General features: G+C 38.9%; 1 protein-coding gene, 1 long non-coding RNA gene and 1 pseudogene across 2 annotated transcripts; 2 read left to right on the top strand and 1 right to left on the bottom strand.

Moving 5' to 3' along the window:
- Positions 1-31909: 31909 nt before the first annotated feature.
- On the bottom strand, positions 31910-58692 carry LOC128648083 (uncharacterized). The gene is made up of 9 exons (XR_008400503.1): positions 58626-58692; positions 54677-54804; positions 52088-52204; positions 51287-51447; positions 49934-50104; positions 46041-46109; positions 35431-35570; positions 33578-33684; positions 31910-32095 (listed from the first exon to the last, which is right to left on the bottom strand). It is a non-coding gene; the product is annotated as an uncharacterized LOC128648083 (long non-coding RNA).
- Positions 58693-73501: 14809 nt separating this feature from the next.
- LOC128650936 (uncharacterized) lies at positions 73502-73620 on the top strand (annotated as a pseudogene).
- Positions 73621-85638: 12018 nt separating this feature from the next.
- Positions 85639-110845, top strand: LOC128647357 (glycerol-3-phosphate acyltransferase 3-like; the record flags this gene model as incomplete). Its single annotated transcript, XM_053700142.1, has 6 exons — positions 85639-85673; positions 87484-87539; positions 92326-92411; positions 107128-107256; positions 107447-107526; positions 110240-110845. Coding segments are annotated over 6 exons (501 nt in total), but the record flags the coding sequence as incomplete, so codon positions are not given.
- Positions 110846-144179: the final 33334 nt, after the last annotated feature.

Genomic DNA, 144179 nt, shown 5'->3' with positions numbered 1-144179 from the left:
AAAAACCTGCTTTTAAAATAAAAAAATAAAAAAATTGTAACCATTCCCCAGTCACATACATGGACATTGTGTAACACGCCATAGTGCCATCTATTGGTTGAAAGTTCCTTGAAATGTGTAATACAGCTCCATCTATTGGTAAAAGGTTCATCACCAAATGTGTACTGGGGAAATAGACTAATTTGCATATACAGTATTTTGCGTAGAGTGACTATTTAATGTAGGGTTGTAAGTTTTATCGTTTATACCTCCCCTGAATCCCTCTTCCTTTCATTAGTTACATTTTTATTATTATGTTGTTTTCTATATTTTTAAGTGGCATGTCACCCTAATTTAAATGGGGTGTTGTTAGAGTCTAGTACAGAGTGAAATAAAACATGTTGAGTAGCTCCTTTTAAAGCTGGTTGTTTATCCTGGTTCTCTCAGGAATTTCTGTAGCAGTCTTAGGACCTGTTTGGTTACACTAACCAAATTTATAAAACTGCAGTGTGGCTATTGTAATACTGTCTGAAAAAGTACACATTAAACAAATGCATATTTGAATGTTAGATAATAAATTTGATGGAGCAGAATTTTAAAATGATGTGTGGAGTACAAATTTGCCATCATGAGGTATAAAGGGGTTGTCACTGGGCCAGTACCCTTAAAAGGCCAAATTTGCAACATTTTTTAAGGGTACATTATGGTATCATAGCATTAAGGTCCAATCTAGTCACCAAAGGTACATATTTGCCTTTGAAAGGTACAATCTGCAAGGGGAACCAATTTGTACCCATGTTAAAGGGTACAGCAGGGGTACTGTAACTTTGAGGGTACTGCCCCAGTGACAAGCTGTTGTACCCCTAAAGATACAATTTTTGCACATTTTTTCTGACAGTGTGAGAGCTGCTGCCTTAATGTGTACCTCCTGTTCTCAACTTTGACCTTGCTGACTATAGTCAAGTGTTAAAGGGTGTAAAACAAAACATCTGCCATAAGTAACTACCCACAGCAGTGCAAGGAGAGACACTGACTTCCTCTTGCCCCAGGACGTTTGCTAGTAAGGATTACAGAGCATCCTAGCTTTGCTACTCAAAGACATTCTTCTAGCTTAAATAACAACTAATAAACAAATAAATTCCATTTTCACACCCCAGTGCCAGAGGTTATTTTTTTCTTGTTTGTTTTTTACCCTTATTGCTTTGACACACAAATGTCTTTTTTTTTTCTTTCTGTGAGGTGCCCAAACAAATTATGCCTGGTCTTTAGAAAATAGCTCTAGTTGGCAGAAATATCATAATATAGTATAACGCCACCCATGTGAAACACAGAGAAAAAATATTACATTTTGTATTGTTTTCTACAATGTATGTAGTAAACAACAGCACTAGAACACCGGTAGGCTGGTTTCAGGACCTCTACCCATTATTTTAATCATTTTAGACCATTAATGCAAGAAAACAGAATTTATGCTTACCTGATAAATTACTTTCTCTTGCGGTGTATCCAGTCCACGGATTCATCCTTACTTGTGGGATATTCTCATTCCCTACAGGAAGTGGCAAAGAGAGCACACAGCAGAGCTGTCCATATTGCTCCCCTTCTGGCTCCGCCCCCCAGTCATTCGACCGACGGTTAGGAGAAAAAGGAGAAACCATAGGGTGCAGTGGTGACTGTAGTTTAAACAAGAAATTTTAACCTGACTTACGTGCCAGGGCGGGCCGTGGACTGGATACACTGCAAGAGAAAGTAATTTATCAGGTAAGCATAAATTCTGTTTTCTCTTGCAAGGTGTATCCAGTCCACGGATTCATCCTTACTTGTGGGATACCAATACCAAAGCTTTAGGACACGGATGAAAAGAGGGACAAGACAGGTAACCTAAACGGAAGGCACCACTGCTTGCAAAACCTCTCTCCCAAAAATAGCCTCCGAAGAAGCAAAGTATTGAATTTGTAAAATTTGGCAAAAGTATGCAGTGAAGACCAAGCCGCTGCCTTACAAATCTGTTCAACAGAAGCCTCATTCTTGAAGGCCCAAGTGGAAGCCACAGCTCTGGTGGAATGAGCTGTAATTCATAAGCCAATCGGATGATGCTTTTCAACCAGAAGGAAAGAGAGGTAGCAGTCGCTTTCTGACTTCTCCTCTTACCAGAATAGACAACAAACAAAGATGATGTTTGTCTGAAATCCTTAGTTGCTTGTAAATAGAATTTCAAAGCACGAACCACATCAAGATTGTGTAAAAGCCGTTCCTTCTTAGAAGCTGGATTAGGACACAGGGAAGGAACAATGATTTCCTGGTTAATGTTCTTATTAGAAACAACTTTAGGAAGAAAACCAGGTTTGGTACGCAAAACTACCTTATCTGCATGGAACACCAGATAGGGTGAATTACACTGCAAAGCAGACAATTCTGAAACTCTTCGAGCAGAAGATATAGCTACCAAAAACAAAACTTTCCAAGATAATAACTTAATATCTATGGAATGTAAAGGTTCAAACGGAACCCCTTGAAGAACTGAAAGAACTAAATTTAGACTCCATAGAGGAGCCACAGGTTTATAGACAGGCTTGATTCTGACTAACGCCTGTGCAAACGCTTGAACATCTGGGTCTTCTGCCAGACGCTTGTGTAAAAGGATAGACAGAGCGGATATCTGTCCCTTTAAGGAACTAGCTGATAAACCTTTCTCCAATCCTTCTTGGAGAAAAGACAATATCCTTGGAATCCTAATCTTACTCCACGAGTAACCCTTGGATTCACACCAACAAAGATATTTCCGCCATAGCTTATGGTAAATTTTCCTGGTGACAGGTTTTCTAGCTTGGATCAGAGTATCTATGACTGATTCAGAGAACCCACGCTTGGAAAGAATTAAGCATTCAATCTCCAAGCAGTCAGCTGCAGAGAAACTAGATTTGGATGCTTGAATGGACCCTGAATTAGAAGATCCTGCCTCATTGGCAGTGTCCATGGTGGGACAGATGACATGTCCACTAGGTCTGCATACCAAGTCATGCGTGGCCACGCAGGCGCTATCAGAATTACTGAGGCCTTCTCCTGTTTGATTCTGGCTACCAGCCGAGGGAGAAGGGGAAACGGTGGAAAGACATAAGCCAGATTGAAGGACCAAGGCGCTACCAGAGCATCTATCAATGCCGCCTTGGGGTCCCTGGACCTGGATCCGTAAAGAGGAAGTTTGGTGTTCTGACGGGACGCCATCAGATCCAACTCTGGAATGCCCCATAGCTGAGTCAGCTGAGCAAATACCTCCGGGTGGAGTTCCCACTCCCCCGGGTGAAAAGTATGACGACTTAGGAAATCCGCTTCCCAGTTGTCTACTCCTGGGATGTGAATTGCAGATAGATGGCAAGAGTGATCCTCTGCCCACCTGATTATCTTGGTTACTTCCTTCATCGCTAAGGAACTCTTTGTTCCTCCCTGATGATTGATGTATGCTACAGTCGTGATGTTGTCCGCCTGAAATCTGATGAACTTGGCCGCCGCTAGCTGAGGCCATGCCTGGAGCATGTTGAATATCGCTCTCAGTTCCAAAATGTTTATCGGGAGAAGAGACTCTTCCCGACACCATAGGCCCTGAGCTTTCAGGGAGCCCCAGACCGCGCCCCAGCCTAACAGACTGGCATCGGTCGTTACAATGATCCACTCCGGTCTGCGGAAGCACATTCCCTGAGACAGGTGATCCTGAGACAACCACCAGAGAAGAGAATCTCTGGTTTTCTGGTCCAGTTGGATTTGAGGAGACAAATCTGCATAATCTCCATTCCACTGTTTGAGCATACACAATTGCAGTGGCCTGAGATGAATTAGAGCAAAAGGGACTACGTCCATTGCTGCTACTATTAATCCGATTACCTCCATGCACTGAGCTACAGATGGCCGAGGAATGGAATGAAGAGCTCGGCAAGTACTTAGAAGTTTTAACCTTCTGACCTCCGTCAGAAATATTTTCATTTCTACCGAGTCTATTAATGTTCCCAGGAAGGGAACCCTTGTGAGCGGGGACAGAGAACTTTTTTCGGTGTTCATCTTCTAACCGTGAGACCTTAGAAAGGCCAGAACAATATCTGTATGAGCCTTGGCTCTGGGAAAAGACGACGCCTGTATTAAGATGTCGTCCAGATAGGGTGCTACTGCAATGCCCCGCTGTCTTAGTACCGCTAGAAGGGACACTATTACCTTTGTGAAAATTCTGGGAGCGGTGGCCAACCCGAAGGGAAGGGCCACGAACTGGTAATGCTTGTCCAGAAAAGCAAACCTTAGGAACTGATGGTGATCTTTGTGGATAGGAATATGAAGGTACGCATCCTTTAGATCCACGGTAGTCATATATTGACCTTCCTGGATCATCGGTAAGATTGTCCGAATGGTCTCCATCTTGAAAGATGGAACTCTGAGGAATTTGTTTAGAATTTTTAGATCCAGGATTGGTCTGAAAGTTCCTTCCTTTTTGGGAACCACAAACAGGTTTGAGTAAAAACCCAGTCCTTGTTCTGTAATTGGAACTGGATATATCACTCCCATCTTGAGTAGATCTTATACGCAGCGTAAGAACGCCTCTTTCTCTGTCTGGTCTGTAGACAGACGAGAAATGTGGAACCTTCCCCTTGGAGGAGAGTCCTTGAATTCTAGAAGATATCCCTGAGCAACAATCTCTAATGCCCAGGGATTGGGAACATCTCTTGCCTGAGCAAAGAGAGAGAGTCTGCCCCCTACCAGATCCGGTCCCCGATTGGGGGCTACCCCTTCATGCTGTCTTAGTAGCAGCTGCAAGCTTCTTGGCCTGTTTACCCTTGTTCCAGCCCTGCAAAGGCTTCCAGGTTGCCTTGGGCTGTGAAGTGTTACCCTCTTGCTTTGCGGTTGCAGAGGTTGAAGCAGGACCGCTCCTGAAGTTGCGAAAGGAACGAAAATTAGCCTTGTTTTTAGCCTTAAAAGGCCTATCTTGCGGGAGGGCATGGCCCTTTCCCCCAGTGATATCCGAAATAATCTCTTTCAACTCGGGCCCGAAAAGGGTCTTTCCCTTGAAAGGAATATTCAGTAATTTTGTTTTAGACGACACGTCGGCCGACCATGATTTAAGCCAAAGCGCTCTGTGCGCCATGATGGCAAAACCAGAATTTTTCGCCGCTAACTTAGCTAATTGCAAAGCGGCATCTGTGATAAAAGAATTAGCCAGTTTTAGAGCATTAATTCTATCCATGACCTCGTCATACGAAGTCTCCCTCTGGAGTGACTCCTCCAGCGCCTCAAACCAAAAAGCCGCTGCAGTAGTTACAGGAATAATGCAGGCAATAGGTTGGAGAAGGAAACCTTGTTGAACAAATATTTTCTTTAGTAAACCTTCTAATTTTTTATCCATAGGATCTTTGAAAGCACAACTGTCTTCAATTGGTATGGTTGTGCGCTTGGCTAGTGTTGAAACTGCCCCCTCTACCTTAGGGACCGTCTGCCACGCATCCCGCCTGGGATCAGTTATGGGGAACATTTTCTTAAAGATAGGTGGGGGAACAAAAGGTACACCTGGTCTTTCCCACTCCCTAGCAACAATATCCGCCACCCTCTTAGGGATCGGAAATGCATCAGTGTATACAGGGACTTCTAGATATTTGTCCATTTTACACAATTTCTCTGGGACCACCATAGGGTCACAATCATCCAGAGTTGATAAGACCTCCCTAAGCAGTACACGGAGGTGTTCCAATTTAAATTTAAATGCTAGTGAATCTGATTCTGCCCGCTGACAAATTTTTCCTGAGTCAGAAATTTCTCCCTCAGACATTACATCCCTCGCCCCTACTTCAGAGTGTTGTGAGGGTACATCAGATAAACCTCCCAAAGCTTCCGACTGCTCCTCATCTGTTCTCAAAACAGAGCTATCGCGCTTTTTAGGGAAAACTGGCAGTTTGAATAGAAAGGCCGCAAGGGAATTATCCATGACTGCCGCCAGTTGTTGCAATGTAATAGGTACTAATGCACTAGAGGTACTAGGTATCGCTTGAGCGGGCATAACTGGTGATGACACATGGGGAGAGGAAGGCGGACTATCCTCATTATCTTCAGTCAAAGAATCATCTAGGATAGAAGAGGTTCGCAGCACCTGTGATTGTATTGTTGCGTTGCTTACTCAATTATGAATGAATACACCCCTTGTGTGTATAACACCTGCTTCAAATCTCAGCACATCACAGTGGCCCCCAAAAAGTTCCGTTTAACATACATACGACCTGCTACTTAAATTCTGATGTGGCGCTGATTCTGGGGACCCACCTTAAACCTTCTTGGCTCCAAATCCCCTCTCTCCGTGTTCTGTGTATCCACAGTGATAGCCTGGAGGTCGAGCCGCGGCGTGGGTCCCTACAGCGTCTTAGCGTGTGTGTGGTCGATCCGGAACTGTGTGACGTCACAAATGGGAGCGGAAGGATCCGCAGGTGCGAAAAGTCCTCGACCAGGGAGGACCGTTGTTACAGCGTAATACTGTGTCTTTGCAGGGGTGATTCACTGCTGCTCAGAAAGTGTAAGTACCCGTGCCTTTGAGCATATCCATTCAGGTTATAACATCAAAGAAAGAGTGAAGGCACCGGGTAGTTTCACAAACAAAATCGTCCTTTATTAAGGTAATAAAACAGGAGACACTTCGGAAAAAGCCTTAAACCTTTGGGGCAATGGTGTAGTGGAGGTACCCCACGTACCCTAGTGCTGACATGTTTCGGCAAATGCCGTAATCGTAGCTAAAGGGTGCAAGCTTGTTTGTTTATTTAAATACACAGTTCACATGTGATAGGTTAAAATCTAATGTGCTACGTAGGTAACACCCACCTCCACCTGTAGTTAATATATCTGCCCTAATCTAGGATGTATTACCATGCTATCCACTTTGTGCACAATTTTATCTGTCATAATTATAAGCCAGATTAATATGATAAGTAGTATCTTTCACAAAACATTCCTTATCATGTGTATATAAATAAGATAATACCAGAACTGAAAAAACCCATTTGATAATAAATTATAAATAGTAAACTAAAAATACAAATGAAAATAAATGCAATGAAAATAAATGAATAAATAAAGATAAGGATCTGTTAAACAGACACAATGCTGGAGGTACCAGAGAGTTATTCTTGGCAACTAACACTAGTAGGCATTTTTGCATAAAACCGTGTTTTACTATAGTGTGCATACACTGGACTATATTTAGTCAGTTTCTGTGTCTTGTGTGTAGTTGCCTAAGGGGAAATTTATCCAAACTTATTTATATATATAAACCTATAAGCATACATCAGCATTTTAATGCTTTGTCTCGAATACACAGGCTAACACCAGAAATTGATTAAATCATATTCAGAATTGAGCCCATTCGGCACCCTGGTGTTCAACCTGTGTATCCAAAACACTTCCCTTTTGAGGAGCAGATTCTCCCTATCACCTCCCCTATTTTGTGTATTTACTACTTCAATAATTGTCCATGACAATGTCCCTGGATCCTTGTTATGTTTAAACTTGAAGTGGTTCACAAGGGGGGTGGTGAGTTTGCCTTGCTTAATGTCATTTATATGTTCCCTTATCCTGGTTCTGACTTGTCGAGACGTTTGACCTGTATATTGGATGTCACATGTGTCGCAACTGAGTGAAGTGGTTCACAAGGGGGGTGGTGAGTTTGCCTTGCTTAATGTCATTTATATGTTCCCTTATCCTGGTTCTGACTTGTCGAGACGTTTGACCTGTATATTGGATGTCACATGTGTCGCGTGTTAAGGTTGAGCTTTATAGGAAACCAATAACCAGAAATACTCTCTTACATGCCCATAGTAGCCACCCGAAACAGGTATTTAAGTCAGTCTTGAAGGGTCAGTTCACCAGGGTCAAAAGGAATTGTACCCGAGACAGTGAACATTTCAAGCATGAAACTGAACTAGTCACCAAGTTTAAAGAGAGAGGGTACCCTAAGCAGGATATATATAGGGCACGTGAGGAAGTAAGGGCCATAAAAAGGACCACCCTACTTAGTGAGAAACAATCCAAATGTGACACTAAACCAGAACAGTTAACTTTTGTCACTCAGTTCAGTAGGCAATATTATCAGGTGTGCAATATTATACGCAAGCACATGACAGTGCTGAAGGCTGATGACGAGCTTGCACACATTGCCACACAAAGGGTGAGGTTTGCCTTTAGAAGAGGCAAAACCATAGGCAATTATGTAGCCCCCACGCAACTGAAACAAGATGAAATAAATACATCCTCTTGGTTAGGGTATAAAGGGGTTTACAAGTGTAATTTTAGTAGCTGTATAGCATGTGGACATGTAAAACTAGGAAATATATTTAGGAGTGCCTATTCAGGTGAAACATTTGCACACAGGGCGCTCTTCAACTGTAGGTCCACATATGCAGTCTATCTTCTCAGTTGCGACACATGTGACATCCAATATACAGGTCAAACGTCTCGACAAGTCAGAACCAGGATAAGGGAACATATAAATGACATTAAGCAAGGCAAACTCACCACCCCCCTTGTGAACCACTTCAAGTTTAAACATAACAAGGATCCAGGGACATTGTCATGGACAATTATTGAAGTAGTAAATACACAAAATAGGGGAGGTGATAGGGAGAATCTGCTCCTCAAAAGGGAAGTGTTTTGGATACACAGGTTGAACACCAGGGTGCCGAATGGGCTCAATTCTGAATATGATTTAATCAATTTCTGGTGTTAGCCTGTGTATTCGAGACAAAGCATTAAAATGCTGATGTATGCTTATAGGTTTATATATATAAATAAGTTTGGATAAATTTCCCCTTAGGCAACTACACACAAGACACAGAAACTGACTAAATATAGTCCAGTGTATGCACACTATAGTAAAACACGGTTTTATGCAAAAATGCCTACTAGTGTTAGTTGCCAAGAATAACTCTCTGGTACCTCCAGCATTGTGTCTGTTTAACAGATCCTTATCTTTATTTATTCATTTATTTTCATTGCATTTATTTTCATTTGTATTTTTAGTTTACTATTTATAATTTATTATCAAATGGGTTTTTTCAGTTCTGGTATTATCTTATTTATATACACATGATAAGGAATGTTTTGTGAAAGATACTACTTATCATATTAATCTGGCTTATAATTATGACAGATAAAATTGTGCACAAAGTGGATAGCATGGTAATACATCCTAGATTAGGGCAGATATATTAACTACAGGTGGAGGTGGGTGTTACCTACGTAGCACATTAGATTTTAACCTATCACATGTGAACTGTGTATTTAAATAAACAAACAAGCTTGCACCCTTTAGCTACGATTACGGCATTTGCCGAAACATGTCAGCACTAGGGTACGTGGGGTACCTCCACTACACCATTGCCCCAAAGGTTTAAGGCTTTTTCCGAAGTGTCTCCTGTTTTATTACCTTAATAAAGGACGATTTTGTTTGTGAAACTACCCGGTGCCTTCACTCTTTCTTTGATGTTATAAAGAATCATCTAGGGCTATATTTTTAAGTGACACAATATGATCTTTAAAGTGTATAGACACATTAGTGCACTTGGGACACATTTTGAGTGGGGGTTCCACCATGGCTTCTGAACACATAGAGCAAGGCTTTTCCTTAGTGTCAGACATGTTTAACAGATTAGTATTATACACAAGCAAGCTTGGAAAAACACTTTATGCAATAAAAAATACAATTTGCAATAAATGGTACTGTGCCTTTAAGATAATAAAAGCGCACACAATTTTACAAAATGGTGAAAAATGAACCAAATCTCTTGAAATTATGTACAGTATGTGCCTAATGCTTCGATATGATTGCACAGCAAGTTTCAGCCGGATTAACCCTTTAATGCCCAAACCGTAGCCGCCTAAAGCAAACAACTGGTTAATAAACTACAGCACCTTGCCACAGCAGCCTGCTGTGGCCCTACCTTCCCTTAATGTAATGTTGTCTGCCTAGAATCTGAGGAAGTTAAACGACCCCAGTAGAGGCCACGCCTTCAGAGCATTGTAGATCGCTCGGATTTCCAGAATATTGATCGGGAGAAGAGACTCTCAAGACCATTTTCCCTGTGCCATCCTGGCACCCCAAACAGCCCCCCATCCTGCCAGACTCGCGTCCGTGGTCACAATCTCCCAGGACGGTCTCAGGAAGGATGTCCCTTGGGACAGTTGTTCAGGACGGATCCACCAAGAGAGGGATTCCCTTGTCCGATCGTCCAAAGAAATCTGTTGGGATAGGTCTGTATGATCGCCGTTCCACTGTCTCAACATGCACAACTGAAGAGGTTTGAGGTAGAACTTAGCAAATGGAATGACATTGATGCTGGACACCATGAGCCTGATCACCTCCATACTCTGAGCCACCGAGAGACTGGAGGAGGACTGAAGGGCAAGACAGGTGGACGCAATCTTCCTGCTTCGCTGATCTGTGAGAAATATACTAATGGATATAGAATCTATTATCGTACCCAGGAACTCTACCCTGTTGCTGGGAATCAGGGAGCTCTTTCCTGAGTTTATCTTTTAACCATGTGATTGGAGCAAAAGAAGAAGAGTGATCCTCTGCGAGACTGAATGACGGCGCCTGGACTAGGATGTCGTCCAGATAGGGCGCCACAGCAATGCCTCTGGATCTGCAATTAGCGCCCCCAGAACCTTTGTGAAGACTCTTGGGGCTATCGGCAGACCAAAGGGAAGGGCCACAAACTGGAAATGTTGGTCCAGGAATGCAAATCTCAGGAACCTGAAGTGGTCCCTGTGGATTGGCACATGAAGGTAGGCATCCTTCAAGTCTATTGTCATGAACTAGGGGCATAATAGATCTGATAGTTTCCATTTTGAACGATGGAACAGCCAGAAATTTGTTTAAACATTTTAGGTCCAGAATCGGGCGGAACTTGCCCCATTCCTTTGGGACCATGAAAAGATTTGAATAGTACCCTAGACCCCTTTTCTGCTGGGGGTACTGGTACAATTACTCAGAGGGAAGAGAGATACCTCACATTCTAGAAAGGCATCTCTTTTCTGGTCTGGAAGACCGTTTTGAAAGGAGGAATCTGCCCCTGGGCGGATGAGATCTGAACCCTATCCTGTATCCTTGGGCGATAACCTCCAGAACCCAAGGGACCTGAACATCCTGCAACCAGTCTTCTGAGAAGAGGGATAATCTGCCCCCTACTTGGCCCGGAGACCGGTCGGGGGCTGCCCCTTTATGCCGACTTTGTTTCGACGGGCTTCTTGTTCTGCTTTCACTTATTCCAAGACTGCGCTGGTTTCCAAGTGCTCTTGGACTGATTCACTTTCGCTTTAGGATGACAGACTCCAACCCAGAAGGAACGTCCTCCGAAGAGTCGGAGTCATCCTCTGATAATCTTTCCGAAATATCCATTGGTGTAGATGACCCCTAGGTCAGATTGCCATATTTTACCTTATGCTTGGCAGAACGTGGTAAGGCACTAGTCCGTCGTTTGCAGTTGATCCTCAATATCTGACGGCCAATGGATCTCTCCTTTAGAAAAATAGTCATGCCCTGGGGCGCTGCATATGTACTCTGAGATGAATGTAGGGAACGCACCTCACGGGACGGGGAACCCTCAGAGGTGGACGGCTCAGTAGTACTAGACATCCTTTTCTTTCTAGATGTCGTGACTTTTTCAAGGCATGTGGAACACAGTTGAGCAGGCGGATCTACCGGAACCTCCTCAGAATAAACACAAATTACTAGACTTAAAGAGGGAGTACCCTCTAACGCATCAGAGTCCTCCATAGCTTACGCCTTTATTACGGACTAGTTATAAATATAACAAATGGTACCTTTATAACCTCCTATGACCCCGACCACAGAAACCGTTACGTCTCCTGCACCACCGGTCAAGCAAAGGAAGTCAAGTAGGCCACACCCAATCAGAAGGAATGCCTTGCAGGACCACCCCTGCACTAGGGAGAAAACGTGCCAAATCTGCCGTGCAAATACTCCCTGAAATGAAACTAAAGTCCACGCTTTGCCTAATCTCACACATTGCAGCAATGACACAAACAATATTATGTATAAACCCCCCTGTTCAATTATCCCGCTACCAGGGATATTAACCCTTGATTCTATAAAGATAAAAGGTATCACACTGTGACCCTGTCTTCTGCATTGTGTATAAAAAATGAAACGATCTTACCAGAATCTATGCCGTGGAACAGGAAAACGGCCTCTCAAGTGTGACAATGTAGTAGCATTGCTCCTGACAAGGACTTGAGTGCAGGAAGCAAAACTTGTCAACGCTGATTGCTTATGGAGCTGTTAAAATGAGCCGGGATGGTTTCGCAGAAAGATTCTGCCTGCATCACCGGGCTCTAACTATCACCCAAGCTCTTACTGAGAGGCTGACAGGACTACTTAAAACTCCAGTCCCATTCCGAAGAGTACTACCCTCCCTAAGAATCTTCTGACACTTCTCTGCCAACCTCCTGTGACAAAAGGCAAAGAATGACTGGGGGATGAGGGAAGTGGGGGAGGTATTTAAGCCTTTGTCTGGGGTGTCTTTGCCTCCTCCTAGTGGCCAGGTTCTGTATTCCCACAAGTAATGAATGAAGCCGTGGACTCTCCTCCCCTTTAGATGGAAAGTTATATAGGATTTACCATCACTAAAAATAAAGGTGACCTTCATTCATCAGTTAAAAAAACAAACAAAAAAGAAAATTTATGCTTACCTGATAAATTTATTTTTTAACACGATGAGTCCACGGATCATCATAATTACTAATGGAATTCAATACCCAAGCTAGAGGACACAGACGATACGGGAGGGACAAGACAGGGAACCTAAACGGAAGGCACCACTGCTTGAAGAACCCTTCTCCCAAAAGCAGCTCAGCCGAGGCAAAAATGTCAAATTTGTAAAACTTTGAAAAAGTGTGAAGAGAGGACCAAGTTGCAGCCTTGCAAATCTGTTCCACAGAAGCTTCCTCTGAACGCCCATGAGGAAGCAACAACCCTGGTGGAATGAGCCATAACCCTCTCTAGAGGCTGCAGTATAGCAGTCTCAAATGGTAAACGTATGATACTCCTCAGCCAGAAAGAAAATGAAGTAGTCGTAGCTTTCTGTCCCTTATGTTTTCCTGAGAAAACCACAAACAAGGAAGAAGACTGATGAAAGTCCATAGTCGCTTGCAGGTAAAACTTTAACGTACAGACCACGTCCAAATTGTGCAGAAGTCTTCCCTTTTGAGAAGAAGGATTAGGACACAAGGAAGGAACAACAATCGCCTGATTAAAGGGACACTGTACCCAATTTTTTTCTTTTGTAATTCATAAAGAGCATGCAATTTTAAGCAAATTTCTAATTTACTCCTATTATCAATTTTTCTTCGTTCTCTTGCTATCATTATTTGAAAAAGAAGGCATCTAAGCTTTTTTTTGGTTTCAGTACTCTGGACAGCACTTTTTATTGGTGGATGGATTTATCCACCAATCAGCAAGGAAAACCCAGGTTGTTCACCAAAAATGGGCCGGCATCTAAACTCACATTCTTGCATTTCAAATAAAGATACCAAGAGAATGAAGAAAATTTGATAAAAGGAGTAAATTAGAAAGTTGCTTAAAATTTCATGCTCAATCTGAATCACGAAAGAAAAATTTTGGGTACAGTGTCCCTTGAATGTTTCGATCAGAAACAACTTTAGGAAGAAATCCTAATTTAGTACGAAAAATTACCTTATCTGAATGGAAAATAAGATAAGGAGACTCGTACTGTAATGCCAAAAGCTCTGACACTTTCCGAGCAGAAGAAATAGCAACAAGAAATAAAACTTCCCAAGATAACTTAATATCTAAGGAATATATAAACTCAAACGGAGCCCCCTGAAAAACTATGAGAACGAAATGCAGTCTCCAGGGAGGAGTAATTGTTTTGAACAAAGGCTGATCCTGACCAAGGCCTGACAAAATGAATGCACATCTGTAACATCCGCCAGATGTTTGTGCAACCAAATAGATAAGGCTCAGATTTGACCCCTTATGTAATTAGGCTATAAGCCTTTCTCCAAACCTTCATGGAGAAAAGACAAAATTCTAGGGATCCTAACTCTACTCCATGAGTAGTTCTTGGATTCACACCAATAGAGATATTTACGCCATATCTTATGGCAATCTTACTAGTTACAGGCTTACAAGCCTGAATCATGGTCACTATGACCGAGTCAGAAAGCCCCACTTGGAGAAAATTAAACGTTCAATCTCCAAGCAGTCAGCTTCAGAGAAATTAGATATGGAGAAGAAATGGCCCTTGAATTAAAAGGTCCTTCCTCAACGGAAGTCTCCAAGGAGGCAGAAATGACATGTTCACAAGATCTGCATACCAAATTCTGTGAAGCCAAGCAGGAGCAATGAGAATCACCGATGCCCTCTCCTGCTTGATTCGAGCAATGACCTGAGGAAGAAGCACAAATGTAGGAAACATATAGGCTAGAGTACAGGTCCAAGGAACCACCAAAGCATCTAACAGTTCCCTGGACCTCAACCCGAATCTCGGCATTCTGTTGGCATGCCAAGAGATCTAATTCCGGCTAAACCCACCTGAGAATCAGGCTAAAGAACACTTCTGGATGGAGTTCCCAATCCCCCGGATGAAAGGTTTGCCTGCTCAGGAAGTTCGCCTCCCAATAGTCCACCCCTGGGATGTGGGTCGTCGAAAGGCAACAGGAATGGGCCTCCGCCCACTGAATAATTTCTGGTTACCTCAGTCACTGCTAAGGAACTCCTCGTTCCTCCCTGATGATTTATGTAAGCCACAGAAGGTATATTGTCCGACTGGAACCTGATAAACTGGACCAAGGTTAACTGGGGCCAAGCCAAAAGAGACTCAAAGATCGCTCTTGGCTCCAGAAAGTTTATAGGTAGAACAGACTGACTGAATCCAAACTCCCTGAGCCTTATCAGCTGGCATCTGTAAAGCTGGCATCTGTTGTCACAATCACCCAAGATGGTCTGCGAAAGCAGGTTCCCTGGGAAGGATGATCCAGAGACAACCACTATTGAAGTAAATCCCTTGTCTCCTGGTCCTATTCGAGGAGACAAGTCTGCATAATCTCCGTTCCGTTGCTTGAGCATGCTTAAGCAAAGCACTGCAGTGATCCCAAAAACCTTGTGAAAATTCTGGGAGTTGAAGTCACTAAGTGGAAGCGTTTGTCCAGAAAGCAAACCTTAGGAACTTGCGATGATCCCTGTAAATGGAACATGCAGGTACGCGTCCTTTAAATCCAATGTCATAAATTGACCCTCTTGGATCAATGGGAGAATGGAATGAATAGCTTCCATCTTGAAGGACGACACTCAGAAAAAATAGTTTAGACTCTTGAGATCCAAAATTGGCTTGAAGGTTCCCTCTTTTTTTGGGAACCATGAACAGATTGGAATAAAATCCCAAACCCTGTGCTTGTAGCAGAACAGGAATGATCACTCCCAGGGCGGAGAGTTCTCCAATGCAGTGTAAGGACGCCTCTTTTTTGTCTTGTCTGCAGACAAGCCTGAAAACAGAAACCTGCCTCTGGTAGGAAAACTTTTGAACTCTAACCTGTATCCCTGGGACACCATCTATATTGCCCAGGGATCCTGAACCTCTCAAACCCAAGCCTGAGCGAAGAGGGAAAGTCTGCCCCTACAAGATCCGGCCCCCGAATCGGGGGCATGCCCTTCATGCTGTCCTTGATTCAGCATCAGGCTTTTTGTATTGTTTTCCCTTATTCCAAGATTGATTGGGTCTCCATGCAGGTTTAATCTGTTTCCCTTGAAATTTCGAAAGGAACGAAAATTGCTCTGTCATCCTCTTCTCTATCGTGATGGAGGAGGAGACCCTTACCTCCCGTGATGTCAGAGATAATCTCCGACAGGCCAGACCCAGACAAGGTCTTCCCCTTGTAAGGAATAGCTTAAAATTATGTATGGGGTTACTTGGAAAGTACGGCTAATCACCCGTAAGGGTCTCAAGGCGCTGCTCATCTTATTGACCTAAGAAGGATGAAATGTTGAGTGGACCTCGCCAGGGACTGAACCTGCAACCCTTGGGTCACTACAGAACTTAGCCACAGTGCCTGCTGAGCTATCTGATAAGGTACAGAAACTTAGACTTAGAGGACATTCGCAGACCAAAGCCTTAACCATTAGGCTCTGCAAACTAGAGAAACCCAAAATCTTTGCTCCCAGCTTTGATAACTTGAAGGGAAGCATCAGTAATAAAGGAATTAGTCAGCTTAAGGGCTTTTATCCTATCTTGAATTTCTGTCCTGATAGCATCAGGCTTCAACCAATATGCTGCTGCCTAGTGACGGTAGAAATGCACACAGATGGCTGTCATTTTAAGCCCTGGTGCAACAAAAACTTTTTTTTTTTTTAAATTACGACTGAGGAGACACTGTCGTCCACTGTAGCTAAAAGCTCCTTGAGTAACAGACAGAGGTGATGTGGCTTGAAAGATACAACTTCAGCATCAACAAGAGGAATTACACTGTGTTATAGACCTCTCTTGCTGAATGTCTGTACTACATCTAACGCTTTCCCTGCAATATTGGGAAAGCAGACAACGCATCAGAATACATGAGAAGCATGAACTCTAGTAAAGTAACTCAAATGGGTTATAGAGGAAGCGCATGGCATTGCATGTGAGGGCAATTAAATTTGGGACTCCAAAGGAGAAAATTATATATATTAAACCTTGTAATTAAATTTCTTTGGAAAATGTTGTCTCAGAAAAAAAAGGACTATCCCCAAGGATTAATGAGGATACATGAGGAACAGCAAAAGAGTTGGTGGTTAAACATTGTGTAACACAAAAGAAAGAGACCGCTGCATAGCCTCTTGGTCCATTCTTGTTCACAAAAACCCAAGAGCTTCCAAAGAATCCTTTAATCTTTAAATAAATGTAAACTAAACAAAAATGATACTGTCACTTTAAATTTTTTTAAAAAGTAACTTTTTTTCCTCTTTTCATTAATTGCTGTAAATAGGGCAGAACAGCTAAGTAAGTTTTGCAATTAATCAAAACCCCTCAGAAGGAAACTGCGGAGGCGATTGTCTGAAAAGAAAAAAAAAGAAAAAAAACTCTCCCCCTCTGAGCAGTACGTTCATGATCCGGAACCCCACTGCAACAGGGAAAGACAGTCTCCAGTCCCAATTACGCATATAATAGGAGGATGCGTATAGGACTAGTAACTGCTCCAGAAGAGAAGGGGAAAAAGGCGCAATATGCAAATACCGCCCCCCCAAGGACCGCCCGTCGTGGGCATTAACAAAAACAGTCATCTCCCAGTCAGCATGTTGTATTATGTAACCGCCGGGAGATGAGATAAAGTGCCCCCTAGACTAATTATTACAATAGTCAGCTAAACGTAAAAGCACCCAATTACACCCGCCTAGGGCGTTATCAGCACCGGTTGGCATGATTCTTTAAGTAACCGCCGGGAGATGGGACTACCACCATCGTCAGTTGCCCTGTAAGGCAAAATACAGTGCCTGCGATAGCTGTCGCATATAATCTCCTATGTATCACGGAGAATTCATGCCAGATAAAAATAAAGTGCCAAATTCATTAAGGGCTTCTTTATACATTCCATCCAAAGTGCGTGCCCAACTTTTTCTGAGTTCCTTCTTTTATCCCCAAAAATAAAAGTCAGCACTTACCTCATTCTGCCCGACAGCAAAGGCAGTTCCCAGGTTTGAGAGGTCCTATTCCTCACATGGACCTGTGAAAGAAGAGAAAATACTGAGTAATATCCCTCCGATTTTTCAGGGTTAGGGCAGCATCAATGTATGGGAGGCGCAGTATGGATTATGTTCCACAAGTTCCCATTGCTCTAAAGCCACCAAAGCTCTACTGTAGAGACTGATATGGACTACAGCTACACTCTAGGACAAAGCAGCACAATCTTGCACTACTTTAAAAATAATAAACTCTTGATTGAAGAATCTATACTAACACCTCACTTTACCTCTTCTTATCACTAACGTAGACAAAGAGAATAACTGGAGTGGGAGGGAAGGGAAGAGTTATTTAACAGCTCTGCTGTGGTGCTCTTTGCCTCCTCCTGCTGACCAGGAGGTGAATATCCCATTAGTAATTATGATGATCCGTGGACTCACCGTGTCTTAAAAAAGAAAAGGAAATGTATGCATACCTTAGAAATGTATTTTTTGACACAATAAGTCCACTGGTAATCTAATTACTATTGGGAATATCACTCCTGCCCAGCAGGAGGCGGCAAAGAGCACCACAGCAAATCTGTTAAATATCACCTTCCTTCCCTCCCAACCCAGTCATTCGACCAAAGTAAAGGAGAGAAAGGCGGCAACAAGGTGTAGAGGTGTCTGGAGTTTATAATAACCAACAACCTGTCTACTCAAAAACAAGGTGGGCCGTGGACTCATTGTGTCAAAAAAGAAATACATTTATCAGGTAAGCATACAGACTAGGGGGTGTTTCCTGTGGGAGGAGCGTGTTGGAGGTGATGCATGCTCAAGCTCACCTGTGTGTGGAGTTTTAACAGCTCATACCTCCCAAGCCACATAGCCTTTTTGCTGGGGAGTTAAGCTACCTGCCCTGCCCGGCCAGAGGAAGAAAAAAAGTGGCGAAAGGACACTCTCAGATCCCAAATTAATAAGGGGCAAGCATTAGTGAGACTGCAGCCTAAACCTGCTAAGCCGACAAGCTAAACCCTTGGACCGCTACGGATGTGAGCAGAGATCCCCAAAGTTACCTGAACGTGAAAGATCTGGCTCAGGAGAAGAGGTGCCCGAGATAGCCCAAGTCCATAGGAGGAGTGTGGACATAGCGGGTGTCGTGCAACTACGGATGTCCCTTTGGTGAAGAGGGTAGGAGACAAAGAACGCCATACAGTCCGGTCAGAAGGGAAGTAGCTGGAGGGATCTAGCACGCATGGTCGGAGTCAGCGTCCCCCCCTTCGACAAGCCGGCGATTTGCTCTGACGTCACGCTCCAGCGTCAGGGGCATGCTGAGTCCGTAGGCACCGCATCAAGACTGAGTGCTGTGGGAGCGTTGAAGGCCTCGGTGGAGGAGGAGGCCATCAGAGCTCTGTATCGAACTTGCCGTGAAGAAGAAGTGGGGTGAGTACAGCGGTTCCTTGGCTAATAAGGCTTTGTCAACAGATAGCAGGCAGAAGAAAGAGGTTTACAATCCCTCAGTTTGTATGACAATAGAAGTACTGGTGGAGCCATATTAAGGCTAAATAAAGAGGGGACATATCTTTGTGCTGCTCATAACCTTCTCTGTTTACCCCAGAACATTGGGACTCTTTGAATCAGACTTGTCCTGGCGCTAGATTGAAAAGCTTGTACGTTGCAAGGCTAGTTAATCCCTGGGGCAAGGCAATTACGTATAACCCACGGGAAGGTAAAGTTTTGATGGTGGGGGCAAATATATAGCGGGACTTCTCTCTCTTGTTCTTGCCTCACCTTTTTCCGTGAAAGTTCACACTACGAACATTCAAAGAAACAAAGGAATAAAAAAGGGGAAAGAAATCAGGAAAAGCACAGCTTAAATCTGCAGAGCAAGGCAGTTGGAGTTCCAAGGCCACATTAGTACTTTGCCAAGTCAAGTCCATATTATACCTGGCACCCCCCTATGTGTGCAAGACTTTACTTGTTTTGAAGACTGAATTTAGATATCTAATTGTACTCTTTTCTGGGGAAATTAAGGGGTAATTGGTAGTGGCTTATGTAACCCTGTGATAATAGATATTAGATACCGAGCTGTAAAGTACAATCTACCTGACATGTGTAATCTCCCTGTGTTAACACAATTTGTGAAAATTAAACAACTTCAAATAGCTTCTGGAGAGTTAAGTTAAAAGAGAAGGGAGAGGAGAAAAAAGGAAAAAAGGGGTGAATAAAGTAAGGGAAGAAACAAGGAAAATATTTAGGATAAAGGGAAGGAAAAAGGGTAAAAAGAAAAAAGAGAGAGTATACGTTCTGATAAACCTTCATATTTTGTGCAAAATCTATGAAATGAACGTAGTGTATTTTAAAATCTAAGTCTTCCCATATTGTGTTAAACTGAAAAAAAAGGTTGTATGACGTACTAAGCCCTCATACAGTGCTCTAAGCTATAAGAAGATCTTTTGAACATCTTGATCAGATAAGACAAACAAATAAATTTTCTAGTTTTCTGCATAGTATTAAGGGAGACATGGTTTAAGTGATTTATTTGAAAGATTAAGTTGATATAGCCAGGTCTTGTTAAATGATGTCAATTCTGTAGAGGCCCTCTGATTTGTTTCGCCTTTACATATTTGTGCTAACTCGGCAGATGGTATATGAATTGTCAAGTTTATACAGATTGTTGGGTTTATTTGTAAAATTTAGCTTTGGACTTCTAAGTGAATAAGATATTTGGTATTCCTTGGAAGTATATTCACGTGTGAAGGCCCGCAGTGCTCTAAGATGTAGTATACACTTGCTGTCCTGTGTCTGAAATTTTATTATAAAGGCCTCCCTTGTACTAATACATATTAATCACAAAGACCTAAAGTAGTTAATAGTAAATCACAGGTGAGCTGAATCTAAAAACTACTAGTTAAACCTTATCATATTAGTGTATCCTGTTAGGAGGTGTCTGAACAGGCCTATTTTATCATATTGAGGTAATTAAGTAAATTATATCTGTACTTTTCTATGCTTAAAGATTGTGTAGAAGTGAGAGGCCGCCCTCAAATTGGCCTATCAATTCTGTTTATCTTAAGTAAAAAAGGGAGATAGAACTTGGTCTTGAACACCAGAATAAATGGAGAAATATATTACAAATCCTAAAAATAAATCTCCAGCTATGCCTTTAAGCAGGGATAGAAAACAAAAATCCTCACAAGAAAACATACAAGAGGTATCTATTAGAAGCCCCGAATTAAATTTGGAAAAACAATTAACCACAAATCAGTTGGCAGATTTGATATTGCCACAGTTTGAAATGATAAAAACAGAAATTTCAGTTCTGTCAAATGAGATAAAGCAATTATATAGACTCATGGAAGTAGAATCTAGAATTTCGAGTGTGGAACACAGACATTTTAAACAGGAGGGTGTTCTAGATACACATACAGATGAGATTAAAATATTAAAAGCTAAAATTGAGGACCTGGAGGACAGATCTAGGCGTAGCAATGTCCAGGTAATTGGCCTTCCAGAGTCAAAAGAATTTGAGGATCTTTTACAATTTAGTGCATGCATACTACCAAAATTATTGGGACTACAGGTAGTCGAGGGAAGCTTTCAGGTAGAGAGGGCACACAGAGTTGGTATAGTGAGACAGTTAAAAGATGGTAGTATACGACCAAGAATGGTTTTGATAAAATATCTAAACTTTCAAGATAAAGTGAAAATTATGCAAAATTATAGAAAAACTCAGACACTCACTATAAACACTAAACAGATCCTCTTATTTCAAGACTTTTCAATAGAAACGTCAACAAAGAGGCGGGCGATGGCAACATTTTGTACAGGTCTAATTAGGGCGGGCCTGAAAGCCACCATGAAATATCCGGCAAAAATTACAGTGTTGGGCATGGATGGAACTATTGCACTAAATACAATTGAAGAAGCAAGAGAGTTCTGCAGAGAAAATAACATTGAAGTATAAAGTAACTGTTTTAGACTAATTAACTGTGTATGGAAAAAGTGAATGCAATGGAGGTTTTGTTAGATGATATTGAGGTGGGGGGCAGGGGGAGTGGGTTTTTTTTTTCCCTTGCTCTTTTAGAAAGCATAATAAATTAATAAATAAGAAATTAAATGAATAACTCATTAAAATTAATTTCCTGGAATGTGGGCGGGATAACGTCTCCTATCAAGCGTAAAAATGTGCTTAAAGAAGTTAGGAAACATAAGCCAGACATTATATTCCTGCAAGAATTAGACCTTAAAAAAGTAGAGATAGGAAAGCTGAAAACAAACTGGATTGCCGAAATAATCCCGACACCATGTGAAAAACGAAAGAGAGGAGTAGCGTTAATGCCTGGGAGGGAATTATCATATACGATAATTAAACAGGAACTAGACCCAGGAGGGAGATACATATTGTTCCAGTTAAAAATAGATGACAAAATTTGGACGCTATGCAATATATATGCGCCAAATATCTGGGATCCCAAATTCTGGGATAAATTGAAAAAGGTCCTATCTCCATATATAGGGCAGAACCTGATCGTTGCAGGGGACTTTAATAATACTTTGTGCCCGGATTTAGACCGATATAAAATTTGTCGGAGAGCGGCTAATTACAGGGAAGCTAAGCATTTGCAGAGCTTCACCGGTATACTAAAACTTCGGGATGTTTGGCGAATCCATCACCCTGATACTCGGGATTTTACATGCAAATCGGGTGCCCATAAAAACTTTTCCCGAATAGATATGTTTCTAGTAGATGAGCAGATCATGAAACATAAAATGGAATCACAGATTTCGGAAATAGTTATTTCTGATCATGCGATTATTGATATAAAGATCATGTTGAGTGCCCCCTCCAAAAAAATCAGTCAGCACTTTCCGTTTTCCTCATAATATGATCAACAATGTACAATTTGAAAATTGGCTAAAGCAAAGATGGAGGGAGTACTACACGCAAAATCGGGAGTATGAAAATAAAATAGAGGTGCTGTGGGAGGCGGGTAAAGCAGTTATTCGTGGAGAGGTAAAAGGATATATGATCAAAAGAAATAGGAAAAATAAAGATAGAGAAAACCAATTGTCTAATCAACTTAGAAATAGTTACGTTAAATATCTTAGAGTACCAAATAAAGATACTTGGGACAAATATAAAGAAGCAAGACTGGAAAGGGAATGCTTTCTAAAAAAGATTGGAGCACAGTATGAGCTTAAAAATAGAGTCAAATTCCAGGGTTTTCAGGGTATATCCGCCAAACATCTGGCCAGGCTGGTCAAATTCAGGAAGAAATCAAACCAAATCCCTGCTATTAGATTAGAGGAGAAAATATCTACCAATCCAGATGAAATTAGAAAAATATTTTATGATTATTATAGCAGACTTTACGCTAAGGAGGAGGTGAATGAGACGCAGAAAGAGCAATTCTGGATGGGGTTGGACATCCCGCAGATCTCAAAAGAAGCATTACAGTTTATTAATGCCCCTATAACTGAAATGGAAATATTAGCTGTCATAAAAAGGGCCAAATCTGGCAAGGCTCCTGGGCCAGATGGCCTATCTGCGGAATTTTACAAAATAATGGCAGCAGAGATATCCCCTACCCTATCCAGATTATTTAATCAATATTATCTTCAGAAAGACATGAACTCAAGTTATTTTTCTGACTCAGTAGTTACCCTAATCCATAAAAAAGCAAAGGATCCAACCAATGTCGCATCATATCATCCAATCTCCCTCCTGAACCATGATTATAAAATATTAATGTCCCTCATTGCAGATAGATTGAAAAAAATAATTATTGACATCATACACCCTGATCAGGCAGGTTTCATTCCAGGAAGGAACTCAGTGCGAAACATGCGCAGAGTACTCACTACTGTGGACTACCTTTATCAGATCGGCCAGGACCCCGGGAAAAAATACCAGGGGAAAGATATAGCATTAGTCACTGTTGACGCTGAAAAGGCTTTTGACTCAATTATTTGGGACCATCTAATAAATGCGATGAGGAAGTTTGGTTTTTCAGGTGCCCTGGTTGACCTGATAGGGTTAGTATATAACAAACCTAGATCTCAATTGCTTATCAACGGTGAACTATCACAATACATCATTCTGGGAAGAGGGACTCGTCAGGGCTGCCCTCTATCATCGCTACTTTTCGATATCGCACTAGAACCACTAGCTATATATCTTAGAAAGTATCTCGCACCGGTTGTAATAGGGAAGCAGAAAGTATATATATTATTATATGCTGATGATTTACTAATATTCTTACAAGATTCGAGACGGAGCATACCCCGTTTTATGGAAATAATAAGATTATTCAGCTCATTCTCCGGATATAAAATCAATATTAATAAATCAGAAATTTTATGGATTATAAGAGATAAAAACAGCTATTCAGATAACTTTAAAGAAGTGCACAGCATTAATTATCTAGGTATTAAGATCAGTAAGAACCCTGCACATTGGCATCAGCTTAATTTTAAAGAGCTATTTCAAAATTTACACCACGACCTAGCAAAATGGAATCTATATTATTTATCTATTTCAGCCCGGGTAAATGTAATAAAATCTATTATATTCCCAAAATTTTTGTTTTTGTTACAGAATTTACCTTTACTATTGCAAAAAAACGATATTGATAAGTATAATAAGGCCTGTGCTCTCTTTATCTGGGGGAAAAGGACGTCACGCATTGCTTTTAGCAAGATGGCGCAGATAAAGCTGTTTGGGGGTTTTGCTTGTCCTAATATAAAATATTACAACATAGTTTCATTGGTTAAATTTGGTATAGATTGGCTCAGTAGAACAGACTACGTCACATATGACCAGGAGACGGAATTAATCAAACCATTTAATCTGCAGGCTATTATGCACTATCCATACAAACAACTACCAAGCAATGTTAGCAGACTAATCACTATCGCAAATATTGTGCTTGCGTGGCAGAAATATTGTAAAATAATGGGTATAGAATTCCAGATCTCCAACCATCTTCCGTTACACGGCAATCCAGCTTTCTTACCAGGATATAGCAATGAGTTATTCAATGTCTGGAAAAATAAAGGGCTGATATACGCATCACAATTGAAAGAATCACTATCATTTGCAGATCTGGCAAGTGAGTTTGATCTGCCATTCAAACATTTTTATGCATACCTGCAGACTCGCCATTTTATAAATGAATATGAAAAAAGGTTTGGTGAGAATTGGACTCACATAAACAGAGTCAGGCATCAGATTATATAAAGCGGGCAATCGATCAATATCAACCTGGTACCAGTATATCATGGTTCGGGAGGGAGAAAGGCACATTAAACTGATCAAACAAAAATTTGTAAAGTACTTTCCACAACTTCAAGACAAAGACGTAACAGATAGTTTAAAGAGAACACTAGAAGCAACAGATAGAATCAACTTAAGGGAGTCTCAATATAAGGTAATTAATAATTTCTATCTAACCCCAGCCAGAATTGCTAAGTGGTCTCAACTCCAGCAGATTTGCCCTAAATGTCATAGACCAAACTGCACTATTTTTGGAGTTGTCCAAAGGTCAGGCAATTTTGGAGTAAAATCCAATATTGGATAAATAGAAACATAAGCGACATGACAGAAATAGTTGCAAAACATGTTTTCTTTTTGTATCCAACACATAACATCGGAGACAGATTATTTATAAACACGGCGATCTTGATTGCAAGAAACGTAATATGTAAAATGTGGAAGCACAAAAATGCTCCGTCCTTAACTGAATTTCTGAATCATATGAGAGGTCAGATTATGATAGAGACCATAGGACTGGATAAGGGGGCAGAGAACCAGGTTGTAACATTTTTTAAGAAGTGGAAAAAGTATATCTACATATCACCTATCACAGTGCAATATCACATATTATCTACATTTCAAGACTCTATACCCTTCCTAGAATTAACTATAAATGGTTCATTACCTTCAAACTGGGCACGTTTATAACAAAGTATGAATAAAAAGCCTTGCAATATTAGTTTTTTTTTTTTTCCTCTTCACTCCTCCCCCTTCCCCCCCCCCCACCTTTGGGCATTGTTTTTAATATACTGGTGATTCTTCTTGGGGTTTTTCTGTGCTCGCTCTAGTATACAACGGAGGGGCTACTTTTAGCTCCTTGGCGGGAAAAGAAGATAAATAAGAGTAACATTGAGCAGGAGAACTCAAGAAAGTGTTTTAAGAACAGCATACCCCATTTGAGGTGTATCCCTGTGTACATAGATCTTCCTTACAAAGAATGTAAGAAAAGAGAAAATATTATAAGGGTGGGAGAAGCTAAAACATTCCAGTAAATCTAATCGGCAAAACATCGGGAAAGATGTGTAAAATGCAAGTAAACTGGGAAAGTCTTTTGTGTATTTTATTTATTTAAGATGTAATCCCATATTGACTATATAAGATGAAGATGTATTTGGATTTTCTTTTTGAATTGTAATGTATTTTTGTTCAGCTTTTCCCCCAATAAAAAAAAAAAAAAAAATATCAGGTAAGCATAAATTTCCTTTTCTTTTTAATGACACAATGAGTCCACGGATCATTTAATTACTATTGGGAATCAATACCTAAGCTAGAGGACACAGATGATACGGGAGGGACAAGACAGGGAACCTAAACGGAAGGCACCACTGCTTGAAGAACCCTTCTCCCAAAAGCGGCCTCAGCCGAGACAAGTATCAAATTTGTAGAACTTTGAAAAAAAGTGTGAAGAGAGGACCAAGTTGCAGATTTGCAAATCTGTTCCATAGAAGCCTCATTCTTGAATGCCCATGAGGAAGCAACAGCCCTCGTGGAATGAGCCGTAACTCTCTCTGGAAGGTTGTTGTCCAGCAGTTTCATATGCAAAACGTATGATACTCTTCAGCCAAAAAGAAAGAAGTAGCCGTAGCGTTCTGTCCCTTATGTTTTCCTGAGAAAACCACAAACAAGGCAGAAGGCTGACGAAATTCCTTAGTCGCCTGCAGGTAAAACTTTATGGAACGAACTACGTCCAAATTGTGCAGAAGCCGTTCCTTCTGAGAGGTAGGATTAGGACACAAGGAAGCAACAACAATCTCCCGATTAATGTTCTGGTCAGAAACTACTTTAGGAAGAAATCTTAATTTAGTACATAAAACTACCTTATCCGAATGAAAAATAAGGTAAGGAGACTCATACTGCAATGCTGAGAGCTCTGACACTCTACGAGCAGAAGAAATAGCAACAAGAAACAAAACTTTCCAAGATAACTTAATATCTAAGGAATGCATAGGCTCAAACGGAGCCCCTTGAAGAACTTTAAGAACTAAGTTAAGACTCCATGGAGGAGTAACTGGTTTGAACACAGGCCTGATCCTGACCAAGGCCTGACAAAATGATTGTACATCTGGAACATCTGCCAGACATTTGTGTAACAAAATAGACAAGGCAGAAATTTGACCCTTAGGGAACTTGTCGATAATCCTGTCTCCAAACCCTCTTGGAGAAATCAAAACATTCTAGGAATCCTAACTCTACTCCAAGAGTAGCCCTTGGATTCACACCAATAGAGATATTTACGCCATATCTTGTAGTAAATCCTTCTAGTTACAGGTTTACAAGCCTGAATCATGGTCTCTGACCGATTCTGAAAAGCCCGGCTTGGATAAAATTAAGCGTTCAATCTCCAAGCAGTCAGCTTCAGAGAAACTAGATTTGGGTGAAGGAAGGGCCCTTGAATTAGAAGGTCCTTCCTCAACGGAAGTCTCCAAGGTGGAAGAGACATGTCCACCAGATCGGTATACCAAATCCTGCGGGGCCAAATCGGTGCAATGAGGATTACCGATGCCCTCTCCTGCTTGATTCGAGCAATGACCCGAGGAAGAGCAAACTGAGAAAATAGGTATGCTAGAGTGAAGGTCCAAGGTACCGCCAGGGCGTCTATCAGTACCACCTGAGGGTCCCTGGACCTTGACCTGTACCTCGGGAGCTTGGCATTCTGCCGAGATGCCATGAGATCCAATTCCGGCTGACCCCATTTGAGAATCAGGCTGGAAAACACTTCCGGATGGAGTTCCCACTCCCCCAAGTGAAAGGTCTGCCTGCTCAGGAAGTCCGCCTCCCAGTTGTCCACCCCTGGGATGTGGATCGCCGACAGACAGCAAGAGTGGGTTTCCGTCCACCGAATTATTTTGGATCTCCGTCATCGCTAAGGAACTCCTCGTTCCTCCCTGATGATTGATGTAAGCAACTGAAGTTATGTTGTCCGACTGGAACCTGATAAACTGGACCGAGGCTAACTGGGGCCAGGCCAGAAGAGCATTGAGGATTGCTCTCAGCTCCAGAATGTTTATAGGAAGAACAGACTCTGAGTCCAAACTCCGAGTCTTTAGGGAGCCCCAGACTGCTCCCCATTCTAGAAGGCTGGCGTCTTGGTCACAATCACCCAGGATGGTCTGCGAAAGCAGGTTCCCTGGGAGAGAATATCCCGAGACAACTGCAGAGGTCTGAGGTGGAACCGAGCAAGCGGGATGATGTCCATTGCCACCACCATCAGCCCGATTACCTCCATGCACTGAGCCACTGATGCCTGAGGAGTGGACAGAAGAGCTAGACAAGTATCGAATATCTTTGATTTCCTGACTTCTGTCAGAAAAATCTTCATTGATAGGGAATCTATTATGGTTCCCAAGAAACTTACCCTTGGAATTGGAACTAAGGAGCTCTATTGCAAATTTACCTTCCATCCGTGAGATCGCAGGAAAGATAACATTTCCGTGTGGGATCTTGCTTGTTGTAAGGATGGCCCCTGGACTAGGATGTCGTCCAGATAGGGCGCCACTGCAATGTCCCATAACTGAAGCACCGTCAACAGTGATCCCAGAACTTTTGAGAAAATTATGGGAGCTGTGGCAAGACCGAAGGGATGAGCCATGAATTGGAAGAGTTTGTCTAGAAAGGCAAACCTTAGAAACTTGTGATGATCCCTGTGAATGGGAACATGTAGGTACGCGTCCTTTAAATCCACTGTGGTCATAAATTGACCCTCTTGGAGCAAAGGGAGAATGGAATGAATAGTTTCCATCTTGAAGGATTGTACTCTGAGGAAGATATTTAGACTCTTGAGATCTAAAATAGGCCTGAAGGTTCGCTCTTTTTTAGGAACCACGAACAGATTGGAATAAAATCCCAGACCCTGTATCGGAACAGGAACTATCACTCCCAGGTCGGAGAGGTCTCTTACACAGTGTAAGAACGCCTCTCTTTTTGTCTGGTCTACAGATAATCTTGAAAGCAGAAACCTGCCTCTGGGAGGAAAAATCCTGAACTCTAGTTTGCATCCCTGGGACACTGTCTACTGCCCAGGGATCCTGAACATCTCGAACCCAAGCCTGAGCGAAGAAAGGAAGTCTGCCCCCTACAAGATCCGGTCTCTGATCGGGGGCAGTCCCTTCATGCTGTCTTTGATTCAATAGCAGGCTTCTTGGATTGTTTTCCCATATTCCAAGACTGGGTCTCCATGAAGGTTTAGACTGTTCCTGCTTGGAAGCAGAAGAATTCTTAGAAATTTCGAAAGTAACGAAAATTACTCCGTCCCTTTTGCTTGTTTCTCTTATCCTGAGGGAGATGACCCTTACCTCCCGTAATATCAGATTATTTCCGTCAAGCCTGGTCCAAACAAGGTCTTCTCGTTGTAAGGAATCGCTAAAAGCTTAGACTTAGAGGATACATCTGCAGACCAAGGCTTTAACCATAAGGCTCTGCAAGCTAGAACAGAGAAACCTGAAATTTTTGCTCCCAGTTTTATAACTTGAAGGGAAGCATCCGTAATAAACAAATTAGTCAACTTAAGAGCTTTTATCCTATCCTGGATCTCATCCAGGGTAGTGTCTGTCCTAATAGCATCAGAAAACACATCAAACCAATATGCCGCTGCACTAGTGACGGTAGCAATGCACACAGCTGGTTGCTATTGTAAACCCTGGTGTACATACATCTTTTTGAGTAACCCCTCTAACTTTTTGTCCATAGGATCTTTGAAAGCACAACTATCCTCTATGAGTATAGCAGTTCTCTTAGCTAGGGTGGAAACAGCTCCTTCCACCTTGGGGACTGTTTGCCAAGCCTCCTTAACCGAGTCGGCTATGAGGTCTCTACCACTCCTTAGCAATGACCTCAGAAGCTCTGTCTGGTACCAGAAAAACCTCTATCGAGGAAGTTACCTCAAAATATTTCTTCAGTTTCCTGGATTTCTTAGGATTAACAACGACCGTGGAGTCTCTGTCGTCCAATGTAGCTAAAACCTCCTTAAGCAACAGACGGAGGTGTTCTAGCTTAAACCTGAAGGATACAACTTCAGCAAGAGGAATTACACTGTCAGAATATGAAATTTCACCTTCAGATGCTACTACGGTATCCTCCTCAGGCTTCAGGGAGGGGGCATCTGAAACAACAACAACTGCGTCAGAAACCTTGCTTACTGAATGTCTGATCTTCCTCTTACGCTTTCCCTGCAACATTGGAAAAGCAGACAACACATCTGAAACTGCAGAAGACATGAGAGAAGCTATGTCCTTTAAAGTAACTCCAGTGGGAGCTAGAGACGAAGCGCAGGGCACTGCATGTAAGGGCGATAAAATTTGGGACGCTTGAGGAGAAAGCTGCAGAATATATTGAGCATTGTCAGACTCCTGAACAGCATCCTCTTTGGAAAATGATGGCTCAGCAAAAAGTCTATCCCTATAATTTAAAGTCCTCTCATTACATGAGGAACAGAAAGGAATTGGTGGTTCCACGTTGGCATCAAAACAAAGTACAAGTGACAGCTTGCAAGGACTCTTGGTCGATCTTAACTCACAATGGTTCAAAAATATAGAATTTTTAATTAAAAATTGAACAAAAACGTTACTGTCTTTAAATTTTAAAACGGTAACTTTTTAATGTATGTGAATACAGCAATACAAATCAACCCTGCATGTCACCTCTACACCTCAGCAGAACTTTGCCGAGGTGCCTACCTGTCTGAAGAAACCCACCCTCTCTGCTAAACAGGAGCCGTTCCCACTAACAGATCCGGATGCTGGCAATACAAGGTTACCGATCCTAAACACCCATCCAATTCACTAGAGATGCGAAATAGGAAATATGCTGACTAGCTTCATCCGACTACCAGGAAGAGGAATGAAGAAAGGGTGCGCAATGCAATATCCGCCTCCTCTAGTACAGCCCATCGTCAAATCTTGTCATCTCCCGGTCGTGCATATTGTTTAATAAACGCCGGGAGATGTGAACCACCATTAAGCCTTGCTTTCTATATCCAGCCCGAGTGCCTGCGCTAATACTGTCCACATATGCCTCCTGATAACGTAGAAGCTTTGTGCAATAAAATAAAGTGCCCCATATCCCATGAGACTTTGTCCCTTCTATGAATAAAGTGCCTAACATTTTCTGAGTCCTGATGTAAACCCCCAGATAAGTTGGTACTTACCTCATAGTCTGACCGACAGTAAGGCAGTTCCCAGGTTTGAGAGGTCCTCTACCTCACATGGACCTGTGAAATAAAAATTAAAAGACTGAGTAAAATCCCTCAGACTTTACAGAAGTTGGGCAGCATCAGAATATGGGAAGCGCAGTGAGAATTATGTCCCACAATTTCCCATTGCTCTAAAGCCACCACTGCTCTACTGAAAAGACTGATATGGACTACAGCTACACCCTAGGACAAAGCAGCACAATCTTGTACTACTTTAAAAATAATAAACTCATGATTGAAGAATCTTTTCCAACACCTAACTTTACCTCTTCCTTGCTCTTAACGTAGGCAAAGAGAATGACTAGGTTGGGAGGAAGGTGATATTTAACAGCTTTGCTGTTGTGCTCTTTGCCGCCTCCTGCTGGGCAGGAGTGACATTCCCGATCCGTGGACTCATCGTGTCATTAAAAAGAAAACAAACACTGATGAATAGGCACCTTTATTTAATTTCACCACAGCTTCAATGCTAACCTAAGCACTCACGGCACAATTCCCCCCCCCCCCCCCATGAGATAACATTTCCACCTTAGTCAATAGCTGTGATATTGAAAAACTGAGCTGTGTTGTGGATGGCCGGAGGCATTTAGGTTAGCACTGAAGCTGTGGCGAAATTATTTAAACTGATTGATGGTCACCTTTATTTTATGTGATGGTAAACTCTAGTGTTTCATTAACAGTAGGATTTATCATCTCTTTAATCCATACTCATATCAATAAAAGAACAACTATAAACACAATGTAAGATCAGATCAGTCACAACTTTATTAATACAACAGATATCAGAAACACTTTATTAGCATTTTATTAAATAGTCAGGTTTGTAGTTCAAACAGGAACGCCAAGGACAATCCCTTTCCACGGGTACACCGAGTTATGAGAGCAGCAGTTACACAAAACACGCACACGTACTCCAGCTGGAAAACACCTGCAATATAAAAAAAATAAAAAAAGTGAGAATACAGAACACAATTTCAAGTTCCTCCTACAAACCCTAGAGCATAGCAAACAGTAGAAATGGTGTACACTTTTCTCAACAGGATCCATTTAAATGGGTTATAAATCAGGAAACACCTACAACGGGTAGCAACTTATTCAGCAATATGCATTTTTTTCCTTTTTCCTTGTGTTGTAAACTTGAACATGGTCTTAAAATGTAGCTCTAGGATGCTTGACTTATAAATTAAACATTCATGATTCAGCTACAGGTCAGTATATAATTTAACAACTTTCCAATGTATTTCTATTATCACATTTGCTTTGTTCTTTTGGTATCCTTTGTCGAAGAATGAAGCCAAGTCAGCTGAAAGGATCCCAAGAGTGTGCACGTAAAATACAAAGTCTGTGAAAAGAACTGAAATAAGGGGGGCAGGCTGCAGAGGCTTAGATATAAGGTAATCACAGAGGTAAAAAGAATATTACTAGTGCCGTCCTGCAGCTAGCCACAAGATACCACGAGAACCAAGCAAAATTGATAGAATTAAAATGGGAAAGTTTAAAAAATCATGCTCTATCCAATCCATTTAAGTTAAAAAAATTTACCACTGGCTGTTATGATCCCATGTGCAAGCAAGTACATTGACCATTTACATTAATAAAAAGCTGCCTAGGCTCTGAGATCAGGTCAATCTTGCTTAAGAAGCTAAAACATTTTTGTTTTATCTTAGTAAAAAAAGAAAAGAAAAAAAAATGTAGCTATATTACCCCAGAAAATACTATTTTATGCCCCTCTAAGAGGCAAGATAGATATACACTAGGACTAACAACTGCTTTCCCCATTCCATTAAGGATACAAGTCTATTAAAATTACAGTCATACCGCAGAAAGACACTGCAAGGACAAGTGGACATTACAGGCATAAAATTACATTAATCTGTTAGAATATATAATGTTAAGACTAGTGACCTTGCACCACTGTGCGAGTTAAACACACAGTAGAAGTACTGCTTGGGACCCCCAGAACAGTGCTGGTCCAATTCAGCTGAGATTTCTGCTTGGTACTAGCAGTTTTCTGTGGGTCTTGAGCGGGACAGCATTGTTAGTGTTAAAAATGACATGCTCCAGTGCTGTGTGTTTAGCACCTGCAAAGAGTTAAAGTCGCACAGAGTACTGCTAGTCCCAAGCAGTAGCACAACTCAGATGTTTAACTAGCGCTACCAATTGTGACCAGCACTGCTTTGCTGGTTCGAAGAAGTACTTCTACTCTGTGTTTACAACTTGGGGGTTAAAAACACACAGTAATGCAGGGCCGCTAGTCCTAAAACGTCATGTTCTAACAAATTAGAGCATGCAATTGTTTGACTGTTATCACCAATAATACTAGGATAATATTGCAACAAAAATGATCTACTGTTAAACAGGAAACAGCTTGAATACTATGAATGTATTTTTACAACAATTTAACTCTTACCTGTTTTAACAAAGGAGGCACAGAAACATTTCTTTTGACAATGAACTAGACACTAAGTGTTGGCTGTATGTCAACTTGTGCTGTAGATCTGTTGACTTTAGCATCACCTGCAGATTAGAAAATACATACTATTTAACGTAAGAAACAGGACATTGTGATACGTTTACCTTGCCTATAGTTAATACTGAAATAAATATGAGCATAAAGTCTTAAGGTCTATATTTTAGGCTGTACAATATATATATATATAGGGTTTAAGTGGTTTGTTACATGACCAAATGCTTCAAAACTACGGCCTAACAGTCGCTCCATATCATAATTTCATAAATGCAACAAAAATAAAGAGCATAAGCGAAAGAAGAGAAAGGTAAATCCAGAGGTCTATGTGGAATGGTATAAAAGGATCAGGAATTGGGTTAGCAAAGATTTGGTAATTAAAGGCAGTGACAGAGCAATAATAAATGCAACAGAATAGATTTTACCATGAATGTTAGCTGTGCATTTTCTGGGGAACATGACCTAAGGCTGAGGGGACAAACGTGTAATGTACCACAGTATATAACTAGCCTTGGGTAGCTTTAGCAGGGGCCCTCTGCTTCCACTTCCCAAAGACACAGCTGCTATGAAGACCGTTTACTGTACTTACTGCTAACATATATGGAGAATAGAGATCTTTGATATAGCTTTTATGAAGCAGTCATGTAGGAAAACAAGGGTCCTTAGAGTACTTTAAAAAGGAGCGATATGCTATTTTTTAAGTGGTTATGTATAAAGGTTAATGGAAATAATGTATCATTTTCATTAAAATATTGCTATATTTAGGGATTATTGTATTTTTAACGGCATGCCCAAAGGCTTCAGAGACCATTTACAATCCACCATAGCTTTACAGCTGTACTCATGGGCACTGGGAGCAGGTGCGGACTGCTCCAAGTGTCCACAAAGCACAGCTGCCACCATGACAGAGAGCTCACAGCAACGTCTGCCAATGACCATGATGGGCTTAAAAAGTACTTTAATAGGAGAAAATGCATTAGGCTATTTTTATTTAAGTCAGAAACTTTACTTTGAAAAATAAGGGAAAAGGGAAAATGCTATTATTAGAGGCAATACAATTATTTTATTTTAAAATATCATGCTCATAGGCGTCAAGAGACAATTTACAATCCACCATAGCTTTACAGCTGTATCCATGGGCACAGGGAGCAGGCGCGCACTGCTCCACATGTCCAAAAATACAGCTGCCACCATGTGCAGAGAGCTCACGGTAACGTCTGCCAATGACCATGTTGGGTCTAACAGGAGAGAAGAAAGTAAATTATGCTGTTAAGCAGCCATTGAAAATAGGGAGAAACAAAATGCCATGCTAGAGGCAGTAATTAAATTATTTTAGACTAGTTACATGTCCAGAGGCTTCAGAAACAATTTACTCCCCACCATAGCTTTACAGCTGTAGTCACGGGCACCAGGAGCAGGTGCGGACTGCTCTTAGTGTCCGCAACTACAGCTGCCACCATGTGCAGAGAGCTCATTGCAACGTCTGCCAATGACCATGTTGGGGCTATCGGGAGGGAAGAAAGTAAATTATGCTGTTAAGCAGCCATTGAAAATAGGGAGAAACGAAATGCCATGCTAGAGGCAGTAAATTATTTTAGACTAGTTACATGTCCAGAGGCTTCAGAAACAATTTACTCCCCACCATAGCTTTACAGCTGTAGTCACGGGCACTAGGGGCAGGTGCGGACTGCTCTTAGTGTCCGCAACTACAGCTGCCACCATGTGCAGAGAGCTCACTGCAACGTCTGCCAATGACCATGTAACACCTAACAAACATAGGAATAATCTGTACTTACCTGCAAACTGGCCTCACAACCTTGTGGAAGAAAATTAAGCTGTCATATGCTTGCAGTCCAATAAAACCATTCTGCCATGCCAACACCGGTTCTAACCACTGGAGCCGTTTTTGAGCTGGACAGATATTCCAACAAGCCAGCTAGAAGAGACAAAATAAAATATATAAAAATGCAACCACACTCAACATACTTAAAGGGGCAGTTTACCCGAACATTATCTCCCCTTTAATTTGGAGAATGATCTCTTTTACCTGCTGGAGAGTATTGAATTGTTTTCAAATAACTCATTTACCCTTATTTCGAAATAGCTGATTAAGCCTGTGGTATCCCCACCTATACTGAGTTTTTGGACTTAAAGGGAAAGTAATTTTGGGAACAAAAACCATATAAAAAAAAAATGAACTTGACATTTAAATTTTTTATAAATTAACATCCATTATTTTTTTATTGCATTTTCAAAGTTATTTACCTTTTAAATTTATAAGCTTTCCAGTGCCCTCTGAAATAAACTTTCAAAAGACCAATAAGCAGGGCAGTCGTATGACCTATATGTACACCTGCTAATGCGCAGATTGCCTGGCTTATTGGTCTGCGCTAAGACACTGAGCAGTGCTTGAGAATGCTGGTACACCGGCAATCAATCTGCCTTCTCTGCAAGCTGACATCTCCTAGAAAACCAGTAAGCGTCCTCCATGTCTGCATCTCAGTGAGAGCTGATCTGCCTGCAGTGGGTATTCAATTTCTTTTATGAGACCATATATATATATATATATATATATATATATATATATATATATATATATATATATATATATATATATATATATATATATATATATATATATATATATATATATATATATATATATATATATATATATATATATATATATATATATATATATATATATATATATATATATATATATATATATATATATATACACACATACATACACACACACACACACACATATAATATATATAATATAATATATATACATACACAGATGTTTTAAATGAATAAAAGTATGTGCTGCTGCAGCTGCTCTCACAATAGCAACTCTAAATATTCTCTACCCCTCACAGATTACTTAACCCTTGCTATGCCAGAGCTCTTCAGTTTTGTAGGGTAACCTTACCCTCTCAGTAATGAGTAACACAAAACTGTCAGGTTGGTTAGGATAAGCAAAGGGTTAATAAAACAGAGTGGATTGCACTGCTACTGTATTGGATAGCCAGCTGTGGTCTTTTTGTTTCATGCATGGAAGCTGCCCTCTATATGAGCAGATCTGCCTGTACTAAACTTTGCTTTTCTTAGAACCGAAATCTATCTTAAAAAGAAACTCATACAGTGGTTATAACCCTGACAACAGAAAGGCAAAGCTTGTTGTAGGCAGGTCTGCTCAAATATTACCTTGGAAGGAACACGTTTCTTATTCATGAAGCACATGACTCCACACAGCAGTTTGAATAAAAAAATAAAATAAAATTAAAAAAAATAAGCTATTTTTGTTTAAAGTTAGTCAATCCTAGCGTTGTACAAACGCTACGATTGACTATTAAAACAAATAAAGGGGACTTGTAGAAAGCTCCTTTATTTGTTTCAAATAAAGGCTACAGCAGCCCACGTTTTCACCTCTTAGCCTATAGCAGTGTTGTAAATCCGGCTCCCATGGGCGCCAAGCCGGATTTACCGCATGGCTATTGGCTAAGAGGTAAAAATGTCACCTCTTAGCAAAAAAATTTTTTTAGCCGTGGGCTGCTGTAGCAGCTAAGAACGGCGATCGATTGAAACAAAGAAGCTTTCTACATGAAGTATCTTATACTTCATTAATTAAAGTCCCCTTTATTTGTTTCAATAGTCAATCCTAGCGTTTGTACAACGCTAGGATTGACTTTCACTTTAACAAGCCCCTTACAGTGAGTGTCCCAGACTAACCTCATCAACAAAGCTAAACTGGGAGCTTCCAAGTAAGTTTGTAAAATGTTTTATACTGGATTTTTAGATGAGTATTTGTGCATATTCTTCTTTATAGTAATGTATTAACATGCAGTTATATGAAAATTGGTGTGTACTGCCCCTTTAATAATTTCATATACTTGTAGTTGCTTAATCACAAAATAAAACCTACAAAACAGAATCTTTTATTATGGCTCATTAAAGGGACAGTCTACTCCAGAATTATTATCGTTTAAAAAGGGTAGATAATCCTATTATCAATTACCCAGTTTTGCATAACCAACACTGTTATATTAATAAGCTTTTTACCTCTGTGATTAACTTGTATCTAAGATTCTGAAGACTGCCTCCTTTTATCTCAGATCTTTTGACAGATCAGGCAATAAATGTGCTTATTTTTAAATAACTCCACGGCTGTGTGCACAATGTTATTTATATGAAACACATGAACTAACACCCTCTTGCAGTGGAAAACTGTCAAATACAGACACAAGATAAGAAAGCAGATGTGTGTACACAAAGTGATAACATAAGATACATTTTAACTGCAAGGTCAACCCATTTCAAAACCAGAAATGTAATATACATAAATAAATAATATTTACACAAATAAATAATATATACACAAATAAATAATATATACACAAATAAATAATATATACACAAATAAATAGAAATGTAATATACAGAAATAAATAAATAAGAAGTCATTGGAAATGCATTAAGCGAAAAACAATTTTACTGTATACTGTCCCTTTAAATAGAAAGGTTAAAACAGAAATGTGCATACATGCATTTTAATAGAAGCATTTTCACAATACTAAAACAGCACAAAGCCCTCTGGATGCATTTAACCCTTTCATGACCGGGTCATAATGTCTTCAATCGGAACGTTCTGATGTAGACAAATTGAAATCCTGCGATCGTGCATGTAATCGCAAAATTTCAATTACGGGATCTCCTTAGGGATGCCCCCCAGAGCGCAATCACATCCAGGAAGCGCTGTTGGCTTCAGGATAGCCAAATGGCTATGATGTTCTATTCCATCCAAACGGCGCTAAAGCCCTGCACAGATTGGACGGAATAGAACGCCATAAACGGTGCTAAAAGGTTAGAGTAATTTACTAGGAGGCAACTTTTTTTTTTTAAAATAATAAAAACCTTCCTCGTGCAAGTGTGTAATATACCCATTCATTTAAACTTTGTCTATTTCTATTGGATACTTTCTAGAGACATTTACAGAATGATTTCTTACACTTATCACTTAAAAAAAAATAATCTGCCTTTTGCAAAAGTTTGTTACTAGCCTAATTATGTGATAACACACGAACAAGCTATACAGCCCATTAATTCAGTACAAAGCAGTTTTTTGTTTTTTTTTGTTTTTTAACTACAGACCTGTATCTCATTTACTTAGGAACTTTAATCCACTGAAATCAAGAGTACTTTATCTTATTTGTAATCTGAGCTATAGATCAATCAATATTACACAACTAAAACTTAATAAACATCAAGAAATGCGTGTTTAAATATGTTTCTTTAAATTGTGTGCATATATTTTTTTTAAAAAATGAATGTTAAATGAAACAATACATTTTTATAAATAGAATGCGCCAAATCAATTTGTACTATGTACATGTGTTTATCTATTATGGAGTCTAAAAATCAGAACAAGGTTATTTAAAAATAAGAAGACACTATACATTTTTACAAAAACGCTCCCAGATGGGCTAAATAAATGGATCATCTACAAAATATTTATGCAAAGAAAAATCTAGTGTACAATGTCCCTTTAAAGAGGTAGCTTATGGCATTCATATACAGCTATGAGCTGGTCCCGTAAAGGGACATGAAACCTAATGATTTCATGATTTAGGTAGAACAATTTAAAAAAAAAAAAAACACTATATTTCTATTATCAACTTTTCCTCATTCTCTTGGTTTCATTTGTTGAAGGAGCAGCAATGCACTACTTGTTTGTAACTGAACACATGGGTGAGCCAATGACAATCGACACATCGACCGATCAGCAACTAGAACCTAGGTTCTTTGCTGCTTCTGAGCTTTCCCAGATAAACCTTTCAGCAAAGGATAACAAGAGAATGAAGCAAATAAGTAAATTGGAAAGTTGTTTAAAATTGTATGCTCTGTCTAAATGATGATTGTCTAATTATGACTTTACTGTCCCTTTAAGTGTGTGTGCAAGCACCATGAGTTGGGCCTTTAAAGGTTGTATCTACAAGTGTGCATCTACGTGTGTGCTCTAAGATGTCCCTTTAAGATTGTGGGCCCAATGATCAAATGCCCTCTTGCATGGGGGTCTCTCCTTTGCATATTGGACACTACCCAGAAAGATGAACAGCTCTCAAGCTAAAATTTTCCTTTATAAAATTGAGGGACTCTGCAGTACTGAGAAGATTTCTTAGATAGCCTTGCTAGAGCAGCAAGCTTTAAAAAATTAGGCTCTGATTGTGTGTGCTGCTCAATTAGCGTGAGCTGACCAATCCCTTTAAAGTTTGTGTGCCTGTACTTTAAGGACTCTGTGCACGTGATGGGAGCTCTTCCTTTAAGGCTGTGTGTGATGTGCATGTTTTTGTTCATACTGTGATCTTAAAGGGACATGAAGCCCAAACATTTCCATTCATGATTCACATAACATACAATTTTTAAAAAAAAACGCTTTGTTCTCTGTCTTGGTCCTCTTTGTAGAAAAGCATACCTAGGTAGACTCAGGAGCTGGAAGCTAGCTGCAGATTGGTGGCTACACATATATGCCTCTTGTCGTTGGCTTATCGTTGTGTTCAGCTAGCTCCCAGTAGGGAATTGCTGCTCATTCAACAAAGTGTACCAAGAGAATGAAATACAGCTAATAATGGAAGTCAACTTGAAAGTTGTTTATAATTCTATGCTCTGAATCATTAAATAACATTTTTGGGTTAAGTGTGTGTGAGTGAGTGTGTAGTGATCGGTCTATTTAAAGGCTGTGTGCGTCATGTATGCCTGCACCATACCTTTAAGACAATGTGCACATTGGGTGAGCTGTTCTTTTTTTAAAAAAAAAAAAAAGGTACAGTCTAGTCAAAATTAAACTCATGATTCAGATAGGGTATGCAATTTAAATTTAAAAAACAAACCACTTTCAAATTTACATTTATCATCAAATTTGCTTTGTTCTCTTGGTATAACTTTTTGAAAGCTAAACCTAGGTAAGGCTCAAACTAATTTCGAAACTGTTAAAAACTGACTTATCTCAGTGCATTTTGATAGTTTTCCCACAGTTAAACACTGCTAGTTCATGTGTGTCATATAAATAACATTGCGCTCACTCCCGTGGAGTTGTTTAAGCCCTTGACAACCAGCGTAGTAGTCTGTACGACGATGGTCGTTACGCCCTTAAGGAACAGCGACGTACCCTGTACGTCGCAGTCCTGGGCTTCTCTCTGCCACGATCTCGCTCAAAATAGCGAGATCGCTCTATGTCTGCACGCCCCACAAGTGGGACACTGTAGAAATAGATTTGCATTGTTGCCGAACGTTGGTGAGCAGTGCTGCCAATCGTTGGTGGGTGGGAGGCGGCCCATCGCTGGAGCTGTTCCAGTCCAGCGTGATCTCTTCCGTTAATGAGCGGAAGTGTGCGAGGGGGCGGTGCGTGCCCGCTTCAGATAACAGTAAAGTGATTGTGTGAGAGAAGGTGGGTAAGGGAAGGTGGGAATAAATGTGGGGAATTAAAGGTTGGGAAAGGGATCTGGATGGGCCAAAAATGGAGGGGGGAAAAAAAAGCCATATTTGATTGCAAAGTGGGTACAGGCAGACAACTGCCAGTACCCAAAATGGCAGCAATTAGGTAGAGGGGAGATCAGGGAGGTTGGGGGCTAAGGGGGGACCCAACACAGCAGAATCATTTATAAAAAAATAAGATATAAATAAAAAGTCTTTTATTTTAGTACTGGCAGACATTCTGCCTGTACTTAAGATGGCGGTGACAATTGTGAGGTGGGGGAGAGCAGAGACCTGTTTGAGGGGGATCGGGGAGGGATCAGGGGTGTGATGCATCAGGTGGGAGGCTGATCTCTACACTAAAGCTAAAAGTAACCCTACAGGCTACCTAATTAACCCCTTCACTGCTGGGCATAATACAAGTGTTGTGCGCAGCAGCAAATAGCGGCCTTCTAATTACCAAAAAACAATACCAAAGCCATATATGTCTGCTATTTCTGAACACAGGGAATCCCAGAGAAGCATTTACAACTATTTGTGCCATTTTTTTGCATTTACAACCATTGTGCCATAAGCTGTTTAATAATTTCAGTGAGAAACCTAAAGTTTGTGAAAAAGTGATTTTTTTTTTTTTTTATCGCATTTGGCGGCATTAAATATACCAAAATAGGCCTAGATCAATATTTTGGGTAGTCTACTACACTAAAGCTAAAATTAACCCTACAAGCTACCTAATTAAACCCTTCACTGCTGGGCATAATACAAGTGTGGTAAGCAGCAGCATTTAGCGGCCTTCTAATTACCAAAAAGTAATGCCAAAGCCATAAATGTCTGCTATTTCTGAATGAAGGGGATCCCAGAGAAGCATTTACAACCATTTGTGCCATAATAGCACAAGCCGTTTGTAAATAATTTCAGTGAGAAACCTAAAGTTTGTGAAAAAGGGAACGATTTTTTTTTATTCGATTGCATTTGGCAGTGAAATGGTGGCATGAAATACCAAAATTGGTCTAGATCAATACTTTGATATGCAATGTCAAGGGATATTCAGGGATTCCTGACAGATATCAGTGTTACAATGTAACTATCGCTAATTTTGAGGGGAAAAAAGAGTTTGGAAATAGGAAAGAGCTACTTGTACTTAATTGCCCTATGCAAAAAAAGAACTTGGGTATTTCTAAACTCAGGACAATATTTAGAAACTATTTAGCATGGGTGTTTTTTGGTGGTTGTAAATGTGTAACAGGAGCCGGCAAACCGCAGAAATTGGCAAGGCAAATTGCAGGAATTGGTGATGTTCTCTGAATAGGAACATGAAGATACGCGTCCTTCAGGTCTATCAGTCATAAACTGACCCTCCTGAACCAAGGGTAGAATGGAATGTATAGTCTCCATTTTGAAGGACGGAACCTTGAGAAATTTGTTGACACTTGAGGCCCAATATGGGTCGTATAGTTCCCTCTTTCTTGGGAACCACAAAAAAAAGGTTGGAATCAAATGCTTGAACCTGTTCCGCCACAGGCACTGGGACAATCACTCCCAGAGGAGATAGGTCCTTTTTCACAGTTTAAAGGGACATAATACTCATATGCTATATTACTTGAAAGTGATGCAGCATAACTGTAAAAAGCTGACAGGAAAAATATCACCTGATCATATCTCTGTAAAAAAGGAAGATATTTTACCTGATAGGAAAAATATCACCTGATCATATCTCTGTAAAAAAGGAAGATATTTTACCTCACAATTTCCTCAGCTCACCATACTAAGTTCTATGTAAAATGTTATTTCAGTTACTTCCCAGCTGCAGCTAAAAAAAAAAAATGAATAGGGAATAAAGTCCTTTACAATGGGGTGTGAATACTTTGATGTAACAGATGCTGGCGTCACAGATAAAGGTATTAGCCAGCTTTAGAGCTTTGATCATATCCTGGATCTCCTCTATGGTAGTCTCTTCCGAAATTAGGTCAGACAAGGAGTCACACCAATAAGAAGCTGCACCAGCAACTGTCGCAATACTGGCAATGGGTTGCCATTGCAAACCCTGATGAAGAAACATCTTTAAGTAAGCTTCCAGTTTCTTATCCATAGGGTCCTTAAGAGAGGAGCTATCCTTAAGAGGAATAGTAGTTCTCTTGGCTAGAGAGAATATAGCACCCTCTACCTTAGGCACTGTGCACTACAGGTAATGCACAGAGTCCGCAACAGGAAACTATCTTTTTAAAAAAAAGGAGACAGGGAAAGAGGAATTCCTGGCTTTTCCCATTCCTGAGCTATAAATGTCAACTGAAACTCCAGCAAACCCTGGGAGGGTATATAGTTTCAGCAACAACAGACGCCTACAAAGAGAATTGTTCAAACGGTTCTAAACAACAATACAGAGAACACCCCATGCAACTAGACAAATAGAAACTCCAGCAAACCAAGTTTAGGTAAACAGTTTCTATAACCAAGTTATACCAACAACTGAAACTCCTGCAAACCAAGTTTAGGTAAACAGTTTCAGCAAATGGAACCAAGTTATACCAACAACTGAAACTCCTGCAAACCCAGTATAGGTAAACAGTTTCAGCATCTTTACCATCAAGTATTTGTTATCCTCATCTACAATCTTGATCTACAAGTTTTAAAGCATTTTAGTCAAAATCACAGCGGAATATATTATCTTATTCACATAAAGGCTTGTCTGTTCCAACCAATCAGACACCTTGGAAATGTTTCATGCAAACTGAGTAATTACTTTTCCACTTAAAGTCACATCAAAAGATACATGCAAATCATCAGATTAACATTTATTTCCACGATAATTATTTTTGTTCTTATCAAATGCTTTGAATACTATAGTATGAATGTAATGTCATTTTAACTTTAAGAAATTTTAACTTTACTATTTTCCTCAAGGTAATAGAGCTCTTTACCACTAACTTAATCAAGTCAGAACTTATAATCCAGTCAAATATTGTGTTTTTTATTGCAACAATTAAATATTGTTTTTTTAACCTCTTGTAGTCATACCTTCATTATTTTTCACCTATTTGTTCACCCATTTCATAGTGCAATATATATTGCAGAAAAATAAAAAATTAATACGAGAAACTCATCTATAGGTCACGATTACACACATATATATGTATTGAAATACACACAGCTCCCCTCACCTGTTTTTTACCCCATTCCTGAGCTATAATGTCAGTCATGTGGTCTGGAATAGGAAAACCCTCCACAGATGAAGGTTTGATGTCAAAAACTGTAAAGTTTATTAGACCTCTTAGCAGTCTCAGCGACAGTAAAGTTGGAGTCATCCAAAGTAGCTAGGACCTCCTTCAAAAGTAAACAGAGGTGCTCAAGCTTAAATCTAAAATGAACCTCCTCTGAATCTGCTGCACTAGCAACTGCAGTTTCAGAATCGGAGATCTCGCCCTCAGAAGCCACTGAGGAATGATGATCCTCAAATAACTGAGACAGACTGACTAACGCAGCCTTGGCAGAATCAGAACTCTTAGAATTGGATAAGTTCTTAGATTTCCTCTTTTTCTTACCAGCAATAGGTAAGGCAGATATGACTACAGAAACCGCAGAAGTTAGTTGTGCAGCAAAATCTCCTGGTAAATATACACCCCCAGGAACAGGTTAAGAGGAAACGCAAAGCCCTGCATGTAAAACCGCTAAAGCTTGAGACGTTTGAGGAGAAAGCTGAGGCATGACATGGTCAACATTATCCTGAGAGACTGATGGCTGAGAGGGAATCTTTATTTTAGACAGTGTTATATTTAAACACGTGGAGCAAAACTGCACAGGAGGAATAATCTGAGCCTCCAAGCAATATAAACATTTGCCAAAAAAGACAACTCAAGGGTTTTATCTGAGTCCAACTTACTAGACAAAGTTCCCAACAGTAATGAAGACCAATAAAAATATAATAAGAACTACCATATATGTTTATAAAATCTCCTAGATATCTATAATAAACCTCCAGGAAATAGTAGAATCTTAATTTGGACTTCTAGTCCTAAGAAAAAAAATAAGGTACCGCTATACCTCAGATCCACTTGGGAAACTTACCACCCCCCTGGTGACCAGGAACCCACTTGTAAAACTAAAGAAGCGATCTCTTCAACCTCGCACAGACATTTGAGCAAATGCTCTCCCAGCCGGCAGTGAAGAGAAGCCGAAACAGAAGAGCGGAGAGGGATCATGTGATCACAATAGGGAAAAAACTGCTGCGCAACATTCAGAGTACAAACTGACAAACTAGAAAGCGCACAATTTCCCTAATGAAAAGGTGCAACTAATCTTCACACAGTGAAAACGCTACACAAAAATTTTTTTGGTCCCTCTAATAATCAAACTCACAGAACACTATTAGGGCAATAAATCCATAAGCCCAATTAAAACCTCTCAAGGCAGCCTCATACACAGGGGATAAAACCATTAACCCCTTGAGCTCCTAAGCATTTGTGCCCTGCAGAGCTCCCCAAATGATACCCCAATAATTGAAGGAGAAATTTGTCTCATTAAAATTGTCCACAAAGGATTAACCCTCTTAAGTGCTGGCGCCTTCCAACTCTAGAAGACAATATCACTTACCTGTGGATCCAGCTGCAGGGCAGGAACAGCTTCTCAGGTGTGAGATTCAGCCTACTTCTGACAGGGACCTGTAGAAAAAGAAAAACCAAACCTGGTTTTCTATAGAGGGGTAGCATTTTATTTAGTCCTTTAAATACGACAAAATCCCTAAAAAAGTAGAATGGTAGAACCATCAGTATCTACACCACTACATTATGTTCCAATGCTAACACAATACACTGAACATACAAAATAAGTCACTGATGTGGTCACTGTGTTGACCATTTTAAAGAAAATGTGCAAACATTGACATTCATTTTAATTACTACAACTTGCATATGGTACCCTGTAAGCTCATTCTTACCTGGCCTGATGTCACAAGTTCCCATCAAGGAATAGTTGCATGAAGGCGTTGGATCAAGTTATCGGCAATCTAGAAAATAAAGAGGTAAAAACCCTTAGCGTAAGAAGCCAGACAACTTGATGCTTTAGGCGCATCAAATGTACAGTGTACAAAGTTAAAGTTGCCTTTCCTATATCTGCATTAAAAAAACACCAACATGAAAAATAAACAAAATGTCTTTATATTTGAACAATAGATTTAGCAGTTGAACAAAAAGCAATTGGAAAATATACATAAATACTATACAAATGCACATACATATGCACATAGATACACATCTACATACACATGCCCACACAGCTGCACATGCCCACACATATGCCCATGGCCGCGCCCACACATATGCCCATGGCCACACCCACACATATGCCCATGGCCACACCCACACATATGCCCATGGCCACACCCATACATATGCCCATGACAACGTGCACAGAAGCCCATGAACACATATATGACCATGCCCATGCACACACATATGACCATGCCCACGCGCACACATATGACCATGCCCACGCGCACACACACATGACCATGCCCTCGCACACACATGACCATACCCATACATATGCCCATGACCGCGCCCACACATATGCCCATGACATCGTGCACAGATGCCCATGACCACATATATGACCATGCCCACGCGCCTACATATGACCATGCCCACGTGCCCACACATGACCACACATTCCCGCACCCACACATATGCACACGCTCACGCCCACACATATGCACATGCGCACAGATATGCCCATGCCCACACATATGACCGCGACCGTGCCCACACATATGACTACAACCGTGCACACAAATGACCATGCACACACCTCACATATTTAAAGCAATAATTAACTGTACAAGTCCTTTCCACAGTTGAAAAGCTTGACTTGCAAAACTAAAACCAAGTAAAATTCATGTAGCAGATGAAATATATTTCAGAGATGGCACAGAAAATAAAATGGAGGCACCATTGACTACCTACCCTTGCTAAGAATTCATGACACATCCTATCAGCTCATCATATAAGGGAAAAGTGTGCCAAAAGGCAACTTCCCTAACTATACATGGCCATAGGAAAACTTTCCACGGCTGTATAAGAAGTTTTGCAAAACAAGAATGAAGTGAAAAATGAAGGGACCATTTAACTTTTGGTGACTACCTACCCAATTGCTAAGAATTCACAACACATGCTATCAGCTCATCACAGAAGGGAAAAGTGTGCCAAAGGCAATTTCCCTAACTATGCATGGCCAAAAGAACCGATTGCACTCTGCTTCCACTTCCCATGATCACAGAATGTGGAAACAGCCGCACTCTGCTCCCACAGCCTGTAAACACAGTTGGCAGTCACAGAATGAAATGTTTACCTTCTGACCATGTTGAGAAGACATTTCCCTAACTATTTCCCTTAGGCTCAGAGAGATAGCACATGAAGTAAACATTAACACTGGGTCAGCGATCAAGCCATAAAAGGCATGAGCACCGGGCAAAGAAAATGCCTGATAGATCTAATTGAAAGTCTGTTTGCTGATGCAAAAACAAACTGAAGTATTTTCAGATGAGCTGATGTAGCTGATCCATCAAGGTCGCGCTTCCGTTACAAACTGTAAAAAAATTATTTATTCGAAGCAATGAAGAACTGTAGGAATCCTTTCCACAGTTGTATATGCAGACAAGCAAAACAAGAATTAAGTGAAAAGTGATTGAATATACAGACAAATGGAGGGGGAAATAGAGGAGCCATACAACTTTTGGTGACTACCTACCCAATTGCCAAGAATTCACAACACATGCTATGACATCATCACATAAGGGAATTGTGCCAAAGGCAATTTCCCTAACTATGCATGGCCAAAAGAACCGATTGCACTCTGCTTCCACTTCCCATGACCACAGAATGTAGGAACAGCCGCACTCTGCTCCCACAGCCTGTAAACACAGTTGGCAGTCACAGAATGAAATGTTTACCTTCTGACCATGTTGAGAAGACATTTCCCTAACTATTTCCCTTAGGCTCAGAGAGATAGCACATGAAGTAAACATTAACACTGGGTCAGCGCTCAAGCCATAAAAGGCATGAGCACCGGGCAAAGAAAATGCCTGATAGATCTAATTGAAAGTCCGTTTGCTGATGCAAACACAAACTGAAGTCTTTTCAGATGAGCTGATTTAGCTGATCCATCAAGGTCGGGCTTCCGTTACATGCGGAAGACCCAAAAACCGAAAATAATTCTTTATTTCAAGCAATGAAGAACTGTAGGAATCATTTCCACAGTTGTATATGCAGACGTGCAAAACAAGAATAAAGTGAAAACTGATGGAATATACAGACAAATGGAGGGGGAAAAAGAGGGGCCATACAACTTTTGGTGACTACCTACCCAATTGCTAAGAACTCACAACACATGCTATCAGCTCATCACAGAAGGAAAAAGTGTGCCAAAGGCAACTTCCTAACTATGCATGGCCAAAGGAACCGATTGCACTCTGCTTCCGCTTCCCATGAGCACAGAATGTAGGAACAGCTGCAGTCTGCTCCCACAGCCTGTAAACACAGTTGGCAGTCACAGAATGAAATGTTTACCTTCTGACCATGTTGAGAAGACATTTCCCTAACTATTTCCCTTAGGCTCAGAGAGATAGCACATGAAGTAAACATTAACACTGGGTCAGCGCTCAAGCCATAAAAAGGCATGAGCACCGGGCAAAGAAAATGCCTGATAGATCTAATTGAAAGTCTGTTTGCTGATGCAAACACAAACTGAAGTCTTTTCAGATAAGATGATGTAGCTGATCCATCAAGGTCGGGCTTCCGTTACATGCGGAAGACCCAAAAACGGAAAATAATTCTTTCTTTCAAGCAATGATGAACTGTAGGAATCATTTCCACAGTTGTATATGCAGACGTGCAAAACAAGAATAAAGTGAAAACTGATGGAATATACAGACAAATGGAGGGGACATAAAACTTTTGGCAACTACCTACCCAATGGCTAAGAATTCACAACACATGCTATGACATCATCACATAAGGGAATTGTGCCAAAGGCAATTTCCCTAACTATGCATGGCCAAAAGAACCGATTGCACTCTGCTTCCACTTCCCATGACCACAGAATGTGGGAACAGCCGCACTCTGCTCCCACAGCCTGTAAACACAGTTGGCAGTCACAGAATGAAATGTTTACCTTCTGACCATGTTGAGAAGACATTTCCCTAACTATTTCCCTTAGGCTCAGAGAGATAGCACATGAAGTAAACATTAACACTGGGTCAGCGCTCAAGCCATAAAAGGCATGAGCACCGGGCAAAGAAAATGCCTGATAGATCTAATTGAAAGTCTGTTTGCTATGCAAACACAAACCGAAGGATTTCAAGATGTTTCATCAAGGTCTCATGTCGTCTGTAGCAGGATTGTCAGATTCAAGCAGCAAATCAGAACAAGAGGTAGAAGAATTGATCAATCAGGACATGTTCACAACATTGAAGCAGAACATATAGGAAACAGAATCATAAGAATACTGTAAGTAGCGCTCACCTGAGAGACCCGATGCACAGACAAGTAACTGGCGCTATGGAGAGTGGGCGGGGACACACCCCCTTACTTCGGCCAATGATCTGGCTGCTACAGTAGGCAGAACTGCCAAACACGCCCCAAACACCAAGTGTTTGAAAACATCCAAAGATATGTAGCGCTCAGTGAAAGGCACGAAAAAGTCCAAAACTTATGTGAGATGCAGAAAATCCAAAGGCAAGGACTTGTAAAATATAAAATCCAAACTTTATTTCAAGCGTTTAAACGACATATAAAACATATAGGAAAGGCAACAGTAACTCCAGTCTGTCCTTACCTGTAAGTCGTCCCGATAAGCTTGTAGTCTTCCGCTTCTACACAAACTTTGTACAACATATCATACACCACACAGTGTTATTGTATTGAGAAGGCATCATCTAGTGACAGCACCAGCTGAGGTGAAGTGAGCTCTTTTCACAATATGGCCTCTCTCCTCTCATCGTAAAATCTGTTGAGAAAAAAAACAAAAACAAAGCCTTTAGGTTTGTAGAGCAGTTACCAATATCATGAAATCTAAACCTACAAATTCTTTACACTAGTTCCCTTTCTACAGTCAGCAATCATCTTCTTATAAAAGGGCATTTATCTTAATATAGACAATTAAAAGGGACATAAGTCAGAATTAAACTTTCCTGGTTCAGATAGAGCATGCAATTTTAGGACACTTTACAGTTTACTTCTATAACCAAATTTACTTTCATTTTTATGCTATCCTTTATTGAAACGCATAACTAGGTAGGCTCAGGAGCAGCAGTGCACTACTGTTGGCTAGGAGGTAATTGGTGGATTCACACGTTTGCATCTTGTCATTGGTTCACCAGATGTGCTCAGTTATCGCCCAGTAGTGCATTGCTCCTCTGGAGCAGTGTTAATGTTTAACCCATTTGCAAAGGTAAGCACATCGCTACAAACAATAGTATAATAAAATGCCCTAGACACAATAGAGCATTTTCTTAATGCACTTTTAGGATTCTTTAAGCATTTAATTGCAAAAGTTGTGCAAATCAAACATGAAAAATTCAGCACCTAAAATATTGATCTGTGGTCTTATGCATTAGGAAGTTGCCCATTGCTGGCTTAGGGTAGAGGAGGGAGAGAGGTTAGAAACCTTTAAGTATATTAAGGGACTTAATAAAGTTGAGGCTAAAAGGTATTTTTCATCAAAACAAGGTGTCATGAGTTCAAGGATAGCAGGTTCCGAAGTAATTTACAGAAAGGGGAGAGGATTTATGGAAAAACCTTACATCAGTGGTGCCCTATAACAAAAAATCCAAAGAACATGCAAACATTGAGTATTTCTAAACTCAGGACAAAATTTAGAAACTATTTAGTATGGGTGTTTTTTTGGTGGTTGTAGATGTGCAACAGATTTTGGGGGTCAAAGTGAGAATAAGTGGGGGGGTTTTCATCATATTTTATATTTTTTTATAGTAAATTATAAGATATGATAAAAATAATTACATCTTTATGGTATATAAATATGTGTGGGTACAGTAAATGAGTAAGAAGACAATTACAGCTAAACACAAACACCGCAGAAAAGTAAAAACAGCCCTCAAAACAGTAATTTATTACAAAACTGAATCTTATATATGGGAAAGGCAACTGTAGCCCCAGTCTGTGTCCTTACCTGTGAACGCTCCTCAAACTTGTAGCCTGGATGTGAGGTTTTTGTAAATATGCTACACATCATCTCATCTGCCAGTAGCAGTCTAGTTATTGCATAAAGTATCTTCCACAGGCAGAGTTGAGACCTTTTATGCATCATGGCCTCTCTTCACATTGCTAGATCTGTTGAGAGAAAACAAAGCTTCAGTTCTTGCAACACATAAGTAGCATTAAAAGTAATAAAAAACATCTGTTTGCAGTGGACAGATTATTATAAAGTAAGCACTAAAAGGCAATGACCAACAAAGAAAAGGGACAGATATGTGTGCTTTAAGCATGCAAGCTTCACTGCTTTCTAAACTTCAGAACATTATAATCATCCATGTACAGATTATTAGACTTGGATTAACAACTGCTTGTCCTGTTCCTTTAAGGATTACAATTATAATTAAAAGTACAGTTATAACATAAAAAGGGTACTGCAAGGACAAGTGGAAAACATAAAAGGGCCATTAGTGTTAAATTTACATGCTAATTTGTTATAAACATGTCACTTTAAGACTAGCGACCCTGCACTACTGCAAGTCCCAAGCAGAAACTGTCGCTGATCACAACACAGCCGCATAACTAGCGCTGCTGATCAGGAGCAGCACTGATCGCAGATCTCGAGCAGTACTCTGTTTAACCCCTTTGTGGCTTAAACACTCAGTAATGCAGGGTCACTACTCTTAAATTCCATGTTCTAACAAATCACAGCATGCCACTTTTTGACTATGATGGCAAATTATACTATGATGTCTGCAACAAAGTTATCTACTTGTACCTGTTCTAACCTCACAAGACAGGAGGCGCAGAAACATTTCTTTGGACTACGTACTAGGCAGTACGTTTTGTGGCTCTATGTAAACCGTTGCTGTAGATCTGTTAACTTTAGCATCACCTGCAGATTAAAAAAACAAAAATTTAACAACAATGTCCCGATTCTTACATTTAGTAATTTACCTTGACTATAATTAACATTCAAGTAAAAAAATGCAGACATAAAACACTTATAAAAATGAAGCAGACTGGACAGTATAGCTATATTTAGTTATAGGGTTTAATTGGCTAGTTGCATGAACAAAAAATGCGTCAAAGTTACAGCCTAACACAATCGCTCAATATCTTAATTTCATAAGTAGAACAAAAATAACCTAATGAGAAGGGTTGGGTTAGTACATATAGTAGTAGTGCTACAGAATAGTGTTTACCATGAATGTTAGCTGTGCATGGTCTGGGTTGGCTTGCATGGGGCATATGATGGGGAGCATGACCTAAAGCGGGGGTAGGCTTGGGTAGCTTCAGCAGGAGCCCACTGCTTCCACTTCCAAGCAGTAAGCAATTTGTTGTGCACTTATTATTGGTTTTAATACTGTCCCTAGTCCCTGACACCTGAAGCCGAGGGAGCTGCTATCGGCCAGGAAACAGGGAGGTTAGGTGTACAGTTTTAGTGTGGGTACTTTATCAAGGATTTTCCTTGTTTTTACTTTGATTTCTATTAAAAATTCAATTTTTTAACTTTTACATATTTATTGATGAGTGCTACATAAACCCTATACCTTTTGGTTCCCTTACCAAACCCCCAGTGTACAGAATAGTGTTTACCATGAATGTTAGCTGTGCATGGTCTGGGTTGAGCTTGCATGGGGCATATGATGGGGAGCAGGACCTAAAGCGGGGGTAGCCTTGGGTAGCTTCCATTTCCCAAAAACCCAGCTGCTATGAAGACCGTTTACTGTACCTACGGCTTATGACCATTTATGGAGAATAGAGATCTTTACAAGAGAGAGTTACTTGGATATAGCTTGTGTGAGGGCAGCCATGTAGGAAAACAAGGGGAGGGTCCGTAAAGTACTAGGGATACCTATGCCATTTTGGACACAGTCACATAGAAATTTAAATGGAAATAATGTATACTTTTCATTAAAATCTGGTATATTAAGTGTTCATTATATCCAAACTGCATGTTTAAAGGATTCAGAGACAATGCTGGGTGGAAAGAGTACTTTATATAAAATAACAATGCATTTTTCTACTATTAGACTATAAAGTAAGACATTTTGATTTGAAAAATAAGGGAAAGGGGAAAATTAAAATGCCATTTTAGAGGCAAGAAATTATTTTATTTTAAAAAATGTCATGTTCAGAGGCTTCAGAGACCGTTTACAATCCCCAATAGCTTTACAGCTGTCCCCATGGGCACAGGGAGCAGGCGCGCACTGCTCCACATGTCCATAAAAAAAGCTGTCACCATGTGCAGATTGTTCGCGGTAACGTCTGCCGGTGACCATGCTGGGACTAACGGGACTTAGAAAAACAGTAGAAAATTATGCTGTTAAACAGTCTTTGATAGGGGAAATTAAAATGTCATGTTAGAGGCAGCAATTATTTTAGACTAGTTACATGCTCAGAGGCTTCAGAGACCATTTACAATCCACCATAGCTTTACAGCTTTACCCACGGGCACAGGGAGCAGGTGCGGACTACTCCACATGTCCATAAAAAAAGCTGCCACCATGTGCAGAGAGCTCACGGTAACGTCTGCCAGTGACCATGTTGGGACTAACGGGACTTTGAAAAAAAGAAGTAAATGGGACAGTTTACCTGCTGGAGTGTTTTTTTGAGTAAAGTGGATCCTTGGGTACAAATTAAATTGTTTACAGGTATTTCCATTACCCTTATATTGGCATTTGAAATAGTTTATTTAGCCTGTGATATCCCCACACACCCTGAAAGTTTTTGGCCTCAAGGCCAAGCTGTGTTATCACAGCCAGTAGAAGAAATTACACTCCCAGTGGGGTATAGAAGAGATAAGGTAATAAAATTTTAATTTTCCATTGTTTTCTCCAAGTATTGGTGATTGGTTTATGGACAGATATAGGATAAAGAAGCATGTATATTTACACAATGTGATAAAGTAATGAGATCTGATTATACCTTGAAGCTCAACCCAGTTTATTAGGTTGTGGCTTCAAAACACAAAATCAGCTAATTCATATACACAAATAAGCCTAAAAAACAAATCTCATACATTTTATACTCTGCAGCTAGTAAAAAAAAAAGTAATTAGCAACACATTAAGGGAAAAACTATTTTATAGTGTACTGTCCCTATAAGTAGCCTTTGATAGGGGAAATTAAAATGCTATGTTAGCAGTTGTAATAAATTATTTTAGACTAGTTACATGCTCAGAGGCTTCAGAGACCATTTACAATCCACCATAGCTTTACAGCTTTACCCACGGGCACAGGGAGCAGGTGCGGACTGCTCCACATGTCCATAAAAAAAGCTGCCACCATGTGCAGAGAGCTCACGGTAACGTCTGCCAGTGACCATGCAACACCTAATAAACCTATTAATAACCTGTACTTACCTGCAAACTGGCCTCAAAACCTTGTGGAAAAACATGAAGTTGCCATATGCTTGCAGTTGCCACAAAACCATTCTGCCACCACCTCTTTCTAACCACTGGAGCCATTTTGTGCAGGGCAGATATTCCAGCTAGAAGAGACAAAACAGACTTAGTGCAATTAGAACTGTAGCCTAGCAGAGGTGGTCTGGATATAGCAACAGTATAAAAAGGATTAAGAATGTGAGAAACCACTCTTTAGCCGGTGTTATTAATTAAAAATAGGAAAGTGAATGTAGCTCGCTCCCGCTCTGATCTGGTAGCGAGAGCGAGCTACAATCACCTCTATGGCACGATCGGGCGCGCTGTGACTAAACAGCCTGAATGTGAAGCGCTTTTGAGCAACAAGACACGGTCAGTAGAACCTTGAGCGGAGTCCAACTTTGAAATAAAAAATCTGCAAATGCTTTAGTTTTACAACGCTGCACTACGTGCAGAATTATATAACATTACTTTGTATGTTCACTGTCCTTTTAAAGGTGCAGTAAAGTAAAAATTAAACTTGCATGATGTAAATAGAGCCAGCAATTTTAAACAACTTTCCAATTAATTTCTGTTACCAAATTGGCCTTGTTCTCTTGGTATCTTTTATTGAAGAGTAAGACTAGGTAGGCTCAGGAGTGAGCAGATCTTTAGTACTCTATGTCAGCATTATTTGTAGCTTTGTTATACAATGTCGCAAAACACTGCTGCTATAGAGTACTAAAGACAAAAGCACACTCCTGAGCTCTTATGAGCCTACCTAGTTTTGCTCTTCAATAAAAGATACCAAAAGAACAAAGCAAACTTGATAACAGAAGTACATTGGAAAATTGTTTAAAATTTGGAAGCTCTGAGCCATGATAGTTTAATTTTGACTTTACTGTCCCTTTAAATAAATAGAAAGGTAAAACAAAAATATGCAAAACATGCTTAAACAGTATGAACTTACTGGATGGATTTAAAGTGATGTGAAACCCCAAATTTTTTTACCATGATAGGAGCATGCAAATTTAAACAACTTTCGGTTTTACTTTTATTAATTTTTCTTCATTCTATTGGTATCTAAATGTAAAGCAGGGATGTACACGTCATTTTACAGGTGTGTTTTGATTAAATTGGTTTTATCCAGTAGGGGTGAAGTACACCCTTTTTAAGTTTCACATGTAAGCTTATACCCTTATCAGTAGTGAGTACGGCGCTCAGCGGAAACGCGTATACTGTGTTTTTCTCTCAGTGTACCTTGTCCCTCCATGGACTTTTACTTGTTGACCGAATCAAGGCTAAGTTTTATACAGCGGCTGCTTCCAGTTTCTTTTTGGTTCTATGTAAGCTTAGGAGCCAGTCCAGTTCTGAAGCACTATGTGGCAGCAGTTTTGTAAGAATGTTATCCATTTACAAGAGCACTAGATAGCAGCACTATATCCTGCCATGTAGAGCTCCAGATGCCTGAATCAGTAAATACATGTTTAGGGGTTAATATTGCTTTAAATATAGTGTAATTTACTAGCAGGCTATCTATATATATCTATATATATATATATATATATATATATATATATATATATATATATATATATATATCTATATCTATCTATATATACACATACATACACACACAGATATATATATATATATATATATATACACACACACACACACATAACACACATATACATACATACATATATATATATATATATATATATATATACACACACACACTTAAAGGGACAGTATACACTCATTTCCATATAACTGCATGCAATAGACACTACTATAAAGAATAAGATGCACAGATACTGATATAAAAATCCAGTATAAAACTGTTTTAAAACTTAGAAGCTTTCAGTTTAGCTCTGTTGAAAAGGTAGCTGGAAAGCCCACTGCAAGTGGCAAATAAGACACTCCCCCCCTCCACCTTCTTTTGCATATGAAAAGACCCTTTACACAAACAGGAGCAAGCTGGAGAAGGTAGCTGACGGTATTCAAATAAAACTTTGGGGCTTGGTTAGGAGTCTGAAAATCAGATGTTATTTAAAAATAAAACTATACATTTAAAAAATAAAAAAAAAAAAAACTTTATGGGCTATATAAATAGATAATCTACAAAACATTTATGCAAAGAAAAAATGAGTATAATGTCCCTTTAATACAACCATTTATTTTAACTTTGGCTATTTCTATTGGATAATTCTAGAGACTTTTATAGACAGATTTCTTACACTAAAAAAAAGTTTACACTTTAACAGAAGAAGAAAAAAAAAAAAAAAAAAAAAAAAAAAGATTAAAGGGACATTCCAGCCAAAATTCCCTATGGATACATTTCAGTTTTGAAAAGAAGCAAGTTTTGTAACATACATGTATTAGCAAAAATGTTTCTAATAAAAGCTATAGCGGTTTCAAGTGTATTTAAAGGGAAATTATACACTAATTTTTTCTTTGCATAAATGTTTTGTAGATCTATTTATAAAGCCCATAATTTTTTATTTTTTTTTAAATGTATAATTTTGCTTATTTTTAAACAACATTGCTCTGATTTTCAGACTCCTAACCAAGCCCCAAAGTTTTATTTGAATACCGTCAGCTACCTACTCCAGCTTGCTCCTGTTTGTGTAAAGGGTCTTTTCATATGCAAAAGAAGGGAGAGGGGGGAGTGTCTTATTTGCCACTTGCAGTGGGCTTTCCAACTACCTTTTCAACAGAGCTAAACTGAAAGCTTCTAAGTTTTAAAACAGTTTTATACTGGATTTTTATATCAGTATCTGTGCATCTTATCCTTTATAGCAGTGTTTTTCAACCAGTGTGCCGTGGCACACTAGTGTGCCGTGAGAGATCCTCAGGTGTGCCACGGCAGACTGACAACAGTGTGACATAGTTTTTAAACTTTGCTTGTTTTTTACTCCCAGTGCAGGGGTAGTTTGTAGGAGGCATGGCATAACAGCACAATACATACAGTATGTGTGTATGTGTATATATATATGCTGTATTAGGCTACAATGTGTGATTTTTTTTTAATTTTGGGATGGTGGTGTGCCACAGGATTTTTTAATGTAAAAAAGTGTGCCACGGCAAAAAAGGGTTAAAAATCACTGCTTTATAGTAGTGTCTATTACATGCAGTTATATAAAAATGAGTGTATACTGTCCCTTTAAGTAAGCACAGTGCACCAGCATTTTAAATACAGCACAGGTGCTTGTACCATCTGGTTATGACTCACTTTGCTAATTGCTAACACAATACAAGCTCCGTGTTCTGAGCAGCTGCATTATTTAAAATGCTGGTGCACTGACAATATCTAGCTATGCTTCACATGCACGTGCAGAGTAAAATGCTAACACTAAAACAGTGATCACTTTTACTAGAAGCATTTTTGCCAATACTGTACTTGTATATTGTAAATGTTTCTATTCTAAGATGTAATTTATCTATGTGCATTTCAATTTTGGCAGGAATATCCCTTTAATAAAAGCTGCCTTTTCAAACAGCTGCAATTCTAGCCTAATTATCTTATCACACACAATACACAGTCCATTAACTTAGTACAATGCATTTTTTTTAACCACAAAGCAGTAGCCCATTTACTTAAAAATGAATCACTAAAATCAAAATGATTTTCCTTTATTTGTAATCTCATTATATATCCAGTCAATACTGTGCAACTCAAAGAAACTTCAAGAAATCTTTTGTAAAAGTGTAAGCACAAATGCATAGCGTTTAACACATTTTACTGTAGACAATGCCTTTATGTTTCTGCAGTGTAAGTTAAACACTTTTCTAGGGCACAAACTATAAGGCATAACAAACAGGCAAGAATTTAACACTTTTACACATAAATCTGCAGGGAAGTTTGTTTTAACTTCTGAATAAATTATGCAAAACACATTAACATCATGTGCCACATTGTAGCAAAGTATTGCATTGCAAAACTCACCTGCTGCTGTATCTTCTCATTCAAATTTTGGCGCAATTTCTGCCTTCCGCTTCCTGTAGCTTCTGCATCTGCACTGTAGACTGTACTGTACAGGAAGTAAGTTAGACTCAAATGTAACCTTCCGTGTGGTCATGTGACATGTAACAACCAATCATAAGATTTTTTTTTTTTTTTTTTTTTTTTTAAACATGCTTTATTTGTATGTAACGCTGCATGATGCAAACGTGAATTTCTGATGAATGAAACAGTTTTGTATGTTTTTCTAGCTGATTTAAATACATTAAATTATATCTGTTAAGCATTCAAAATTATTTTCTTGGCTTTATGGCATTTTACTTCAGAAATTGGTATAGGGTTTCAAATGAGGGCTACCAGCAATACTGCAGAAACAAAAATGTGAGCCATATTTTGGGGTATAAAATGATAACCCCCCTGTTTTCCCTATAGACCTTTCTCTATCCTGCTTACTTACATGTTTACTTATATTTATACATTTCTGCAGATTGTTATGCAGGTGTAACTGTTTACACTGACCCTGTCAGTAGCAACTGTATAGGCAAACCCTGCTGGAAGATAATGTTCACACTGCACAGCCTTAAAGGGACATGCACACACACCCTACACAGCCTTTAAGAGACAATTCTAACTCATGCCACGCACATAGTCTTAAAGGGACAAATTACAGTAGGCCCACTCAGTCTTAAAGGGATAGATGCACACACACACACAGTGCACACAGCCTTTAAAGGGACAGATCACAATATGCAATATGTGAACACAGCCTTTAAAGGGACAGATCACAATATGCAATATGTGAACAGACTCAACCTCTCACACTCAAAGTCATAAAGGGACAGGCACACACAATGGACTCAATCTTTTAAAGGACAAGCATGCAGTTTGCACACTCTCTTTCACACCCTTTAAAGGGATAGCTGACACCACACACACACACAAACACACAACATAATGATAGAGAAGCACAAACACCCATGGCAGGCAGCCTTAAAAGGATATGAAACCCACAATTTTAATTTTATGATTCAGATACAGCATGCAATTTTAAACAACTCTCCAATTTAACTCTATTATCAATATACTTAATTCTCTTGGTATCCTTTATTGAAGGAGCAACAATGCACTACTAGGAGCTAGCTGAACACAAATATGCAAGCCAATCACAAGAGGCATATATGTGTAGCTACCAATAAGCAGCTAGCTCCCAGCTCCTGAGCCTACATAGGTATTATTTTCAACATAGGATACTAAGAGAACAAAGCAAATTAAATTAGACAATAAAAGTAAATTGTAAAGTTGTTTAAAATGTTATGGTCTATCTGAATTATGAAACAAAAAATATTTGGTTTCATGTCCCTTTAAATGAACACCTCACAGTCTTTGTATTCTCCCGACTAGTGCCAGGCTTCTCTCTCCTGGACTCCTCTTCAGACATTAAAGGGACATGAAACCCAAAATGTTTCCTTCATGATTCAGATAGAGCACTGGTTTTCAAACCTGTCCTCAAGCCTCCCCAACAGGACAGGTTTTCAGGATTACCTTGGATGAGAGCAGGTAAAATAACCAGGTTTACTAATCAGCTGAGTATTTCACCTGTGCTCTAGTTCAGATAACAGTCAATGTCTGTGTGAGCACCTATTTAAACGCCCAGTCAATTTGGTGATTGTGATGTAAACCCAAACTTGTAATACCAAGATGTGGTTGTCTCGATAAATTGACTCACCCCTGGCTGTAGACAGTGACTCCGTTGTTTCTTCCTTCCGCTACTTGCAGAGTTTGGCCCGTCCTAAGAGAGCTGGCTTAATCTCCAGGGTAATGGGTATGCATCCAGCAGAGCCCCTTTCTCTTTGCCTCCGGCTCGTGATCCGCTCTCCTCCTGGGTCCCGCTCCACTCGCGGTAACTTGGCGTCTGACGTCACTGAATACTTCCTTCACAGCCGTTCAATCAACTATTAGAATCGTGTGGTGGGCGCTGGCTGAATCAATCGTAGTGACAGCGGATACAAGCTACCTCTGTGCAGGCTCCGTTTCAAAGAGTTCAGGATAACAAAGTGATGAGCTGCACCAGGGTACTTGTTAAAAGACTTTTATTGTAGGTCACAAAAATCTTCTTTTCAGAAGCATCATTACACAACAATAATGGACATTGTGGTGTGTGTGTAGAAATCGCCCAAAGAGCTTCTTTCTGACGCGTTTCAGCCTATACCGGCCGTAATCGTAGCAAGCATTTTTGTGACCTACAATAAAAGTCTCTAGTTCAGATATCCTGAAAATGTGGCCTGTTAGGGAAGCCTGAGGGCAGGTTTAAAAACCAGTGAGATAGAGCATACAATTTTAAACTTCTTTCCGAATTACTTCTATTGTGCAATTGACTTAGTTTTCTTGGTATCCTTTGTTGAAAAGGACTCCTAGGTAGGCTTAGAAGTTGGGTGCTAGCTGCTGATTGGTGGATGCACAGAAATGACTCTTATGATTGGCTTAATGTGTTCAGCTAGCTCCCTCCCTCCCACTTGTGAATTGATGCTCCTTCAGCAAAGGATACTAAGAGAATGAAGAAAAAATAATACTAGAAGTAAATTGGAAAATCTATTCTCTGATTCATGAAAGAAACATTTTGGGTTTCATGTCCCTTTAAGGCCTAATAAATCTTCTAGGCTACCTTAAAGGTATAACATGCCTTACTGCAGCAGGAACAAAAATCACTCTCTGACAAAATTCTTTTATGATACTATCACTTTCACATGTGTTACACAATTGGGACTTTTAAAGGGATACTAAACCCAAATGTTTTCTTTCATGATTCAGATAGCGCATGCAATTTTAAGCAACTTTCTAATTTACTCCTGTTATAATTTTTTCTTCGTTCTCTTGCTGTCTTTATTTAAAAAGCAGAAATGTAAAGCTTAGGAGCCCGCCCATTTTAGGTTTAGCACCCTGGATAGTGCTTGCTTATTGGTGACTACATTCAGCCAACCAATAAGCAAGCATAACCTAGGTTCTGAACCAAAAATGGTCCGGCTCCTAAGCTTTACATTCCTGCTTTTTAAATGAAGATAGCAAGAGAACAAATTAACAATGATAATAGGAGTAAATTAGAAAGCTGCTTAAAATTGCATGCGCTATCTGAATCATGATAGAAAAAAATTGTTTTAGTAACCCTTTAAGTACTGGGACTCATGAAGCACCCAAGTGCAGATAGCTTTAAAGGAACACAGTCATAAAGAGACAGACACACAACCCTTAAAGGGACAACTCATACCGCATGCACAGAATTATAAAGGTACAGGCCTTAAATGGACAGGTCACACTATGCACAAACACAGACAACCCACAGGGGCCGATTTATCAAGTGTCTGGCGGACATGATACACTGTCAGCATTTATCATTGCACAAGCCGTTCTGGTGAGCTGCTTGTGCAATGCAGCCCCCAGCAGATCGGGCAGATTGCTGTCCGCCGCTTGAGAGATGGTGGACGAGTTAAGGAGCAGTGGTCTTAAGACCGCTGCTTCTTAACTCCTGTTTGCGGCGAGCCTGAAGACTCGTGTAAAAACAGGGGGAAACTGCCCCATTTGGGCCGTGATAAATTGGCCCCACAGTCTTGAAAGGACAGATGCACTTGCACAGTGAACACAGCCTTATTGTTCACCAAATACAGTCTTAAAGGGGCAAATAACAGCATTCACAAACACACGGTGCACACAGTCTTAAAAAGAGCGGTCACATCACATGCACACTGTCTTAATGGTACAGTAGCACAACAACCTTAAAGGAACAAATCATACCATATGCACTCAGTCTTTAAAGGGCTGGCAAACACATACAATACACACATTCTTACTGTGATGAGAGCAGGAAGTGATGTCACGAGTTTGGGGGCAGGGCTTAGGTCCGGTAGTCTGTGTCGCAGTTAGTTAGTGAAATCAACCTGACTAGATGTATGTTTCTGTGCTCTGTAATAAAATAGAGTTGTACCATCATTGCTGTGTCCTGCATATTGTGTGATATTAAGATTATCAGTTGGTATAAACCATATCAACCTGTTGTTATGTGCACAATGGTAGAGTCAGGAAGTGCCTCTTGCATAGTGTGTGTGTATAGCATTCTTAATAAAGTTTACAGTTATGAAGACCTGTGCTTGATCTCCTTATATAAACTAAGATAAAACATGGTGTCAGAATAAGGATGTCACGAATATCTCAGGATTCAGCTGCTAAGGAGTTAACTTTGTGTAGCTTGGACTCAAAACAGTTATTTGTTTTTCAAGAAGAATTGTGTTTGTGTCTTCTTTGAAGTGCCAGGAGCATCATAAATGCTTGGCAGTGTAAACAGGACAGACTTTTATGGCCTAAGCTGTCAGCAGCAGGGCATGATGTAGAACAGGGCCCCCCAGCACATCTCCTGAGGAGGTCAATAAAGGGACATGGGTTATGTATATATGTGTGTTAAAACTGCTATACCCTTAAAGGAAGGTAAATATGACAACCTATGGCATATTTGATATCAAACCGATTCTCCCAATAAAACTAAAAGGTTCTAGATATGTAAATATAGAAATTTCTTACCTAGCAGGAATGATAATAGATTGTATAAATTCAGGCAAGAAATTAGTCTATTGAAGGTTGTAAAGACAGGGGGGATTCTTAGCCCGCCCAGGAGGGTGTGGTTAAGCAACCTGATCTCTGAAAAGTAGTTTTAAGAATCTTATTTTTTATCAATAAGAGTGTCATTCTTACAAGGGGAGCTGCTGTACAGAAGTAAGGAGCCATCATTTTCATGCCATCCCCGGGCGCAGACTCATAAGCTAGTGAAGTATTAGGTCTGTTATTTTTCTCCTTTTTATTTTAAAACACTGTTTGCGTGTGTAATTTTATTTGTAACAACTTTTTATTAATAATGCATTGTGCATAATATTTTTGGCATAATAAATAATTCCTTTATTAAGTTTGGCCTTTGTCTAATAATTGAACCACGTTACTGAAAGAGACTGGAATATTAGAACTGTATAATTTAGGTTATTTTCTGCTAAATTGTATTTCTAGAGTTAATGTGTAAAGTCTGGGTTTTTCCTTAGGATTTTCCCTTTAATAAATTTTAAGTTGTGGCAGTATTTGAGCTATAGGATTCATAGTTTATTGTGGGTGGCATTAAAAAGGGAGTGTTGGGCATTTCTCTTACGTCTAGTACAGATTAAGGGAGTGCGGTTAACTCTTGCACCCACTAAACTGAATCACAATCTTGCCTGGTGTGGCTAGATTGTGACCTTTTGGTGACAGAAAAGGGGGCTGATAACCCTTTCTGTGCCAAATAAGTGACTGGCGCAGGGTTGGATAACCTTGGTTCCTCACAAAGGAGTTCCCTGCTTCCATCTGAACTGACAAGCAAGGACTCTGAGGAATCCATTAGAAATCTTTGCAGCAAATTGAAAGTGTGAGAGTCAAGGCTCTGGCAGAGTGACTACAGCTTCTTCTCATGAACTGAGTAAGTGCTACAGGTAGCAACCCTAGTAAGTGCATCATAACTTGTACAATTGACTGATTCTAACAGCACTACAGACTTTTAGATTAATACTGCATAATTCAGAACATTAAGATGGAAAAGTTAAATCCTCCACCAGAATTGAAAATGACTGGTAATATGGAAGATGCATGGCAGAGGTTTAAGCAAAGATTCCAGCTATATGTTAGAGCTATAGGAGCTCAGGAGCAAGATGATGAACAAAAGATTGCACTTTTTCTGACTGTAGCAGGATCAGCAGCAATAGATGTATACAACACCTTCACATTTACAGATGAAGAAAGGGATGTTTATCAGGTTGTTCTAGACAAATTTGAACAGTACTGTGTAACTAGACGCAATGAGACCTATGAAAGGTATCTTTTCAGATGTAGAATGCAGAATTAAACAGAGACTATAAAGGAGTATGTAACAAACTTAAAACTGAAGAGTAGATCATGTAATTATGGAGCAATGTGTAACTCATTAATCAGAGACCAGTTAGTCATGGGCTGCAGAAATATAAGGGTTAAAGAACGCTTGCTCAGAGAGAAAGATTTAACACTGGAAAAGGCAGTAGAAATTTGTCAAAGTTCAGAGGCAGCACAGGAACAAGTGCGTACACTCTGCCACAGTACAGCAGCAACACCAGTAATGTCAGTTACAGTGGGGAAAAACAAAGTGCATCCACATTATGAAAATAAAATGAAAGGAAAAAGTTTTATCACACAAACAGCAAATTCTCAGCCTGAATCAGACTGGCTATGCACCAGATGTGGAAAGCAGCATGGCATAAGACAATGTCAGGCTTATGGGCAAATCTGCAGAAAATGTGGAAAAAGGAATCACTTTCAAAAGATGTGTAAAGCTAAAAAAACGGTTCACATTGTTGACCAGTCAGAAAGTGAGGAATCAGAAGAATTCTTTATTGGAATACTTGACTTAACCAAAGCTACAGATAAGGAGTGGGTCATTGAAGCTATTACAAATGGCACTAATATTGCTTACAAAGTAGATACAGGTGCACAAGCTAATTTGATGCCTGAGAGCAAGTATCACCAATTGAAGAACAAACCAGAACTTCTGAAAAGCTCAGTTAAACTAAAGACATATAATGGGGATTTTATCCCAGTGCTAGACAAGTGCAGTGTGTTCCTGGAATATGGAAATCAAACGCATAAAATGAACATTCTGGTAGTTCCAGGAAACAAACCAGCTCTACTGGGTCTTCAAATGTGTGAAACTTTAGGACTGATTAAAAGAGTAAATGCCATTGATGGAACTAATAAAGAAGAGGACATATAACATTTATTAACAGACTATGCTGCAGTATTTGAAGGAATTGGATGTCTTCCAATGCAACATAAAATACAACTAAAAGAAGGTTCTCGTCCAGTAGTGCATGCCATGCAAAATGTTCCAGTTGCTCTAAGGGATCGTCTTAAACGGGAACTTGCCAGGATGGAGGATAAAGGTATTATAAAGAAAATCAAGACACCTACTGAATGGGTTCATTCTATGGTGTTGGTGGAAAAACCGAATGGGGGTCTCAGAATCTGTATTGATCCCAAGGAACTGAATAAAAGCATCTTAAGAGAACACTTCCATTTACCAACAAAACCAGAATTGCTTGGGGAGCTAAGTGGAGCAACTGTATTCAGTAAACTGGATGCATCCTCAGGATTTTGGCAAATTCCACTGGAGGAGGAAAGCATGAAACTCTGCACTTTTAATACTCCTTATGGGAGGTACTGTTACAAACGATTGCCCTTCGGCTTGTGTTCAGCACCAGAAGTGTTTCATAGTACCATGCAGCAACTTCTTGAACGAATACCAGGCACAACCGTATTCATTGATGATATTCTGATCTGGGGTAAAACCAAGCAAGAACATGATGAAAGGCTAAAGATGGTCTTAGATGTTGCTAAGGAGAATAATTTGAAGTTCAATAAGACAAAGTGTCAATTCAGAAAAACTTCAATTCAATATTTTGGAGAACAACTCACGGGAGGTGGTGTTTTACCAGACATGAAAAAGATTAAGGCAATTACAGAAATGCCACAGCCAGAAAATAAGCAAGATATACAACGCTTACTAGGAATGATGAATTACCTTGGCAAGTTCGTACCTAATTTACCAGACAAAACTGTACTAATGTGACAACTACTCAGAAAAACTATGCCTGGGAATGGTCAGAGAATCACCAGAAAGAATGGAAGTTTTTGAAGGACATGCTTACTACTGCACCAACTCTGCAATTCTTTGATCCAACAGCAAAAACAAAGTTGTCAACTGATGCTTCACAAAATGGATTGGGAGCAGTTCTATTTCAAAATCAAGGCTCGGGATGGATGCCTGTGTCTTATGCATCTAGGGCATTGACAGATACTGAAAAATCATATGCTCAAATTGAAAAGGAAACACTGGGACTAGTTTACGGATGTGAAAAATTTCATGTTTATTTGTATGGAAGAGTATTTTCAGCAGAAACTGATCACAAACCTTTGATTCACATCTACCAAAAGGGCTTGATAGATGCACCTCCAAGAATTCAACGTTTGTTGCTGAGACTTCAAAGGTATGACTTCACCTTGGATTTTATACCTGGCAAGGAGTTGGTGGTAGCGGATGCTCTGTCATAAGCTTACTTACCATTTAACAGTGAGGACTTACAGTTGCAGAAAGAGGTGACTGTTCACGTCAATCTGATCTTGAAGACAGCCCCGTTTAGTTATGCAATGTGAGCAGCAATAGAATAGGCTACAGAAACAGATGCTCTTTTAAGTCAAGTGAAGAAAGCAGTTTCTAGTGGCAAATCTAAGACACTAATGCCATCACTGTATAGACTATACATTTCTGAAATTTCTTTGATAAAAGGGGTACTATTGAAAGGACAAAAGATAATTGTACCAGCGAGTTTGCAAAGTCAAATACTGAAAAGACTACATGAAGGTCATTCAGGTATAGAAAAGACAAAAAGACGAGCTAGAGACATTTTGTACTGGCCAAATATTAATGAAAACATTGAGACAATGATCACTCAATGCCGGACTTGCCAAAAATTCAGACCTCAGTTACCTAAAGAGCTTATACTGGATACGGACTTCCCGTTGGCACCCTGGGAAAAGTTAGCAATGGACTTGTTTGTTTTCAAAAATCAGCATTATATCTTAGTAATGGAATACTTCTCTAATTACCCGCATTATTGGAAGATGAGTCAGCATGTACAGTGATCAAAAAAGTAAAAGCAATTTTGGGGAGACATGGCATTCCAAGAGTAATAATATCAGACAATGGTCCTCAATTCAATTGTAGAGAGTTTAGGGTTTTTGCCAGTACCTATGAATTTGAACATCGAACATCCAGCCCGGGATATCCACAAGCAAATGGATAAGCAGAAGCTGGAGTAAAAATAGTGAAAAACATACTTCGTAAAGCAACAGATGCAGACGAGGATGCATGTCTGGCTCTTCTTAGCTATAGAGCTACTCCTTTAAAATGTGGGAAGTCACCGGCAGAATTATTGTTTGGCAGACAGCTGGTCACACGAGTACCAGTTGTGAAAACTTTTAAAAGGTTCCCAAAAAACATGTAATAGAAACCAAATTGAAACTCAGAGAAAAAAGGAATGAATACTATGACGAGCTGCAAAGCCTTTGGAGAATCTTCAGGTACAAACTCCTGTGCGAGTACAAGGTTCAAACAGCTGGAATACTGAAGGGACAGTTATCCAGCAATATTCTCCAAGATCGTATGTAGCTCAAACCAATGATGGGCAATGTTTACGTAGGAATCTTAGACATTTGATGGCTATTCCATCTGTTCACAACAATTCGGCAGTGAAGGAAACCTGTGAGGATACAATGAACACTCCATTGCAGCTGGAGAATGAAGATGCCAGAGAAACTTTGCAAAGCTCGACTGACTTGCCTGCCAGTGATGCAATGCAAACAAGGTCAGGTCGATATATCAAAAAACCTAATCGTCTAATTGAACAATGTTAAAAGGGACTGAAGTTTTTTTCACATAGACTACAGTTAAAAAAAAAAATGTACTTTAAGTTTTCTGTTGTTTAAAAAGAAAAGAAAAAGGGAAATGTGTGATATTGAGATTATCAGTTGGTATGAACCATATCAACCTGTTGTTATGTGCACAATGGTAGAGTCAGGAAGTGCCTCTTGCATAGTGTGTGTGTGTGTATAGCATTCTTAATAAAGTTTACAGTTATGAAGACCTGTGCTTGATCTCCTTATATAAACTAAGATAAAACACATATGTCCTGCATCTCATGACTTGGTGTCAGAAGTTCTGGCCTACGCTTCTGTTCCTGATCGATGACGATGTCAAAGTTTACCCCACCTGAGCCTTTTGACTTCTCTCAGCCTGCAGCTTGGCCCACATGGCGTCAGCGGTTTCAGCGCTTCAGGATCGCTTCTAAACTGAACAAGGAGAGTGGTGAAGTACAAGTTAATTCTCTTTTATACTCTATGGGGAAGGATGTGGAGCCAGTGTTCAATGCTTTTATTTTCCAAGAAGGGGAAGAATTTAACTTTGATATAGTTATGGATAAACCCAGTGCCCACTTTGTGCCCAAAAGAAATGTGATTCATGAGAGAGCTTGTTTTCACAAACGTAATCAGCGTGTGGGAGAATCTGTGGAGTCATTTGTATGCAGCCTGTATGAACTAGCTGAATTCTGTGAGTTTGGTGTTGCTAAAGAAGAGCAAATCAGAGACAGAATAGTTATTGGAATTGCAGATGCTGAAGTCTCACTGAAGCTGCAGTTAGAGCCTGATTTAACATTAGATGGGGCTATTAGGATTGCCCGCCAGAGTGAACTGGTGAAAAAGCAAAGTGCTGATCTGAGGTCTGAGAGTATTGTGGATGAAGTGCAACAGTCCAGGAAAACTGCTAGTTAAAGGCACAGTGTGAGCGGTAGATCTAAAATAACGGATAGACCTAGAAGTGGATAGGCGCAGCATGCCCGATGCACACGGTGCTACCGTGCCCATGATCAGAGTGTTATATGCCTGGCCAGAGATAAAAGATGCAGAAAATGTAACAGAATGGGCCATTTTGAAGTGGTGTGTAAAACTGAATACATTAAGGAGATGCAGGTGGACAGTGACCAGTAGGGTCAGGAAGTGTCTTTTGTGGGGTCTGTTGTGGAACGGCCAAGCTCAGAGGAAGATTGGAAGGTTACTTTTACTGTAATGGGAGCCAAAGTTGATTTTAAGATTGACACAGGAGCAGATATCACTGTAATGTCTCTCGCTGCATTTATGAAACTGCCTCGACAGCCCCAGCTGGCGAAGGTTACTACAAATGTCCATAGTCCTGGTGGCCGCATTGATTGTGCGGGGAATTTTCTTGCCAGCTGTGAGTACAAGCAAAGGAAATTCACCATGTGGGTGCATGTGATTCGAGGTCAGTGTGTTAGCAATTTATTGAGCAGAAAAGCAGCCTGTGACTTGGGCCTCGTGGCCAGAGTGAATGAGATCTCCGAAGATATGTTTGGCGAATTGGGCCTACTGAATTGCAAGCCAGTCCGTATAGCACTTAAAAGTGACGCAGTCCCATACAGTATTTCTACTCCCCGTAGAATTCAGTTCCCGCTCATGCCTCAAGTGGAGAAGGAGCTTATGCGCATGAAGTCTATGGGGGTTATTGAAGAGGTTGTTGAAGCGACTGATTGGTGTGCCCCCATTGTTCCTGTTGCAAAGAAAAACGGAAAGGTGCGCATCTGTGTGGACGTGAAAAGGTTGAATGAGGCAGTGAAGAGAGAGAGATTTGTGCTGCCGACATTAGAAGATATAGCTCCAAAGTTGGCTGGGGTGAAGTTCTTTTCTACATTGGACGCTTCTAGCGGCTTTTGGCAGATCCCCTTGGATCCAAAGTGCCGCAAACTGACTACCTTTATCACACCGGTAGGTCGGTTTTGCTTCTGCAGACTCCCCTTTGGGATATCTTCTGCTCCTGAAATCTTTCAAAGGGAAATGAGTTCTCTCCTGAGTGACCACGTGGGCACGGCAGTCGTCATGGATGACATTCTAGTGTATGGGTCTACAGCGAAGGAGCATGATCAGCGTTTAAGCTGTGTGCTGCAGGCTATCAAAGAGTCTGGGCTGAAGTTAAATAAAGAAAAATGTCATTTTAGGAAAACTGAGTTATGTTACTTTGGGCATATCATCAATGGGGATGGCATCAAGCCAGACCCCGAGAAAATTTGTGCTATTGAACAGATGAAAAGTCCTTCTGATGTACATGAGCTGAGACAGATATTGGGCCTTGTAAATTATGTGGGCAAGTTTCTTCCAGATTTATCAACAGTTCTACACCCTATCACAGAGTTGCTAAAGAAAGACATTGCCTGGGTCTGGGGACCTTCACAAGAAAAATCTTTTATGCAGGTCAAGTCCCTGCTGGGGTCTGCCCCAGTGCTGGGGTTCGACAACCCTTCTAAAAAGACTGTGGCTAGTGCTGATGCAAGCAGTTATGGGTTGGGGGCTGCTCTCCTGAAGTTAAATGAAAATAAACTACAGCCCATCACCTACTGTTCCCGCACACTGACGGCTGCTGAGTCAAAATACGCTCAAATTGAGAAAGAGTGCCTGGCTGCAGTTTGGGCTTGTGAGCGCTTTCAGCGTTATCTAGTGGGTTTAGAGAAATTTAGTCTGGAGACTGACCATAAACCGCTAGTCCCTCTAATCAACTCCTACGATATCGACAAAACACCCTTAAGATGCCAGAGACTTTTAATGAGACTACTCAGGTTCAATGTTCAGGCAGTGCATGTGCCGGGGACACAACTGGTTGTGGCAGATACACTATCCAGGCTCCTGCTGGCTGCTGCTGAAGAATCCTTAACCGAATCTGATGTGAAAGTGTATGTTGATTCGGTTCTGGCCTCAAAGTGCATTTCTTCAAGGAAACTGGAGGACATAAAGAAAGAGACATATTTGGACACAGATCTGCAAGAGGTTATAAAGTACATAAAATAAGGCTGGCCCGAGAGTCGGGCAGCCTGGATGTCTTTATGTTCTTACCAGTCAGAGAGGTCGCAGCTCACAGAGCTGGAGGGGTTGGTGCTGTTCCAAGACCGCATCGTTATTCCTGTCAGCATGAGGAAGGAGATGTTAAACAGGATTCATGATGACCACAGGCATTACAAGTGCAGAGAAAGGGCGGCTACAGCTGTGTGGTGGCCTGGGATCAGCTCCGACATTGCAGATCACGTGTCTAAATGTGCCTTTTGCCGGGAACGCCGGCCTACTCAGAGAAGGGAGCCCTTGATTTCTACTCCACTGCCTGCGGGGCCGTGGCAGAAAATAGCTGCTGATTTGTGTGAACTGCACGGGAAAGTTCCTTGTTGTGATCAACTACTATTCCAGGTATTTGGAAATTGCACCCTTGAATGATATCACAAGTCAAGCCGTTATCATTCGTCTGAAGAGCTTGTTCACCTGGTGGGGCATTCCGATGGAGCTGGTGAGTGATAATGGCATGCAGTTCGCTTCTACAGAGTTCAGTGCTTTCAGCATGAAATATGACTTTGTACATTCCACGTCAAGTCCACATTACCCGCAGGCCAACGGAATGGCTGAAAGGGCAGTTCAAACAACAAAGTTCATTTTAAAGCAATCTGAGCCGTACCTAGCCCTCTTGTCATACAGGACAACGCCCATTCAAGCCACCGGGTTTAGCCCGGTGCAGATGATGCTAGGACGCCAGATTCGCACCACTTTACTCTCAGTGGGTGTCTTCAAGCCGTCTGGCTCTGTTCCTCAGGCCGAAGTCCTTAGGAGGGATGAAAAGGCCAAAAGGGCTATCGTTTCTTCTACGACAGGAGACATTCTGTCAGGCCCTTACAGGAACTAAATGCGGGGCAAAGTGTCAGAATTAAACTGGATGATGAGAAGAAATGGAAGACGCCTGCTACGGTAATTGGACACTCTCCAGAACCAAAGTCTTATGCAGTCCTTACTGATGGAGGGACGGTTACACGCCGTAACCGAAGAAATCTTCAGCCTGTACCAGAGAGTCTCGAACTGGATGCCTCAGTACCACCGCCGGTGGGATCCCCTGTTCTAAGAGAGGTACCTTCCCCTCAGCAAGATCACAGCGGGGATATGTCTTTGCCTCCAGCGGACTCTTATTCACCTCCTTCTGTATCAGAGGACAGTTCATGCAAAGTTACATCAAGCGGAAGAGTGGTGAAACTTCCGGCCCGATATAGGGACTGACTTTAGCTAGAACAGTGACCAGAAGTATGGGCAGAATAATCCCATGGTCACTGTGGACTAGGGTAGTCTACCCCGATGTCCAAGTCAGGATGTAATTAATGTTGTCTATTTTTCGGTAACCAGTTTGCTATATACTGTTTAAAAATGTTGTTGTATGCTCTTTGTATACCTTGTTATTTGTTATATTTAAATGTATGCTTCGCCATTTGAAAAGGGGGAAGATGTGATGAGAGCAGGAAGTGATGTCACGAGTTTGGGGGCGGGGCTTAGGTCCGGTAGTCTGTGTCGCAGTTAGTTAGTGAAATCAACCTGACTAGATGTATGTTTCTGTGCTCTGTAATAAAATAGAGTTATACCATCATTGCTGTGTCCTGCATATGTTCTGCATCTCATGACACTTACATTGAATAACTACAACACAAAAAAAACAATGTCTTATAGAGACAAAAAAACAGCACAAAAACACACAGCCTTAAAGGGACCGCTCACAGTTTTCACCCACAGCCTTAAAGGTATGCTTCATGGTACGCAAACCCTTTAAGAGATGTCTCATGGCTAGGGTTGCCACCTCAGGCATGTTTTCCTAGACATATATGAGTTATACATGCTGCAGGTGGGCAAAGGGGACCACGAATTGCACCCCTGGATAGCACATAGTAACCCTGGACAGCACTATTCATGTTACTCCCTGCATACCCTGCAGCATGTTTAGCACATAAGTGTTCAGCAAAACATTGTCGAGGTGGCAACCCTACTCAAGGCATTCATGCACAGCCTTAATGAGAGCTTATGGCATCCATTTACAGCTATGAGCTGCCCCTTTTGAGTCTGTGTGTGTGTGCCATGATTTGGGGTTGTGTGTGCATATGTGTTCTAAGATTTTTTCTTTGATTTTTTAAAGCAACTATGCATGCGTAATATCTCCTGAAAGTGGCACATTCATTGAAACAACTTGCAATTCCTAAAAAAAAACACGTCTATTTGGAATAAAGATAATTATCTTTTGTCAAGACAGACAGACAGAGAGGCAGGTAACCTTATCCGTGTATACTTTTTGTCATGGGTCAGAGAGTTATTGTGTCATTATTTATTTATTCATTTACAGAGTACAAGCTGCAAATGCCTACTGCCACACTACTCTGAATGCACCCGATCCTGTCTGATTTTGGAAGTTAAGCAGGGTCAGGCCTGGTCAGTACCTGAATGGGAGACTGCCTGGGAACACCGAGTGCGGTAGGCTTTTTTCTTTGATTTTTTAAAGCAACTAAGCATGCCTATATTCTCCTGATAGCGGCAATATGCATTGAAACAACTGTACCTTACAATTCCTAAAAAAACACAAGTCAATTTGGAATAAAGATAATTATCTTTTTATAAAGGCAGACAGGCAGACAGAGAGGCAAGTAACCTTATACGTGTATACTTCTTGTCATGGGTCAGCGAGCTATTCTGGGCCTGTACAGGCATTATTTATTTATTCATTTACGGTCAAAATTTTAACCCCGTTTTAGCTATTCCATTGTTTACAGAGCTGTGAATGAAGGCATGAGCAAGCTCAATTCACGATGGGTACAAGCACCATATGTCTACTGCCACACTACTCCGAATGAACCTGACCTCGGAAATTAAGCAGGGTTAGGCCCGGTCAGTACCTGGATGGGACACCGGGTGTGGTAGGATTTGTTCTTTGATTTTTAAAGCAACTATGCATGTATAATAACTCCTGAAAGTGGCGACATTCTTTGAAACAACTTAATACAATACAATACAATAAAAATAGACAGTAACTAAAAAATTGGTAACAGCCAAGACACCAAAGACATTTAGGGCTAGAATACGAATGGAGCACAAAATTGAGCTTCCATGAGTTCAATATTTGTGCTCCACTCATAATACCAGCGCACACAATTGTTCATTGGTATTAAAAGTGAGCGCAATGCGAACGCAGCCATCTCATTGAATGGAAGATTTGTGCGCCCAGGTGCTTCCATAGGTTCCAATGGGAACCTCGTTCTCATGCCAATAGGCACGGCAGCAAGTGTAAATATATATGTATATGAATATATATACATATATATTTATGTGTTTATATACACATATTAACACATACATATATATGTATATAAGCATATACATATATATTTATAGTAATAACATGTCCCCATAGACTGCAATATAAAGGCACTTTTCAGTGCCATTTTTTTCTGACACCCCACATTTGCACACTTTAACCCCTTAAAACTGCTACATGCAGTTATATTTATTAAAAAAAATGCAACTATTTTTTTATTTTTTAAAGCAACACTAGACTTTATTTTAGGGGCAATTGGGGAACAAATTGGCACCACAAGCTCACTGTAGCATTAACCAACCACTCGTAATGGCTGGTTATTTACTGCATGCCCGTAAACGAGCGAATTTGTCCATTTAGTTACAGTAATTTAACATAATCAAGTAAATAAGGTCTGTAAACAAACCACTATATACATTAATATGCAGGTGCAATGGACCAATTAGATTGTAAGACAGAGTCAATGTGTAAACTATTCATATATTAGCAGTAAAGACACAAATCTAAGGCAGAGAGGCGGAAAAAACTGCCGCCATTAACACACAGGCATACATTAACTATACTGATCCCAGTCTCTCTCTAGTGCTTCTGTTGTATTCTGGTGGAGAGAAGAGTGCTAAGGAAACTCACCGCCATGAGGAAGCCCAGTAAAACGCTCTACTCTGCTAAAACTGTCATTCCTCAAGAAAGATAACAAATGTTTAGCGAAGCATATGTCAACTCATATTTCCTCCCTGCTCTTGTATAGGGTCCTTACCCTAAAGCACTGAGTGAAAAAGCAGCAACGGCACCCTAAGCCCTCCGGCGGCAAGAAAATAAAATAATTTTTATTGTTTAAAAAGATAGATAATCCCTTTATTACCCATTCCCTAGTTTTGCACAACCAACACAGTTATATTAATATACTTTTTACCACTGTGATTACCTTGTATCTAAGCCTCTGCAAACTGCCCCCTTATTTCAGTTCTTTTGACTGACATCCATTTTAGCCAATCAGAGCACAGTGTTATTGATATGAAACACGTGAACTAACACCCTCTAGTGGTGAAAAACTTTCAAAATACCCTAAGAGAAGAGGTGGTCTTCAAGGGCTTAGAAATTATCATATGAACCTCCTAGGTTTAGCTTTCAACTTAGAATATCAAGATAAAAAAGCAAAATTGGTGATAAAAGTAAATTGGAAAATTGTTTAACCCCTTAACGACCGAGGACGTGCAGGGTACATCCTCTAAAAAAAGTCACTTAACGACCAAGGACGTACCCTGCACGTCCTCGGTCTGGAAAGCAGCTGGAAGCGATCCTGATCACTTCCAGCTGCTTTCCGGTTATTGCAGAATGCCTCGATATCGAGGCATCCTGCAATAACAATTTTTACCCCTCCGTTGCAGAGAGAGACACTCTGTGGCCCTCTCTGTACCAGACATTGATGGCCGCATTCGTTGGTGGGTGGGAGCTGAAGTGGGAGGCGGGTGGGCGGCCATCGATGACTTCTAAGTCAGAGAGGGGGGCAGGATCAGGGGTGGGATTGCTGGGGGCGCGCACACGTGCACTGGAGGCGGCGGATGGGCGCGTGCACGGGGAGGGAGCAGGTGGGAAACGCTACACTACAGATTTTTTTTTTTTATAAGTGGGAGAAAGGGGGAATACAATCCCTATAAAAAGTAATTTAAGGGATCTGGGAAGGGTGTGGGATTGGTCTTGGGGGGAGAAGCTACACTACAGAAAAAACGAAAAAATAAAAAAATAAAACCCTTTTCTCCAACATTGGTGTGTCCGGTCCACGGCGTCATCCTTACTTGTGGGATATTCTCTTCCCCAACAGGAAATGGCAAAGAGTCCCAGCAAAGCTGGTCACATGATCCCTCCTAGGCTCCGCCCACCCCAGTCATTCTCTTTGCCGTTGCACAGGCAACATCTCCACGGAGATGGTTAAGAGTTTTTTGGTGTTTAAATGTAGTTTTTATTCTTCTATCAAGTGTTTGTTATTTTAAAATAGTGCTGGTATGTACTATTTACTCTGAAACAGAAAAGGAAGAAGATTTCTGTTTGTAAGAGGAAGATGATTTTAGCAGACAGTAACTAAAATCGATTGCTGTTTCCACATAGGACTGTTGAGATGAAGTAACTTCAGTTGGGGGAAACAGTTAGCAGACTTTTCTGCTTAAGGTATGACTAGCCATATTTCTAACAAGACTATGTAATGCTGGAAGGCTGTCATTTCCCCTCATGGGGACCGGTAAGCCATTTTCTTAGTCAAAAACAAACAGAATAAAGGGCTTATTATGGGCTAAAAAACTGGTAGACATTTTGATGGGCTAAATCGATTGCTTTATTTGTGCATATTATTCAAATTCAGGCTAACAATTGACATTTATAATCTTGGGGAACGTTTATAAAACGGCAGGCACTGTATTGGACACCTTTTTCAGTCAGGGGGCCTTTCTAGTCATAGACTGAGCCTCATTTTCGCGCCATTAATGCGCAGTTGTTTTTTGAGAGCAGGGCATGCAGATGCATGTGTGAGGATCTAAGAATCTCTGAAAAAGCTTTTAGAAGGCGTCATTTGGTATTGTATTCCCCTCAGGGCTTGGTTGGGTCTTAGCAAAGACTGTATCTGGGACTGTATAGGGGTTAAATTGAAAAACGGCTCCAGTTCCGTTATTTTAAGGGTTAAAGCTCTGAAATTTGGTGTGCAATACTTTTAAGGCTTTAAGACACTGTGGTGAAAATTTGGTAATTTTTGAACAATTCCTTCATACTTTTTCACATATTCAGTAATAAAGTGTTTTCTGTTTGAAATTTAAAGTGACAGTAACGGTTTTATTTTAAAACGTTTTTTGTGCTTTGTTGACAAGTTTAAGCCTGTTTAACATGTCTGTACCTTCGGATAAGCTATGTTCTATATGTATGAAAGCCAGTGTGTCTCCCCATTTAAATTTATGTGATAATTATGCCATAGCGTCCAAACAAAGTAAGGACAGTACTGCCACAAATAATGATATTGCTCAAGATGATTCCTCAAATGAGGGGAGTAAACATGATACTACATCATCTCCTACTGTGTCTACACCAGTTTTGCCCATGCAGGAGGCCCCTAGTACATCTAGTGCGCCAATACTTATTACCATGCAACAATTAACGGCTGTAATGGATAACTCCATAGCAAATCTTTTATCCAAAATGCCTACTTATCAGAGAAAGCGCGATTGCTCTGTTTTAAACACTGAAGAGCAAGAGGACGCTGATGATAATTGTTCTGTCATACCCTCACACCAATCTGAAGGGGCCATGAGGGAGGTTTTGTCTGAGGGAGAAATTTCAGATTCAGGAAAAATTTCTCATCAAGCTGAACCTGATGTTGTGACATTTAAATTTAAATTAGAACATCTCCGCGCACTGCTTAAGGAGGTATTATCTACTCTGGATGATTGTGACAATTTGGTCATTCCAGAGAAATTATGCAAGATGGACAGGTTCCTAGAGGTTCCGGTGCCCCCCGACGCTTTTCCTATACCCAAGCGGGTGGCGGACATAGTAAATAAAGAGTGGGAAAAGCCCGGCATACCTTTTGTTCCTCCCCCTATATTTAAGAAATTATTTCCTATGGTCGACCCCAGAAAGGACTTATGGCAGACAGTCCCCAAGGTCGAGGGGGCAGTTTCTACTCTAAACAAACGCACTACTATTCCTATCGAAGATAGTTGTGCTTTCAAAGATCCTATGGATAAAAAATTGGAGGGTTTGCTTAAAAAGATTTTTGTACAGCAAGGCTACCTTCTACAACCAATTTCATGCATTGTTCCTGTCACTACGGCAGCGTGGTTCTGGTTCGAGGAACTAGAAAAGTCGCTCAGTAGAGAAACTCCATATGAGGAGGTTATGGACAGAGTTCACGCACTTAAATTGGCTAACTCTTTTATTTTAGATGCCGCTTTGCAATTAGCAAAATTAGCGGCGAAAAATTCAGGGTTTGCTATCGTGGCGCGCAGAGCGCTTTGGCTAAAGTCTTGGTCAGCGGATGTGTCATCCAAGACAAAATTGCTTAACATTCCTTTCAAAGGTAAAACTTTATTTGGACCTGATTTGAAAGAGATTATTTCAGACATCACTGGGGGAAAGGGCCACGCCCTTCCACAGGATAGGTCTTTTAAGGCTAAAAATAAGCCTAATTTTCGTCCCTTTCGCAGAAATGGACCAGCCTCTAATTCTGCATCCTCTAAGCAAGAGGGTAATGCCTCACAACCCAAACCAGCCTGGAAACCAATGCAAGGCTGGAACAAGGGTAAGCAGGCCAAGAAGCCTGCCACTGCTAACAAAACAGCATGAAGGAGTAGCCCCCGATCCGGGACCGGATCTGGTGGGGGGCAGACTCTCTCTCTTTGCTCAGGCTTGGGCAAGAGATGTTCAGGATCCTTGGGCGCTAGAAATAGTTTCTCAAGGTTATCTCCTGGAATTCAAGGAACTACCCCCAAGGGGAAGGTTCCACAAGTCTCACTTATCCTCAAACCAAATAAAGAGACAGGCATTCTTACATTGTGTAGAAGACCTGTTAAAGATGGGAGTGATACACCCAGTTCCAATAAAGGAACAAGGAATGGGATTTTATTCCAATCTGTTCGTAGTTCCCAAAAAAGAGGGAACGTTCAGACCAATTCTGGATTTGAAGATCCTAAACAAATTTCTCAGGGTACCATCGTTCAAAATGGAAACTATTCGAACGATTCTACCCACCATCCAGGAAGGTCAATTTATGACTACCGTGGATCTAAAGGATGCGTACCTACATATCCCTATCCACAAGGAACATCATCAGATTCGCTTTTCTGGACAAACATTACCAGTTTGTGGCTCTTCCATTCGGATTAGCCACTGCTCCAAGGATTTTCACAAAGGTGCTAGGGTCCCTTCTAGCGGTTCTAAGACCAAGGGGCATTGCAGTAGTACCTTACTTGGACGACATTCTAATACAAGCGTCGTCCCTGTCAAAGGCAAAAGCTCATACGGACATCGTTCTAGCCTTTCTCACATCTCACGGATGGAAGGTGAACAAAGAAAAGAGTTCTCTGTCCCCGTCAACAAGAGTTCCCTTCTTGGGAACAATAATAGATTCCTTAGAAATGAGGATTTTTCTGACAGAGGTCAGAAAATCAAAACTTCTAAGCTCTTGTCAAGTACTTCATTCTGTTCCTCGTCCTTCCATAGCGCAGTGCATGGAAGTAATAGGATTGATGGTTGCAACAATGGACATAGTTCCTTTTGCACAAATTCATCTAAGACCATTACAACTGTGCATGCTCAAACAGTGGAATGGGGATTATACAGACTTGTCTCCAATGATTCAAGTAGATCAAAAGACCAGAGATTCACTCCGTTGGTGGCTGACCCTGGACCATCTGTCCCAGGGAATGAGCTTCCGCAGGCCAGAGTGGGTCATTGTCACGACCGACGCCAGTCTAGTGGGCTGGGGTGCGGTCTGGGAATCCCTGAAAGCTCAGGGTCTATGGTCTCGGGAAGAGTCTCTTCTCCCGATAAACATTCTGGAACTGAGAGCGATATTCAATGCTCTCAGAGCTTGGCCTCAACTAGCAAAGGCCAAATTCATAAGGTTCCAATCAGACAACATGACGACTGTTGCTTATATCAATCATCAAGGGGGAACAAAGAGTTCCCTGGCAATGAAAGAAGTGACCAAAATAATTCAATGGGCGGAGGATCACTCCTGCCACTTGTCTGCGATCCACATCCCAGGAGTGGAAAATTGGGAAGCGGATTTTCTGAGTCGTCAGACATTTCATCCGGGGGAGTGGGAACTCCATCCGGAAATCTTTGCCCAAATAACTCAATTATGGGGCATTCCAGACATGGATCTGATGGCGTCTCGTCAGAACTTCAAGGTTCCTTGCTACGGGTCCAGATCTCGGGATCCCAAGGCGACTCTAGTAGATGCACTAGTAGCACCTTGGACTTTCAACCTAGCTTACGTATTCCCACCGTTTCCTCTCATTCCCAGGCTGGTAGCCAGGATCAATCAGGAGAGGGCCTCGGTGATCTTGATAGCTCCTGCGTGGCCACGCAGGACTTGGTATGCAGACCTGGTGAATATGTCATCGGCTCCACCATGGAAGCTACCTTTGAGACAGGACCTTCTTGTTCAAGGTCCATTCGAACACCCAAATCTGGTCTCCCTCCAACTGACGGCTTGGAGATTGAACGCTTGATTCTATCAAAGCGTGGGTTTTCAGATTCGGTGATAGATACTCTGGTTCAGGCCAGAAAACCTGTAACTAGAAAAATTTACGATAAAATATGGAAAAAATATATCTGTTGGTGTGAATCCAAAGGATTCCCATGGAATAAGATAAAAATTCCTAAGATTCTCTCCTTTCTTCAAGAAGGTTTGGAGAAAGGTTTATCTGCAAGTTCTCTAAAGGGACAGATCTCTGCTTTATCTGTCTTACTACACAAAAGACTGGCAGCTGTGCCAGATGTTCAAGCATTTGTTCAGGCTCTGGTTAGGATCAAGCCTGTTTACAGACCTTTGACTCCTCCCTGGAGTCTAAATCTAGTTCTTTCAGTTCTTCAAGGGGTCCCGTTTGAACCCTTACATTCCGTAGATATTAAGTTACTATCTTGGAAAGTTTTGTTTTTGGTTGCAATTTCTTCTGCTAGAAGAGTTTCAGAGTTATCTGCTCTGCAGTGTTCTCCTCCTTATCTGGTGTTCCATGCAGATAAGGTGGTTTTGCGTACTAAGCCTGGTTTTCTTCCTAAAGTTGTTTCTAACAAAAATATTAACCAGGAGATAGTTGTACCTTCTTTGTGTCCGAATCCAGTTTCAAAGAAGGAACGTTTGTTACACAATTTGGACGTTGTCCGTGCTCTAAAGTTCTATTTAGAGGCTACTAAAGATTTCAGACAAACATCTTCCTTGTTTGTTGTTTATTCTGTTAAAAGGAGAGGTCAAAAAGCGACTTCTACCTCTCTTTCCTTTTGGCTTAAAAGCATTATCCGTTTGGCTTATGAGACTGCCGGACGGCAGCCTCCTGAAAGAATCACAGCTCACTCCACTAGGGCTGTGGCTTCCACATGGGCCTTCAAGAACGAGGCTTCTGTTGACCAGATATGTAAGGCAGCGACTTGGTCTTCACTGCACACTTTTGCCAAATTTTACAAATTTGATACTTTTGCTTCTTCGGAGGCTATTTTTGGGATAAAGGTTTTGCAAGCTGTGGTGCCTTCCGTTTAGGTGACTGATTTGCTCCCTCCCTTCATCCGTGTCCTAAAGCTTTGGTATTGGTTCCCACAAGTAAGGATGACGCCGTGGACCGGACACACCAATGTTGGAGAAAACAGAATTTATGCTTACCTGATAAATTACTTTCTCCAACGGTGTGTCCGGTCCACGGCCCGCCCTGGTTTTTTAATCAGGTCTGATGAATTATTTTCTCTAACTACAGTCACCACGGTATCATATGGTTTCTCCTATATATATTTCCTCCTGTCCGTCGGTCGAATGACTGGGGTGGGCGGAGCCTAGGAGGGATCATGTGACCAGCTTTGCTGGGACTCTTTGCCATTTCCTGTTGGGGAAGAGAATATCCCACAAGTAAGGATGACGCCGTGGACCAGACACACCGTTGGAGAAAGTAATTTATCAGGTAAGCATAAATTCTGTTTTTATGTGCAAACTGGGTACTGGACAGCTGCCAGTACCCAAGATGGCCCCCAGTAAGGCAGAGGGGGAGGATTAGAGAGCTGTTTTGGGGGGGGATCAGGGAGGTTGGGGGCTAAGGGGGGATCCTACACAGCAGCATATGTAAACATGCTAAAAAAAGATTAAAAAAAAATATATACCTTTTATTTTAGTACTGGCAGTACTTAAGATGGCGGGGACAATTGTGGGGTGGGGGAGGGAAGAGAGCTCTTTGGGAGGGATCAGTGGGTCTAATGTGTCAGGTGGGAAGCTGATCTCTACACTAAAGCTAAAATTAACCCTGCAAGCTCCCTACAAGCTACCTAATTAACTCCTTCACTGCTGGGCATAATTCACGTGTTGTGCACAGTGACATTTAGCGGCCTTCTAATTACCAAAAAGCAACACCAAAGCCATATATGTCTGCTATTTCTGAACAAAGGGGATCCCAGAGAAGCATTTACAACCATTTGTGCCATAATTGCACAAGCTGTTTGTAGGTAATTTCAGTGTGTGAAACCTAAAGTTTGTGAAAAAGTGATTTTTTTTTATTTGATCGCATTTGGCGGTGAAATTAAATATACCAAATTGGGCCTAGATCAATACTTTGGGTTGTCTACTACACTACACTAAAGCTAAAATTAACCATACAAGCTCCCTAATTAACCCCTGCACTGCTGAGCATAATACACGTGTGGTGCGCAGCGGCATTTAGAGGCCTTCTAATTACCAAAAAGCAATGCCAAAGCCATATATGTCTGCTATTCCTGAACAAAGGAGATCCCAGAGAAGCATTTACAACCATTTGTGCCATAATTGCACAAAATGTTTGTAAATGATTTCAGTGAGAAACTTAAAATTTGGAAAAATGTAACGTTTCTTTTTTATTTGATCGCATTTGGCGGTGAAATGGTGGCATGAAATATACCAAAATGGGCCTAGATCAATACTTTGGGATGTCTTCTAAAAAAATATATATACATGTCAAGGGATATTCAGGGATTCCTGAAAGATATTAGTGTTCCAATGTAACTAGCGCTAATTTTGAAAAAAAGTGGTTTGGAAATAGCAAAGTGCTACTTGTATTTATTTCCCTATAACTTGCAAAAAAAGCAAAGAACATGTAAACATTGGGTATTTCTAAACTCAGGACAAAATTTAGAAACTATTTAGCATGAGTGTTTTTTGGTGGTTGTAGATGTGTAACAGATTTTGAGGGTCAAAGTTAGAAAAAGTGTGTTTTTTTCCATTTTTTCCTCATATTTTATAATTTTTTTATAGTAAATTATAAGATATGATGAAAATAATGGTATCTTTAGAAAGCCCATTTAATGGCGAGAAAAACGGTATATAATATGTGTGGGTACAGTAAACGAGTAAGAGGAAAATTACAGCTAAACACAAACACAGCAGAAATGTAAAAATAGCCCTGGTCCCAAACGGACAGAAAATGTAAAAGTGCGGTGGTCATTAAGGGGTTAAAATTGCATGCCCTATCTGAATCATGAAAGTTTATTTTGGACTAGACTGTCTCTTTAACTCCTTCCCCGGCACAAGATAGCCAACTGCACCATCCCCACTCCCCTGTTTTCATAGCTGCTTTTTCCAGCGCTCCATCAAAGACAGTGAACAAGATACTGCCTTGCTTTGTGCACCCATCTTTAACTTGTTATCTATTACTCCTCCCAAATCCCTGTCCTACTCTGTTTAGCTAAATCTAATCCCATTTAAATGATAGATTACCTGTGTATTTTTACTTCCAAAATGTAGAACCTTGCATTTTCCAGTATTTCATCTAATTTTCATTTATTGGCCCATTCTTTTAATTTTTGTAGATTCCCTTGTTTAGCAAGGTCAACCTGCGCTGACCTAATGACCTTACACAACTTTGTATCATCTGCAAAAATAGAGATGTCGTTATTTAATCCTTAATAAAAATATTAAAAAGAACAGGGGTAGAATACTGATTCCTGGGGGACTCCACTGATTAATTTACAATCTGAGTATGATCTTTTTACTACTACTCAATGCTCCCTGTCTTTTATCCAGATATTTATTCATGAGATAACATTTTCAGCTATTCACAGACCCTTCATTTTGTGTATTAATCTCTCATGTGAAACTGTATCAAACGCCGTTGCAAAATCCAAGTATAAAGATTCGCAACAAATGACTCCCTTTTATGTATATGTTTACTTACTTTCTTTTAGAATCTATTTAGATTAGTTTGACTATTTCTCATAAAAAATCTGCTGATTTGAACTAATATTTTTTTTTTCTAGGACAAGGTCTAAGCCAATGCACAACAACCTGACTGCTTATTTAACTGCATTACTTCCTAGGGCCAAAGGCTGTCCTTGCTATCGTCACAAATCCATGAATACGAGACAAACCCACAGACAACTCTAAGGGGACGATTTATCAATGTCTGGCAGACATGATCCGCTGTAGTGGATCATGTCCGCCAGACATCGCTGAATGCCGACAGTATACACAGTCGGCATTTAACAATGCACAAACAGTTCTGGTGAACTACTTGTGCAATGCAGCCCCATGCAGAATCACGGCCAATCGGCCACTAGCAGGGGGTGACAATCAACCCGATCATATTCTTCTTAAGACCGCTGCTCCTTAACTAGTCCGCCGAGACCGCTGCTTCTTAACCTATGTTTGCGGCAAGCGGCCCTTGATAAATCAGCCCCTAAACTGGAGAAAGAATAGGTAATGACCCTGTCAGTCCTCCGCTTGGCAGAGCATTGTGACTTAGTGGAAAGCAGATATTTGAGAGCTTGAATCCAGCTTTTTTCAAGCAACATTTTACATTTAGCCAAATGATCTCTATTTTTACTAATTAATGTTCCAAATTTTGAAAAACCATTGGTGCTAGCTCTGTCTCTGATCACTTTCCAGTTTGGTGGTTGTGGCTTGGTGGTTAGCTTTGCATCTTTGACAGTAGAAGGTTCTGTGTTGAAGCCCAGCCTTGTGCCTATTGTGGCGTTTGACCTTCAATCATCTTAATTTTCAACTAGCCATTCAAAGATAAACATACGCCTAGATTACGAGTTTTGTCGGTAAAGACCCGCGGTGCTAACGCTCCTTTTTTTTCCAGGGCACCCTTAAGCCAACACTGGTATTACGAGTTGTCTGAATGGCTGCGTTAGCCTCAAAAAAGGGAGCGTTGAGCCAAATTTAGCTTCCCTTCAACTCTCAATACCAGCGTTGCCAACGGTAGCAGTAAGCTGGAAAAACGTGCCTGTGCACGATTTCCCCATAGGATTCAATGGGGCTGAGCTGGCTGAAAAAAAACCTAACACCTGCAAAAAAGCAGCGTTCAGCTCCTAACGCAGCCCCATTGTTTCCTATGGGGAAACACTTTCTAAGTCTACACCTAACACCCTAACATGAACCCCGAGTCTAAACACCCCTAATCTTACACTTATTAACCCCTAATCTGCCGCCCCCGCTATCGCTGACACCTACATTATATTATTAACCAAAATGAAATGCGTGATCGCCATCTAGTGACAAAAAGGTAGAACAGCATTTTATATTTTTGTTCTGTCCAGTGAATTATAAAATAAAATAATGAAGCGGTTTAAAGCGTTTTACATATAGCAATGATGACTGTTTGTTAAAGTAACCTGGGACATTATTATGCAGTTTTTAAACCGCAAAAGCTGGCCAATTTGTGTACAGGTGAAACTCGAAAAATTAGAATATTGTGCAAAAGTTCATTTATTTCACTAATGCAACTTAAAAGGTGAAACTAATATATGAGAGAGACTCATTACATGCAAAGCAAGATAGTTCAAGCCGTGATTTGTCATAATTATGATGATTATGGCTTACAGCTCATGAAAACCCCAAATCCACAATCTCAGAAAATTAGAATATTGTGAAAAGGTGCAATATTCTAAGCTCAAAGTGTCCCACTCTAATCAGCTAATTAAGCCATAACACCTGCAAAGGGTTCCTGAGCCTTTAAATGGTCTCTCAGTCTGGTTCAGTAGAAATCACAATCATGGGAAAGACTGCTGACCTGACAGTTGTGCAGAAAACTATCATTGACACCCTCCATAAGGAGGGACAGCTTTAAAAGGTAATTGCAAAAGAAATTGGATGCTCCCAAAGTGCTGTATCAAAGCACATTAATAGAAAGTTATGTGGAAAGGGAAAGTGTGGAAGAAAAAGGTGCACAAGCAGCAGGGATGACCGCAGCCTGGAGAGGATTGTCAGGAAAAGGCCATTTAAAAGTGTTGGGGACTTTCACAAGGAGTGGACTGAGGCTGGAGTCAGTGCATCAAGAGCCACCACACACAGACGGATCCTGGACATGGGCTTCAAATGTCGTATTCCTCTTGTCAAGCCACTCCTGAACAAACAACGTCAGAAGCGTCTTACCTGGGCTAAAGAAAAACAGACCTGGTCTGTTGCTCAATGGTCCAAAGTCCTCTTTTCTTATGAGAGCAAATTTTGCATCTCATTTGGAAACCAAGGACCCAGGGTATGGAGGAAGAATAGAGAGGCACACACTGCAAGATGCTTGAAGTCCAGTGTGAAGTTTCCACAGTCTGTGTTGATTTGGGGAGCCATGTCATCTGCTGGTGTTGGTCCACTGTGCTTCATTAAGTCCAGGGTCAACGCAGCCGACTACCAGGAGATTTTGAAGCACTTCATGCTTCCTTCTGCAGACGAGCTCTATGGGGATGCTGTCTTCATTTTCCAGCAGGACTTGGCACCTGCCCACACTGCCAAAAGCACCAAAACCTGGTTTAATGACCCTGGGATTACTGTTGTTGATTGGCCAGCAAACTTGCCTGACCTGAACCCCATAGAGAATCTATGGGACATTACCAAGAGAAAGATGAGACATGAGATCGAACAATGCAGAAGAGTTGAAGGCCGCTATTGAAGCATCCTGGTCTTCCACAACACCTCAGCAGTGCCACAGACTGATAGCTTCCATGCCACGCTGCATTGAGGCAGTAATTGCTGCAAAAGGGGCCCAAACTAAGTACTGAGTGCATATAGTATGCATGCTTATACTTTTCAGAGGTCCGATATTGTTCTATGTACAATCCTTGTTTTATTGATTGCATGTAATATTCTAATTTTCTGAGATTGTGGATTTGGGGTTTTCATGAGCTGTAAGCCATAATCATCACAATTATGACAAATCACGGCTTGAACTATCTTGCGTTGCATGTAATGAGTCTATCTCATATATTAGTTTCACGTTTTAAGTTGCATTAGTGAAATAAATTAACTTTTGCACGATATTCTAATTTTTCGAGTTTCACCTGCATGTGAGCACTAAATAAATGTTTTCCCCTTTTTTATAGGCTTACGGAGCATGTTTCAGATAAAACAAAACTGCCAATTTTAATTTTCCCAGAAGGTAAGGAGATTTTCTTTCTTTTTTTGCAATACTTTGAGTGGTCATTGGATATGCCAATAAAGCTGTGCATTAGTTTATTTGGCAAATAATACACTTTCAAAAGTTATTCTTCAATATAAAAGCTGATATATACCACACACACACTATGGTATCAAATACACTATTCTTTTTTTTCTCTTTTTATATTATTTTGCTTTATCAGCTGTTTTATTGTCATCCTTGGTAAAGTTACATTTGAGGTGTTTTTTTCCCCCCTGATATATAATAGATGTCAACCCTAAATAGAGAGCATTGTGTTTTTTGTTCTGTTCTCCTTTAACTCCTGTTTCTCTTTACAGAATTATTGCCCATATTTTGATATTCCATTGTAAGTTCAACCTTCGGTCTGAAGATCTTACTTAAAGGGGCAGTTTACTCAAAATTTTCTCCCCTTTAGTTTGTTCCCAATGATCCACTTTACCTGCTGGAGTGTATTAAATTGTTTATAAGCAGCTCCTTTACCCTTATATTGGCATATGAAATAGTTTATTTAGCCGGTGGTATCCCCACCCATCCTGAAAGTTTTTTGGCCTCAAGGCCAAGCTATAGATTAACTGTGTAAGCACACCCAGTAGAAGAAATTTACTCTCCCATTGGGGTATAGAAGAGATAAGGTAATAAAATGTTTATTTTCCATTGTTCTCTCCAAGTATTGGTGATTGGTTTATGGACAGATATAAGATAAAGAAGCAGGCATATGTGCACAATGTGATAAAATAATGAGATCTGATTATACCTATAAGCTCAACCCGACACAAATGAGCCTTAAAAAGCAATTTCTCATACTTTTTATGCTCTGCAACTGGTTTGCAACACATTAAGGGAAAACCATTTTACAGTATACTGTCCCTTTAAAGTGACAGTAAAGTCAAACTTAAACATTCATGATTCAGATAGAGCATACAACTCTAAACAAGACAATTGCTTTGTTCTCTTGGTATTTTATGTTGAAGAGTAAACCAAGGTAGGCTGATGGGAGAACATGTAGCAGTCTATGGTAGCAGTATTTGCACCTATGTATTCCATTGCTATAATAAATGTTGCAAACACAGCTACAAGATGGCTAAAGACATGTGCACGCTCCTGAGCTCACCTAGGATTACTCTTTAACAAATGATTCAAAGATAACTAAGCAAAACTGATAAAAGAAGTAAATTGAAAAAAATAAAATAAAATATGATAAAATATCATGCTCTCTCACTCTTTCTCTCTCACTCTTTCTCTCTCACTCTCTTTCGCTCTCACTCTCTTTCGCTCTCACTCTCTTTCACTCTCACTCTCTCTCTCATTCTCTTTCTCTCTCACTCTCTCTCTCTCTCTTTCTCTCTCACACACATTTAGACTTATCATTTAAAACCTTATCTACTACACTTGCTTTTTTTTTCTTAATACTTACAGCCCTAAATGTGTTTTCCTATTTGCAATATGTACTTTTGTTTGCATGGTCCTTTATTTGAATTTAAAATAGATCATAATGACTATTGAATAACTGAGAATGTCTGGTATTTAAAGGGACATAATACTCATATGCTAAATCACTTGAAACTGATGCAGTATAACTGTAAAAAGCTGACTGGAAAATATCACCTGAGCATCTCTATGTAAAAAAGGAAGATATTTTACCTCACAATTTCCTCAGCTCAGCAGAGTAAGTTCTGTGTAAAAAGTTATACTCAACTGCTGCTCAGCTGCAGGTAAAAAAATAAATAAAAAAAATGAAGAAATGAACAGCAGCCAATCAGCATCAACAGTGCTGAGGTCATGAACTCTTTTACTGTGGTCTCATGAGATTTGACTTAACTCTCATGAGATTTCATTGTAAACTTTCTTAAACTGAATAGGGAAATAAGATGAGAGTGCACGTAAGCTCGCTTCTTCCGCTGTCGGACAGACATACTGAGTTGTTGCTTAGAAGTCCTTTACAATGGGATGTGGCTACTGAGAAACTTTTGAGGTAAAATATCTTTCTTTTTTACATAGAGCTGTTCGGGTGATATTTTCTAGTCAGCTTTTTACAGCTATACTGCATCACTTTCAAGTGTTTAAACATTTGGGTATTCTAGCCCTTTAAACATTTTTTTTTCTAACCTTTAAAAGCTTCATTTTCAGTTAACATTTTAATGGGTTGTTTTTGAAAGTGTATTATAAAACACTATTTTATTTTGTCTTTAAAGTAGTTGTTAAATAAGAGATTATTTTGTATATTTGTATATTTGACTGTTTTCCTATTTTTCATAAATATGGGAGTTTCCTGAAGTTAGTTTTATTTTATTTTTAATTTATCTGGCAGATAGAAGGGATCTGTTCTTTCACAGAGCTTTGCCTTTTCCATAACAAAAAAGTATTTCTTTGGTAGTCACATGTGATGTAAAACTGTGATCTGAATTTTATATAAATGACAGTGATAGTAACAGTGCATTGCTCACCACCAGATGAATTCACCAACTAATTTGTGCTTGTGCAACCACTTTTCCACAAATCATTTCCAGATCAATCTTCAGATGATGTCTGCCTCACTGGTAAATTGTAGGTCTCATGGCTTGAGTATAGCTAACCATGTCTTATTTTGGACTTCCCTGATAGCCTGGGTCAGCCTCTGATGCCAAACAAAATATGTATTCAGAGCTAAAGTAATGAGGTGCTATATGGACCAAATCTCAGTTTGTAAACTAATATGTTAAAGAAATAAAAGGTCGCATCCCACAATCAATGCTATTAACAAAGAGAGAAATTTGACCATCTCACGCGTTTTGGTTACCATTTTATAAAATTCCTTCCATCACTAAAGCCAAACGATAACAAAAAATTTAACGCAACACTTAACAAGTTAATTGTTTACAAAATAATAGAAATAAATCATAAACTAGAACATACTCACTTATATGTGTAAATATAATAAAGTGTAGACATGATATTAAAAGTATTTCATCACCCCACAGAGTATCCAAGTAGTGGTTGTTTTATGTGTGTGTCAGGCTGGTATCACATGTGCAGTTAATATCTATGATTACATTATTGTAACCGAAATGCGTCGAACAATCCGTCTATTTACACTTCTTATGATTTTTTTTCATGGTTTAGTCTTTGTTTTTTATTACTAAAATATTTTTTTGGCATTAGCTGAGCAGTGCCCCTCTTTCTTTGATGTTTTCCATATTATTTCCAGGATTGACAAAAAACACAACAACATGAACTGTACAGAAATGTAAGGTTTATTGGTGAGAACAAATGGTAAACATTACTAATACTGAAATTAGCTTAATAAAAAAGTCTCTAATTTATTCCATAGGCAGCACTAACATTTTTCTTCAGTTAAATATATTTTTATTTTTGAGTGCCAGTTACTATTATATTGTACTTTATACTACTACTGTGCAGAAATATTTTTAACATTTTAAAACTGTGTATAATACTGCTGCTCCCTTTTTTTTTTGTGTGTTTTTGTTAATGTTTTTTGGGTGGAACCTGGCCTTCAGGACTAGATATACATCGCGTCCATCAGTGATGTGTTGGTTGATTTTCATTATTTCATTCATTTGTGTTGAAGATTTCTAGACCTATAATAGTTAATATTCAACTTTCTGCTACTTAATGGGACACTAAAGTCAAAATTAAACTTTCATGATTCAGATAGAACATCCAGTTTCAAGAGACTTTCCAATTTCTATTATCAAATTGTCAACAGTCTTTTTAAAGGCACCAGCTACTATTAAGCATTGCAAGAGTTCACAATGTTTACCTATACGTGCCTGTGATTGGTTGATGACTGTCACATGATACAGCAACCAGCAAATGAAAGAAAATGTTGAAATTTGTTAGCTGCTATTGCATTGCATTTTTAATATTCACTTTTTCATTATTGAATTCTACTGCATTTAAAGGGACAGTAAACATCAAAATTTTTATTGTTTAAAAAGATAGATAATCCCTTTATTACCCATTTCCCAGTTTTGCATAACCAACATTGTTATATTAATACACTTTTTACCTTGGTGAACTGATTACCTTGTATCTAAGCTTCTGCAGTCTTCCCCCTTATCTAAGATCTTTTGACAACTTGCATTTCAGGCAATTAGTGCTGACTCTTAAATAACTACACGGGCGTGAGCACAATATTATCTATATGGCACACAAACTAATGCCCTCTAGCTGTGAAAAAACTGTCAAATGCATTTAGAAAAGAGGGGGCCTTCAAGGGCTTAGAAATTAGCATATGAGCCTACCTAGGTTTAGATTTCAACTAAAAATACCAAGAGAACAAAGCAAATTTGATGATAAAAGTAAATTGGAAAGTTGTTTAAAATTGCATGCCCTATGAATCATGAAAGTTTAATTGGGACTTTACTGTCCCTTTTTAATGTTCTGCAGAGACAAAACCATTAATTGTATTATTTATCAGAAGCTTGTAATGCTTATTGGTATAACAGTTTTTTTGTTTTTTTGTTTTTTATTCATGTTGCCTAGAAAGTACTGACTACTATTCTCCAGATATTGGTTTGCCCAGCCAGAGGGAAATACATTGGCAAACCTAATCGTTTTTTGAGCCTTGTACTGTATGTGCTGCAGAAAAAAAAATAGGATTTCTAAACTTGTATTTTTATTTATTTTTTTGGTATTAGGTTTAAAGACTGCTGGCTTAATGCAAGAGTACAAATTAATTATTCATTATTTCCCATTAACGTGTCTTGAACAAATGCTTCATATTTAACCATATATATATATATATATATATATTGTATTTGTACAGGAACCTGTATTAACAACACATCTGTAATGATGTTCAAAAAGGGAAGTTTTGAGATAGGAGGGACCATTTACCCAGTGGCAATAAAGGTAATGTATAGAAGTGCAGTTTAAATCAATATCATTAAACTGCATTGCTTAAAATGGATTTTCTTGTATTCACTTAAAGTTTCAGCCAAGGTTCTCTGCACCAAATAATTCAAACTAATATGTATATTTTTTAGTATTAATTACACTATTATTAGATTTTGTAACTGTTTTAAAGTAAATGCCTGCTTTAAATATGTAATTAAATAATATTTATAAAAGCCCCTCCTTCATTTACCTTGGAGATTTAATCTCCTGCAACGTAAACTTTTTTTTTTTTACTGTAAGAGCAATCAAATTGTGGAACTCATTACCTAAGGAGGTAGTAAGTGCCAATACCTTAGATGCATTACAAAATGGATTAGATACATTTCTGGTTAGAAACCAGAATCCAGGGACATGATTGCTGGTGTTAAATTGGGTCACCTTTTTAATGGGATTAATTTAAGCTCAATTGGAGCTTTTTTTTTTGTAAGTATATTAAGATTTGTATAGGTTGAACTTGATGGACTTCTTTTTTTTTTTTCAACCTCATCTACTTTGTTACTATATGGTTTGTTGGTAGTTGCTAAAGTGAATGCACAAAATAAAACTTAACGGAGATCTGCTAAAAAAATAATAGTGTGTATACTTGCTGTTATTTTTTTAAAGGAACCTAAGTTACTACATAAAGGGACATACATGCTATTTGTAGCTGTTCAGTATTTTAGTTAAAATAAAAATGGCTTCTTTAGTCAGTTTAGATCAGTAAGACGTGTGCTGTACACAAACCATCTTTTAGTGCTTGAAACTACATTTATGATTTAGATAGAGTATAGATTTTTAAATAATTTTCCAGTAGTTCTATTATCAATTAACTTCATTCTCTTAGGATCCTTTATTGAATGAGCAGCAATGCACTACTGGTCGCTAGCTGAGCACATTTTTAAGCCAATGACAAGAGGCATATATGTACAGCCACCAATGATCAGCTAGCCCCCAGCTTCTAAGCCTACCTAGGTATGCCTTTCAAGAAAGGATACAAAGAAAACAAAGCAAATGAGATTAGAAGTAAACTGAAAAATTGTTTAAAATGCTATGCTCTATCCGAATCATGAAAGAAAAAACAATGTCCCTTTAAGAAATGTGCAGCTAGTGAAGTGATACAGCAATGTGAGAGGTTCAAAGGACATTAAAGTAATATTTTAATAAATGCATCAGAAATTAGTCAGCACATTTTAAATTATCTGTGTGCAAAATAAATATTTTAAAAGCATTTTAAACTGTTTTGTTACCAAAATGTGTATTATACAGTAGCCCTTGAGAAGTCCCCTAGATTGTTCATCTTCTTTTCTTTTCTGTGCCCAGTTACGAAACGTGCGTCTGTACAAATCAAGTAATCACTGTGCTGCATGTGGAGTTCATGCTGCACAGTGCATTTCAGGCTCTTTGAGGGCAGTGGAAAAACTATGTTTAAGATAAAAATTACAGGAAAATTAGGGGAAAAAAATAATTTTTATAATGAAAAGGTTTATGGGTAAATTAAATGATCCCCTTGTGAGAGAGTTTTGGAGGGTGCTGGTAACTTAAGGCTGCCATGTGTTCACTTTTTCTATCTTTTTGAATGTAGCACGTTTAAAGGGACACTGAACCCACATTTTTTTTCTTGCGTGATTCAGATAGAGCATGCAATTTTACTAATTTACTCCTATTATCACATTTTATTTATTCTCTTGGTATCTTTATTTGAAAAGTAACAATGCAAGTTTAGATGCCTGGGTTGTTGTTGCTGATTGGTGGATAAATTCACCGACCAATAAACAAGTGCTGTCCAGTGTTTGAACCAAAAACTGTCTGGCTCCTTAGCTTAGATGCCTTCTTTTTCCAATAAATATAGCAATAGAACAAAGAAAAATTTGATAATAGGAGTAAATTAGAAAGTTGCTTAAAATTGCATGCTCTATCTGAATCACAAAAGAAAAAATTTTGGGTTCAGTGTCCCTTTAAAAAGGGACCCGAAACCCAAAATGTTTCTTTCATGATTCAGACAGAGCATGCAATTTTTATAAAGTTTTCACTACTAGGTAAGTAGTGTGTGTCTGGCGCACTCAATAGCAGGAAATAGTGCTGCCCTCTAGTGATCTTCGAAATGTATAACATTCTTGCAAAACTGCTGCCATATAGTGCTGTAGACACGTGCGCGCTCCTGAGCTTACCTGTCGATTTTATACAACAGATACCTAGAGAATTAAGAAAATTTGAAAATAGAAGTAAATTAGAAAGTTGTTTGCTGTATCAGAATGATGAAATAAACAAATGTTTCATGTCCCTTTAAATGGACAAAAAAACCATTTTTTTCTATGGTTATTCAGATAGTGCTTACAATTTTAAACAACATTCCAATATCCTTCTCTTTCAAAATTTTGCTTCTTGGTATCCTTTTGTTGAAGGAGCAGTAAATGTACTGTTGGGACCCAGCTAAATACATCAGGTGAGCAAATGACAAGATGCATTTATGCACAGCCACCAATCAGCAGCTATGTCCTAGTAGTGCATTGTTGCTCTTGAGCCTACCTAGGTATGCTAAAAAAAAAGGATAGCAAAAGAACAAAGCAAAATAGGTAAAGGTAAACTAGAAATTTGTTTAAAGGGACAGTCAAGTCCAAAAAAAACTTTCATGATTCAGATAGGGCATGTAATTTTAAACAACTTTCCAATTTACTGTTATAACCAATTTTGCTTTGTTTTCTTGGTATTATTAGTTGAAAGCTAAACTTAGGCGGTTCATATGCTAATTGCTTAGACCTTGAAGGCCACCTCTAATCCAAATGCATTTTGATAGTTTTTCACCACTAGAGGGCATTAGTTCATGTGTTTCATATAGATAACATTGAGCTCATGCAAGTGAATTTACCATGGAGACAGCTCTGATTGGCTAAACTTCAAGTCTGTCAAAAGAACTGAAATAAGGGGGCAGTCTGCTGAGGCTTAGATACAAGGTAATTACAGAGGTAAAATGTGTTTAATTTTAACTGTGTTGGTTATGCAAAACTGGGGAATTGGTAATTAAGGGATTATCTATCTTTTTAAACAACAAAAAATCAGGTGTTGACTGTCCCTTTAAAACTGCATCCTCATGAAAGTTGCATTTTGACTGTACTGTCCCTTTTAAAAGGAATGTTAATTTTTCTTTTTCAAAAGGGAATATGGAACTCTGACGCCTAGATTTAGAGTTTTGTCGGTAACGACCCGCGTAGCTAACGCATGCTTTTTTTCCCCCGCACCTTTTAAATACCGCTGGTATTTAGAGTTCGCAGAATGGCTGCGTTAGGCTGCAAAAAGGGAGCGTATAGCATAATTTACCGCCACTGTAACTCTCAATACCAGCGGTGCTTACGGACGCGGCCAGCTTCAAAAACGTGCTCGTGCATGATTCCCCCATAGGAAACAATGGGGCAGTTTGAGCTGAAAAAAAACCTAACACCTGTAAAAAAGCAGCGTTAAGCTCATAACGCAGCCCCATTGTTTCCTATGGGGAAACACTTCCTAAGTCTGCACCTAACACTCTAACATGTACCCCGAGTCTAAACACCCCTAGCATTACACTTATTAACCCCTAATATGCCGCCCCCGCTATCGCTGACACCTGCATATTTTTTTTAACCCCTAATCTGCCGCTCTGTACACCGCCGCAACCTACATTATACCTATGTACCCCTAATCTGCTGCCCCTAACACCGCCGACCCCTATATTATATTTATTAACCCCTAATCTGCCGCCCCCAATGTCGCCTCCACCTACCTACAATAATTAACCCCTAATCTGCCGACCGGACCTCACCGCTACTATAATAAATGCATTAACCCCTAAAGCTAAGTCTAAACCTAACACTAACACCCCCCTAACTTAAATATAATTTAAATCTAACGAAATAAATTAACTCTTATTAAATAAATTATTCCTATTTAAAGCTAAATACTTACCTGTAAAATAAACCCTAATATAGATACAATATAAATTATAATTATATTGTAGCTATTTTAGGATTAATATTTATTTTACAGGCAACTTTGTATTTATTTTAACCAGGTACAATAAATCCTAACCTAAGTTACAATTAAACCTAACACTACACTATCAATAAATAAATTAAATAAAATACCTACAATTATCTACAATTAAACCTAACACTACACTATCAATAAATTAATTAAATACAATACCTACAAATAAATACAATTAAACCTAACACTACACTATCAATAAATTAATTAAATACAATACCTACAAATAAATACAATGAAATAAACTAACTAAAGTACAAAAAATTAAAAAAGAACTAAGTTACAAAAAATAAAAAATTATTTACAAACATTAGAAAAATATTACAACAATTTTAAACTAATTACACCTACTCTAAGCCCCCTAATAAAATAACAAAGACCCCCAAAATAAAAAAATGCCCTACCCTATTCTAAAATTAAAATAGAAAATCTCTTTTACCTTACCAGCCCTGAAAAGGGCCCTTTGCGGGGCATGCCCCAAAGAATTCAGCTCTTTTGCCTGTAAAAAAACCCCATACAATACCCCCCCCAACATTACAACCCACCACCCACATACCCCTAATCTAACCCAAACCCCCCTTAAATAAACCTAACACTAAGCCCCTGAAGATCTCCCTACCTTGTCTTCACCACGCCGGGTTCACCGATCGGTCCAGAAGAGCCTCCGATGTCTTGATCCAAGCCTAAGCGGGGGGCTGAAGATGTCCATGATCCGGCTGAAGTCTTCATCCAAGCGTGAGCTGAAGAGGTCCATGATCCGACTGAAGTCTTCTATCAAGCGGCATCTTCAATCTTCTTTCTTCCGGATCCATGTTCATCCCGCCGACGCGGAACATCCATCTTCACCGACGACTTCCCGACGAATGACGGTTCCTTTAAGGGACGTCATCCAAGATGGCGTCCCTCGAATTCCGATTGGCTGATAGGATTCTGATCGGAACAGCCAATAGAATGCAAGCTCAATCTGATTGGCTGATTGGATCAGCCAATCGGATTGAACTTAAATCTGATTGGCTGATTCCATCAGCCAATCAGAATTTTCCTACCTTAATTCCGATTGGCTGATAGAATCCTATCAGCCAATCGGAATTCGAGGGACGCCATCTTGGATGACGTCCCTTAAAGGAACCGTCATTCGTCGGGAAGTCGTCGGTGAAGATGGATGTTCCGCGTCGGCGGGATGAACATGGATCCGGAAGAAAGAAGATTGAAGATGCCGCTTGATAGAAGACTTCAGTCGGATCATGGACCTCTTCAGCCCCCCGCTTGGGCTTGGATGAAGACATCGGAGGCTCTTCTGGACCGATCGGTGAACCCGGCGTGGTGAAGACAAGGTAGGGAGATCTTCAGGGGCTTAGTGTTAGGTTTATTTAAGGGGGGTTTGGGTTAGATTAGGGGTATGTGGGTGGTGGGTTGTAATGTTGGGGGGGTATTGTATGTTTTTTTTTACAGGCAAAAGAGCTGAATTCTTTGGGGCATGCCCCGCAAAGGGCCCTTTTCAGGGCTGGTAAGGTAAAAGAGCTTTTCTATTTTAATTTTAGAATAGGGTAGGGCATTTTTTTTTCTTTGAGAGTAGGTGTAATTAGTTTAAAATTGTTGTAATATTTTTCTAATGTTTGTAAATATTTTTTTATTTTTTGTAACTTAGTTCTTTTTTATTTTTTGTACTTTAGTTAGTTTATTTCATTGTATTTATTTGTAGGTATTGTATTTAATTAATTTATTGATAGTGTAGTGTTAGGTTTAATTGTAGATAATTGTAGGTATTTTATTTAATTTATTTATTGATAGTGTAGTGTTAGGTTTAATTGTAACTTAGGTTAGGATTTATTTTACAGGTAATTTTGTAATTATTTTAACTAGGTAGCTATTAAATAGTTATTAACTATTTAATAGCTATTGTACCGGGTTAAAATAAATAAAAAGTTGCCTGTAAAATAAATATTAATCCTAAAATAGCTACAATATAATTATAATTTATATTGTAGCTATATTAGGGTTTATTTTACAGGTAAGTATTTAGCTTTAAATAGGATTAATTTATTTAATAAGAGTTAATTTATTTCGTTAGATTTAAATTATATTTAATTTAGGGGGGTGTTAGGGTTAGGGTTAGACTTAGCTTTAGGGGTTAAAAAATGTATTAGAGTAGCGGTGAGGTCCGGTCGGCAGATTAGGGGTTAATGCTTGAAGTTAGGTGTCGGCGATGTTAGGGAGGGAAGATTAGGGGTTAATACTATTTATTATAGGGTTATTGAGGCGGGAGTGAGGCGGATTAGAGGGTTAATACATTTATTATAGTAGCGGTGAGGTCCGGTCGGCAGATTAGGGGTTAATAAGTGTAGGCAGGTGGAGGCGACGTTAGGGGCGGCAGATTAGGGGTTAATAAATATTATGTAGGTGCCGGTGGTATTAGGGGCAGCAGATTAGGGGTACATAGGGATAACGTAGGTGGCGGCGGTGTGCGGTCGGCAGATTAGGGGTTCAAATTTTTTAATAGAGTGGCGGCGATGTGGGGGGACCTCGGTTTAGGGGTACATAGGTAGTTTATGGGTGTTAGTGTACTTTAGAGCACAGTAGTTAAGAGCTTTATGAACCGGCGTTAGCCCAGAAAGCTTTTAACTCCTGACTTTTTGCTGCGGCTGGAGTCTTGTCGTTAGAGTTCTAACGCTCACTTCAGCCACGACTCTAAATACCGGCGTTAGAAAGATCCCATTGAAAAGATAGGATACGCAAATGGCGTAGGGGGATCTGCGGTATGGAAAAGTCGCGGCTGCAAAGTGAGCGTTAGACCCTTTCCTGACTGACTCTAAATACCGGCGGTAGCCCAAAACCAGCGTTAGGAGCCTCTAACGCTGGTTTTGACGGCTAACGCCAAACTCTAAATCTAGGCCAGAGTGTTTTTAAGAGTCCGTTTTTGCAATATATTTTACAGTCCAAGCGGTACAGCACTTAGATAACAAGGTGGTGCAAGCTGTAAGGGTACCACACGAAACCCTTAAAGTAGTAACACAGTCCAAAGAATTCAGCAGCACAAACCACTATGCAGAAAATTCAATTTTTTTATTGGGATATTCAAAGCAGAAAAGACAACGTTTCGGACCTCTAGTCCTTAGTCATGTCAGTACATAAATGCAGGTAACACACCTTAATATAGGGATGGGGGTTAAAAAACCACACCTACTTAATTAACAATTCACCTGTGAATACATACACATTTTTCTACAGTGTTACTTGTCCTAGAGGAGGATGCGCCATCTAGTGATAGATATATAATAATACATGTTAAAAAAATAACTATTACATATTGTTGAAAAAATAGCAACAATTACAGAGTATTAGATACAGAGACTAATCCTATTGAAATATTTACAGAAAAACAGATAAATCATATTCTTTATTCCTAACAACAGGTGCCATGGTTTCCAATTTATTAATCCAGAATACTTCCTTCTGTTTTAAAAAAAGCTCTCTATTACCACCCCTTCTGGGTGAACTAATCTGGTCAATTATTTGAAACCTAAGTTGACATACCCTGTGTCCTGCCTGAACAAAGTGTTCTGCTACTGGATTTTTTATTTTGCCATTTCTGATATCAGATTTGTGTTCACATATCCTATCACGGACCATCCTAGTGGTCTCTCCGATGTAGCTCCGCCCACATGGGCATTTAATCATATAAATGGCAAATGTAGTTTTACATGTAAAAAAACCCCTGATGTTATATTTCTTGCCTGTACGTGGATGATAGAAAAATTTACTCTTCACCATACTATTACAACTAGCGCAGCCTAAACACGGGTAACATCCCATATTTTTATCTGTAATATAGCTCTGCACTTTAGTTTTAGAAGTACCTATATCGGCCTTAATTAGCCTATCTCTAAGATTCTTACTTCTCTTATAGGCCGGCATAAATCCTGACTGAAACTCAGTTACATGAGGGTTACATTGGCTCAATATGTGCCAGTGTCTCCTAAGAATAGAATTAATGTTACTGCTTAATGAGTTAAACTTAGTAACAAAAACAACACGGTTTTGCTTCATCTTAACTTTAGGTTTCGTTGTTTCAAGCAAGCTGTTACGTGACACTGTTGCCACTTCTTCAATTTCTTTGTTAACTAAATCAGTAGGGTAACCCCTCACCTTAAATTTGTCACCCATCTGGTTCAACCTCTGTCTAACCAATTTGTCCCCTGACACAATTCTTCTTACTCTCAAGAGTTGACTCCGAGGTAAAGACCTTTTAAGGGATTCTGGGTGAAAGCTATCAAAGTGAAGCAGGCTGTTTTTGTCAGTAGACTTAGTAAACAGATCTGTTCCAAAACTATTGCCTAATTTGTAGACTTTGGTGTCAAGAAATTCAATACTTTCCTCACTGTGCTTTAGTGTAAACTTAATATGTGTAGTTGCACTATTCAGCTGATTGACAAACTCCCATAGGGATCCAATGTCGCCCAACCACACTCCAAATATATCATCTATGTAGCGCCACCAGGTGGCGCCACATAGAATGAAGAGATTGTTCTCAAAGACAAATCTCTCCTCAAAGATGTTCATAAATATATTTGCGTATGTTGGGGCGACATTGGATCCCATGGCCGTACCCTGTCTCTGAATATAAAATTCATCTTGAAAAAGAAAATAATTACACCTAAGCACAATTTCAAGAAGTTCCAGAACAAAATCAATTTGACAACTATTAAACGTGCTGTATTGTTGCAAAACTTTTTTTACTGCTCCTATGCCAGATGCATGTGTTATAGAGGTGTATAGACTTGATACATCTAGAGTATATAAGATACTTTTCTCAGTTGCAATATTTAAATCATTTAATTTAACCAAAAAATTACTGGTATCTTTAATATAAGAGCTAGATAGTTCTACAAAAGGTCTTAAAATGTGATCGAGATAGATAGAGATATTAGAACACACTGAATTCATGCTGGAAATAATAGGTCGCCCTGGGGGGGCCTGTAAATTTTTATGGACCTTAGGTAAGGTATATAGTACTGGTGTTTGTGCATGTTCACGAGATAGGAACATAATTTCCTTTTTACCAATGATGCCATTTTTGAAGGCAAATAAAACCTTTTGATTGATTTCCTTTTCGATATTAAAAATAGGATTATATGGTAAACATTGGTAAACCTCGTTATCAGATAATTGGGACTTGATTTCTTTCACATTGTAATCTTTATCAAGAAGAACTGTTGCTCCGCCCTTATCTGCAGATTTCAAAATGACATTTTTGTTCATTTGTAAAGATTTTAAAGCTTCTATAGACCTATTATCCAAATGACCCTTATTCTGACCCTGAGGGGCTACATATTTATTAACCTTTGTCTTTTTTAGTACCTTATGTTGTAGATTTTTCACATCATCTAATACCAGTTTTGAAAAGATGTCAATACTACTATCATAATTTGCTGGCATATATTTACTTTTAACCTTAAGACCAAGATTTTTAAGGTGTAACTCACTCGAATTTACTACAGCATTATCAGATTTATCGCCGTAACCATCATTGGAAAACATAGATTTTAATTTCAATGTTCTAAAAAATTTTAATAAATCTTTCTTTATCTAAAAAAAATCACATTTGGAAAAAGGGCAAAAAGAAAGTCCACGTTGATAGCTTTCACCCAGAATCCCTTAAAAGGTCTTTACCTCGGAGTCAACTCTTGAGAGCAAGAAGAATTGTGTCAGAGGACAAATTGGTTAGACAGAGGTTGAACCAGATGGGTGACAAATTTAAGGTGAGGGGTTACCCTACTGATTTAGTTAACAAAGAAATTGAAGAAGTGGCAACAGTGTCACGTAACAGCTTGCTTGAGACAACAAAACCTAAAGTTAAGATGAAGCAAAACCGTGTTGTTTTTGTTACTAAGTTTAACTCATTAAGCAGTAACATTTATTCTATTCTTAGGAGACACTGGCACATATTGAGCCAATGTAACCCTCATGTAACTGAGTTTCAGTCAGGATTTATGCCGGCCTATAAGAGAAGTAAGAATCTTAGAGATAGGCTAATTAAGGCCGATATAGGTACTTCTAAAACTAAAGTGCAGAGCTATATTACAGATAAAAATATGGGATGTTACCCGTGTTTAGGCTGCGCTAGTTGTAATAGTATGGTGAAGGGTAAATTTTTCTATCATCCACGTACAGGCAAGAAATATAACATCAGGGTTTTTTTTACATGTAAAACTACATTTTCCATTTATATGATTAAATGCCCATGTGGGCGGAGCTACATCGGAGAGACCACTAGGATGGTCCGTGATAGGATATGTGAACACAAATCTGATATCAGAAATGGCAAAATAAAAAATCCAGTAGCAGAACACTTTGTTCAGGCAGGACACAGGGTATGTCAACTTAGGTTTCAAATAATTGACCAGATTAGTTCACCCAGAAGGGGTGGTAATAGAGAGCTTTTTTTAAAACAGAAGGAAGTATTCTGGATTAATAAATTGGAAACCATGGCACCTGTTGGTATGAATAAAGAATATGATTTATCTGTTTTTCTGTAAATATTTCAATAGGATTAGTCTCTGTATCTAATACTCTGTAATTGTTGCTATTTTTTCAAAAATATGTAATAGTTATTTTTTTAACATGTATTATTATATATCTATCACTAGATGGCGCATCCTCCTCTAGGACAAGTAACACTGTAGAAAAATGTGTATGTATTCACAGGTGAATTGTTAATTAAGTAGGTGTGGTTTTTTAACCCCCATCCCTATATTAAGGTGTGTTACCTGCATTTATGTACTAACATGACTAAGGACTAGAGGTCCGAAACGTTGTCTTTTCTGCTTTGAATATCCCAATAAAAAATGGAATTTTCTGCATAGTGGTGAGTGCTGCTGAATTCTTTGGACTGTGTTTGCAATATATTTTAACTGCCTTTGAAAGGTTATTGCAAATGTATTTGCACACAAATGTTGCTAATATAGCAGTAGGGAATTGTGTTCTGAGTGCCACTGTTGAAGTCCCTGCATTTGGAGCATGTTTGGGTGGTAAATTTATATCAACTGGCATAAAGGGAGTGTGTTTTAAAATTGATTTAGAAGCAAAAATGTAAATTGTTGTGTAACTCTTTTGCATGTTCTTACCCATAATCCCTTCAAAGGAAACACTGTGGGCCAGATTACAAATGGAGCACAAACTTTTGTGCGTGAGTGATAAGGGGTTTATTTCCATTGTGCTCATGGGGTTTACCCCTGGTATTGCAAGTTGAAAGTGAACGCAATCGCTTGAGCTCATTCGTGATTTATGCTAGAATGATTACCGCGACTTCAGAGCTCTGGTTAACTGATTTGCAAGACAAAAAAGTTGCACAAAACACATCACAAATACATTAAAAAGTATAGTTACACTCATAAAAACACACAAAATATTCAAAATATAAAGGCTCAAAGATATGAGGTCTCAGGTATTAGAAATAAAAAGGCAGGCAAATGACTTTAACATTGAGATACATACATATACATGTCTAAAGATGTATATGTATGTATATTTATATGTCTATATAAGTAAATATGTGTTTTTAAATGCATAAATACATATGTATACATATAGAAACACATACATACGTGTGTGTGTGTGTGTGTGTGTGTATATATGTATATATATGTATGTACTGTATGTATGTGTGTATATATATATATATATGTGTGTGTATGTATGTATGTGTATATATATATATATATATATATATATATATATATGTGTGTGTGTGTGCATTGGAGCCCTTTGCATTTTAATATGCAATATTCATATTTAATAAAGGTTTTATCTATGTGTTTACTTTAAATATTTCACATTCCAATGTTCTGCACATAGCAGAATATGTTCTATGTATTTATAAATAGATATTCCTATATATATCTGTATATATCTATGTCTATATATAATCCATATATAGATATATATTGCACAAATAAAACATCAGATATACTGTATGTAGAAATATTTATTTAAGAATAAATAGAACATATTCTTGTATGTGAAGAACATTGGATTGTGAAATATTGATATTTTCATATTGGGTTTGCGCGAGAGTGGGGTCTTAGATTGTTTTCCCCACTTTCTTGTCTCCATTGACTTCTATGGGAAATACGTGAATGCGCACGCAATATTATAACTTTAGCTTTTTGCGCACGGCTGGTAAGCTTGTGAGCGAAAACAGTTTACTTTAAACACATAATACAACAGCAACTCGACACGCGCAAAAAGCTTACTTCTAGTGCAATTCACGCTTGAGCGGGAGCGTTAATTAGCGCTCCACTTGTAATCTGACCCTGTGTATTGAGAACTTACATGGGAAAAGTGTTATTTGTCTGCATATATAATCGAGCTGCTCAATTTTATTTTATTCTGATTTACAAAGGATGATTTTTTTCATCTTTTTTCAGTTACTTGGGGAAAATTATTTGAATAGGTTAGTAGGTATAACAAATACCAGGAAGAAATTTTTACGTATTATGAAATCATTGACCCATAAAAAAGTTAGCATTTGTGAGTACAAATATAAATACACAACAACTTTCATGATTCATACAGAGCATGCAATTAAAAAAAAAACATTACAATTTATTTCCTTTATCAAAAATGTGCACAATGTTTTAAAATATGCAATTTCTGACGCACCTGCTTCTACTGAGCATGTGCAAGAGTTCAGTGTATATGTATTTGCATTTTGTGATTGGTTGATGGCTGTCACATGATACAGGAGTCAGGAAAAATGTAAGTAAATTTGAAATTTGTCAGAAGAAAATCTACTAATCCTTTGAAGTTCAAAGCAAATATTATTACACTGTCTTTTTATTAGGCATTTGATGACTCTGTAATGTTAGTATATTTTATGGTCTTTTAAACGAAACCTGAACTACCAAAACACTCACTTTCCTGGCACACACAAACATTTCATAGCAATTTTTTTGCTCATTACATTATGACTTAAAAAGACATAAACACCTTGTAATTACACAACATTTATGTAGTCTTGCAATAAATAATCTAATCCAAAATCTTTCTGAATACATTTAAAGGCAAGAATTTTTGTTTTAAAGGATAGATAAGCCCTTAATTACCCATTCCCCAGTTTTGCATAGCCAACACAGTTATAATAATGTAATTGTAATTATCTTGTATCTAAGCCTCTGCAAACTGCCCCCTTATTTCAGTTCTTTTGACAGACTTGCATTTATGCCAATCAGTGCTCACTCCTCGGTAAATTCACGTGCATGAGCTCAATGTTATCTATATGAAACACATGAACTAATGCCCTCTAGTGGTCAAAATGCATTTAGATTAGAGGCGGCCTTCAAGAAATTGGCATATGAACCTCCTAGGTTTCAACTAAGAATACAAAGAGAACAAAGCAAAATTGGTGATAAAAGTAAATTGGAAAGTTGTTTAATATTACATGCCCTATTTGAATCATGACATTTTTTTTGGACTTGACTGTCCCTTTAATACTTGTTCGCTGCAGTATTTTTTCAATGGCCAAACTCCCACAACAGCTTATTTGTCAAACCTGATTTGTTACTGCAGTAGGCAACTTTTTACTTAAAGGGACAGTCAACACCAGAATTTTTGTTGTTTATAAAGATAGATAATCCCTTTATTACCCATTCCCCAGTTTTTTGCAAAACTAACACTGTTATATTAATACACTTTTTACTTCTGTGACTAACTTGTATCTAAGCATCTTCTGACCGCCCCTAATCACATGACTTTTAGTTATTTTGCATATAGTTGCATTTTAGCCAATTAGTACAGTGTCTGCCACTAGCCACGGGCGTGATCACAATGCTATCTATATGGCCTACATGAGCTTGCTCTCCCCTGCTGTGAAAAGTAAATAAATAGAGGCGGCCTTCAAGGGCTTAAAAATTATCATATGAGCCTTCTTAGGTTTGCTTTCAACTAGAATATCAAGAGAACACAGCAAAATTGTTGATAAAAGTTAATTGGAAAGTTGTTTAAAATTACATGCCCTATTTGAAAAATGAAAGTTTTTTTTGGACTTGACTGTCCCTTTAATTGTTTTTGCATTATCTTCTCTTCTCTGATAAAACCAATTAGATCAAATTATAGGGATAATAAAAAATTATAGCTAAAGGTTTGTTTTTTTTACTGTTTTTTTTTTTTTTTTTGCTCTACATGATTTAAACTTTTTATATTACTGTGTTGTGGGTAAAGTAAGAAGTCCGGGTAATCCTAGGATTACCTGGGTAAAAACTGACATTACCCAAGCGTCTGTGGGTAAAGCCTGATCTACTGTAATTCCCCCATCTATGCTATTTCTTTTGCCTCCACCTGGGGGTTCAAGGAAGGTGCCTCCGGTCCTCTGGCATCCACCCTAAGTGAACCTTGGGCAATGAGGTCTAGTTTTGCCCCCCTTGAACCCCCCACAGGCGGAGGCAAAACAGAGAGTGAAGATGGGGGAATTACAGTGCATCGTATATATGTTTTGATGCCTGAGGGAATTTATGATCTTACATCGGGCTTTACCCACAGCCACTTGGGTAATGGCCGTTTTACCCGGCTTAACCTAGGATTACCCAATATCTGACTTTACCCGCAACAACTGTTTTACAAAGTGTCATGCTCCCTGTAAGACTGCACTGTTTTTAGTGGTGTTTTTTTTGTACTGCAGTATGATCCTCAGTTTGGTGATGCCTTCTGGAATAGCAGTAAAAACAGTATGGTCAGCTACCTTCTACGTATGATGACAAGCTGGGCCCTCAAGTGCAACGTGTGGTACCTGCCACCAATGACACGACAGGTAATCTACATACACTGTTATTTCTTGGCCTCCCCTTTTATTGTGCAATTTTAATAAAAAAATAAAACCCTTATTTCATTTTTCTTTTGCTCATTTGTATTTTCCTCTGGTTGCCTCCAGTTTGTTTATAATATAATGACTAAATGTACAACGTATTGCAAAACCTGATGATCCATTTGGTGTGTTGCAGGAAGGAGAGAGTGCTGTTCAGTTTGCCAACAGAGTCAAATCTGCTATCGCCAAACAAGGAGGATTGGTTGAACTTCCCTGGTAAACAAAACTATTGTTTAGCAAGAATATTTTGTGACTGTGAATATATGAAAATTGAATTTCATTTAAAAGGACATGGAACCAGTTTTATTTCCTTTCATGATTCAGATAGACCACACAATTTTAAGCAACTTTCAAATTTACTTCCGTTATAAAATCTGCTTCATTCCCTTGATATCCTTTGCTGAAGAAGCAGCAAAGCACTACTGACATCTACCTGAATACATCTAGTCAGCCTATCACAAAAGACAAATGTGTAGGAACCAATCAACAGCTAGCTCCCACTAATGTAGGATATGCACAATTTTATTTTTCAGCAATGTATATCAAGAGAGCAATTTGAAAATAAAAGTGAATTTAAGGGTCTTAAAATAACACACTCTCTGAATCAGGCAAATTTTATTTTGACTTTTCTATTCCTTTAATCCATGGAATAAATTTATAAATTTTGGATTTGGAATAGGAGTTGTTCATCTTATTTAGACTACATTTTAGGACGTCAGTTATCTTAAAGTGAAGGTAAACTTTGATGAATGAAAGCCCTTTTTTTTTTTTTTTTTTTTTAATACTATTAAAAACAGGGGCACTTTCATTCATCAAAGCTTACAAAGCAGCCATTTTGATTAAAAACTTACATCTCTTCTTTGCACAGCCAGAGCAGCTTCCCCCACACGGAGATCCTCTCTTCACACGTCATCAATGACTAATCCAGCTTCCTCCAATCATGGCTTTCCCCCCAGGGTAGTCATTGACTGAGGCCATGCCATGATTGGAGGAAGCTGGATTAGACATTGATGACATGTGAAGAGAGGATATCCGGGTGGGGGAAGCTGCTCTGGCTGTGAAAAAAACAAAGGTAAGTTTTTAATCAAAATGGCTGCCTTCTAAACTTTGATGAATGAAAGTGCCCCTGTTTTTAATAGTATTTTAAAAAAACGGGCTTTCATTCATCAAAGTTTACCTTCACTTTAAACAAAGCTTTAATGGAAACTATCTTTCAAACATACTTTTGTTTATACTATTACAGATGACAAAAGGTGGGGGGATGTTGCAGTTTTTATAGTCAAATTGTAATAAATAATAAAGAAGACAAAGGCTATCATTTTTAACAAATGTGCCATCATAAAGAAGATTCATTTCAGAAGATTTCTAGCTAAACCGTCAATATTAAGATAAAATGTCAACAAAAATCCCGTCCGGAGGGTTGCTTCTTTTGCAGTGAAGTCCAAACGACCCAGTTAGAGTGACATGAAAATCCAAACATTTCTTTCATAATTTAGATAGAGCTTACAGTTTTAAACAACCTTCCATTTTACTTTTTGTAAACAGTTTTGCTTCATTCTCTTAGTATCCTTTGTTGAGGGAGCAAAAATGCACTACTGGAGGTTAGCTGAACACACTTTACTCTCCCTTTAAATGCTACCGATTTAGAATCGGTAACAGCACTGCTGAACAAAAGTTATGGTTAGATGGCAAAACTACAATATAACTTCAATGTTAACTTAAATTGCGCTGAAGCGATCGTGTTTACTTTCAACTTGCAATACAAGCGCTACACCTGCGTGCAAACCGCTGTGATAAACCCCTTTTCGAGTGTGTCACTCGTAATTTGTCCCTAAATGTTTTCATTCTGATGATCATTGTTGCATTTAATATTCCAATGTTCCTTCTTATGAAGTCTCTTATAATCATCAATTGAATTTAGTTTTGCTATCTTGCATTACCTTCAAAATAGGAAACATGTAAAATTTGAAACCTTAAATAGTAGAAACTATTTTCAAAGAAAACAAATTTCGATGAGATAATTAGTTTTGCTAGTGAAGTATAAAGAAACGCTTTGAGCAAATAGGTTCTTAAAGTGATTGCTGGGGATTACTTAAAGGGACAAAAACAATGAGCCAGATCATTCAATTTAAAATAACTTTCAAATGTACGTGTCTAATCAAATTTGCTTCAGTCTCTTGGTAACTGTTGTTCAAGGAGTTGAATACTTTGGCTGAGGCATATATGTGTAGCCACCAATCAGCAGCTAGCTCCCAGTAGTGCATTGCTGCTCTTGACTCTACCTATATATAATTTTCAACAAAGTCTGCCAAGAGAATGAAGCAAATAGGATAATAGAAAATTAAATTGGGAAAGTTGTCTAAAATGTATATGCTTTATCTGAATCATGAAAGTTATACTCCTAAATTCTTACCGTATGTATTGACTAAGGAGTTAAATGTTTACTTGTATGGGGGGGGAAAACAGTTTGAAGAATGCTTAAAGCAGCTTTAAAAAAAGAAAAAGATGTGGACCTAGAAGGTAACATTTTGCTGTCATGCATATAAACATTACAGTACATGTATTATTATTTTTGGCAAATAAAAAGGTTAAGCAAACATTGCTTACATTTTAATTGAAACCGGCAGGAAGTGCATGTTGCATTATTTATTGTCATTGCCTGATAGGAACAACCCCTACAGCTGTATTAGTGGATAAAAACAAAACTATACAAGTGTGACAATACAAAGTTTGTTTATTGAACACATGAACAAGTATAGTGTTCATCTTTAAAAACTATAGATTTTTTTTTTTGTTAACTATTCAATGCAGTGCAATGGGAGTACAATTATTTTTGCAGCAATATAACACACTTATTAAACATTAATCTCTTGCTAGAAGATAAGTTTTAAATGGTCTCTTTCTTTATCTCACATATTTTATTCTGCAGGGACGGAGGCCTGAAAAGAGACAGAGTGAAAGACTCTTACAGAGAAGAGCAACAGAAGAACTACAGCAAGATAATTGTAGGGGAAAACCACATGTTACAGACGACAACAAACTGATTCACTTTTCTATTTCATTGACACTCTGATTCATCAAGCAGGATTTCTTTATTCAGTGCTTTATTTGCACTTATGAAATGTCACATGTAGATAACTTCTTTTTTTTTTTTTTTTCCCCTTTCCAAAACGAGGTACCAAGAATGCATTAGTAATCAATGTTTTATAACCATCATGCTTGACTTGCATTGCACTTATAAGATATCATCTACTGGATTTCAAGAGGATAAGCATAAGTTATATCAACTACAGAGCCTTTAAATAAAAAAATCTGTTAAGACGGATATGGTTGCTAAAGGCTGTCAATCAACTTTTAAACGGAACACTAAATAAGCTGCAATGAAATCACAATTTGGGATTGTAAAAAATGTTTGATCCCTTTAGGGGTAACTTGAAAGATCTAGCTAGAAGAGGTCACTGCTTGTATATCTCCAAATGGTGTGGTGTTGTGTCTTAAGTAATATCTGTTAGGGGCATAAAATTATTGCTGATTATCCACGTCTATAGTTTTTTGTTTAAAGGGGGCATACACTTTCAGGATTCAGTTAGAGCCTACAATTTGGAAAAAAAAAAAAGTTCTCAAATTGCTCTCTTTCTCGATTTTATCTTTTCCCATTTAAGTTTAAGTTTAATCTTGACTACCATGTTCCTCCTATTTTTTGGGGGGGATTTAAATGCAACTATATTATGATTTCTGACATGTTTAGATTTACAATATTGATTTGTTTTATGTCTCTGTACTTTTTATTAGGCTGGGCCTGTGCATTAGTCCACATATATCTATATTTTTGTTATGACAGGATTATGTTTGATATGTACCAGACTACATCATATTTCTTGTGCAATATACGACAGGATCTATTTTTTCCCTCTTGTCATTCTGGTTTGAATTAAACTGAAAAAGAAAGTTGATTTAGTTTTGGTTACATCCAAATTACTTTAACATCAATGTGCCCAAATATATTATTCTCTTTGTAGGTGTGGCTTAATTAAAGTTCACATGTTGTTTCAGTAGATGGTTCCTGGAATTCTGGTCCATTTGCATGCCTTGATGACTGAATTTGAGCTCCCTTTATTTAAAGAAAAATATATATTAACCCCTTAATGACCACAGCACTTTTCCATTTTCTGTCCGTTTGGGACCAAGGCTATTTTTACATTTCTGCTGTGTTTGTGTTTAGCTGTAATTTTCCTCTTACTCATTTACTGTACCCACACATATTATATACCGTTTTTCTCCCCATTAAATGGACTTTCTAAAGATACCATTATTTTCATCATATCTTATAATTTACTATAAAAAAATTATAAAATATGATGAAAAAATGGAAAAAAACACACTTTTTCTAACTTTGACCCCCAAAATCTGTTACACATCTACAACCACAAAAAAACACCCATGCTAAATAGTTTCTAAATTTTGTCCTGAGTTTAGAAATACCCAATGTTTACATCTTCTTTGCTTTTTTTGTAAGTTTTAGGGCCATAAATACAAGTAGTACTTTGCTATTTCCAAACCATTATTTTTCAAAATTAGCGCTAGTTACATTAGAACACTAATATCTTTCAGGAATCTCTGAATATCCATTGACATGTATATATTTTTTTTTAGTAGACATCCCAAAGTATTGATCTAGGCCCATTTTGGTATATTTCATGCCATTATTTTGCCGCCAAATGCGATTAAATACAAAAAATCGTTCACTTTTTCACTAATTTTTTCACAAACTTTTGGTTTCTCACTGAAATTATTTACAAACAGCTTGTGCAATTATGGCTTAAATGGTTGTAAATTCTTCTCTGGGATCCCCTTTGTTCAGAAATAGCAGACTTATATGGCTTTGGTGTTGCTTTTTAGCAATTAGAAGGCTGCTAAATGCCACTGAAGCATTTTGCACCACTGAAATTCAAAACGTGTTTAATGTGTAGTCATTGATCATAGCCAAAAGGAACAATTTAAACGGTCTCTTACGTGCTCGTTGATTTTTGTATTCACAAAAGCTTACTGAATAATTGTTCACAATCCAAAACCACCTTGTTTTGTCTCTAAATAAACCTTACGTAGCACAATATCTATTTATTTATACCTGCTTTGTAGTTTTTTGTTTTTTATTAAATCGTCAAGCAGTTAAACGGAACCACAACACCTGCTTGAAATGTTTTTAACTAACTTTTTCTGATTATGCAAAATAAACTAACTATAATTCTGTATGCGGTCTTCATCTTACAGCATTCATTTGTAGAAAAAAAGCTTTATAATTTGAACGTTGATCTGCAGCCTAGGACCTGCTATGTATGCTACCCTATTGTAAAGTACGTTCCACCAATCACGGCTTCCCCCCCAAGGCACCTTCTTCTACTACTAAAGCGGCGGAAGCAGAGTGAGCACTGCAGTGTCTGAGAAGAACGGCTTCAGGCACTGTTATATTTATAAATACTAAGAGCAGGGAAGGAAGTGGGGGGGGGGGAGAAGAATGCATAGGGGGAAGAAAGGCTCCAGAGACAGACAGAAAACTCATGCTGCATATACAATTGTTCAAGACACATCTGCATTCATCTACGTTACTTATATTCTCTGGAGCCCTTAATCTCCCTCCTCCCGCTTCCTTCCCTGCTCTTGCTATTTATAAATATAGCAGTGCCTGAAGCCATTCGTCTCGGACACTGCAGTGCTCTGCTTCCTCAGTGTTAGAAATAGAAGGTGCCATGCGAGTCACTGATGTGGAACTTACGTTACAAAATGGCAGCATACATAGCAAGTGCTAGGCTGCAGAATAACCTTTTAAATTATGAAGCTGCTTTTCTACAACAGAATGCGGTAAGATAAAGACTGCATTCAGAATAGTTAGTTTATTTTGCACAATTAGAACAAGTTAGTTTAGAACATTTGAAGCAGGTGTTGTGGTTCCCTTTACAATGCATATTTTGTACTGAAATGTTGGAAAAGTAAACATAAGCTTTTGTATCATTCCCTCCTTCCCTTTTTCAGTCCTATATTGATGTTTGGTGATGACCATAAAAACGTAAGTCCTGATGATCAAAAGTTTGCAAGCAAAAACGTTTAAAAAAAAAAAGCAACAACAAAAAACACATTCAGCCTTTGCAATTATCAAAGAAAATGGGCTGTCCTTGTGAGTGGCAAGATGTTTCCCTTAGAAATAAGGAGAGCTCTCTGCTATGTAAAAGTTTGCAATTGAGGACATAGTACACAGGTACAAACCAGCGTATGTTTAAACTTTAATATTATGCCTAATAAAATCAAAATACGTTAGTTTTGAGTATTTTGATAAAAGCTTGCCACCTTTTTTAAGTTGCGAGAAAAAACAGTGAGAACTGTAGGGTGCAAATGTTTAAATGACCAGTCAACACTGCAGGTTATAATTACAAATGTATTCCTTATAAACTATTATGTATTTCTAACTTTACCTTAGCCATTCTAATTATGTATTCTCCTCAAACTAACGGTTTCCCTGTCCTCCTAAGTCATGTGGATACGATCTCCGAATGAAAAATGCATATACGTATATGCATTTTTCATTCACTGCGCAGCCGCAACCGGAAGGGGTGACATCACTCGTGAAGTCACCGGCACATCTGCATCGCGCTTCTTTGGTGGAGCAGTGCACATAAAAGGATGTGCACTGTCCACCGAAGCAGAAGAGCGCAGACACAGTGCCGTCCTGCGTGTCAAGAGAGGACACAGTGCCTGCATGCTTTTCAATGTGGCTGGTATGTTTTTATTTGGATTGATTTTTTGATTGTGTACACACTTCCAGAATAAAATTGCATTTGGTAAGAAGCTGTATTATATTATAAGTGACAACACTGGTATCTTAGCTATGGCCATATTAAAGGACCAGTACAGGAGAGCATCCCTTCCTCTTCCCCCTTCAAAAATGGCTGCCACATTCCGCACCAGCGTCTCTCTAGTAACAGCGAAGCTGCAAGACATGTATCCAGGGTAGTGACGTAGCTCCCAGAAGAGGAAGTAAGTTTACTGTCGGGTTCGGTTGCAGTGTTTGTGGGAGCAGTGTCACCTGGAGCCCGGGAACGGTGATCCCGCTGCTTGTTGCCTGCCGAGTTTTGAGCGGGCCCGAACCATGGCCATGAACGAGGCTCAGTTGAAGAAATTACTGAGCAAGGTGAGGGATGCAGGTGTCACCGGCCCTTGCTCCCGGACACCGAGTGGCTCTTGTGTCATGTGACCAGTGCACGCTCTTGTCAGCTGTCACAGTTTGTAATAAGTGAGAGATGGGAAAAGGAAACACACTGACTGGGAGAGAGTGAATAGGCACAAAGTTACCTTCTCCTCCTTCACTTTCTCTCCTTATTAACCCTAATGTTTATACTGTCCCCCAATAGTGATCACACCCCACACCACTATAGAGTCTTATTAACCCTAATGATACTGTCCCCCAATAGTGATCACCCCCCAACCCCACTATAGAGTCTTATTAACCCTAATGTTTATACTGTCCCCCAATAGTAATCACCCCCCAAACCACACTATACAGTCTTATTCACCCTAATGTTTATACTGTCCCCCAATAGTGATCAACCCCCAACCCCACTATAGAGTCTTATCAACCTTAATGTTTATACTGTCCCCCCAATAGTGATCAACCCCCAACCCCACTATAGAGTCTTATTAACCCTAATGTTTATACTGTCCCCAATATGTGTGTGTGTGTATATATATATATATATATATATATATATGTGTGTGTGTGTGTGTGTGTATATATATATATATATATATATATATATGTGTATGTGTGTATATATGTATATGTGTGTGTGTATATATATATGTATATATATATATATATATATGTGTGTGTGTGTGTATATATATATGTATATATATATATATATATATATATGTGTGTGTGTGTGTATATATATATATATATATATATATATATATATATATATATATATATATATATATATGTATGTGTGTATATATGTATATGTGTGTGTGTATATATATATGTATATATAAATGTGTATATATGTATATATATATATATATATATATTCTTACTAATATTAATATATAAATTACACTTTTGTTTGCTTGAGATATACATATATATACGTATATACACAAATATATATGTGTGTATGTATATGTGTGTAAATATATATGTATATGTGTGTAAATATAAATATATATATATGTGTGTATATATGTGTGTCTTTTTTTTAAATTGAACTATATATTATTTGTATTACTACTATTACTATTGCTACTTTTTATGTATGTATGGTTTTCCTAAAAAGTAATGCAAATAATATATAGTTCAATTTAAAAAAGACTATTATATATATATATATATATATATATATATATATATATATATATATATGGCTTACAATAGAGGGGACATGTGCTGTACATATCGTATCCTCTTGTACTTTTGTATTTGTTAAGTTTCTATTTATTATTATCATTTATTCACATGTTACATTGTTATGTGGTTTCTGTTCAGTTCCCTCTATATAATTAGATCCACTATGATCTATTATGTCTTATAGTTAGCATGCCTTTGTCTGTTTGTTAATGTGACGTGCATTTCAGTTTTGGATAGTAGTATGACCTGTTGCTGCATTTGATTTGACCTATTGAGCATGCATTACCACAGTTTGCGATTGGCTTATGGACCAATTTGACCAGACCGGCAGAAGTGTCCTGGACATGACGCAGCTGTTGTCAGTAGTCTCTTGTTCAGTAGCATATACTTATTTTTATTTTTGTTTCAACCTGTCTGTTCTATCTGTTGGTCTTTTGTTTCTTTTTCTGGCTCATTCATCATTGATTTTATTTTTGTTTTTTGTTTTTTATCTTTTCTTCATTTGTTGTTTTTTATTTTCATTGGTTGTTCTTTTGCTGTCCTTTGTTGGATTATTGCTGAATTCCCATAATATTATTTTTTTAGTTTGTTTTTTTGTTTTTCTGTATTCATGATCTATTGGTGGTGGTTTGGTAGGTTGTTTTTTCACCTTTTAGTTGTTTTCTTTTAGGTTTGTAAGTATAGTTGTTCTGGTATTTTTTCTGTGTGTTTTTCAGATTATATACGTCCTGATGAAGGCCCAACTGAGGGCCGAAACGTCGACAATGTCTCACTGACTTTATGAATAAAGAAATTATTTTAATTTTTAATTAATTTTTTTTGCATTATGCAAGCAGTCCCCTTTCGTGCTCTCCAATATACAATTAAATAGAAAAAGTGAAAAAAATAAAATCATTGAAACATAAATTGTAGTAGAAATATAGTTTATTGAATAAATTACAAACATTCTATTTCTAAAGTACACACGTCAGCAAAACCATAACACTCTACTTTGCGATAACCAACATATATGTCTCTCTCTTGTAACTCATTCACAGGACATACGTTTATTATTTACCCCCTTTGCATGTAAGGCTTTGCCTGGGGAAGGTTTAGCTTTGAAAAGGCACAGATAAATATACCTTACATGCAAAGGTGGAAATAACAAATGGAAAATAGCTCCATGAAATTGAGTTCTAATTATTTTTACATACAGATATGCAACATGGTTAGCCTTGAGAAAAAATGAACATTATAAATTATAAATATATAAAATATATGAACATTACAAATTATTAAAGCAAGTAGGGTGCTTTCTAACATCATCTTTCTAATGGTGCAAAATGACATGCTGGGTAACAAAGGATTGTAATATACAAAAGAAAAGTACAAATGTATGTAGCAGGGTTAGCCAATAAAAGGCATAAAGGATAGATAAATACATTTCGTAGCTTTTTGTATTTTCAATCTATTCTTTTATGCTAACCCTGTTGCATAGCTGTATGTTTACAATTAGAAGACCGCAATTGCATACAAAGATTTTGCGTTTATTATTTACCCCCTTTGCATGTAAGGCTTTGCCTGGGGAAGGTTTAGCTTTGAAAAGGCAGTAGGGTGCTTGTAGAGGATTTTGCACAGATAAAAATACCTTACATGCAAAGGTGGAAATAACAAATGGAAAATATCTCCATGAAATTGAGTTCTAATTATTTTTTACATACAGATATGCAACATGGTTAGCCTTGAGAAAAAAAAGGAACATTATAAATTATAAAAGCAAGTAGGGTGCTTTCTAACATCTTTCTAATGTTGCAAAATGACATGCTGGGTAACAAAGGATTGTAATATACAAAAGAAAAGTACAAATGTATGTAGCAGGGTTAGAATTAAAAAGAGACTAGAGTGTTTTTGTAGGTACGATAAGTAAAATTTCTCGTATTTCAAGATCCAAATTACCTGCAGAGTATCAGTGAAAGACTTTATGAAAAATAAATGTTAAAAAGAGAAGTAGCAGGGTTAGCCTATAAAGTAAAAATAAATAGCTAATTATAAAAGCAAGTAGGGTGCTTTCTAAGGTATAAAAAATATAAATTCCATTATTGCCTGCAGAGGATCAATGCAAGACAATATAAAATATACATTTATAAATAGATATGTAGCATGGGTAGCCTATAATTTAAAAATAGGGATAATTATAAAATAAGTAATTGTAAGTGCAAAATTACACAGACTTACTATAAAATGGGAACATTATAATTTAAAAAAAATATGAAATAATTTTTTAATAGTGAAAATGTTCATTCAAGGGGAGCAAAATAAATATTTATGCTGCAATTATGTGGGTGCACTAAAATATATTAGACAGAGAAGCATTATAATGTGGCACCAATCCAACTGACATGAAAGAGAACATCTGCTCCCTTTCATGCTGTGCCTGCTTGTAATTTATAAAGACAATGGTGCACGTCTGAGGGGAAGTCACGTGCACGTGCAAGGGGTTCACGTGCACGTGCAAGGGGTCACGTGCACACTCACATGCACACACAATGGGGGGGAAAAATGCAAATGGACTAATCTTGGATTGGAAGATAAAATTTGTCACTCACAGTGAGCCCATCCTCCTCTAGGCGTGGGAGGTGGTCAAGCCTCAGAACAATTGGTAAAACAGACAAAAAGTAAAAGTAAGTTTTATAATAATTTTACTATCTAAGTTTTTATTTTGAATGCTCATATACATTATAAACTTAATCCTCTATGTGGCTGTATATTTGTATTGGTTTTGTATTTTGTGCTGTGTTGACTGGTCCTTTAAATAATTACACTGCGATTTGAGAAAAAACAACAATTATGCCTTTTTTCTTGTACTTATAAGTTTAAACTTATGTGTTTTTTACAAACCCAGGGTACTTAAATTAAGATTTATGCTGTGAATCGTTAATACAATGTATTCCTGTGTAAGTTACATACAAATTTTATGTTTTTGATAAAATACTCTTTTTGGTGAACAATTTTGTTACAATTTTTGATGCACCGTAACAATACAATTTTTTCCTGCGTATTTTTATGTGAATGGTCTAATTATTTGTTTTGTATGATTGTGCACTTTTTTAATTATGCATCTCTTTCCTATACGGAAGAGAAAACTGAGTATTCTTGCTTTTTATGATACATACTGTATAAGATGCATGTTTGCTTATATCATGAACATAATGTATTAGCTGAATCTTAAAGATGTTCATGAATTTGTCTATTACAATAATAGGCAAAGTGAAATAAAATGTACAGGTATACCTCACTTTGCAGCGCTTCGCTTTACAGCGCTTCGCTAATACAGCGCTTTGTGGAGCTGAAGTTCAGCCTCCAAGGATTTTGAAACAGTGCTGTAATCATCATGAGATTGCCAGAAAAGTGACTGGCACCATTTTGTTATGCGCAGTTCACTCTGTTTACAGCATTACAGTGCAATCTGTGTCTCAGTGTTATAGTCTGGCAAATTTTACTACAGTAATTGTCACTATTTTACAGGTACAGTATTTATTGAATACTAATTGAATACTGTGCTGTGCTAGTGTTAAACTAAATGTAGCACTATTGCACCTCTAATATATGTTAGTTCAAACATGTTTTCAAGTTCTTAAACACACTGGCTCAGGCTGACATGATATAGGCAATATAAAGGCAACAATCTGATCGACTAATTTCAGTAGCTCTCATCCTATTGGCTGATTTGAATTTCAAAAATCAAATCGGCCAAAAGGAATGCAAGGGAGACCATTTTAAAAGGCTCCCTTGCATTGAAGATTCAGTGTACAGCGGCGACCGTATGAAGAGGATGCTCTGCACCGGATGTCTTGAAGGATGGACCCGCTACGCACCGCCGGGATGAAGACTTCTCGCTGCCTGGATATCCGGGTTTGGGCTTTTTTAAAAGAGCTAAATGCCCTTTTAAGGGCAATGCCCATACAAATGCCCTTTTCAGGGCAATGGGTAGTTTGTTATTTTTTTGTAATTTAGTATTATTTTATTTTTTGTAATTTTAGATTTTTTTTTTTTTTTTTAGTAGTTTATGTTTTTTTAATGTGTAATTTAGTTTAATTGGTAGTTATTTTAATTTTAGTATAATAGTTATGTTAAGTTAATTGTTAGTTCAAAACAAAGGTTTTTTAAATTTCACAGGTATTTTTTTTTTTTTTTTTTTTAAGATAGGGATATTGTAATTTTAATTTAAAGTTAGGGGGTTGTTAGGTTTAGGGGTTAACAGTTTAATTTAGGTAATACTAGGTAAGGCATGGCCTTTACCTCCAGTAATGTCAGAAATGATTTCCTTCAATTCAGGCCCGAATAGGGTCTTACCCTTGAAAGGAATAGCTAAAAGTTTAGATTTTGATGAAACATCAGCAGACCAAGACTTGAGCTATAACGCTCTATGCGCTAAAATGGCAAATCCTGCATTTTTCGCCTCTAATTTAGCAATTTGAAAAGCGGCATCTGTAATAAAAGAATTAGCTAGCTTGAGAGCCTTATTTCTATCCAAGATGTCCTCTAATGGAGTCTCAACCTTCAGAGACTCTTCTAGAGCATCAAACCAAAAAGCTGCTGCAGTAGTAACTGGAACAATGCAAGCCGTAGGTTGTAAAAGAAATCCCTGATGAATAAATCATTTCTTTAGAAGACCCTCTAACTTTTTATCCATAGGGTCTTTGAAAGCACAACTGTCCTCAATGGGTATAGTTGTACGCTTAGCCAGGGTAGATATAGCTCCCTCCACCTTAGGGACCGTTTGCCAAGAGTCCCGGATGGTGTCTGATATGGGAAACATTTTCTTAAAATTAGGAGGGGGAGAGAACGGTATGCCTGGTCTATCCCATTCCTTTTTTAAATTTTCAGAAATTCTCTTAGGAACCGGAAAAACATCAGTGTAAGTAGGTACTTCTAAATATTTATCCATCTTACACAATTTCTCTGGTGGAATTACAATAGGGTCACAATCATCCAGAGTCGCTAAAACCTCCCGAAGTAACAGGCGGATGTGTTCAAGATTAAATTTAAAGGACATGACGTCCGAATCTGTCTGAAAGTTCTCCCTCAGGCAGCAATTTCCAGACCCCCAACTCAGAGCACTGTGAGGGTACATCGGAAAAAGCCAATAAAGCATCAGAGGATTCAGTATTCACATTAATACCTGACCTACTGCGTTTACCCTGTAACACTGGTAATTAGATAATACCTCAGTAAGGATAGTTGACATAACTGGAGCCATCTCCTGCAGAGTAAAAGAATTAGACGCACTAGAAGTACTTGGCGTCGCTTGTGTGGGCGTTAAAAGTTGTGACACTTGGGGAAAATTGGATGGCATATCCTGATTCTCTTCAGACTGAGAATCATCCTTAGGCACACTTTCTTGACCTAAAATATGGTCTTTACCATGTAAGGCCCTTTCAGTACAAGAGGTACACAATGTAAGAGGGGGTTCCACAATGGCTTCTAAACACATAGAACAATGAGATTCCTCAATGTCAGACATGTTAAACAGACTAGCAATAACCACAATAGTCATTAAACACTTTATTTATTGCTTTAAACAAAAATTTTAGAAACGTGTACTGCGCCTTTAAGAGATAAAAAAAGTGCACAAATTTTCCAAAACTGCTCCAAAAAACTAGTTTACTAGTTTGTATTTTTATGCATTAACTGTTGCTTTTCCCCTTCTAGCTAGGGGGTTTTGTTAATATGTTGATATGTGGGCATAGTCTGCTGGAACTGCATTCGCTAACCTTAAAATCCTTTATTAAAACTAGATGAGCTTAGAGAATATCATGCAAGCCCTTAATTTTCACATATGGGCACTGCCTGTAGAATATATCTGTTATCTGCATACTATCCTACTTAATGTAGCTATAGACATTCTGGTACCTATATGGTAATACTAGGACCTCTTTAATACATCTCTTCCCTCGGCAAATGAGGAGTAACTTTAGATATACAGCATTCAAATTTAGGTTAATAACATATAATGTATGATGTTTAACTGTATTATAGTTCTTGTCCAAATTGTTTTATTTTATGCAATTATTTGTATATGTATCATAGTCTCTTTTCCCACTTGTTAGAAATAACTGTCTGGTCTCATACATCAGAAATCTTTTCCCCTGCATTTAATAATAGAAGGGGGAAAGGGAAAAAGAAAAAAAGAAAGAAAAAAAAAAACACTTTAACTCCCCCATAGTAGAAGACACTGAAAAAAAAAAAAAAAAAACTCACAACCTGTGTATGGTTAATGCCATGCTACACTTTCATTTGGGCGGGCGGTACATATTGGCCACTCATTTCTTTATTTTTTCTCTCTCCGGACACCAGGACACTTGGCGTCTTAATTCTTTTATTTTATTTCTTCATAAGTTCGGCAACCCCCCCCTTATATAAAGTGCCTCTTCTTCCAGAAGAGGACTACCTAAGTGGTTTGTCTTGCCAATACCGCACTATCCACCTTCCTATATCTATTACAGCTATATATATATATATATATATATATATATATATATATCTGTGCCAGCATCTAGCTATAACTAGAAGTAAACCCTTCCTTCTCCTTAACGCCCCCCCTCCCAATTTTTTTTTTTTCCTTTCAATATGGCCTTGACATGCACTTCTCATTATGTTAGGGGCCTCAACACTCCTAATAAAAGAAGCAGACTCCTGAGGCATTTCAACCAGACAAAATCTCGAATAATCTTCCTTCAGGAAACTCATTGGGTGGATAGCTCACCCATACCCTTTAAGTCTAAACAATTCCCGGTGGTGGAGGCAGCATCCTTCATGGCTAAATCTAGAGGAGTGGCAATTCTAATCCATAAGCAACTTTTGTTCGAAAAAATAAATATGCATGCGGACCCTCAGGGCCGCTTTTTGATCTTAAACTGCAAATTGGAGGGAGTCCCCTATACTCTTGCCTCATATTATGGCACCAATACGGGTCAGGTGAAACATCTGAGAAGGTTCCTACGACTCTTGACCACCCACAGATTGGTAACTTGCAGGAGACTTTAATATGCTACTAGACATTTTATGTCAGCCGTATAGGATCAGCCCAGGATTTATCCCAACTGCCAGCGTGAAAAGTAAAACACACGCTAGCACACTGAGAAATATCCAGGACGTGACCCACTTAGGAAACAAAATAAGCAGGATACAATGACTTCCCAAAAGAAATAGCAGCTCTGAGTATTTTCTTGAGAACTGAATTAATATTCAAGTGATACGGTAAAATCCTTTTAGAAAGATTACCACTTGGTAGTAGAAAGGAAAAAATAAAATAATGTCTCTATAAGCAGGTCTGCAATAAAAATAATAAGTGTCCCTTAAAGCAGGTTCGCAAACAAACAAATGATTAGCGTCCCTTTAAGTAGGTTTGCATCCAAAAATATATAACAGTTCCTTTAATCAGGTATGACTATGCAACAATTAAATGATAAGCGTCCCTTTAAGCAGATTTGAATCCAGCAAAGAAATAATAGATCCTTTAAGCAGGTTTACAACAATTAAATTAAATGCGTCCCTTTAAGCAGATTTGAATCCAACAGAGAAATAATTGATTTTTTAAGCAGGTTTGCAACAATTAAATGAAAAGCGTCCCTTTAAACAGATTTTAATCCAACAAAGAAATAAATGATCCTTTTAGCAGATTTGCAGCAAACAAATAATAATGTCCCTTTAAACAGGTTAACAGCATACAAATGATAATGATCCTTCTTTTTTGGCAGATTAGCACCAAGCAAAAGATAATGTCCCTTTAAGCAGGTTTGCAGGGATTGAGGTAAAAAGGAAGATCAGACAGGAAAGGGTAAATATTTCCAGGAGAGCAGATTGAGGGTCAAGGCATAAGCAAGGTCAGGCAGGCAATAGTCGTTATCCAGGAGTCAGATAGTGGGTCTTAATGTCTAAGATAAGTTTCAAGGCACTGGTTTACCCTTTCGGTCTGGCCATTAGATTCTGGATGATGTGAAGTAGACAAAGAGATCGTTGTTCCAAAGTGTTTACAGAGTGATCTCCAAAACCGGGAAACAAATTGTACCCCTCTATCTGAAACGATATCCAGAGGGAATCCATGTAATTTCACAATGTGTAAAAGAAAAAGTTCAGAAAGTCTTTTGGCAGATGGTAAACCAGGTAAAGGAATGAAATGTGCTGTTTTAGTGAATCTGTCAACTACCACCCAAATAGTGTTGTTTCCAGCTGAAAGAGGAAGGTCGGTAATAAAATCCATAGATAAATGGGTCCAAGGCTGATGAGGAATGGGTAACGGTTGGAGCAAACCAGAAGGAAGTTGACGAGGAGTCTTATTAATGGCACATTGTGTACATACTGAGACATAATCTTTAACATCTTGAGTGAGAGTAGGCCACCAAACATGTTGTTTGAGATTCCGAGCGGTGTTACTGATGCCAAGATGTCCAGAGAGAGGACTATCAAGAGCCCAATATAGAATCTTGGAACAAAGACGTTCAGGAACAAAGAGTAGACCATCAGGAGGTTTGCAAGACAAAGGAAGATCCTTCTGAGCAAATTGTAAGTCTTGTAACCAGGAAGTTGATAACTGGGCTAAGACTTTATGAGGTTGAAGAATGGTACCAGACTCAGGAGTTGAGGTATCTTGAAATTGTCTGGAAAGGGCATCAGCTTTAATATTCTTAGAACCAGGTATATAAGACAGATTATAATGAAAACGTGAGAAGAATAAAGACCAATGTGCTTGTCTGGAATTCAGTCGTTTGGCCGTTTGGACATATAGAAGATTCTTATGATCTGTGAGTATAGAAAACGGTAAATAAGTACCCTCCAGCCAATGCCTCCATTCGTCCAGGGCCATTTTAATGGCAAGCAACTCTTTATTGCCTACGTCATAGTTTAGTTCAGAAGAAGTAAATTTCTTGGAGAAGAATCCAACAGGATGAATCTTTGTCAGGTATACGTTGGGAAAGAACGGCCCCAGCAGCAACAGAGGAAGCATCCACTTCTAGGATGAATTGAAAATCCGGATTTGGGTGACGGAGGATAGGTGCAGAAGAAAAAGCTTCTTTGAGAGAATCAAAAGCTTTTACAGCCTCAGGAGGCCCGTCTTACAATTTTGCCCTTTTCTGGTGAGAGAAGTAAGAGGTGACGTAATTGTTGCAAAACCTTTGATGAATTTCCTATAATAACTGGCGAAGCCCAGAAAACGTTGTAGAGACTGTTTCGAAAGTGAAGTCAGCATTGATTCAGAAAACCCCTACAGTCTTCAGGATTCCCATCATATTTGTCTGGAAGAGGTATCCTGTGACTCAATTGTTCTTGTGACTGGTTGTTGGGGATCGAAGGAGGAGGTGCCTCAATAGGATTAGGATTGGGAGGAATAGGAGCAACCAAGCTCTGCAATAAGGTAGTTATTTGATGTAGCTTTGAGTCCAAGGATTGCAAGTGGGTAGCATGAGATCCCAGTAATTATCCCTGGTGGGCCACGGCCATGGATAATTCAGTGGGGTCCATTTATGGCCCGTTTGTAATGTCAGCCGTATAGGATCAGCCCAGGATTTAACCCAACTGCTAGCGTGAAAAGTAAAAGACACGCTAGCACACTGAGAAATATCCAGGATGTGATCCACTCAGGAAACAAAATAAGCAGGATACAATGACTTCCCAAAAGAAATAGCAGCTCTGAGTATTTTCTTGAGAACTGAATTAATATTCAAGTGATACGGTAAAATCCTTTTAGAAAGATTACCACTTGGTAGTAGAAAGGAAAAAATAAAATGTCTCTATAAGCAGGTCTGCAATAAAAATAATGTGTCCCTTAAAGCAGGTTTGCAAACAAACAAATGATTAGCGTCCCTTTAAGTAGGTTTGCATCTAAAAATAAATAACAGTTCCTTTAATCAGGTATGCAACAATTAAATGATAAGCGTCCCTTTAAGCAGATTTGAATCCAGCAAAAAATAATAGATCCTTTAAGCAGGTTTGCAACAATTAAATGAAAAGCATCCCTTTAAGTAGATTTGAATCCAGCAAAGAAATAATTGATTCTTTAAGCAGGTTTGCAACAATTAAATGAAAAGCGTCCCTTTAAGCAGATTTGAATCCAACAAAGAAATAAATGATCCTTTTAGCAGATTTGCAGCAAACAAATAATAATGTCCCTTTAAACAGGTTAACAGCATACAAATGATAATGATCCTTCTTTTTTGGCAGATTAGCACCAAGCAAAAGATAATGTCCCTTTAAGCAGGTTTGCAGGGATTGAGGTAAAAAGGAAGGTCAGACAGGAAAGGGTAAATATTTCCAGGAGAGCAGATTGAGGGTCAAGGCATAAGCAAGGTCAGGCAGGCAATAGTCGTTATCCAGGAGTCAGATAGTGGGTCTAGGCAGAAGCAAGGTCAGGCAGGCATTAGTCGGTATCCAGTAGACAGGTTGAGGGTAAGCGAGGTCAGGCAGGCTAAGATTAGGTACAGGTTCAGGAATAGAGTACTCACAGTACCAGAGACAGGATTACAAACGGGTCCCGAGCAAGATCTCCCGCCGTCATTTAAAGGCAGGGAAATGGGCCATGACATCAGAGGGAGTGTCCGAGAATGCGTCACGTTGCTAGGCAACGTGACGTAATGTAAACAGAGGAGATCCGGGAGCCGCGGCGACACGGTGATGAACGGAGGAAATCGTGACACTATAATGGACAGGCGGTCCCCTAAACAAAGGGTGTATGATCCGACACTAATTCAAACCTCTAAACAATTTTCTACACTCATCGCGCAGTATAATCTTTACGACGTTTGGCGCTGCTTACACCCTACGTCTCGAGACTATACATATTTCTCTAATGTCCATTTGTCTTACTCCCTCATTGATTTTATCTTTTGTGAACCCCATTTTTTAGATAGTATTCAAAGTGCATGACTACAGAATTGCACCTGGTCGCACTACTCACCCGTCCAGATGACCATGAACTCCCCTACTACCTTAGCTTCCAGACCTCCCTGGCGGTTACCAGAATTTCTTTTGTCAGATATGGGCAATGTTACCTATCTTCAAGAAGAAATTAAGCAATTTTTGCTTATCAATGACAATGGTTCAGTAGGGGACTATTCCCTTTGGGGAGCGTTTAAGGCATATGTACGAGGCCTTCTGATGAAACTAAAGTCTAACTACAATAAAACACACGGAGGCTCTCTGGCTCAACTACATATAGAACTTCGAAGTCTCACATCGCAACACAAGCTCAGTCTTGATCCTGAGGTTTTTGTTCGCATAACTGCTGTTAAGTCGCAGATTACTAGCTTAGAGACATCTAGGATCCAGTGGCAAATGCAAAAAGTAAAACAACTCTTTTATGCCAAGGGCAACAAAGCAGATCGCATCTTAGCTAATAAATTGAGGCAGAGGACTGCGGATGCTTGTATTCGGTACATCAAAACCCCTGTTGGTGTGGTCCACCTCCCTTCTGATATTGGTAAGGCGTTCGCTAACTACTATTCGGATCTATACAATTTGAAGCATTCTCTGGATACCTCTCTACCTACGACAGCGGCAATACAAGGTTTCTTAAACAGTTTGGCTCTCCCGTCTTTGACAGAAGACCAGAAAGACCATCTAGATGCTCCTATTAGCATGCTTGAGGTGAACCAAGCCATAAAGACTTTGAAATCTCATAAGGCCCCGGGGCCTGATGGCTACACCGCCCTCTTCTATAAAAAATTTAGCCTTTCCCTTTCGCCATTACTCACTAGAGTATTCACACTAGCTAGACAATCGGGTTCTCTTCCCTCTGAGCTTCTGGAAGCAACAATAGTTGCCATACCTAAGCCAGGTAAAGACCCTAATGCCTGTGAGAATTTCAGACCTATATCACTAATTAATATAGATATAAAACTCCTGGCAAAGATACTAGCCACCAGACTTAATCATATCCTCCCCTCACTAATAGGCTGGAACCAAGTAGGATTTACTCCTGGACGGGAGGGTCCTGATGATACCAGGTGTATTTTGAATATTTTTCTAGAAGCCAAACGAGCAAATATTCCATGCACAACCCTAGCCTTAGATGCCGAAAAGGCTTTCGATCGGGTAAATTGACTTTATTTGTTCGAAGTATTGCGTGTCTTTGGCTTTCCGCCTTATTTTCTGTCCTGTGTAGGAGCGTTATACTCCTACCCTTCGGCAAGGGTAAGGGGGCTTGGATTCCTCTCCCCCTCTTTTCCCATCACGAATGGGACACGACAGGGATGTCCCTTATCACCCTTGATATTCGCATTAATAATGGAACCACTTGCGGAGGCAATTTGTTCCACTCCCAATATTATTGGTGTGGACATAACAGGTATACCCCAGAAAATTGCCCTATTTGCAGACGACCTCACCATTTTCTTAGGAAGTCCTACCCCATCTCTTGCGGCTCTCTTTAGGCTTCTCCACACTTTCGGGGAGATTAGCTATTATAAATTAAATGTAAACAAAACAGATGCTTTCACTATTAATATATCAGAAAGGGACTACAATGATCTTTCGAAAAGTATGCATTTAATTGGTCGAGACACAAATTAAAGCATCTAGGGGTTTTCTTATTCTGGAATGTATCTACCATAGTCGAAGTTAGCTTCTACCCACTTCTAAACTCCTTCCAAAGGTGTGTGGATCGGTGGAATGTCCAGTGCATTTCCTGGTTGGGAAGGGTAGCAGCCTTTAAGATGACTCTGCTACCTAAATTAACTTATTTGTTTAGAACCTTGCCAATTCCAATTCCTAAATCCCTTATTGGAAAATTTCAGATGCTGTGTAACAAGTTTATTTGGAGGAAAGGACACCCCCGAGTGTCCACTAGAATCATGCAGCAACCATTACTAAGCGGAGGTGCTGGCGCCCCCAACTTGGCTCTGTATCATGAAGCATCTAGACTTGCCCACATTCTTCCCTGGAACTCTAACTCCTCAGAATGTAAGTGGTGGGGGACTGAGCAAGCTTCTCTGTCGAACTCACTCTCCCTTTCGGAACTCCTTTGGATTCCTAAACATATTATGGTATCTTTTGATATTAAAAATTACATTGTTGCTTCTGCTTTACGCTTCTGGGATAAAATTTGATCACTTCCCCAAATAGCTCCTCACACCTCGCCTAGTCAGTCCCTCTCTGGGATCCTCAAGGCTTTGCGTGATTCACACCCACAACTATGGCAATTGCATGGCATTGCTACTATTGGAGATCTTTTTCCAAATGGCCAACTTATTTCATTAGCAACATTTCGATTAACATACAATCCACCTCAGATATTACAATTTGAATTTTGGTGACTTAGAAGTCTTCTCAGAGCGTGGGGATTCACTGAACTCCCAATGCGCAAGCACACTAATTAGGAGAAACGGTGGGATACGGCCAAAAATAATACCTAAAGCACTATCAATCTCCTATCAGGATCTGCTTAACCCGAGTGTTTATTACAAATCTGCTTATATTATCTCATGGGAGAGATCCCTTGGGTTTCAAGCTTCTCAAGGAAACTGGGTGTTGGCTGTTTTGCTCACCAAAAAAGCCTTTCATTGTGTTACTCTGCTGGAATTGTACCTTAAAATTTGCACTCAATGGCATCTTACACCTTTGAGGCTCTTCAAAATCTCCCCTCTGAACTCTCCTCTTTGCTGGAGAGGGTGTGGAGGTGTCGGGTCACCAGCCCATATATGGTGGGCATGCCCACTGTTACTTCCTCTGTGGGAAATGCTTTCTAAAAGATGTTGTGATCTAGACCCCAATTTGTGGTCTAACCCACAAAAGGTTTTGTTCCACCTGTCTTTTGGGTCTTCTCTTACCCCTAATAGCTTGATTAGTATATACCTGATGATGGCAGTTAAGCTGTCTATTGCCCGTTTGTGGAAACATGCTGCAATCCCCACCTGGAATGACATTTCTAAAATCATGACCTATCTGGAGACTATGGAGTGCCCCATTTTTACATCCAATAATAAAGTACAGCTTCACTACCTGGCTTGGGAGGAATGGGAAAAGATTAGGAGGAAGTAGGATGGGGGTTGCCACCCCCCTATACATCTACAGGCCCTTTCCCTTCCCCTTCTCCCCCCTTCCTCCTGGATGTTTTCTTTCTTTTTTTTCCTCTCTTTCCCCCTCTCCCTTAACTTTGGCCGGCTGGCATTGATTTCAAACTACTATTTACAATTTTCCCCTTACCCTCTTCTCTTATCTATATTCCTCTATAAATATAAAGAAATTTTCATTTTCATTTTATTCCCGCAACATTACCCCCATATGAAAAGAGGTTCTTAACTTAGGGCCCATGAGTGACCCTTTTACATTACTGTTTATCTACTTTATACTATGTTCATCGCAATACTATGGTCCTTGAGTGGCCGCTTAAATCATTGGGGTAGATATACTGTTTGTACAGCAATTACTGTTCATATTGAGAATGTATGTTGTTACTTATCTATACTAGGTACTCCTATTCTGTAACATTTTATTTTACCTTATACTGTGTGTTGATAATCACTTATGATTTGGATTGAAAAGAACCTCAATAAAAAAATAATATTTATAAAAAAAATAAAAAATAAAAAAATACCTATAATACCCTCTATTTGAGGGTATTCAGGGCACTTTAAGAAAATTATCCAGAGATCTGATCTCTGGTTAATTTCTGGAGAGCTAATTGCTACCGCAAGCTTGTGGTAGCAATAACCACCCACTTGTAATGGCTGGTTAATTATTCCGTGCCCACAAAAGGGCAAATTTGCCAGTTGCAGCATGCAATAATTTAGCGCTCCACTTGTAATCTGACGCTTTTTGTTTAAAAAGATAGATAATCTCTTTATTACCCATTCCCCAGTTTTGCACAGCCACCAAGGTTATAATATTATACTTTTACCTCTGTGATTCCCTTGTATCTAAGTCTCTTCTGACAGCCCCCTTATCACATGGCTATTTATTTCGTATCTATTGACTTGCAATTTAGCCAATTAGTGCAGTGTAATGCACAATTCCACAGGAGAGAGCACAATGTTATCTATATGGCCCACATGAATGAGCAGTCTCTTGTTGTGAAAAGCTAATAAAAAAGCATGTGATAAGAGGCTGTCTGTAGTGGCTTAGAAAAAAACAGAAATTTAGAGGTTTAAATGTTATAAAGTATATTAATATAACAATATTGTTTGTGGAAAGCTGGGGAATGGGTAGTAATCTATCTTTTTAAACAATAAGAATTCTGGGGTAGACTGTCCCTTTAATCTTTTATGCCCATGTGTACCACGGAATGTCACTCTAACTCTGTAGGCACACAATAATACTATTGAATACTAATGTTACAGGTAAGAAAAGTAACGCATACACACTCACACATACAGGTGCACACTAACACACACGGTTACATATACATTAGACATTCTCACACATAGATATTAAAGGGACACTGTACCCAAAAATTTAATTTTGTGATTCAGATTGAGCATGAAATTTTAAGCAAATTTCGAATTTATTCCTATTATCAAATTTTCTTCATTATCTTGGTATCTTTATTTGAAATGCAAGAATGTAAGTTTAGATGCCGGCCTATTTTTGGTGAACAACCTGGGTTGTCCTTGCTGATTGGTGGATAAATTCATCCACCAATAAAAAAGTGCTGTCCAGAGTACTGAAACAAAAAAAAAGCTTAGATGCCTTCTTTTTCAAATAATGATAGCAAGAGAACGAAGAAAAATTGAAAATAGGAGTAAATTAGAAAGTTGCTTAAAATTGCATGCTCTTTCTGAATTACAAATGAAAAAAATTTGGGTTCAGTGTCCCTTTAACACTATTCATACCTTTTTGCAGTCGCAACATAAGAACAAAGATACAAAAATGACTACATCCTATTATACTAATATATGTTCTTATACACATATACTTATCTGCAACCAGACATAGGGGTATATTTATTAATAAAGCGTATCATGTTCGCCGCACATCAATAAATGCCGTCAGCATACGCTGTCTGCATTTATCATTGCACCAGCAGTTCTTGTGAACTGCTGGTGAATTGCCACCCCCTGCAGATTGGCCGCAAGAATGGGGTGTCAATCAACCAGATCGCATTCGATCGGGTTGATTTCTGTCCGCAGCCTCAGAGCAGGCGGACAAGTTATGGAGCAGCGGTCTTTAGACAAATTTAAAGTAGGAAATCGACAAATTATACAGTAGCTACTGGGGAAAAAAAAGTTTATTTTGCAATTTGATACAGTTTGGTACAACAAAATTCTTCATACAAATCATCTTCCTTCACACAGTCTAACTTAATACATTCAACAACTTTAGGGAAACTGTGACTTCTATTTCTTATTTAGTGTCAGATTACAAGTGGAGCGCAAAATATAACCTAAGCAAAAGCGATATTTGCGTTCTAATCAGTAATACCAGAGAACGCAACTGTGCGCTGGTATTACAAGTTTAGCGCAATGTGAATGCAACCTCACGTTCGCATTGCATGGAAGCTTTGGACTCACGAGAGCTCGCTTCCATAGGCTCCAATGTGAGCCTAATTCTCATGCCGTCAGACAAAGGAGTAGATTTATCATAACCCGGGCGGACATAATTCACTATAGCAAATCATGTCTGCCCTGCATTGCTAAATGCCAACAGCATGCGTTGTCAGCATTTAACATTGCACAAGTATTTCTGGTGAAACGCTTGTGCAATGCCACCCCCTGCACATTCGGCTGCTAGCAGGCAGTGTTAATCATCCCGATCGTATCTGATCGGGATGATTGCAGTAAACCACCTTTTAGTCTTAAGACTGATGCTTCTTAAATCCTGTTTCCGGTGAGCTGGAAGGCTCGCGCGGAAATAGCAGCATCCGATGCTTAATAAATATACCCCAAGGTGTAAATATTTATGAATATGAATATATACAAATATATATATATATATATATATATATATATATATATATATATATATATATATATATATATATGTGTTAATATGTGTAAATACATATGTGTATATACACATATTAACACATAAATATATACAGTATCTCACAAAAGTGAGTACACTACCCAATATCTTTTCATTTGACAACACCGAAGACAGTACACTTTGCTACAATGTGAAGTAGTGAGTGTACAGCCTGTATAACAGTGTAAATTTGCTGTCCCTTCAAAATAACTCAACACACAGCCATTAATGTCTAAACGGTTGGCAACAAAAATGAGCACACCCCTAAGTGGAAATGTCCAAATTGGGCACAAAGTGTTAATATTTTGTGTGGCCACCATTATTTTCCAGCACTGCATTAACCCTCTTGGGCATGAAGTTCACCAGAGCTTCACAGTTTGCCACTGGAGTCCTCTTCCACTCCTCCATGATGACATTATGAAGCTGGTGGATGTTAGAGACACTGCGCTCCCCCACCTTCCATTTGAGGATGCCCCACAGATGCTCAATAGGGTTTAGGTCTGGAGACATGCTTGGCCAGTCCATCACCTTTACCCTCAGCTTCTTTAGCAAAGCAGTGGTCGTCTTAGAGGTGTGTTTCGGGTCGTTATCATATTGGAATACTGCCCTGCGGCCCAGTCTCCGAAGGGAGGGGATCATGCTCTGCTTCAATATGTCACAGTACATGTTGGCATTCATTGCACCCTTAATGAACCCAGTGCCGGCAGTGATTGACAGGCCCTGCTCTTGAGCATTTGGTTAAACAAGAGTAGGGGGCCGTGTTGCACAAATGCTGTCTGCTAGTTGTGATCCCGGGAGAATGATAATCTGGCCTAGTTCTACTTGTGAACAAAAATTCTGGTGATCAGAATTTAAAATGTTAAGAAACCCGGTAAATAACTGTCAGCTAGATTACGAGTTATGCGGAAATATAGGGAAATTAACTAATGCAACAAAAGTTGCGTTATTTTACCCTCTATAGCGCAGCAATTACAAGTTTTAAAAACGGTCGGCTTGTGCGTGCGATATAGTGCTTTTAAGCTCCATACCGCACAAAATACAAGCGCTGTTTTGACGTGCTTGTGCACGCTTTCCCCATAGACATCAATGGGGAGAGCGGGCTAAATAAAAAGCTAACACCTGCGATTGCAGAATAAAAAGCTCCATAACGCAGCCCCATTGATGCCTATGGGGGAAAAAAAAGTAACGTTTAAACCTAACACCCTGACATAAACCCCACGTCTAAACACCCCTAATCTGCAGCCCCCGACATCGCAGCCACCTACATAATGTTATTAACCCCTAATCTGTCGCACCCGATTTCACCGCCACCTAAATAAAACTATTAACCCTAATCTGCCGCTCCCGATGTTGCTGCCTCTATACTAAAGTTATTAACCCCTATTCCCTCGCACCCCAACATCGCCCACACTATAATAAATCTATTAACCCCTATTCCACCGCTCCACGACATCGCTGCAACTAAATAAACTTATTAACCCCTAAACCTCTGTCCTCCCACATCACTGCTACTAGATAAATCTATTAACCCCTAAACCGCCAGCCCCCCACATCGCAACAACCTAAATTAAACTATATTAACCCCTAAACCTAACCCTAACATAACCCTAACCCTAACATAACCCTAACCCTAACACCCCTTAACTTTAGCATAATTAAAATAGATCTAAATTAAACTTACAATTATTAACTAAATAATTCCTATTTAAAACTAAATACTTACCTGTGAAATAAAACATAAGCTAGCTACAATATAACTAATAGTTATATTGTAGCTATCTTAGGTTATATTATTTCACAAGTAAGTTTGTATTTATTTTAACTAGGTCGACTAGTTAGTAAATAGTTATTAACTATTTACTAACTACCTAGTTAAAATAAATACAAACTTACCTGTGAAATAAAACCTAAGCTGCATTACACTAAAACATTACAAAAATAAGAACCTAACATTACAAAAAAAAAAAAACACTACAATTACAAAAAAAAAACTAGCATTACAAAAAATAGCAAATGAAATTATACAAAATAATAAAAATTATTCCTATTCTAATACCCTTTAAAAAAAAAAAACACCCAAAAATAAAAAAGCCTATTCTAGAATAAACTACCAAGGGCCCTTAAAAGGGCCTTTTGTAGCGCATTGCCCTAAAGTTAACAGCTCTTTTGCTACAAAACAAAACAAACACCCCCTAACAGTATACAACCCACAAAGCCACAAAATAAAACTAAAGTAAAACCTAATCTACCCATTGCCCTGAAAAGGGCATTTGTATGGGCATTGTCCTTAAAGGGCATTTAGCTCTTTTTCCTGCTCTTAAAAGGGCATTCAGCTCTTTTGTGAAATGCCCAAGCCCTAATCTAAAATAAAAACCCACCGCAAAACAAAAATATACATTACACAAAATAACAAACAAATTTTCAAAAATAATAAAACTTATTCCTATTCTAATATCCATTTAAAAAAAAAAAATAATAATCTACAATAAAATACCAATAGCCCTTAAAAGGGTCTTTTATAGGACATTGCCCTAAGTTAAATAGCTCTTTTACCTAAAAAAAAAACCACAAAGACCCACTAACATTACAAACCCCACCCTCCCAAACCCACAAAATAAAAAAAAACTATCTAAAAAAACCTAATCTAACCATTGCCCTGAAAAGGGCATGTGTGGGCATTGCCCTTAAAAGGGCATTTAGCTCTTTTGCTTTGCCCTGAAAAGGGCATTTAGCTCTTTTACGAAAGCCCAAACCCTAAACTTAAAAAAAAACACCCTCATTCCTAAGTTTAAAAAAATAGTGTAAAAAGTACCTTTATTTTGCATTCCTATTGAAGGATTTGATTTTCCAAAATCAAATCAGCCAATAAGAATGCAAGGGACGCCATCTTAAATTGCGTACCTTCCATTGAAGATTCAGTGTACGGAGGCGACCGTATGAAGAGGGTGCTCCGCGCCGGATGTTTTCAGGATGGATCAACTCCGCGCTGCCGGGATGACGATAGAAGATGCCGCCTGGACGAAGATAGAAGAGGCCGTCTGGATGAAGACTTTTCGCTGCCTGGATGAGGACTTCGCCGCCTGGATGAAGATCGTTCAAGCAGGACTTCAAAAACTGTAAGTGGCTCTTTCGGGGATAGTGATAGGTTTTTTAAGGGGTTTTTTTGGTGGTTTTTTTTTAGTTTAGGGTTTCGCTTTCTGTAAAAGAGCTAAATGCCCTTTTAACGGCAATGCCCATACAAATGTCCTTTTCAGGGCAATGGGTAGCTTAGGTTTTTGTTAGAGTTAGGTTTTTTTATTTTGGGGGGTTGGTTGGGTGGTGGGTTTTACTGTTGGGGGGTCTTTATATTTATTTTTTTTACAGGTAAAAGAGCTGTTTAACTTAGGGCAATGCCCTACAAAAGGCCCTTTTAAGGGCTATTGGTAGTTTATTGTAAACAAAAATGGGCCACTCCTAAATGCAGGCACTAATCAGCAAGTACTACCCAGGGGGCTGAACCAAAAATGGTCCGGCTCCAAAGCGTGCATTCCTGCTTTTCAAATAAAGATACCAAGAGAACAAAGAAAATTGATAATAGGAGTAAATTAGAAAGTTGCTTAAAATTGCATTCTCTATCTGAATCATGAAAGATTTGGGTTTCATATCCCTTTAAAAAAGCCAATAGCATTACTTACGTTTGTGAAAAAGGTAGAAGAATCTGTTTCTGCAAAACTAGTATCCAAAGTTTTACGATATAGTTGCCATTTTTTTAAGAATTGTCTCAATCTACGAGCAGTATCCTTCTTAGGGCTAGATTACAAGTGAGGCGCAAATAGTTTTGCGCTAGCGCAATCGCCTTTTCGCGATCCATTTTCATTCTGCTTATTTTACAAGTTGAGCGATTGTGCTAGTGCAATGGCCTTTTATGCTTCAGTCCTTTCCACAATCTCAGAGCTGTGGTTAACTGGTTTCCGAAACTAAAAAGTTGCACAAAACACTTCAAAAGTACATTACAAAGTACGCTTACACTCATAAATAATCTATTAAACCCTAAACCACTATAACCACACAATGCAAAGTACATAAATAATCAATTAACTCCTAATGATAATAATAATAATAATAATAAACCGCCACCCCCCCACATTGAAAAGTACCTAAATAATCTATTAACCCCTAAACCACCATCCTCCCACATCACAAAGTACCTAAGTAATCTATTAACCTCTAAACCGCCATCCCCCACATCGCAAAGTACCTAAATAATCTAATAACCCCTAAACCGCCATCCCCCCACATTGCAAAGTACCTAAATAATCTAGTAACCCTTAAGACGCCATCCCCCTACATCGCAAAGTACATAAGTAATCTGTTAACCTCTAAACCGCCATCCCCCACATCACAAGGTACCTAAATAATCTGTTAAGCCCTAAACTGCTATCCCCCCACATAGCAAAGTACCTAAATAATCTATTAACCCCTAAACCACCAACCCTCACATCCCAAAGTACCTAAGTAATCTGTAAACCCCTAAAACACCATACCCCCACATTGCAAAGTACCTAAACAATCTATTAACCCCTAAACCGCCATCCCCCAGATCCCAAAGCAACAAAATTATCTATTAACCCCTAAACCTCCATCCCACAACATCGCAAAGTACCTAAGTAATCTATTAATCCCTAAACTGCCATCCCCACATCCCAAGTACCTAAATGAACTAACAACTAAAAAAATCTAAATTACCCATTGCCCTGAAAAGTGCATTTGGATGGGCATTGCCCTTAAAAGGGCATTCAGCTCTTTTGCTGTCCAAATTAAAAAACAAACACCTAATTAATAAAAAAAAACACTCCCCCCCCAAAAAAAACTAACACTAAGCTCATAAAGGTACTCAACAATGATAATGATGGCGGCACTCCATCTTCTTCATCCAGGCAGAGGTCCATCCTCATCCAGACGGAGGGCCATCTTCATCCAGGTGGCGGTCCATGTTCTTCGTCCAGGCAGCGGTGGCGACGTTAGTCCTCCTCTTGCGAGCTTGAACACGGGGGAAAAATCTGATTGGCTGATTGAATCAGCCAATCAGATTGAAGTTCAATCTGATTGGCTGATCCAATCAGCCAATCAGATTGAGCTTGCATTCTATTGGCTGATCGGAACAGCCAATAGAATGCGAGCTCAATCTGATTGGATCAGCCAATCGGATTGAACTTCAATCTGATTGGCTGATTCAATCAGCCAATCAGATTTTTCCTACCTTAATTCTGATTGGCTGATAGAATCCTATCAGCCAATCGGAATTGAAGGGACACCATCTTGGATGACGTCCCTTAAAGGAACCTTCATTCGTCGTTAGTCGTCGGGAAGAAGAGGATGGCTCCACGTCGGCTCGTCTGAAGGTGGCTCCGCTCCGGATGGATGAAGATTGAAGACGCCGCTTGGATGAAGACTTCAATCGGATGGAAGACCTCTTCAGCGCCCCTTGGATGATGAATTCAATTGGATGGAAGACTTCTTCAGCGCCCCTTGGATGATGACTTCTGCCACTCCGGATCTCCTCTTCAGTTCCATCGGTGGTCGGCTGGCTGAAGACGGCTCAAGGTAGGATGATCTTCAGGGGGGTAGTGTTAGGTTTATTTAAGGGGGGTTTGGGTTAGAGTAGGGGTATGTGGGTGGTGGGTTGTAATGTTGGGGGGGTTGTATTTTTTTTTACAGGCAAAAGAGCAGAATTCTTTGGGGCATGCCCCGCAAAAGGCCCTTTTAAGGGCTGGTAAGGCAAAAGAGCTGTTTACTTTTTAATGTAGAATAGGGTAGGGCATTTTTTTATTTTGAGGGCTTTGTTATTTTATTAGGGGGCTTAGATTAGGTGTAAGTAGCTTAAAATTGTTGTAATATTTTTGAAATGTTTGTAACTTATTTTTTTTATTTTTTGTAACTTAGCTTTTTTTATTTTTTGTACTTTAGTTAGTTTATTTAATTGTATTTAATTGTAGTTATTTGTAGGTAATTTATTTAATTAATTTAATAATAGTGTAGTCTTAGGTTTAATTGTAACTTAGGTTAGGATTTATTTTACAGGTAATTTTGTATTTCTTTTAGCTAGGTAGTTATTAAATAGTTAATAACTATTTAATAACTATTCTAACTAGCTAAAATAAATACAAAGTTACCTGTAAAATAAATATAAATCCTAGAATAGCTACAATGTAATTATTAATTACATTGTAGCTAGCTTAGGGTTTATTTTACAGGTAAGTATTTAGTTTTAAATAGGAATAATTTATTAAAGTATAGTGTAGTGTTAGGTGTAATTGTAATTTAGGTTAGTTTTTATTTTACAGGTAAATTTCTCTTTATTTTAACTAGTTAGCTATTAAATAGTTAATAACTATTTAATAGCTATTGTACCTAGTTAAAATAAATTGAAAGGGGTTAATAAATTTATTATAGGTGGCGGCGGTATAGGGGGGCAGGATAGGGGTTACTAGGTATAATGTAGGTGGCGGCGGTGTCCGGGAGCGGCGGTTTAGGGGTTAATACATTTATTATAGTTGCGGCGGGGTCTAGGAGCGGCGGTTTAGGGGTTACTAACTTTATTTAGTTGCGGGGTGCTCCGGGGGCGCCGGTATAGGGGGTAGAACAGTGTAGTTAGTGTGGGTGCTTAGTGACAGCTTGTCAAAAAAGCTGTCAAAAAGCCGTAGCGCAGCGAGATCAGATGAGTGATAACTATCACAGTCCGCTGCTCATCGCTCCGTACTTGGTGCACAGCTTTTTGACACCTTTTTTGATAACTTTGGCGAACGTATTCAGGTCCGCGGCGGCGATGGTAGGCGAGCTTAGGCGGGCATATTGGGCCGGCAAAGGCAGGTAAAGTAGACACGTTGATAACTAGAGGCCTTAGTGTCTATAAAACAGCAGAAGCTGCCATGTTGTAACTTAAGTTACCTTCTCTGCTGTGGCCAATTAGGGACAGTTATAAATAGGCAACTAGACTAGTGTGCAGCCAATGGCTGTGCGTAATATAACAGTGTTGTGCACTTCCATTTCTAAGAGGAACTGAAAAGCTCACAATTTCAGAATGGAATTACAGGAAAAGGGAACAAAAAAAATAATGAAAGTATATTGCAGAATTATTTTTATATATACAATATATCATTTTATATTACCATCTCAAAGTGTTTAATGTCCCTTTAAAGGCTCTCTGAGGTATGGCAAAAACAGGGGGATCCCAAAAATGTCTGTCCTCATTTATCAATTTATTAATATAGTGTTGCATCTGTAAGTATTCAGAAAAGTGGGTACGAGGGAGGTAAAATTGAGTTCCCGGAATGACTTAACACCATGTGTAGCAGGAACCAGACCATCTACTAGTCCACATTGCTTTTTTGTGTGCCTAATAAAGACCCTTTTGAAGTATTTAGGTGCTGTGGACATTCCATTTGATGGTGATCGAGAGCATCCCCAACCAGTCTCAAACCAGAAGCCACCCACAAATGGACTGAAGAGGTATTTATACCAGGAGGAAAATATTTATTTCCCTGCAAGGGCAAGTCCACTAGGTGGGTGAGTTTGCTCTATATTTTGAATAGCTGAGTGCCAGGCACGTAGTACATCCTTATACAAAAGATGTGATTTAATAAAGAGTGGGACATCTTTGAGCCTAGAAAAAAGGAAGAAAAGAGAGACCCAATCCTATAAAGCAGCTTTTTCCAGACTAGGGATATAAAAATGTTTAGTATACAGTTGCCAAACCATCACAAGATGTATTAAGGCAGACCAGTTATAGAGTTTGAGATTGGTTAGTCCTAAACCTCCCTGGGCAGGTGAAGCGTTTAATTTAGTAAGCACTATTTTGGACTTTACCCCCTTCCAAATAAATTTACCAATAGCCCAGATAAAACAATTCAAATATTTTTTAGTCATTAAGAAGGGAAGTATAAGCATGGGATATAACATTTAAGGTAGTATTACCATTTTTAAAAGGTTACCTCTTCCCATCAGTGACAGTGTGGGTTTGTTCCAATCTGCCAATTGAGAGCACAATGCAGTACACTGTCTAGTTGTATTCATTTTTTTTTTATAAAAGGGTGGGGTTAGCACATACGTGAATGCCCAGATATATAAGTGCAGAGGATACTTCCTGGAATGGGTAAGAGTGACTATGATTTCTAGATTTATGTAACCAGAGTATTTCTCATTTTGACTTGTTAACTTTGTATCCCGAAAAGGAACAAAAGTCAGAGATAGTTTTCAATATTATGGGGATATGTTGTGAAGGATTCTCTACAAAAAGCAGCATATCATCTGTGTATGAAGCAAGATGAAATGGAGATTTACTAACATGAATTCCAGGGAATATAAGGTGAGGTTTGATAGTCAGAGGTTCCAATGCCAACGTAAAAAGGAGAGAAGACATGGGGCACCCCTGTCTTGTGCCTCTTTGAAGGAGTACTCCAGGAGAAAAAAACTCCATTAGCCAAAATACATGCCCAAGGAGTAGAAAAAATATTGTGAAAAGGAGTAAGAAAAAGGCCCAAGAAACAAAAGCACTTCAAGGTTATAAGTAACTAGGAAAGCACAAAGTATTTCTTTTAATGGATGGGTTACGATTAGACAAACAATTTCAACTGGGGCATGATCTGATATCACTACAAAATGTATTTTCCCCCCGGGATCTCTAGGAATAAGCATGGTAAAAACCAGGAATAAATCAAGTTGGGATAATGTAGTCACTCTAGAGATTCAAGTGTAATCTTTACTCTCAGACTTATGTAGCCTCCATATATTCACAACTTGAAGAGACTCCTTTAATTTCCCAAAAACCCTTTTCAGATAGGTTTCCCCCTCCCCCACCTCCCGGGGAGAATTGCATGAGTTGTGGATGCTCCGGACCACGCATTCTGTCACAAACAGGATTTGGAACCAAATTAAAGTCTCCACCAAAAATTATGTCCAAGCCATGATAAGGTAATAAGGCATAGACATTGCAGAGGACATACACTCTATTTTCCATTTTAACCTTTATTAATCTTTTACCAAAGAGAATAGCTGAATCCCTATTAGCGTTACTTTGAGAAACATATTAAATAGTTCCTACCCAATCCCTACATAGCTTCTCATGCTCTAAGTCTGATAAATGTGTTTCCTGCAGAAATGCTATTTCCCCAAGCATCTTAGATGTGATAACATCATTTTCCTATTGGTGGGGGAATTAATTCCCCCTACATTTCAGGTAATACTGTAAGTTTAAGGGTTATTTAGTCTTTATAGACTTGATTTAACTGTGACAGGAGGTGGGAGCAGTTTCGGAGAAAGAGAAATTTTTTTTTTATGAAAAATAACATAAAGAATGTCCACAGTTACTTCACTGGGGAGTCACCTATTGCATAACATTTGCAGAGAGCACAACCCGTCGGGCGCAAAAAGCTTACATCTAGCGCAGTTAATGCTCCAGCGGAAGCGTTAATTAGCACTCCATTTGTAATCTGACCCGTTATGGCCATTTTAATTTTGAGCTTAATCCTTCTTTAAATTAATATATATTCAACTTTTAGAAGAATTCAAAAATAAAGATGCACCGTAAAAATAATAATCCACCTAACAAAAACTATAATTCTCTAGCAAAAGAAACCATTTAAAAAATTGAAACAAGAGGTTAAATAAAAAAAGAACCACTCTTTGGCATAAAAGAAGTGCCTTTGACCCAGTGTGGTAAAGTAGATAATATATGTAGAGAGAAGGAAGGTCACCCAAAATATATCAGGTAGCAAAGATCTAACATAATAGTAATAAATAACAGATAATAACTCAGAATTATAAATATCATAACCACCACTCTACTGTGTACTTTCTGTAAGTAAAGTGTAACAAGCTATTTCATCCCACTCTCTAATGATCCTGGTTCTGAATATGTAGGTCTTGGAGAAGAGGGGTTAGGGTTGCTGGGATTTTCCTCTAGATATTATTTAACCTCTTGGAGAAAATGAAAAAACGTAGGACCTGCAGAGGTCAAGAGTTTAAGTGTAGCTGGGTACATTAAATATACCTTTTTACCCTCCTTGTTTCCTGCTAAGCATATTGGGGAATATTCTTTACACTTCTTAAAGGGATAGGAAAGTCAAAATTAAACATATGATTCAGATAGAGCATGTAATTATAAGACACTTTTAAATTCACTTCTATTTTCATATGTGCTTCGTTCTCTTAGTATCCCTTGTTAAAAAAGAATACGCACATATCATACACTAGTGGGAGCTAGCTGCTAATTGGTGCCTGCACACAGGTGTCTCTTGTGATTGGCTAACTAGATGTATTCAGCTAGCTGCCAGTAGTGCAATGCTGTTCCTTCAGCAATGGATAACAAGACAATGAAGCAAATTTGATAATGGAAGTAAATTGGAAAGTTGTTTAAAATTGTATGTTGTATCTGAATCATAAAAGAAAATGTTGGGGTTTACTATCCCTTTAATTAGTTCAGATGAATAGTCCTGAAAAAGAAAAAGTGTTGAGCCTTCAAACATAATGCACCTTGACCTAGAAGATTTGAAAGTTTATTATTTATTTGTTTAATTTGTACTCTTCAAATGAAAACTTATATTTGACTTCTGTGTCACTTTAACACTACTACAAATGATTCTGCAGCCGTTGATTTTCATTAAAAGATATATTTTTCTTTGATGTTATTGCTTGTAAACTTTGTAATATGTGACATTAAAGGTTTTAAAAACAAGTATATATTGTACAAGATAGTAATAGTATTCTTGTTATGTGACTAATTGAGCACTACAGTGAATTAATTAGAATTGTTTAAGGCATCATTGCATCTGAGATTCCCCAAGCCACCTTTTATTCTAAATGAACAATTAAATGTCATTAGAGAGCACAAATAATCATTATATTATGACCCACTTTGTTTGAATGACTATTAATGAATTGAGAAATTTGTATGATGATGAGCAATGAGAGTAATTTAACAAATTAGAGACGTTTCATTGTTTTGGACTCAATGAATAGGACTTGGATTAGGGTAATATCAATAGTTTTCCTTTCTGTTTATCTAAAAGCAATAGTGCTAAGTTGTAGTCCATAGATTGATTAGATTAATTAGCAAAAAAAAAAAATAACACAGTAATAAAAGTCAAAATTAAACTTTCATGATTTGGACAGAGCGTGAAATTTTATCTACTTGCCAATTGACTTCTAATATCAAATTTGCTTTGATGACTTGAAATTAGACCGGCTCTGGAAATGTTTAAAGACCGTCCCCTAAATCCCCCGGCCCCACTTCCCACCCCGGCCCCATCTTTACCCTTCCACCTTGCCCAGGACCACACTTTTGTCAGGAGCAGCCTTAAAGAAATGCACTACACGTGCGCACAAGGCTTACTCCATGATGTTGCTGATGCAGCACTACGGCAACTGCATATCCCTTGTTGAAGAGTAGGTTCAGGAACAGCATACATTTAAAGGGATAGTCTAGTCAAAATTAAACTTTCATGATTCAGATAGAGCATGCAATTTTAAGCAACTTTCTAATTTACTCCTATTATCAATT

Source organism: Bombina bombina, chromosome 2 (genome assembly GCF_027579735.1).
Source record: "Bombina bombina isolate aBomBom1 chromosome 2, aBomBom1.pri, whole genome shotgun sequence".
In the NCBI taxonomy this organism is placed as follows: domain Eukaryota; kingdom Metazoa; phylum Chordata; class Amphibia; order Anura; family Bombinatoridae; genus Bombina; species Bombina bombina.
The sequence above is the reverse complement of the archived record's forward strand: the minus strand, read 5'-3'. Positions and strand labels throughout refer to the sequence as shown.